General features: G+C 46.4%; 4 protein-coding genes and 1 long non-coding RNA gene across 8 annotated transcripts in view; 3 read left to right on the top strand and 2 right to left on the bottom strand.

The window, feature by feature from the left end:
- Window positions 1–4229: 4229 nt before the first annotated feature.
- On the bottom strand, window positions 4230–93080 carry LOC112223949 (transcriptional regulator ATRX-like; the record flags this gene model as incomplete). The annotated part of the gene is given in 33 exon segments (XM_042326174.1): window positions 4230–4349; window positions 6263–6412; window positions 14109–14300; window positions 18743–18920; window positions 27183–27291; window positions 36009–36109; window positions 38575–38722; window positions 44354–44490; window positions 47091–47185; window positions 51511–51641; window positions 53398–53515; window positions 54724–54899; window positions 57395–57532; window positions 57616–57793; window positions 58606–58752; window positions 65973–66082; window positions 69094–69235; window positions 69685–69870; window positions 70632–70885; window positions 71119–71301; window positions 71406–71533; window positions 74114–74183; window positions 76133–76610; window positions 76692–76817; window positions 76932–77080; window positions 77495–78132; window positions 78243–78746; window positions 79189–79256; window positions 83361–83470; window positions 84418–84498; window positions 87988–88135; window positions 88361–88458; window positions 92886–93080. Coding segments are annotated over 32 exon segments (5586 nt in total), but the record flags the coding sequence as incomplete, so codon positions are not given.
- Window positions 93081–108381: 15301 nt separating this feature from the next.
- On the top strand, window positions 108382–115143 carry LOC112232730 (tumor necrosis factor ligand superfamily member 13B). 4 transcript variants are annotated; one of them, XM_024399936.2, is made up of 6 exons: window positions 108382–110730; window positions 110935–111061; window positions 111163–111219; window positions 111433–111545; window positions 112071–112206; window positions 113455–115143. In XM_024399936.2, exons 1-6 carry the CDS (start codon window positions 110548–110550, stop codon window positions 113568–113570), a joined length of 732 nt encoding a protein of 243 aa, XP_024255704.1. In that variant the 5' UTR covers window positions 108382–110547; the 3' UTR covers window positions 113571–115143. The 4 variants fall into 4 exon arrangements, with proteins under 4 accessions (XP_024255704.1, XP_024255703.1, XP_024255702.1 ...); XM_024399935.2 differs by having other exon boundaries at window positions 111160–111219; XM_024399934.2 differs by having other exon boundaries at window positions 110935–111070.
- A 627-nt stretch (window positions 115144–115770) lies between these two features.
- On the top strand, window positions 115771–118779 carry LOC121846961 (transforming growth factor beta activator LRRC32-like). The gene is made up of 2 exons (XM_042326173.1): window positions 115771–115907; window positions 116376–118779. The coding sequence occupies exons 1-2, from the start codon at window positions 115794–115796 to the stop codon at window positions 118287–118289; spliced, it is 2028 nt and encodes a 675-aa protein (XP_042182107.1). The 5' UTR covers window positions 115771–115793; the 3' UTR covers window positions 118290–118779.
- A 283-nt stretch (window positions 118780–119062) lies between these two features.
- LOC121847006 lies at window positions 119063–120594 on the top strand. The gene is made up of 2 exons (XR_006083990.1): window positions 119063–119706; window positions 119747–120594. It is a non-coding gene; the product is annotated as an uncharacterized LOC121847006 (long non-coding RNA).
- A 3743-nt stretch (window positions 120595–124337) lies between these two features.
- Window positions 124338–125731, bottom strand: part of LOC112232724 (transforming growth factor beta activator LRRC32-like) — a 2574-nt gene continuing 1180 nt past the window's right edge. Inside the window, exon 2 of the mRNA XM_024399922.2 lies at window positions 124338–125731. This exon is cut by the window's right edge and continues 575 nt beyond it. Coding sequence (XP_024255690.2) covers window positions 124393–125731 — 1339 coding nt within the window. The 3' untranslated portion in view covers window positions 124338–124392.

Raw genomic sequence — 125731 nt, 5'->3', positions numbered from 1 at the left:
CTGGTTGATCAACTCCTACAGACATAGGAAAGGGTAACGTTTCTGCCCCAGCCTATCTCAAGGGATGCTGGGAAATCCCAATTAAAACCAGATCCAATAGAAACATCAAAACACTCATTCCAGTGGTCCGGCCCTTTTTAACCCTCGAAATACACTGCTCAAAAAAATAAAGGGAACACTAAAATAACACATCCTAGATCTGAATGAATGAAATATTTTTATTAAATACTTTTTTCTTTACATAGTTGAATGTGCTGACAACAAAATCACACACAAATTATCAATGGAAATCAAATTTATCAACCCATGGAGGTCTGGATTTGGAGTCACAATCAAAATTAAAGTGGAAAACCACACTACAGGCTGTTCCAACTTTTATGTAATGTCCTTAAAACAAGTCAAAATGAGGCTCAGTAGTGTGTGTGGCCTCCACGTGCCTGTATGACCTCCCTACAACACCTGGGTATGCTCCTGATGAGGTGGTGGATGGTCTCCTGAGGGATCTCCTCCCAGACCTGGACTAAAGCATCCGCCAACTCCTGGACAGTCTGTGGTGCAACGTGGCGTTGGTGGATGGAGCGAGACATGATGTCCCAGATGTGCTCAATTGGATTCAGGTCTGGGGAACGGGCGGGCCAGTCCATAGCATCAATGCCTTCCTCTTGCAGGAACTGCTGACACACTCCAGCCACATGAGGTCTAGCATTGTCGTACATTAGGAGGAACCCAGGGCCAACCGCACCAGCATATGGTCTCACAAGGGGTCTGAGGATCTCATCTCTGTACCTAATGGCAGTCAGGCTACCTCTGGGAGCACATGGAGGGCTGTGCGGCCCCCAAAGAAATGCCACCCCACACCATGACTGACCCACCGCCAAACCGGTCATGCTGGAGGATGTTGCAGGCAGCAGAACGTTCTCCACGGCGTCTCCAGACTGTCACATGTGCTCAGTGTGAACCTGCTTTCATCTGTGAAGAGCACAGGGTGCCAGTGGCGAATTTGCCAATCTTGGTGTTCTCTGGCAAATGCCAAACGTCCTGCACGGTGTTGGGCTGTAAGCACAACCCCCACCTGTGGACGTCGGGCCCTCATACCACCCTCATGGAATCTGTTTCTGACCGTTTGAGCAGACACATGCACATTTGTGGCCTACTGGAGGTCATTTTGCAGGGCTCTGGCAGTGCTCCTCCTGCTCCTCCTTGCACAAAGGAGGAGGTAGCGGTCCTGCTGCTGGGTTGTTGCCCTCCTACGGCCTCCTCCACATCTCCCGATGTACTGGCCTGTCTCCTGGTAGCGCTTCCATGCTCTGGACACTACGCTGACAGACACAGCAAACCTAGCCACAGCTCGCATTGATGTGCCATCCTGGATGAGCTGCACTACCTGAGCCACTTGTGTGGGTTGTAGACTCCGTCTCATGCTACCACTAGAGTGAAAGCACCGCCAGCATTCAAAAGTGACTAAAACATCAGCCAGGAAGGATAGGAACTGAGAAGTGGTCTGTGGTCACCACCTGCAGAACCACTCCTTTATTGGGGGTGTCTTGCTAATTGCCTATAATTTCCACCTGTTGTCTATTCCATTTGCACAACAGCATGTGACATTTATTGTCAATCAGTGTTGCTTCCTAAGTGGACAGTTTGATTTCACAGAAGTGTGATTGACTTGGAGTTCCATTGTGTTATTTAAGTGTTCCCTTTATTTTTTTGAGCAGTGTATATATAACGCCTACTTAGAGTTACTGGGTTAACTACATAGAACCACTACATAGAGGACTGGGTTAACTACATAGAACCACTACTTAGAGGACTGGGTTAACTACATAGAACCACTACTTAGAGGACTGGGTTAACCACATAGAACCACTACATAGAGGACTGGGTTAACTACATAGAACCACTACATAGAGGACTGGGTTAACTATATAGAACCACTACTTAGATGACTGGGTTAACTACATAGAACCACTACTTAGAGTTACTGGGTTAACTACATAGAACCACTACATAGAGGACTGGGTTAACTACATAGAACCACTACATAGAGGACTGGGTTAACTACATAGAACCACTACATAGAACCACTACTTAGAGTGACTGGGTTAACTACATAGAACCACTACTTAGAGGACTGGGTTAACTACATAGAACCACTACATAGAGGACTGGGTTAACTATATAGAACCACTACATAGAGGACTGGGTTAACTATATAGAACCACTACATAGAGGACTGGGTTAACTATATAGAACCACTACATAGAGGACTGGGTTAACTATATAGAACCACTACATAGAGGACTGGGTTAACTATATAGAACCACTACATAGAACCACTACTTAGAGGACTGGGTTAACTATATAGAACCACTACTTAGAGGACTGGGTTAACTACATAGAACCACTACATAGAGGACTGGGTTAACTACATAGAACCACTACATAGAGGACTGGGTTAACTATATAGAACCACTACTTAGAGGACTGGGTTAACTACATAGAACCACTACTTAGATGACTGGGTTAACTACATAGAACCACTACTTAGATGACTGGGTTAACTACATAGAACCACTACATAGAGGACTTAGAACCACTACATAGAACCACTACTTAGAGGACTGGGTTAGAACCACTACATAGAACCACTACATAGAGGACTGGGTTAACTACATAGAACCACTACATAGAGGACTGGGTTAACTACATAGAACTACATAGAGGACCACTACTTAGAGGACTGGGTTAACTACATAGAACCACTACTTAGAGGACTGGGTTAACTACATAGAACCACTACTTAGAGGACTGGGTTAACTACATAGGAACCACTACATAGAGGACTGGGTTAACTGGTAGAACCACTACATAGAACCACTACATAGAGGACTGGGTTAACTACATAGAACCACTACATAGAGGACTGGGTTAACTATATAGAACCACTACAGCTAGAACCACTACATAGAGGACTGGGTTAACTACATAGAACCACTACATAGAGGAGTGTGTGAACCACTTACTACTAGAACCACTAGCTAGAGGACCACTACATAGAACCACTACTTAGAGGACTGGGTTAACTACATAGAACCACTACATAGAGGACTGGGTTAACTACTCCAGCTGAACCACTACATAGAGGACTGGGTTAACTATATAGAACCACTACTTAGAGGACTGGGTTAACTACATAGAACCAACCACTACATAGAGGACTGGGTTAACTATATAGAACCACCACTGGGTTAACATAGATAGAACCACTACATAGAGGACTGGGTTAACTACCAGCATAGAGGACTGGAACCATAGAGAACCACTTAGAGGACTGGGTTAACTACAGCTAGAACCACTGGAACCACATAGAGGACTGGGTTAACTATATAGAACCACTACATAGAACCACTACATAGAGGACTGTTAACTACATAGTACATAGAGGACTGGGTTAACTATATAGAACCACTACTTAGAGGACTGGGTTAACTACATAGAACCACTACATAGAGGACTGGGTACCACTACATAGAACCACTACATAGAGGACTGGGTTAACTACATAGAGGACTGGGTTAACTGGGTTAACCACTAGCTGAGGGTTGGAACATAGAGGCCAGTGTTAACTACATAGAACCACTACTTAGATGACTGGGTTAACTACATAGAATGCCTACTTAGAGGACTGGGTTAACTATATAGAACCACTACATAGAACCACTACATAGAGGACTGGGTTAAATACATAGAACCACTACATAGAGGACTGGGTTAACTACATTGTGTGTGTGTGTGTGTGTGTGTGGTACCTCCAGCTGAGGGTTGGACATAGAGGCCAGTGTGTGTGTGTGGTACCTCCAGCTGAGGGTTGGACATAGAGGCCAGTGTGTGTGTGGTACCTCCAGCTGAGGGTTGGACATAGAGGCCAGTGTGTGTGTGTGGTACCTCCAGCTGAGGGTTGGACATAGAGGCCAGTGTGTGTGTGTGTGTGGTACCTCCAGCTGAGGGTTGGACATAGAGGCCAGTGTGTGTGTGGTACCTCCAGCTGAGGGTTGGACATAGAGGCCAGTGTGTGTGTGTGGTACCTCCAGCTGAGGGTTGGACATAGTGGCCAGTGTGTGTGTGTGTGTGTGGTACCTCCAGCTGAGGGTTGGACATAGAGGCCAGTGTGTGTGTGGTACCTCCAGCTGAGGGGGTTGGACATAGAGGCCAGTGTGTGTGTGTGGTACCTCCAGCTGAGGGTTGGACATAGAGGCCAGTGCGGCAACGTTGAAGGGGAAGTAGCTGTTAGCTCCTCCCATGTCCATCTGTCCTCCGTACGCTCCATGGTTCACACGCAGAGACAGACCCTGGGACAGAGACAGAGAGGGTTATAGAGACACACAGAGACAGACCCTGGGACAGAGACAGACCCTGGGACAGAGACAGACCCTGGGACAGAGACAGAGAGGGTTATAGAGACACACAGAGACAGACCCTGGGACAGAGACAGAGAGGGTTATAGAGACACACAGAAACAGACCCTGGGACAGAGACAGAGAGGGTTATAGAGACACACAGAGACAGACCCTGGGACAGAGACAGAGAGGGTTATAGACACAGAGACAGACCCTGGGACAGAGACAGACCCTGGGACAGAGACAGACCCTGGGACAGAGACAGACCCTGGGACAGAGACAGAGAGGTTATAGAGACACACAGAGACAGACCCTGGGACAGAGACAGAGAGGGTTATAGAGACACACAGAGACAGACCCTGGGACAGAGACAGAGAGGTTATAGAGACACACAGAGAGACCCTGGGACAGAGACAGAGAGGGTTATAGAGACACACAGAGACAGACCCTGGGACAGAGACAGACCCTGGGACAGAGACAGAGAGGGTTATAGAGACACACAGAGACAGACCCTGGGACAGAGACAGAGAGGGTTATAGAGACACACAGAGACAGACCCTGGGACAGAGACAGAGGTTATAGAGACACACAGAGACAGACCCTGGGACAGAGACAGACCCTGGGACAGAGACAGAGAGGGTTATAGAGACCGACAGACCCTGGGACAGAGACCGACCCTGGGACAGAGACCGACCCTGGGACAGAGACAGAGAGGGTTATAGAGACACACAGAGACAGACCCTGGGACAGAGACAGGCCCTGGGACAGAGACAGAGACAGTTATAGAGACACAGAACAGACCCTGGGACAGAGACAGAGAGCGTTATAGAGACACACAGAGACAGACCCTGGGACAGAGACAGAGAGGGTTATAGAGACCGACCCTGGGACAGAGACAGACCCTGGGACAGAGACAGAGAGGGTTATAGAGACACACAGAGACAGACCCTAGGACAGAGACAGAGAGGGTTATAGAGACAGACAGAGACAGACCCTGGGACAGAGACAGACCCTGGGACAGAGACAGACCCTGGGACAGAGACAGACCCTGGGACAGAGACAGACCCTGGGACAGAGACAGAGAGGGTTATAGAGACCGACCCTGGGACAGAGACTGACCCTGGGACAGAGACCGACCCTGGGACAGAGACAGAGAGGGTTATAGAGACACACAAGAGACAGACCCTAGGACAGAGACAGAGAGGGTTATAGAGACAGACAGAGACAGACCCTGGGACAGAGACAGATCCTGGGACAGAGACAGAGAGAGAGTTATAGAGACACAGAGACAGACCCTGGGACAGAGACAGAGAGCGTTATAGAGACACAGAGACAGACCCTGGGACAGAGACAGACCCTGGGACAGAGACAGGCCCTGGGACAGAGACAGAGAGAGTTATAGAGACACAGAGACAGACCCTGGGACAGAGACAGAGAGGGTTATAGAGACACACAGAGACAGACCCTGGGACAGAGACAGACCCTGGGACAGAGACAGGCCCTGGGACAGAGACAGAGAGCGTTATAGAGACACACAGAGACAGACCCTGGGACAGAGTGCGTTCTGAGCCCTCTCCTGTCCTCCCTGTTCACCCATGACTGCGTGGCCACGCACGTCTCCAACTCAATCATCAAGTTTACTGACGGCACAACAGTAGTAGGACTGATTACCAACAATGACGAGAGTCTACAGGGAGGAGGTGAGGAACTTAGCAGTGTGGTGTCAGGAAAACATCCTCTCCTTCAAAGTCAACAAAAGGAAGGAGCTGATCGTGGACTCAGAGGGAGAGGAGGGGGAGCACCCCCCTATCACATCGACGGGACCGCAGTGGAGGTCAAAAGCTTCGAGGTCTGACTGACTGTACCTTCTTCTCCGCCTCGTACTCGGCCCAGGCTGCTTTGCGGTCCTCCTCGCTGAGAGCCTCCTCTTCCTTGTGATCCAGCAGGGAGTCATGTTCATGATAGCCCACAATCTGCTCCTTATTGCTGTGGAGCAGCTCAGCTAGGAAGGGGTCCTACAGGAGAGAAGTTACAGCACGGTTAGGTTAAGGTCAGGTGAAGATTAGGTCAGGTTAAGGTTAGGTTAAGGTCAGGTGAAGATTAGGTCAGGTTAAGGTTAGGTGGAGGTCAGGTGAAGGTCGGGTGAAGGTCAGGTGAAGATTAGGTCAGGTTAAGGTCAGGTTAAGGTTAGGTGAAGGTCATGTGAAGGTTAAGGTCAACTTAAGGTTAAGGTCAGGTTAAGGTCACCTTAAGGTTAGGTTAGGGTCAGGTTAAGGTCAGGTGAAGATTAGGACAGGTTAAGATCAGGTTAAGGTTAGGTGAAGGTCATGTGAAGGTTAAGGTCAACTTAAGGTTAAGGTCAGGTTAAGGTCAGGTTAAGGTCAGGTTAAGGTCAGGTTAAGGTCACTTTAAGGTTAAGCTTAGGTTAGAGTCAGGTTAAGGTCAGTGAGTCATGATAGCCCACAATCTGTCCCTTATTGCTGTGGTCCTACAGCAGAGATGGAGCAGTCAGCTAGGAAACACACACACAATGACACCACAGCCCACAGCCCCCAGCCCCAGCCCACAGCCCCCCACAGCCCCCAGCCCCCCCCAGCCCCAGCCCACAGCCCACCCCCAGCCCCAGCCCCCCCCCAGCCCCAGCCCACAGCCCCAGCCCCAGCCCACAGCCCCAGCCCACAGCCCCAGCCCCAGCCCCAGCCCATAGCCCACAGCCCCAGCTCTTTTTTTTTATACACCAATCAAAACCCTAAAAGTGGGAAAATAAAATCTGTTAATATAATCAGAGAATAAAATCCAACAGCTGGTTTGAGTGTTCTCCAGAGTGGAACAGCTGGAGGGGGGGGCAGAAGTCGACAGGTTCAGGGGCGTTCATGAGACTCTTCAGTTTCCGTGGCAACACTGTTATTGAAAATAATACCTGAGTAAAAGTGACAAGCTCCAGTCAGACAGTAGAGCCTGTCAGTCAGACAGTAGAGCCTGTCAGTCAGACAGTAGAGCCTGTCAGTCAGACAGTAGAGCCTGTCAGTCAGACAGTAGAGCCTGTCAGTCAGACAGTAGAGCCTGTCAGTCAGACAGTAGAGCCTGTCAGTCAGACAGTAGAGCCTGTCAGTCAGACAGTAGAGCCTGTCAGTCAGACAGTAGAGCCTGTCAGTCAGACAGTAGAGCCTGTCAGTCCTGTACAGCCCCAGTCAGACAGTAGAGCCTGTCAGTCAGACAGTAGAGCCTGTCAGTCCTGTACAGCCCCAGTCAGACAGTAGAGCCTGAGAAGGGGTGGGGGATAGAGGGAGAGAGAAAGAGTGGGAGGGAGGGAGAAAGAGTACTGCAGCTGTACCTGAACCCAGCAGAACAGCTGTCCCTGAACCCAGCAGAACTAACAGCTGTCCCTGAACCCAGCAGAACTAACAGCTGTACCTGAACCCAGCAGAACTAACAGCTGTCCCTGAACCCAGCAGACATAACAGCTGTACCTGAACCAACAGCTGTACTGAACCCAGCAGAACTAATATCTGTACCTGAACCCACAGCTGTCCCTGAACCCAGCAGAACTAACAGCTGTCCCTGAACCCAGCAGAACTAACAGCTGTCCCTGAACCCAGCAGACATAACAGCTGTCCCTGAACCCAGCAGAACTAACAGCTGGCCCTGAACCCAGCAGAACTAACAGCTGGCCCTGAACCCAGCAGAACTAACAGCTGTCCCTGAACCCAGCAGAACTAACAGCTGTCCCTGAACCCAGCAGAACTAACAGCTGTACTGAACCCAGCAGAACTAACAGCTGTCCCTGAACCCAGCAGAACTAACAGCTATCCCTGAACCCAGCAGAAATAACAGCTGTCCCTGAACCCAGCAGAACTAACAGCTGTCCCTAAACCCAGCAGAACTAACAGCTGTACCTGAACCCAGCAGAACTAACAGCTGTACCTGAACCAACAGCTGTGCTGAACCCAGCAGAACTAACATCTGTACCTGAACCCACAGCTGTCCCTGAACCCAGCAGAACTAACAGCTGTCCCTGAACCCAGCAGAACTAACAGCTGTCCCTGAACCCAGCAGAACTAACAGCTGTCCCTGAACCCAGCAGAACTAACAGCTGTCCCTGAACCAACAGCTGTACTGAACCCAGCAGAACTAACAGCTGTCCCTGAACCCAGCAGAACTAACAGCTGTCCCTGAACCCAGCAGAACAGCTGTCCCTGAACCCAGCAGAACTAACAGCTGTCCCTGAACCCAGCAGAACTAACAGCTGTACTGAACCCAGCAGAACTAACAGCTGTCCCTGAACCCAGCAGAACTAACAGCTGTCCCTGAACCAACAGCTGTCCCTGAACCCAGCAGAACTAACAGCTGTCCCTGAACCCAGCAGAACTAACAGCTGTCCCTGAACCCAGCAGAACTAACAGCTGTCCCTGAACCCAGCAGAACTAACAGCTGTACCTGAACCAACAGCTGTCCCTGAACCCAGCAGAACTAACAGCTGTCCCTGAACCCAGCAGAACTAACAGCTGTACCTGAACCCAGCAGAACTAACAGCTGTACCTGAACCCAGCAGAACTAACAGCTGTCCCTGAACCCAGCAGAACTAACAGCTGTCCCTGAACCCAGCAGAACTAACAGCTGTCCCTGAACCCAGCAGAACTAACAGCTGTCCCTGAACCCAGCAGAACTAACAGCTGTCCCTGAACCCAGCAGAACTAACAGCTGTCCCTGAACCCAGCAGAACTAACAGCTGTCCCTGAACCCAGCAGAACTAACAGCTGTACCTGAACCCAGCAGAACTAACAGCTGTCCCTGAACCAACAGCTGTCCCTGAACCCAGCAGAACTAACAGCTGTCCCTGAACCCAGCAGAACTAACAGCTGTCCCTGAACCCAGCAGAACTAACAGCTGTCCCTGAACCCAGCAGAACTAACAGCTGTCCCTGAACCCAGCAGAACTAACAGCTGTACCTGAACCCAGCAGAACTAACAGCTGTACCTGAACCCAGCAGAACTAACAGCTGTCCCTGAACCAACAGCTGTCCCTGAACCCAGCAGAACTAACAGCTGTCCCTGAACCCAGCAGAACTAACAGCTGTCCCTGAACCCAGCAGAACTAACAGCTGTCCCTGAACCCAGCAGAACTAACAGCTGTCCCTGAACCCAGCAGAACTAACAGCTGTCCCTGAACCCAGCAGAACTAACAGCTGTCCCTGAACCCAGCAGAACTAACAGCTGTCCCTGAACCCAGCAGAACTAACAGCTGTCCCTGAACCCAGCAGAACTAACAGCTGTCCCTGAACCCAGCAGAACTAACAGCTGTCCCTGAACCCAGCAGAACTAACAGCTGTACCTGAACCAACAGCTGTCCCTGAACCCAGCAGAACTAACAGCTGTCCCTGAACCCAGCAGAACTAACAGCTGTACCTGAACCCAGCAGAACTAACAGCTGTCCCTGAACCCAGCAGAACTAACAGCTGTCCCTGAACCCAGCAGAACTAACAGCTGTCCCTGAACCCAGCAGAACTAACAGCTGTACCTGAACCCAGCAGAACTAACAGCTGTCCCTGAACCCAGCAGAACTAACAGCTGTCCCTGAACCCAGCAGAACTAACAGCTGTCCCTGAACCCAGCAGAACTAACAGCTGTCCCTGAACCCAGCAGAACTAACAGCTGTCCCTGAACCCAGCAGAACTAACAGCTGTACCTGAACCCAGCAGAACTAACAGCTGTCCCTGAACCCAGCAGAACTAACAGCTGTCCCTGAACCCAGCAGAACTAACAGCTGTCCCTGAACCCAGCAGAACTAACAGCTGTCCCTGAACCCAGCAGAACTAACAGCTGTCCCTGAACCCAGCAGAACTAACAGCTGTCCCTGAACCCAGCAGAACTAACAGCTGTCCCTGAACCCAGCAGAACTAACAGCTGTCCCTGAACCCAGCAGAACTAACAGCTGTACTGAACCCAGCAGAACTAACAGTACTGCTGGGTTCAGGTACAGCTAACAGCTGTACTAGTCTGTGGCCAGAACAGAGCAGGTCATCTGGTTTAAGAGGCGGTCAGCTAGACATCTTTAATAGTGGGCAGTAAACTCTGTCATATAAACATCATTTAGATGGCTAGTTAAACATCGATACACATCCCACACTCTCTCTTCTCCAACCAACACTTCCTCCTCTCCAACTGACTCATCCATCTCTCCTCTCCAACAGACTCATCCATCTCTCCTCTCCAACAGACTCATCCATCTCTCCTCTCCAACAGACTCATCCATCTCTCCTCTCCAACAGACTCATCCATCTCTCCAACAGACTCATCCATCTCTCCAACAGACTCATCCATCTCTCCAACAGACTCATCCATCTCTCCAACAGACTCATCCATCTCTCCAACAGACTCATCCATCTCTCCTCTCCAACAGACTCATCCATCTCTCCTCTCCAACAGACTCATCCATCTCTCCTCTCCAACAGACTCATCCATCTCTCCTCTCCAACAGACTCATCCATCTCTCCATCAGACTCATCCATCTCTCCTCTCCAACAGATTCATCCATCTCTCCTCTCCAACAGATTCATCCATCTCTTTGACATATTCATCCATCTCTCCAACAGATTCATCCATCTCTCCAACAGATTCATCCATCTCTCCTCTCCATCAGACTCCTCCATCTCTCCTCTCTGACATATTCATCCATCTCTCCGACATATTCATCCATCTCTCCGACATATTCATCCATCTCTCCGACATATTCAACCATCTCTCCTCTCCAACAGATTCATCCATCTCTCCAACAGACGCATCCATCTCTCCTCTCCATCAGACTCCTCCATCTCTCCTCTCCAACAGACGCATCCATCTCTCCTCTCCAACAGACGCATCCATCTCTCCTCTCCAACAGACGCATCCATCTCTCCTCTCCAACAGACTCATCCACCTCTCCAACAGACGCATCCACCTCTCCAACAGACGCATCCACCTCTCCAACAGACTCATCCACCTCTCCAACAGACTCATCCATCTCTCCAACAGACTCATCCATCTCTCCAACAGACTCATCCATCTCTCCAACAGACTCATCCATCTCTCTATCCAAAGACACATCCACCTCTCCTCTCCAACAGACTCATCCACCTCTCCAACAGACTCATCCACCTCTCCAACAGACTCATCCACCTCTCCAACAGACGCATCCACCTCTCCAACAGACTCATCCACCTCTCCAACAGACTCATCCACCTCTCCAACAGACTCATCCATCTCTCCAACAGACTCATCCATCTCTCCAACAGACTCATCCATCTCTCCAGACTCATCCATCTCTCCTATCCAACAGACACATCCACCTCTCCTCTCCAACAGACTCATCCACCTCTCCAACAGACTCATCCACCTCTCCAACAGACTCATCCATCTCTCCAACAGACTCATCCATCTCTCCAACAGACTCATCCATCTCTCCAACAGACTCATCCATCTCTCCTCTCCAACAGACTCATCCATCTCTCCTCTCCAACAGACTCATCCATCCTCCTCTCCAACAGACTCATCCATCCTCTCCAACAGACTCATCCATCTCTCCTCTCCAACAGACTCATCCACCTCTCCAACAGACTCATCCACCTCTCCAACAGACTCATCCACCTCTCCAACAGACTCATCCACCTCTCCAACAGACTCATCCACCTCTCCAACAGACTCATCCACCTCTCCAACAGACTCATCCACCTCTCCAACAGACTCATCCACCTCTCCAACAGACTCATCCATCTCTCCAGACTCATCGACCTCTCCTATCCAAAATACACATCCACCTCTCCTCTCCAACAGACTCATCCACCTCTCCTCTCCAACAGACTCATCCACCTCTCCTCTCCAACAGACTCATCCACCTCTCCAACAGACTCATCCACCTCTCCAACAGACTCATCCACCTCTCCAACAGACTCATCCACCTCTCCAACAGACTCATCCACCTCTCCAACAGACTCATCCACCTCTCCAACAGACTCATCCACCTCTCCAACAGACTCATCCACCTCTCCAACAGACTCATCCACCTCTCCAACAGACTCATCCATCTCTCCAACAGACTCATCCATCTCTCCAACAGACTCATCCATCTCTCCAACAGACTCATCCATCTCTCCAACAGACTCATTCATCCATCTCTCCAACAGACTCATTCATCCATCTCTCCAACAGACTCAGCCACCTCTGGACATATTCATCCATCTCTCCAACCCTCATCCATCTCTCCACTCCAGACTCATCCACCTCTCCTCTCCCACAGACTCATCCACCTCTCCTCTCCAACAGACTCATCCATCTCTCCAACAGACTCATCCATCTCTCCAACAGACTCATCCATCTCTCCAACAGACTCATCCATCTCTCCAACAGACTCATCCATCTCTCCAACAGACTCATCCATCTCTCCAACAGACTCATCCATCTCTCCAACAGACTCATCATCTCTCCAACAGACTCATCAATCTCTCCAACAGACTCACCATCTCTCCAACAGACTCATCCATCTCTCCAACAGACTCATCCATCTCTCCAACAGACTCATCATCCATCTCTCCAACAGACTCATTCATCCATCTCTCCAACACTCATCCATCTCTCCAACAGACTCATCCATCTCTCCAACAGACTCATCCATCTCTCCTCTCCAACGGATTCATCCATCTCTCCTCTCCAACGGATTCATCCATCTCTCCTCTCCAACTGATTCATCCATCTCTCCTCTCCAACAGATTCATCCATCTCTCCAACAGATTCATCCATCTCTTCTCTCCAACTGATTCATCCATCTCTCCAACTGATTCATCCATCTCTCCTCTCCAACTGATTCATCCATCTCGCTTCTCTCCAACTGATTCATCAATCTCTCCTCTCTCCAACTGATTCATCCATCTCTCCTCTCTCCAACTGATTCATCCATCTCGCTTCTCTCCAACTGATTCATCCATCTCTCCTCTCTCCAACTGATTCATCCATCTCTCCTCTCCAACGGATTCATCCATCTATTTGGTAAAAGGCAGTAAACAGATGAATGTCGGAGCAGCTGTGTTGTGCTGTTAGACAGCCTCTCTAAAGGCTGTGCTGAGATCATTAAACTGCATGGCCCTTGGGGGCCAAACCAGCCTGTCACACAGCACCTGCACCCATGAGGAGAGGAAACAATGGAACGAAACAGAGAGAGAGCTGGAGGGTGGACGCAGGCCGGACAGACCGAGGGAGGGATAAACAACAGGGTTTATGACATCTCTAAAGATCAAAGGCAGCTGGCTGCACACGAACCTGTTACACACACACACACATATTCCAGGGTACATATGCACAGAGGGAGCAGGTTAACAGAGCATCTTGGCATTTAAAGGTTATTTGGTTCATCGTTGTTCCAGTGAAGGATATTGCGGTGTGTCTATAATGAGAGGGTTTAAACACAGTAACGAGGGTTGGACCTGTTCCTCTGCAGGGGCTCGGTGAGCAGGGGGCCAGATGGGCCGCATGTTCCCTCCACTACACAGATTTAAGAGGGTGAGTGTGCACACACACAAAACCGTGATTTGTCCAAATAACCAGTGACAATGGTTTCTCGTTATTAGTCACATCCCATCGTCCTGGGACAGAAGTGACATACATCTATGTTACCGACGCCTGTCCTAGAGAGATTATACCCCCCCCAGCCATCCCATCCAGCCATCCCATCCAGCCTCGGTACCTTTGGCAGCATAGGCGTGGTCCTCTTGCTCTTCTTGCCAGTGGGATCATCCAGAAGGTCAGGTTCAAAGGCGTAGAGCTCCGTCAGCTCATTCATGGTGAAATGTCTCTCTATCTGCTGTTGATCCACCACTCGGAAGGACAGAGACTGTTTAGCGACCTGGCGGTCATAGATCTTCTCTTCCATAGTACCCTGAGAGGGAGAGAAGACAGGTCAGAGGGCAGGTTTACATCTGTAGTACCCTGAGAAGGGAAGAGGACAGGTCAGAGGACAGGTTTACATCTATAGTACCCTGAGAGGGAAAGAGGACAGGTTTACATCTATAGTACCCTGAGAGGAGAAGAGGACAGGTCAGAGGACAGGTTTACATCTATAGTACCCTGACCCCACAACGTCACTGTCCAGCTACACACGCCACTACGTCACTAACTGTCCAGCTACACACACCACTACGTCACTAACTGTCCAGCTACACACGCCACTACGTCACTAACTGTCCAGCTACACACACCACTACGTCACTAACTGTCCAGCTACACACGCCACTACGTCACTAACTGTCCAGCTACACACGCCACTACGTCACTAACTGTCCAGCTACACACGCCACTACGTCACTAACTGTCCAGCTACACACGCCACTAACTGTCCAGCTACACACGCCACTAACTGTCCAGCTACACACGCCACTACGTCACTAACTGTCCAGCTACACACGCCACTAACGTCAGCTACACAACTGTCCAGCTACACACGCCACTACGTCACTAACTGTCCAGCTACACACGCCACTACGTCACTAACTGTCCAGCTACACACACCACTAACCGTCCAGCTACACACGACACTACGTCACTAACTGTCCAGCTACACACGTCACTAACTGTCCAGCTACACACGTCACTAACTGTCCAGCCACACACGACACTACGTCATTAACCGTCCAGCTACACACGACACTACATCATTAACCGTCCAGCTACACACGACACTACGTCATTAACCGTCCAGCTACACACGACACTACGTCATTAACCGTCCAGCTACACACGACACTACTTCACTAACTGTCCAGCTACACATGCCACTACATCATTAACTGTCCAGCTACACATGACACTACGTCACCAACTGTCCAGCTACACATGACACTACATCACTAACTGTCCAGCTAAACACGCCACTACGTCACTAACTGTCCAGCTACAAACGACACTACGTCACTAACTGTCCAGCTACACACGCTACTACATCATTAACTGTCCAGCTACACATGACACTACGTCACTAACTGTCCAGCTACACACGACACTACGTCATTAACTGTCCAGCTACACACGCCACTACGTCATTAACTGTCTAGCTACACACGCCACTACGTCATTAACTGTCCAGCTACACACGCCACTAACTGTCCAGCTACACACGCCACTACGTCACTAACTGCCCAGCTACACACGACACTACGTCATTAACTGTCCACCTACACACGCCACTACGTCACTAACTGTCCACCTACACACACGTCACTAACGTCACTAACTGTCCAGCTACACACGCCACTAACTGTCCAGCTACACACGCCACTAACTGTCCAGCTACACACGACACGCCATTAACTGTCCAGCTACACACGCCACTACGTCACTAACTGTCCAGCTACACACGCCACTACGTCACTAACTGTCCAGCTACACACGCCACTACGTCGCTAACTGTCCAGCTACACACGCCATCACTAACTGTCCAGCTACACACGACACTACGTCATTAACTGTCCAGCTACACACGACACTACGTCATTAACCGTCCAGCTAAACACGACACTACGTCATTAACGTCCAGCTACACACGACACTACTTCACTAACTGTCCAGCTACACACGCCACTACGTCATTAACTGTCCAGCTACACACGACACTACGTCATTAACCGTCCAGCTAAACACGACACTACGTCATTAACTGTCCAGCTACACACGACACTACTTCACTAACTGTCCAGCTACACACGCCACTACGTCATTAACTGTCCAGCTACACACGCCACTACTTCACTAACTGTCCAGCTACACACGCCACTACGTCACTAACTGTCCAGCTACACACGCTACTACATCATTAACTGTCCAGCTACACATGACACACGTCACCAACTGTCCAGCTACACATGACACTACATCACTAACTGTCCAGCTAAACACGCCACTACGTCACTAACTGTCCAGCTACACACGCCACTACGTCACTAACTGTCCAGCTACAAACAACACTACGTCACTAACTGTCCAGCTACACACGCTACTACATCATTAACTGTCCAGCTACACATGACACTACGTCACCAACTGTCCAGCTACACACGCCACTACGTCATTAACTGTCCAGCTACACACGCCACTAACTGTCCAGCTACACACGCCACTACGTCATTAACTGTCCAGCTACACACGCCACTACGTCACTAACTGTCCAGCTACACACGACACTACGTCATTAACTGTCCAGCTACACACAACACTACGTCATTAACTGTCCAGCTACACACGACACTACGCCATTAACCGTCCAGCTACACACGACACTACGTCATTAACTGTCCAGCTACACACAACACTACGTCACTAACTGTCCAGCTACACACGACACTACGCCATTAACCGTCCAGCTACACACAACACTACGTCATTAACTGTCCAGCTACACACGCCACTAACTGTCCACTACACGCCATTAACCGTCCAGCTACACACGACACTACGTCATTAACTGTCCAGCTACACACAACACTACGTCATTAACTGTCCAGCTACACACGACACTACGTCATTAACTGTCCAGCTACACACGACACTACTTCACTAACTGTCCAGCTACACACGCCACTACGTCACTAACTGTCCAGCTACACACGCTACTACATCATTAACTGTCCAGCTACACATGACACTACGTCACTAACTGTCCAGCTACACATGACACTACATCACTAACTGTCCAGCTAAACACGCCACTACGTCACTAACTGTCCAGCTACAAACAACACTACGTCACTAACTGTCCAGCTACAAACGACACTACGTCACTAACTGTCCAGCTACACACGCTACTACATCATTAACTGTCCAGCTACACATGACACTACGTCACCAACTGTCCAGCTACACACGCCACTACGTCATTAACTGTCCAGCTACACACGCCACTAACTGTCCAGCTACACACGCCACTACGTCATTAACTGTCCAGCTACACACGCCACTACATCACTAACTGTCCAGCTACACACAACACTACGTCATTAACTGTCCAGCTACACACGACACTACGTCATTAACTGTCCATCTACACACGCCACTACGTCATTAACTGTCCAGCTACACACGCCACTACGTCATTAACTGTCCAGCTACACACGCCACTACGTCACTAACTGTCCAGCTACACACGCCACTACGTCACTAACTGTCCAGCTACACATGACACTACGTCATTAACTGTCCAGCTACACATGACACTACGTCACTAACTGTCCAGCTACAATACACATTTTCTATCTATGGAGTTCCTACTTTGTTGTCCTGGATATTGTCTGAACTCTGCTGGGTATTACGTGACTGGCTGATTGACTGGCTGACTGACTGACTGGTTGATTGGCTGACTGGCTGGCTGGCTGGTTGACTGGCTAGTTGACTGACTGGCTGGCTGGTTGACTGACTGGCTGGTTGACTGGCTGGCTGGCTGGCTGGCTGGTTGACTGGCTGGCTAGTTGACTGACTGGCTGGATGGCTAGTTGACTGACTGACTGGCTGGTTGACTGACTGGCTGGTTGACTGACTGACTTGCTGGTTGACTGGCTGGCTGACTGGCTGGCTGGTTGACTGACTGGCTGGCTGGTTAACTGACACTGGCTGGCTGGCTGGTTGACTGACTGGCTGGCTGTCCAGCTGACTGACTGGCTGGCTGGTTGACTGACTGGTTGACTGGCTGGCTGGCTAGTTGACTGACTGGCTGGTTGACTGACTGACTTGCTATGGTTGACTGGCTGGCTGGCTGGTTGACTGGCTGGCTGGTTGACTGGCTGGCTGGTTGACTGACTGACTGGCTGGCTGGTTGACTGACTGGCTGGCTGGTTGGTTGACTGGCTGGTTGGTTGGTTGACTGGCTGGTTGACTGGCTGGTTGACTGGCTGGTTGACTGGCTGGTTGACTGGCTGACTGGTTGACTGACTGACTGGCTGGCTGGTTGACTGGCTGGTTGACTGGCTGGCTGGTTGACTGACTGCCTGGCTGGTTGACTGACTGGCTGGCTGGTTGACTGACTAACTGGCTGGCTGGTTGACTGACTGGCTGGCTGGTTGACTGACTGCCTGGCTGGTTGACTGACTGGCTGGCTGGTTGACTGACTGGCTGGTTGACTGACTGGCTGGCTGGTTGACTGACTGACTGGCTGGCTGGTTGACTGACTGGCTGGCTGGCTGGCTGGTTGACTGACTGGCTGGCTGGTTGACTGACTGACTGGCTGGTTGACTGACACTGACTGGCTGGCTGGCTGGTTGACTGACTGACTGGCTGGCTGGTTGCTGACTGACTGGTTGACTGGCTGGTTGACTGGCTGGCTGACTGGCTGGTTACCTGAGCCAGGAATCGGTAGACGTAGCAGGTCTTGAGCTGTCCGAAGCGGTAGAGCCTGAAGATACTCTGGATGTCGTACGACGGGTTCCAGGACGCGTCGAAGATGATGACCCTGTTAGCTCCTATCAGGTTGATGCCCAGAGAACCAGCCCTGGTCGAGATCAGGAACAACCGACCTCTACAGAGTTAGAGAGGGAGAGAGTTAGAGAGGGAGAGAGTTAGAGAGGGAGAGAGTTAGAGAGGGAGAGAGTTAGAGAGGGAGAGAGTTAGAGAGGGAGAGAGTTAGAGAGGGAGAGAGTTAGAGAGGGAGAGAGAGTTAGAGGGAGAGAGAGTTAGAGGGAGAGAGAGTTAGAGGGAGAGAGTTAGAGAGTTAGAGAGGGAGAGAGTTAGAGAGGGAGAGAGTTAGAGAGGGAGAGAGTTAGAGAGGGAGAGAGTTAGAGAGGGAGAGAGTTAGAGAGAGTTAGAGAGAGTTAGAGGGAGAGAGTTAGAGAGTTAGAGAGGGAGAGAGTTAGAGAGGGAGAGAGTTAGAGAGGGAGAGAGTTAGAGAGGGAGAGAGTTAGAGAGGGAGAGAGTTAGAGAGAGTTAGAGAGAGTTAGGAGAGTTAGAGTTAGAGGGAGTTAGAGGGAGTGAGAGGGAGTTAGAGGGAGAGAGAGTTAGAGGGAGAGAGAGTTAGAGGGAGAGAGAGTTAGAGGGAGAGAGAGTTAGAGGGAGAGAGAGTTAGAGGGAGAGAGTTAGAGGGAGAGAGAGTTAGAGGGAGAGAGAGTTAGAGGGAGAGAGAGTTAGAGGGAGAGAGAGTTAGAGGGAGAGAGAGTTAGAGGGAGAGAGAGTTAGAGGGAGAGAGAGTTAGAGGGAGAGAGAGTTAGAGGGAGAGAGAGTTAGAGGGAGAGAGAGTTAGAGGAGAGAGAGTTAGAGGGAGAGAGAGTTAGAGGGAGAGAGTTAGAGGGAGAGAGTTAGAGGGAGAGAGTTAGGGGAGAGAGTTAGAGGGAGAGAGTTAGAGGGAGAGAGTTAGAGGGAGAGAGTTAGAGAGAGAGAGGAGGAGAGAGTTAGAGAGAGAGAGTTAGAGAGAGGTTAGAGAGAGAGTTAGAGAGAGCTGGAGTTAGAGAGAGCTGAGTTAGAGAGAGAGGTTAGAGAGAGAGTTAGAGGCGAGAGTTAGAGAGAGAGAGAGTTAGAGAGAGCGAGAGGAGAGAGTTAGAGAGAGTTAGAGAGAGTTAGAGGGGAGAGAGTTAGAGGGGAGAGAGTTAGAAGAGAGAGAGTTAGAGGGAGAGAGAGTTAGAGAGGGAGAGAGAGTTAGAGGGAGAGAGTTAGAGGGAGAGAGTTAGAGGGAGAGAGTTAGAGGGAGAGAGTTAGAGAGGGAGAGAGTTAGAGAGGGAGAGAGTTAGAGAGGGAGAGAGTTAGAGAGGGAGAGAGTTAGAGAGGGAGAGAGTTAGAGAGGGAGAGAGTTAGAGGGAGAGAGAGTTAGAGAGGGAGAGAGAGTTAGAGGGAGAGGAGTTAGAGAGTTAGAGGGAGAGAGTTAGAGAGTTAGAGAGGGAGAGAGTTAGAGAGGGAGAGAGTTAGAGAGGGAGAGAGAGAGAGTTAGTTAGAGAGGGAGAGAGTTAGAGAGGGAGAGAGTTAGAGAGGGAGAGAGTTAGAGAGGGAGAGAGTTAGAGAGGGAGAGAGTTAGAGAGGGAGAGAGTTAGAGAGGGAGAGAGTTAGAGAGGGAGAGAGTTAGAGAGGGAGAGAGAGTTAGAGAGGGAGAGAGAGTTAGAGGGAGAGAGAGTTAGAGGAGAGAGAGTTAGAGAGGGAGAGAGAGTTAGAGAGGAGAGAGAGAGTTAGAGAGGGAGAGAGTTAGAGAGGGAGAGAGAGAGAGAGTTAGAGAGGGAGAGAGTTAGAGGGAGAGAGAGTTAGAGGGAGAGAGAGTTAGAGAGAGGAGAGAGAGTTAGAGAGTTAGAGAGGGAGAGAGTTAGAGAGGGAGAGAGTTAGAGAGGGAGAGAGTTAGAGAGAGTTAGAGAGAGTTAGAGAGAGTTAGAGGGAGTTAGAGGGAGTTAGAGGGAGAGAGAGTTAGAGGGAGAGAGAGTTAGAGGGAGAGAGAGTTAGAGGGAGAGAGAGTTAGAGGGAGAGAGAGTTAGAGGGAGAGAGAGTTAGAGGGAGAGAGAGTTAGAGGGAGAGAGAGTTAGAGGGAGAGAGAGTTAGAGGGAGAGAGTTAGAGGGAGAGAGTTAGAGGGAGAGAGTTAGAGAGGGAGAGAGTTAGAGAGGGAGAGAGTTAGAGAGGGAGAGAGTTAGAGAGAGAGGAGAGAGAGTTAGAGAGAGAGAGTTAGAGAGAGAGAGTTAGAGAGAGAGAGTTAGAGAGAGAGAGAGTTAGAGAGCGAGAGTTAGAGAGAGCGAGAGTTAGAGAGAGAGAGTTAGAGAGAGTTAGAGGGAGAGAGAGTTAGAGGGAGAGGAGTTAGAGGGAGAGAGGAGAGAGTTAGAGGGGAGAGAGTTAGAGGGAGAGAGAGTTAGAGGGAGAGAGAGTTAGAGGGAGAGAGAGTTAGAGGGAGAGAGAGTTAGAGGGGAGAGAGAGAGAGAGTTAGGGAGAGAGTTAGAGGGAGAGAGTTAGAGAGGAGAGAGAGTTAGAGGAGTTAGAGAGAGTTAGAGGAGTTAGAGAGAGTTAGAGGGAGAGAGAGTTAGAGGGAGAGAGAGTTAGAGGGAGAGAGAGTTAGAGGGAGAGAGAGTTAGAGAGAGAGAGAGGAGAGAGTTAGAGAGGGAGAGAGTTAGAGAGGGAGAGAGTTAGAGAGGGAGAGAGTTAGAGGGAGTTAGAGGGAGTTAGAGAGAGAGTTAGAGGGAGAGAGAGTTAGAGGGAGAGAGAGTTAGAGGGAGAGAGAGTTAGAGGGAGAGAGAGTTAGAGGGAGAGAGAGTTAGAGAGGAGAGTTAGAGGGAGAGAGTTAGAGGGAGAGAGGAGGGAGAGAGTTAGAGGGAGAGAGTTAGAGAGGAGTTAGAGGAGAGTTAGAGAGAGAGTTAGAGAGAGTTAGAGGAGTTAGAGGGAGAGAGAGTTAGAGGGAGAGAGAGTTAGAGGGAGAGAGAGTTAGAGGGAGAGAGAGTTAGAGGGGAGAGAGTTAGAGGGAGAGAGTTAGAGGGAGAGAGTTAGAGAGGGAGAGAGTTAGAGAGGGAGAGAGAGTTAGAGAGGAGAGAGAGTTAGAGAGAGTTAGAGAGAGAGTTAGAGAGGAGAGAGAGTTAGAGAGAGAGAGTTAGAGAGGGAGAGAGTTAGAGAGGAGAGAGTTAGAGAGGAGAGTTAGAGAGAGAGAGTTAGAGAGAGAGAGAGTTAGAGAGGGAGAGAGAGTTAGAGAGAGAGAGAGTTAGAGAGGGAGAGAGTTAGAGGGAGAGAGTTAGAGAGGGAGAGAGAGTTAGAGGTTAGAGAGAGAGAGTTAGAGGGGAGAGAGAGTTAGAGGGGAGAGAGTTAGAGGGAGAGAGAGTTAGAGGGAGAGAGAGTTAGAGAGGGAGAGAGTTAGAGAGGGAGAGAGTTAGAGAGGGAGAGAGTTAGAGGGAGAGAGTTAGAGGAGGAGTTAGAGGGAGAGAGAGTTAGAGGGAGAGAGAGTTAGAGAGTTAGAGAGGTTAGAGAGAGAGTTAGAGAGGAGAGAGAGAGAGTTAGAGGGAGAGAGAGTTAGAGAGGGAGAGAGAGTTAGAGAGGAGAGAGAGAGAGAGAGGAGAGAGAGTTAGAGAGAGAGAGAGTTAGAGAGGGAGAGAGTTAGAGAGGGAGAGAGTTAGAGAGTTAGAGAGAGTTAGAGAGAGAGAGTTAGAGGGAGAGAGAGTTAGAGGGAGAGAGAGTTAGAGAGGAGAGAGAGTTAGAGGGAGAGAGAGTTAGAGAGAGTTAGAGAGGGAGTTAGAGGGAGAGAGTTAGAGAGGGAGAGAGTTAGAGGGAGAGAGAGTTAGAGGGAGAGAGAGTTAGAGGGAGAGAGAGTTAGAGGGAGAGAGAGTTAGAGGGAGAGAGAGTTAGAGGGAGAGAGAGTGAGAGAGAGAGAGTTAGAGGGAGTTAGAGTGAGTTAGAGGGAGTTAGAGGGAGTTAGAGGGAGTTAGAGGGAGTTAGAGGGAGTTAGAGGGAGTTAGAGAGAGTTAGAGAGAGTTAGAGAGAGTTAGAGAGAGTTAGAGAGAGTTAGAGAGAGTTAGAGGGAGAGAGAGTTAGAGGGAGAGAGAGTTAGAGGGAGAGAGAGTTAGAGGGAGAGAGAGTTAGAGAGAGCGAGTTAGAGAGAGCGAGAGTTAGAGAGCGAGAGTTAGAGAGAGCGAGAGTTAGAGAGCGAGAGTTAGAGAGTTAGAGAGAGTTAGAGAGTTAGAGAGTTAGAGAGAGTTAGAGAGAGGAGTTAGAGTTAGAGCGAGAGTTAGAGAGAGTTAGAGAGAGTTAGAGAGGAGAGTTAGAGAGTTAGAGAGAGTTAGAGGGGAGTTAGGGAGAGAGAGTTAGAGGGAGAGGAGTTAGAGGAGAGTTAGAGGGAGAGAGAGTTAGAGGGAGAGAGAGTTAGAGGAGAGAGAGTTAGAGAGAGTTAGAGAGAGAGAGTTAGAGGGGAGAGAGAGAGAGAGAGAGTTAGAGAGAGAGTTAGAGGGAGAGAGAGTTAGAGGAGAGAGAGTTAGAGAGAGTTAGAGAGAGAGAGAGTTAGGAGGGAGTTAGAGAGAGAGAGAGAGGAGAGTTAGAGAGGGAGTTAGAGAGAGAGAGAGTTAGAGGGAGTTAGAGGGAGAGAGAGTTAGAGGGAGTTAGAGAGTTAGAGAGAGAGAGAGTTAGAGGAGAGAGAGTTAAAGGGAGAGAGAGTTAGAGGGAGAGAGAGTTAGAGAGAGGAGAGAGAGTTAGAGAGAGAGTTAGAGGGAGAGAGTTAGAGGGAGAGAGTTAGAGGGAGAGAGTTAGAGAGAGAGAGAGAGAGTTAGAGAGTTAGAGAGAGAGTTAGAGTTAGAGAGAGAGTTAGAGAGAGAGAGTTAGAGAGAGAGGAGAGAGTTAGAGTTAGGGAGAGAGTTAGAGAGAGAGTTAGAGAGAGAGAGAGAGTTAGAGAGTTAGAGAGAGAGAGTTAGAGGGAGAGAGAGTTAGAGGGAGAGAGAGTTAGAGAGGGAGAGAGTTAAAAGAGAGAGTTAGAGGGAGTTAGAGGGAGTTAGAGGAGAGAGTTAGAGAGAGAGAGTTAGAGGGAGAGAGAGTTAGAGGGAGTTAGAGAGAGTTAGAGGGAGAGAGAGTTAGAGGGAGAGAGAGTTAGAGGGAGAGAGAGTTAGAGGGAGAGAGAGTTAGGAGGAGAGAGAGAGAGAGAGTTAGAGGGAGAGAGAGTTAGAGGGAGAGAGAGTTAGAGGGAGAGAGTTAGAGGGAGAGAGTTAGGAGAGAGTTAGAGGGAGAGAGTTAGAGGGAGAGAGTTAGAGGGAGAGAGTTAGAGGAGAGAGTTAGAGAGAGAGTTAGAGAGAGAGTTAGAGAGAGTTAGAGAGAGAGTTAGAGAGAGTTAGAGAGAGAGCGAGTTAGAGAGAGAGAGAGTTAGAGAGAGAGAGTTAGAGAGAGCGAGAGTTAGAGAGAGCGAGAGTTAGAGAGAGCGAGAGTTAGAGAGAGAGTTAGAGAGCGAGAGTTAGAGAGAGCGAGAGTTAGAGAGAGCGAGAGTTAGAGAGAGAGAGAGAGTTAGAGAGTTAGTGGCGAGAGTTAGAGGAGAGAGAGTTAGAGGAGAGAGAGTTAGAGAGAGAGAGTTAGAGGAGAGAGAGCGAGAGTTAGAGAGAGTTAGAGGGAGAGAGTTAGAGGAGAGAGTTAGAGAGGAGAGAGTTAGTAGTTAGAGAGAGTTAGAGAGAGAGAGAGAGTTAGAGGGAGTTAGAGAGTTAGAGGAGTTAGAGGGAGTTAAGGGAGAGAGTTAGAAAGAGAGTTAGAGGGAGAGAGAGTTAGAGGGAGAGAGAGTTAGAGGGAGAGAGTTAGAGGGAGAGAGAGTTAGAGGGAGAGAGAGTTAGTGGAGAGAGAGTTAGAGGGAGAGAGAGTTAGAGAGAGAGAGTTAGAGTTAGTTAGAGAGAGTTAGAGAGAGTTAGAGAGTTAGAGAGAGAGAGAGAGTTAGAGTTAGAGAGAGCGAGAGAGAGAGCGAGAGTTAGAGAGAGCGAGAGTTAGAGAGAGAGAGAGTTAGAGAGCGAGAGAGAGAGTTAGAGAGAGAGAGAGTTAGAGAGCGAGAGTTAGAGAGCGAGAGTTAGAAAGCGAGAGTTAGTAGAGCGAGAGAGAGTTAGAGATAGTTAGAGGAGAGAGAGTTAGAGGGTTAAATAAAAAAAATAAAAAAATAAAAAGAGAGAGAGTTAGAGGGAGAGAGTTAGAGGGAGAGAGTTAGAGGGAGAGAGTTAGAGGGAGAGAGTTAGAGAGAGAGAGTTAGAGAGAGAGAGTTAGAGAGAGAGAGTTAGAGAGAGAGAGTTAGAGAGAGCGAGAGTTAGAGAGAGCGAGAGAGAGAGAGAGAGTTAGAGGGAGAGAGTTAGAGAGAGAGAGTTAGAGGGAGAGAGAGTTAGAGGGAGAGAGAGTTAGAGGGTTAAATAAAAAAATGTAAAAAATAAAAATAGAGAGAGCGAGAGAGAGTTAGAGAGAGAGTTAGAGGGAGAGAGTTAGAGGGAGAGAGTTAGAGGGAGAGAGTTAGAGGGTTAAATAAAAAAATAAAAAAAATAAAAAGAGAGAGAGTTAGGGAGAGCGAGGTGTAGTAGAGGTGTGGAGAGCGAGGTGTAGTAGAGGTGTGGAGAGCGAGGGGTAGTAGACGTGTGGAGAGAGGGGCGTAGAGGTGTGGAGAGCGAGGTGTAGTAGAGGTGTGGAGAGAGGGGTGTAGTAGAGGTGTGGAGAGAGGGGTGTAGTAGGGGGTGTAGAGGTGTGGAGAGCGAGGTGTAGTAGAGGTGTGGAGAGCGAGGTGTAGTAGAGGTGTGGAGAGCGAGGTGTAGTAGAGGTGTGGAGAGAGGTGTAGTAGAGGTGTGGAGAGCGAGGTGTAGTAGAGGTGTGGAGAGAGGGGCGTAGTAGAGGTGTGGAGAGAGGGGTGTAGTAGAGGTGTGGAGGTGTGGAGAGCGAGGTGTAGTAGAGGTGTGGAGAGCGAGGTGTAGTAGAGGTGTGGAGAGCGAGGTGTAGTAGAGGTGTGGAGAGCGAGGTGTAGTAGCGGTGTGGAGAGCGAGTGTAGTAGCGGTGTGGAGAGCGAGGTGTAGTAGCGGTGTGGAGAGCGAGGTGTAGTAGCGGTGTGGAGAGCGAGGTGTAGTGGCGGTGTGGAGAGCGAGGTGTAGTAGAGGTGTGGAGAGCGAGGTGTAGTAGAGGTGTGAGAGCGAGGTGTAGTAGCGGGTGGAGAGAGGGGTGGAGAGCGAGTGTAGTAGAGGTGTGGAGAGCGAGGTGTAGTAGAGGTGTGGAGAGAGGGGCGTAGAGGTGTGGAGAGAGGGGTGGAGAGCGAGGTGTAGTAGAGGTGTGGAGAGCGAGGTGTAGTAGAGGTGTGGAGAGCGAGGTGTAGTACCCAGGTGTGGAGAGCGAGGTGTAGTAGCGGTGTGGAGAGCGAGGTGTAGTAGCGGTGTGGAGAGCGAGGTGTAGTAGCGGTGTGGAGAGCGAGGTGTAGTAGAGGTGTGGAGAGCGAGGTGTAGTAGCGGTGTGGAGAGAGGGTGGAGAGCGGGGTGTAGTAGAGGTGTGGAGAGCGGGGTGTAGTAGAGGTGTGGAGAGAGGGGCGTAGTAGAGTGTGGAGAGAGGGGGTAGTAGAATGTGGAGAGAGGGGCGTAGTAGAGGTGCGGAGAGCCGAGGTGTAGTAGAGGTGTGGAGAGGGTGTAGTGGAGATGTGGAGAGAGCGGGGTGTAGTGGAGGTGTGGAGAGCGGGGTGTGGTAGAGGTGTGGAGAGAGGGGTGTAGTAGAGGTGTGGAGAGCGGGGTGTAGTAGAGGTGTGGGAGAGGGGTGTAGTAGAGGTGTGGAGAGAGGGGTGTAGTAGAGGTGTGGAGAGAGGGGTGTAGTAGAGGTGTGGAGAGAGGGGTGTAGTAGAGGTGTGGAGAGAAGGGGTAGTAGAGATGTGGGAGAGGGGGTAGTAGAGGTGTGGAGAGAGGGGTGTAGTAGAAGTGTGGAGAGAGGGGTGTAGTAGAGGTGTGGAGAGAGGGGTAGTAGAGGTGTGGAGAGAGGGGTGTAGTAGAGGTGTGGAGAGAGGGGGTAGTAGAGATGTGGAGAGAGGGGGTAGTAGAGATGTGGAGAGAGGGGTGTAGTAGAGGTGTGGAGAGAGGGGTGTAGTAGAGGTGTGGAGAGAGGGGTGTAGTAGAGGTGTGGAGAGAGGGGTGTAGTAGAGGTGTGGAGAGAGGGGTGTAGTAGAGGTGTGGAGAGAGGGGTGTAGTAGAGGTGTGGAGAGAGGGTGTAGTAGAGGTGTGGAGAGAGGGGTGTAGTAGAGGTGTGGAGAGAGGGGTGGAGAGCGAGGTGTAGTAGAGGTGTGGAGAGAGGGGTGTAGTAGAGGTGTGGAGAGAGGGGTGTAGTAGAGGTGTGGAGAGAGGGGTGTAGTAGAGGTGTGGAGAGAGGGGCGTAGTTTACCGGACATTGCTGGAGTCATTGAACTCCTCTGCCCACTTCTTCCGGTTCAGGGCGTTGGTGGAGCCGTCCAAACGGTAGTAGTCTATGTTCCGGAACCACTTCCCCTCACCTGCACAGATAAACACAGTGTAGTTAGACGACAGTCTTCAAAAAGTCATCACACAGTTTGGCTTTATTTTACTAGGCAAGTCAGTTAAGAACAAATTCTTATGTAAAACGTCAGCCGGAAGCCGGATGACGCTGAGCCAATGGGACTCCCGGCCTGTTGATACAGCCTGGATTGGAACCAGGGTCTGTAGTGACGCCTCTAGTACCACTGCACCACTCGGGAGACCTTACTCTCCTGTCAGCTTCAGTTTAGGTAGCCAATAGACACGCCCTGTTCCAAACCAATCCCAATAGACACGCCCAGTTCCAAACCAATCCCATAGACAGGCCCAGTTCCAAACCAATCCCATAGACAGGCCCAGTTCCAAACCAATCCCATAGACAGGCCCAGTTCCAAACCAATCCCTAGACAGGCCCAGTTCCAAACCAGTCCCCTAGACAGGCCCAGTTCCAAACCAGTCCCTAGACAGGCCCAGTTCCAAACCAGTCCCCAGTTCCAAACCAATCCCTAGACAGGCCCAGTTCCAAACCAATCCCTAGACAGGCCCAGTTCCAAACCAATCCCTAGACAGGCCCAGTTCCAAACCAATCCCATAGACAGGCCCAGTTCCAAACCAATCCCTAGACAGGCCCAGTTCCAAAACAAATCACAAAAAAAAGGCCAGGGGAGAATGACTGCCCTCTCACTGAAGCCACAAAGTTCAAAGGACAACCACGGCACTGCAGGCATTACTGGTAGTAAACAGGATCCACATTATAGCGGAAGGGAGACTGGTGATCTTCCTGTAAATAACACACTTCTATTACACCAGATGTCCTGATGATGTCATGAGCACCATTTAGTGGCTAATGGGATGCCACCTTTCCAACAAGTCAGGGATCAAATGTCTTCCCTGCTAGAGCTGCCCTGGTCAACTGTCAGGGCTGTTACTGTGAAGTGGAAACGTCTAGGAGCCGGGTCTAGAACCGCCGAGTGCTGAAGCTTGGAAAAATCATCTGTCCTCTGTTGCAACTCTTACTAACGAGTTCCACACTGCCTTTGGAAGCAACGTCAGCACAACAACTGTTCGTTGAGAGCTTCATGAAATGGGTTTCCATGGCAGAGCAGCCGCACACAAGCCTAAGATCACCGTGCGCAAAGTCAAGCACCAGCTGGAGTGGTGTAAAGCTCGTCGCCATTGGACTCTGGAGCAGTGGAAAGGTGTTCTCTGGAGTGATGAATCACGCTTCACCATCTGGCTGTCTGACGGACTAATCTGGGTTTGGCAGATGCCAGGAGAACCAAGTCCCCGCAGAAATGTTCCAACAACGAGTGGAAAGCCTTCCCAGAAGAGTGGAGGCTGTTATAGCAGCAATGTTCCAACATCTAGTGGAAAGCCTTTCCAGAAGAGTGGAGGCTGTTGTAGCAGCAATGTTCCTACATCTACTGGAAAGCCTAGGGGAGAACAGAGAGAGCTGGGGAGAACAGAGAGAGAGGGAGAACGGAGAGAGGAGAACAGAGAGAGGAGTTCCAAGAAGTGGAAAGCCTTCCCAGAAGAGAGGAGAACGGAGAGAGGAGAACAGAGAGAGGAGAACAGAGAGAGGAGAACGGAGAGAGGAGAACAGAGAGAGAGAGGAGAACAGGAGAGGGAGAACGGAGAGGGAGAACAGAGAGGAGAGAACGGAGAGAGAGGAGAACAGAGAGGGGAGAGAGAGGGAGAGAACGAGAGGGAGAACGGAGAGAGGAGAACGGAGAGAGGAGAACGGAGAGAGGAGAACGGAGGGGAGAACAGAGGGGAGAACAGAGGGGAGAACAGAGAGAGGACAGATACAAGTTAAAAGTACTGAGAGAGAGAAGACTCAGTGAGCATAGCCTTGCAATTAAGAAAGGCTGACGTAGGCAGACCTGGCTCTCAAGAGAAGACAGCCTATGTGCACAATGCCCACAAAATGAGGTGGAAACTAAGATGCACTTCCTAACCTGCCAAATGTATGACCATAGTAGAGACACATTTCCCACAGATTACACAGATCCACAAAGAATTAGAAAACCAATTAAATGTTGATCAACTCACGGCAGCAAGATGTGTGACCTGTTGCCACAAGAAAAGGGCAACCAGTGAAGAACAAACACCTTTGTAAATTCCCTTTTGTAATGATTTGCACATTGTTACAACACCGTATAAAGACATAATATGACATTTTAAATGTCTCTGTTCTTTTGGAACTTTTGTGAGTGTAATGTTTACACTTTTGTTTATTATCTCCTTCTCTTGCTTTGGCAATGTTAACATGTGTTTCCCATACCAATGAAGCCCTTACATTGAAATTGATTTGAGAGATGTAAACTAAAGTACTGAGAGAACAGCGATAGTGGAGGCCAGGCCAAACGAGGCCTCTCAGGCACAAGTGATCAGCCTTTTAATATAGCCTGCTAAACATACACGCATGCTGCCTGCTTCACAACTAACATTCAGTATGGTTCCAATTACTTCACTGATCTTTTCATTACAAATTGCTACCCCTTAAGCAAACATTTTTTTGTGTTATATCATTTTTTTTTTTTTTTTAAAGAGTCAAGGTCTAATCCTTTTCAAAACGTAAGCAAAACCAGATGCCAAGGCTTAATTAAGAACATGACCTGATGCCAGAGGCTGTTTGTTGAGAGGGGCAGAGAGAAATACTGTGTGCATGTACCAGTACACATGTTGCATGTCTTCAGAGTGTTGTTTTCTCTCATTACTACCCCGCCACGGTCTCCTCCGGTACCAACCCGCCACGGTCTCCTCCGGTACCAACCCGCCACGGTCTCCTCCGGTACCAACCCGCCACGGTCTCCTCCGGTACCAACCCGCCACGGTCTCCTCCGGTCTCGGTCTCCTCCGGTACCAACCCGCCACGGTCTCCTCCGGTACCAACCCGCCACGGTCTCCTCCGGTACCAACACGCCACGGTCTCCTCCGGTACCAACACGCCACGGTCTCCTCCAGCAACAACCCACATTCCCTATATAGTGCACTACATTAGACCAGGGCCCATAGGGGTAGTGCACTACATTAGACCAGGACCCATAGGGGTAGTGCACTATATTAGACCAGGACTCATAGGGGTAGTGCACTACATTAGACCAGGGCCCATAGACCAGGGCCCATAGGGGTAGTGCACTACTTCAGACCAGGGCCCATAGGGTAGTGCACTACATTAGACCAGGGCCCATAGGGGTAGTGCACCATTAGACCAGGACCCATAGGGTAGTGCACTACATTAGACTAGGCCCATAGGGTAGTGCACCATTAGACCAGGGCCCATAGGGGTAGTGCACTACATTAGACCAGGACCCATAGGGTAGTGCACTACTTTAGACCAGGCCCATAGGGGTAGTGCACTACATTAGACCAGGGCCCATAGACCAGGGCCCATAGGGTAGTGCACTACATTAGACCAGGGCCCATAGACCAGGGCCCATAGGGTAGTGCACTACATTAGACCAGGGCCCATAGGGTAGTGCACTACATTAGACCAGGGCCCATAGGGTAGTGCACTACATTAGACCAGGGCCCATAGGGTAGTGCACTACATTAGACCAGGACCCATAGGGTAGTGCACTACATTAGACCAGGGCACTTAGGGTAGTGCACTACTTTAGACCAGGGCCCATAGGGGTAGTGCACTACATTAGACCAGGACCCAGACCAGACCAGGCCCATAGGGGTAGTGCACTACATTAGACCAGGACCCATAGGGGTAGTGCACTACATTAGACCAGGGCCCATAGGGGTAGTGCACTACATTAGACCAGGACCCATAGGGTAGGGCACTACATTAGACCAGGACCCATAGACCAGGGCCCATAGGGTAGTGCACTACATTAGACCAGGGCCCATAGGGGTAGTGCACTACATTAGACCAGGGCCCAGGGGTAGTGCACCATTAGACCAGGGCCCATAGGGTAGTGCACTACATTAGACCAGGGCCCATAGACCAGGGCCCATAGGGGTAGTGCACTACTTTAGACCAGGGCCCATAGGGTAGTGCACTACATTAGACCAGGGCCCATAGGGGTAGTGCACTACATTAGACCAGGACCCATAGGGGTAGTGCACTACATTAGACTAGGACCCATAGGGGTAGTGCACTACATTAGACCAGGACCCATAGGGTAGTGCACTACATTAGACCAGGACCCATAGGGTAGTGCACTACATTAGACCAGGACCCATAGGGTAGTGCACTACTTTATACCAGGACCCATAGACCAGGGCCCATAGGGGTAGTGCAATACATTAGACCAGGGCCCATAGGGGTAGTGCACTACATTAGACCAGGACCCATAGGGGTAGGGCACTACATTAGACCAGGGCCCATAGGGTAGTGCACTACTTTAGACCAGGGACCCATAGGGGTAGTGCACTACATTAGACCAGGGCCCATAGGGGTAGTGCACTACATTAGACCAGGGCCCATAGGGGGTAGTGCACTACATTTAGACCAGGACCCATAGGGGTAGTGCACTACTTTAGACCAGGGCCCATAGGGTAGTGCACTACATTAGACCAGGACCCATAGGGGTAGTGCACTACTTTAGACCAGGACCCATAGGGTAGTGCACTACTTTAGACCAGGACCCATAGGGGTAGGGCACTACATTAGACCAGGACCCATAGGGGTAGTGCACTACATTAGACCAGGACCCATAGGGGTAGTGCACTACATTAGACTAGGACCCATAGGGGTAGTGCACTACATTAGACCAGGACCCATAGACCAGGACCCATAGGGGTAGTGCACTACATTAGACCAGGACCCATGGGGGTAGTGCACTACTTTAGACCAAGACCCATAGGGTAGGGCACTACATTAGACCAGGACCCATAGGGGTAGTGCACTACATTAGACCAGGGCCCATAGGGGTAGTGCACTACATTAGACCAGGACCCATAGGGGTAGTGCACTACATTAGACCAGGGCCCATAGGGGTAGTGCACTACATTAGACCAGGGCCCATAGGGGTAGTGAACTACATTAGACCAGGACCCATAGGGGTAGTGCACTACATTAGACCAGGACCCATAGGGTAGTGCACTACATTAGACCAGGGCCCATAGACCAGGGCCCATAGGGGTAGTGCACTACATTAGACCAGGACCCATAGGGTAGTGCACTACATTAGACCAGGACCCATAGGGTAGTGCACTACATTAGACCAGGACCCATAGGGGTAGTGCACTACATTAGACCAGGGCCCATAGGGTAGTGCACTACATTAGACCAGGGACCCATAGGGGTAGTGCACTACATTAGACCAGGGACCAGGCACCCATAGGGGTAGTGCACTACATTAGACCAGGACCCATAGGGGTAGTGCACTACTTTAGACCAGGGCCCATAGGGGTAGTGCACTACATTAGACCAGGACCCATAGGGTAGGGCACTACATTAGACCAGGACCCATAGGGTAGTGCACTACTTTAGACCAGGGCCCATAGGGGTAGTGCAATACATTAGACCAGGACCCATAGGGTAGTGCACTACATTAGACCAGGGCCCATAGGGGTAGTGCACTACATTAGACCAGGGCCCATAGGGTAGGGCACTACATTAGACCAGGACCCATAGGGGTAGTGCACTACATTAGACCAGGACCCATAGGGTAGTGCACTACATTAGACCAGGACCCATAGGGGTAGTGCACTACTGTAGACCAGGGCCCCTAGACCAGGACCCATAGGGGTAGGGCACTACATTAGATTAGACCAGGCCCATAGGGGTAGTGCACTACATTAGACCAGGGCCCATAGGGGTAGTGCACTACATTAGACCAGGACCCATAGGGGTAGTGCACTACATTAGACCAGGACCCATAGGGTAGTGCACTACATTAGACCAGGGACCAAGACCCATAGGGTAGTGCACTACATTAGACCAGGACCCATAGGGGTAGTGCACTACATTAGACCAGGACCCATAGGGGTAGTGCACTACATTAGACCAGGACCCATAGGGGTAGTGCACTACATTAGACCAGGGCCCATAGACCAGGACCCATAGGGGTAGTGCACTACATTAGACCAGGACCCATAGACCAGGACCCATAGGGGTAGTGCACTACATTAGACCAGGGCCCATAGACCAGGGCCCATAGGGGTAGTGCACTACTTTAGACCAGGGCCCATAGGGTAGTGCACTACATTAGACCAGGGCCCATAGACCAGGGCCCATAGGGTAGTGCACTACTTTAGACCAGGGCCCATAGGGTAGTGCACTACATTAGACCAGGACCCATAGGGGTAGTGCACTACATTAGACCAGGGCCCATAGGGTAGTGCACTACTTTAGACCAGGGCCCATAGGGGTAGTGCACTACATTAGACCAGGGCCCATAGGGGTAGTGCACTACATTAGACCAGGGCCCATAGGGTAGTGCACTACATTAGACCAGGGCCCATAGGGTAGTGCACTACATTAGACCAGGGCCCATAGGGGTAGTGCACTACATTAGACCAGGGCCCATAGGGGTAGTGCACTACATTAGACCAGGACCCATAGGGTAGTGCACTACATTAGACCAGGGCCCATAGACCAGGGCCCATAGGGGTAGTGCACTACTTTAGACCAGGGCCCATAGGGTAGTGCACTACATTAGACCAGGGCCCATAGGGGTAGTGCACTACATTAGACCAGGGCCCATAGGGGTAGTGCACTACATTAGACCAGGGCACATAGGGGTAGTGCACTACATTAGACCAGGGCCCATAGGGGTAGTGCACTACATTAGACCAGGGCCCATAGGGGTAGTGCACTACATTAGACTAGGACCCATAGGGGTAGTGCACTACATTAGACCAGGACCCATAGACCAGGACCCATAGGGGTAGTGCACTACATTAGACCAGGACCCATGGGGGTAGTGCACTACTTTAGACCAAGACCCATAGGGTAGGGCACTACATTAGACCAGGACCCATAGGGTAGTGCACTACATTAGACCAGGACCCATAGGGTAGTGCACTACATTAGACCAGGACCCATAGGGTAGGGCACTACATTAGACCAGGACCCATAGACCAGGGCCCATAGGGGTAGTGCACTACATTAGACCAGGGCCCATAGGGTAGTGCACTACATTAGACCAGGGCCCATAGGGGTAGTGCACTACATTAGACCAGGCCCATAGGGTAGTGCACTACATTAGACCAGGACCCATAGACCAGGGCCCATAGGGTAGTGCACTACATTAGACCAGGACCCATAGGGGTAGGAACTACATTAGACCAGGGCCCATAGGGTAGGAACTACATTAGACCAGGGCCCATAGGGGTAGTGCACTACATTAGACCAGGGCCCTTAGGGTAGTGCACTACTTTAGACCAGGGCCCATAGGGGTAGTGCACTACATTAGACCAGGGCCCATAGGGTAGTGCACTACTTTAGACCAGGGCCCATAGGGTAGTGCACTACATTAGACCAGGACCCATAGGGGTAGTGCACTACATTAGACCAGGGCCCATAGGGTAGTGCACTACTTTAGATCAGGGCCCATAGGGTAGTGCCCTATATAGGGAATAGAGTGTCATAAGGGGCAAACCTATTGAGGACAGACCCGTCCTTCTATTCATCAGTAGTTAGATTAGTGATATAAGCCTGGTATTGAGGTACAAGACAATTAAGTCAAATTTGTGGTGAGAGGAATTTAAATCCAAAACATCGGGATCTGCTACTGTTCATCAGTCACTTGATTCTTATGTTTTGGGATCCTGAGTGGTGCAGCGGTCTAACATGCGCTTCCGCCCGAGACACCGTCCGCCCGAGACACCGTCCGCCCGAGACACCGTCCCCCCGAGACACCGTCCCCCGAGACACCGTCCCCGAGACACCGTCCCCCGAGACACGAGACACCGTCCCCCGAGACACCGTCCCCCGAGACACCGTCCCCACCACCCCCCGAGACATCGTCTGCATGTTGAGGTTGTCCTCCCACACCAGAGGAGATCAGGACATGCAGGTTAAAATATGAAAACGAGCTCTGAACCAACTATATTCATTTGGGGACAGGTCGAAAAGCATTAAACATGTATGGAAATGTAGCTAGCTAGCTAATTTGTCCTGGGATATAAACATTGCGTTGTTATTTTACACAAGGTCCTCTACTCCGTCAAATGAATCCTCACATAAAAGGGTAAACCAAGTTTGTTTCTAGTCATCTCTCGTCCATCAGGCTTCTTCTTTGAACTTTACATGGTGGTTGGCAACCAACTTGAAGGTGCTTTACCACCACCAACTGGACTGGAGTGTGGACCTCAGTTCATCTTTCAATCACCCACGTGGGTATATGCTCCTAAAAACCAACGAGGAGATGGGAGAGACGGGAATTGCAGGACGTCAATCATCACAAATAGAACCGAGTCTTATTTTAGCGACTGGCTACACAGACAGTCATTGATGTGGGAGAGCAGTGTGGGTGCAAGGATGGAATAACATGTATGTGTACATCTATTTTACAACACACACAACACGAGCGGTGCGGTCAGCGGTGCGGTCAGCAGTGTGGTCAGCGGTGTGGTCAGCGGTGCGGTGAGCATGTCATGGTCCAGTGAGCCGGTGGTGCACATAACAGACAAGGTTGGGAAACACTAGGCTAGGGGTTGTTTGTGGACAGTGTGTCCAGGGACTACCTCTGTAATGAGAAGGTTGTCCCTCTCTTCTAGGGGGGAGGGGTTAGGGTGTAGGGCAGTACAGTACCTTTGTAGGGAGAGGGTTTCTCCTCCTCTTTGGCTCGGCCAGACAGCTCCAGGAAGTCTTCAATCAGGTCCAGAGAGATGAGAGACTGACTGAACACCAGACTGACGAGGGGACAGAAGACACTGTCAACACCTCATCATCACTGGACTGTCTGTCAAGTTAACAGGACATTTGAAAACATGAAAAATGCGCCATTTAAGCGGTTCATTCAAGCACTTAGCATTGATCAATTCTGCACTTCTTGTCTCAAAGTGTTTTCAGAGCTTGTCTCACACTTTGTCCCCAACCTCCTCTGTGGTGATGAACTGATATGATGTATTTAGGTGAGCGGACACCTGGAGCGGATGACTTGAGAGTTGTCCTTCGCGTCATTCAGTATTTCTTTGTGACTACAAACCCCCATTCCTGATTGGCAGACTAGAAGCAAAACAAATCTTATGTCACATTCAATGTATATAGTCCAGGTGGCAATTTAATTCATTATTCATGAGTCTTGTGGTTTGGGGGTAGAAGCTGTTAAGGAGCTGTTTGGACCTAGACTTGGTGCTCCAGTACCGTTTTCCGTGAAGTAGCAGAGAGAACAGTCTATGACTGGGGTCTGACAATTTTTATGGCCTGCCTCTGACACCACCTGGTATAGAGGTCCTGGATGGCAGGAAGCTTGGCCCCAGTGATGTACTGGGCCGTATGCACTACCCTCCGTAGTGCCTTGCAGTTGGAGGCCGAGCGCGGTGATGCAACCGGTCAGGACGCTCTCGATGGTGCAGCTGTAGAGCTGCAGCTGTAGAGCTTTTTGAAGATGTGGGGACCCGGGCCAAATCTTTTCAGTCCCCTAAGGGGGAATAGGTTTTGTCGTGCCCTTTTCATAACTGTCTTGGTGTGTCTTTACCATGAGTTTTTTGGTGATGTGGACACCAAGAAACTTTAAACTCTCGACCCACAACAGCCCTCGCGATGCAAATGGGTGGTCTCCTTTTCCTATAGTTCACGATCAGCTCCTTTGTCTTGATCACATTGAGGGAGAGGTTGTTGTCCTGGCACCACACTGCCAGGTCTCTGACCTCCTCCCTACAGGCTGTCTCATTGTTGTTCGTGATCAGGCCTACCCTCGGTGTTGTCAACAAACTTAATGAGGGTGTTGGAGTCGTGCCTAGCCACCCAGTCATGAGTGAACAGAGAGTACTGGAGGGGACTGAGTATGCACCCCTGAAGGGCCCCTGTGTTGAGGATCAACGTGGCAGATGTGTTGTTACCTACCCTTACCACCTGGGGGCGGCCCGTCAGGAAGTCCAGGATCCAGTTGCAGAGGGAGGTGTTAAGTCCCAGGGTCCTTAGCTTATTAATGAGGTTTGAGGGCACTGTGGTGTTGAACGCTGAGCTGTCGTCAATGAATAGCATTCTGACATGGGTGTTCTCTTTTGTCCAGGTGGGAAAGGGCAGTGTGGAGTGCAATAGAGATTGCATCATCTGTGGATCTGTTGGGGCGTTATGCAAATTGGAGTGGGTCTAGGGTTTCTGGGATAATGGTGTTGATGTGAGCCATGACCAGTCATGAGTGCTACGGGGCAGTAGTCATTTAGGCAGGTTACCTTCGCATTCTTGGGCACAGGGACTGTGGTGGTCTGTTTGAAACATGTTGGTATTACAGACTCGGTCAGGTTGAACCTGTCAGTGAAGACACTTGCCAGAGCGCTCAGAGTACACGTTCCGGTAATCCGTGCTGTCCCGCGACCTGTGAAAGTTGATCTGTTTAAAAGCTACGGAGAGCGTGATTACAGTCGTCCGGAACAGCTGGTGCTCTCATATATGCTTCGGTGTTGCTTGCCTCGAAGCGAGCATAAAAGTAACGTCCTGGTAATCCGTCTGGCACCGCGGCCTTGTGAATGTTGACCTGTTTAAAGGTCTTGCTCACATCGGCTACAGAGAGCGTGATCACACAGTCGTCCGGAACGGCTGGTGCTCTCATGCATGCTTCTGTATTACTTTCCTCAAAGCGAGCAAAAAAGGGCATTTAGCCCGTCTGGTAGGCTTGCGTCACTTTGCAGCTCACGGCAGGTTTCCCTTTGTAGTCTGTAATAGTTTGCAAGTCCTGTCGCGTCGCTGAGCGTCAGAGCCAGTGTCGTGGGATTCGATCTTAGTCCTGTATTGACGCTTTGCCCATTCGATGGTTCGTCTGAGGGCGGGATTTCTTACAAACGTCCGGATTAGTGTCCTGCACCTTGAAAGTTGCTGCTCTAGCCTTTAGCTCGGTGATGATGTTGCCTGTAAACCATAGCTTCTGGTTGGGATATGTACGTACGGTCACCGTGGGGATGACGTTGTCGATAAACGTATTTATGAAGCTGGTGATCAAAGGATGTTCTTCACATCGTTTTTGAATTTAAATAAAATTGTAAAATTGTACACTGAAGGCTGTAAAGCCGAAACATCTGTGTACGTCCCTGATGCAGTGAAAATAATACAAAGAAATGTAATAATGAAGATTTATGTAAAATTCCATCTCTTTGTCTGAATTGGTGGGTTTCTGGTTCTTCCTCCACCTCAAATGTATATTATAGTTACTTACATTTTGTCCTCCACCTCCTCGGCCATGCGGAGGATCTCAAACAGCAGCACCATTTTCCCAGAATGCTCCAGGATCTCAGAGTCAGCCTCCGTAACAAACTCCTTGTGCCAGTCAGGACTCCTGGTGCCAGGGCTGGAGGCCGGACGCACTGGGGAGGGCAGGGTAAGAATTTATATATTTTTTTATTAGGATCCCCATTAGTGACAGCTAGTCTTACTGGGGTCCGACACATAACAAAAAATTTGACAAAATACTTAATTTACATACATTTTAAATCATTAACATGTAGAACAGTACACAACAAGCAGGTCACATGGGGGAGAGGAGTTGTGTTGCTTCACTTGATAAGATGGAAGGGAGTTCGGCTCTGTATAATACTGTATGTTTCTGGAATTTTTTTCTGGAAAAGACCCCTGGTGGCAATGCTGGTGGGATAAGTGTCGGTGCTGTGTGTAAGTTGATTACGCAAACAATTTGGAATTTCCAACTATGTTTATTTTAACAAGTAGTGACACAGTCAGTCTTTCCTCAACTCTCAGCCAAGACACTGACATGCGTAGCATTTATATTAACTTTCTAGTTACAATGAAGAGCGTGCAGCTCTGTTCTGGGCCAGCTGTAGTTTAACTTCTCCAGGGTAGGGGGCAGCGTTCAGAATTTTGGATGAAAAGCATGCACAAATTAAACTGTCTGCTACTCAGTCCCAGAATATAGGATATGCATATAATTTGTAGATTTGGATAGAAAACACTCTAAAGTTTCCAAAACCTGTTAAAATAATGTCTGTGAGTATAACAGAACATCCAGGAAGTACTATTATTTTGAAAGGCTGTTTTTCCATTGAAAGCCTATCCACCATACAAAGACTTAGGACCCAGATCACAGTCTCTATGGCTTCCTCTACACGTGGCCAGTCTTTAGGCATTGTTTCAGGCTTTTACTCTGAAAAATGAGGGAGATACACCACTTTGAATCAGTGACCAGTGGAAATTTCCAGACATCAGCCATGCGCCTGATCAGGAACGCGCCTTTCTTGTTTCTCCTTTCCTATTGACAAAGCTTTTGTCCGGTTGAAATATTATTGATTATTTATGACAAAAACAACCGGAGGATTGATTTTAAACATCATTTGGCATGTTTATCCTTTTAAGGATATGGGGCAGCATTTCCACTTTTGGATAAATAGCGTGCACAATTTCAACTTCCTGCTACTCATGCCAGGAATATATTATATGCATATGATTAGTAGGTGTGGATAGAAAACACTGAAGTTTCTAAAACTGGTTCAATCATGTCTGTGACTATAACAGAACTTATGTAGCAGGCAAAAACCCGAGGAATAACTGTTCAGAATTATTTATTTTTTTGCCTCTGACCGTTCCCTCAGTTGTCTTTGCCAAGGGATATTTGATAGCGACCATTTTACAGTTCCTACGACTTCCACAGGATGTCACCAGTCTTTGGAATTGGGTTGAAGTTAATCATTGGTGAAATGAAGAAGAGGCACATCCTGGAACAACATTACACTGTCAATAGTTACGCAAGAGGCAAAAAGGGGCATGTTTTGTTTACTTGCTCTATTGAATACAGATTGCCCCGTCTACAAATTCATCGATTATTAACGTTTAACAATAGCTAAAGTTGTATTACAAAAGTAGTTTGAAATATTTTGGCAAAGTTTATAGGCAACTTTTGAAATGTTTTGTAGTGACGTTGTGTTTTGGCAAGCTGTTTTTTTCCTGATCAAACCTGCTTTATAAATGGACATTTTGGACGGAATTAATCGGGAAAAAAAGGACCAATTGTGATGTTTATGCGACATATTGGAGTGCCAACGAAGAAGCTCGTCAAAGGTAATGCATGTTTAATATTTTATTTCAGCGTTTTGTGTAGCGCCTGCTACGCTAGTTATTTTGTTTACAACTGGTTCAGGTGGGTGCATGCTATCAGATAATAGCTTCTCATGCTTTCGCTGAAAAGCATTTTTAAAATCGGACATGTTGGCTGGATTCACAACGAGTGTAGCTTTAATTGAGTATCCTGCATGTGTGATTTAATGAAAGTTTGAGTTTTATAGCTTTTTATTTGAATTTGGCGCTCTGCATTTCCCGAGGCTATTGGCCACTTGAGACGCTAGCGTCTCACTATCCCCAAGAGGTTTTTAATTACTGGCCACCCATATACTCTTAGTTTTAGAGATGTTCAGGACCAGTTTATTACTGGCCACCCATTCCAAAACAGACCTCAACTCTTTGTTAAGGGTTTCAGTGACTTCATTAGCTGTGGTTGCTGATTTGCATATCGTTGAATCATCAGCATACATTGACACACATTCTGTGTTTAATGCCAGTGGCAGGTCATTGGTAAAAATAGAAAAGTGTAGAGGGCCTAGAGAGCTGCCCTGTGGTACACCACACTTAACGTTTGACAATAGAGAATAGAGAAGCTTCCATTAAAGAAAACCCACAATTCTATTAGATAGATAGCTCTGAATCCACAATATGGCAGAGGTTGAAAAGCCATAACACATACGTTTCCTCAACAACAGGTTATGGTCAATAATATCAAAAGGCTGCGCTGAAATTTAACAGTACCACTCCCACAATCTTCTTATTATCAATAATTTTTAACCAATAATCAGTCATTTGTGCCAGTGCAGGACTTGTCGAGTGCCCTTCTCTATAAGAACGCTGAAAGTATGTTAAATTGTTTAGAGAAATAGCATTATATTTGGTCCAAAAAAATGTCCAACAGTTTGCTACGAGCTGCCAGCAAGCCAGGTCGGGTAGCAGAATGACCTTGGCTTCCCTCCAGGACAAAGACTGCTCTAGGCTCAGATTAAAGGTATGGCAGATAGATGGAAAGCTACTGAGGATGGTAGCGGACTCTATAGCCACTCCTAAATTGTCAATGCCATAAAGTTTTTCATTATTGATCGATATCAATAATTCCCACCTCCCCCACACTAATTTAAGGCAGACCTTGGTTCAGGAGGAACATCAGTCCCTTGTTAAGGCAGGCCTTGGTTCAGGAGGAACATCAGCCCCTTGTTAAGGCAGGCCTTGGTTCAGGAGAAACATTTGGCTTAACAAATCACAAGTTAAATGGACTGTAATGATTTGACATGTTTTTTATGACTTCCCCTTCCTCTGTCCCCCATACACATATCTGTAAGGTCCACCAGCCAAGTATTGAATTTCAAGCTGATTGGTAGATGGGTAACAACAAATCAGACATTTAATATCTTTAAGGTTCATAATGATGCCGCGGATTATGTACACTGACCAACATGTTTCATGAGCTGAAATAAAAGATGCCAGACATTTTCCGGTAACCAATTGTCATACCTGAGTAGAAGTATAGATACCTTAATATAATCCATCCACCTGAGAAGGTGTGGAATATCAAGAAGCTGATTAAACAGCATGATCATTACACACGTGGCATCTGGGCTATGTTTCTGTCTGTAATAAGGACTTTTGTGGAGAAGAACTCATTCTGATTGGTTGGGCCTGGCTCACAAGGACAAGGTCTATGCCCTCCCGGTGCCCACCAGCACCCAGTCATGTGTAATCATCGATTAGGGTGTAATGAATTTATTTCAATTGACTGATTTCCTTCTATGAACTGTAACTCAGTAAAAACCTTAATGCATTTATATTTTCGTTCAGTATATTAAACCAACCAGGCAAATCAAAGAGACAACAGTCCTCCTGAACTGAGCTGCAGGAGGAAGGAAACAGCTCTGAGATGTCACCATGAGGCCATTGGTCATTTTAAAACTTCTTAAGCTTCCCCCCTACTTTTTCTGAAATTCTGTTAAAAATCGCGCAACATTTTGGCGTCCTGCTACTCAGGCCAGGAATATAGTATATGCATATGATTAGTATGTGTGGATAGAAAACACTCAGACGTTTCCAAAACTGTTTAAATCACGGCTGTGACTATAACAGAACGTCTGTTTCATCGAAAAGCGCAGGAAAATCTGATCACTGGAGATGGAAAAAAGTATCCATGCGCCACTCCCATGAATTGTTAAAGGTGAACCGTAATATATTAGGCCAAGCTTGCAGTACCTACAGCTACCACAGGATCTATAGAGTCTCCTCATTTGAATCTGAATTGATTCTTGGTAGATCCGCCCAAAGGGAACCGATTCTCTCCGACCACCGACCCGAGGCATTGTCTGTCTTTTTCTCCGGACATTTTTCCACACGGCAGGCTATCGAATTTACATCGCCTCCTGATGATTTTTATAGCTTATTAACGTGTAGTTATACCTAAAGTTGCATTAGAAAGGTATTTCGAAGTGTTTTGTAAAAGTTTATCGTCGAATTTTTAACTTTTAAAAAATGACGTTACGTTATGAAACGCTCTTTTTTTCCGTTTTCCACACAGTCTTCATAGATCGATATCTAGGCTATATATGGACCGATTTAATCCAAAAAAGACCCAGTATTGATTATGGGACATCAAGGTGTGCAAAGAAAGAAGATGGTCAAAGGTAATTAATGTTTTATATTTTATTGTGCGGTTTGTGTAGCGCCGACTATGCTAATTCTTTTGTTTACATCCCCTACGGGTCTTTTGGGGTGTTGCATGCTATCAGATAATAGCTTCTCATGCTTTCGCCGAAAAGCATTTTAAAAATCTGACACGGTGGCTAGATTCACAATGACTGTAGCTTTATTTTAATACCAAACATGTGTATTTTAATGAACGTTTGCGTTTTAACTAATACTATTAGCATATAGCGTCGCGCATGTGCATTTCTAGAGCTCTAGGTGAGACGTCTGCGTCTCAAGTAAGCTCAAGAGGTTAAAACATCTACCACAGTTCAATGGATGTGATGGGAGAAAACTGAGGATGGATCAACAACATTGTAGTGACTCCACAAGAATGACCTCAATGACAGAGTGAAAAGAATACACATACAGGGAATAAAAAAAATATTCCATAACATGAATCTGGTGTGTAACAAAATACAGAAAAGGAACGCTCTTCGACCAAAGTGCAAAGGCTTATGTTTGGGGTAAATCCAACATCACTGAGTACCACTCTCCATGTTTTCAAGCATGGCGGTGGCTGCATCATGTTATGGGTGGCAGGGTAGCCTAGTGGTTAGAGCGTTGGACTAGTGACCGGAAGGTTGCAAGTTCAAATCCCCGAGCTGACAAGGCACAAATCTGTCGTTCTGCCCCTGAACAGGCAGTTAACCCACTGTTCCTAGGCCGTCATTGAAAATAAGAATTTGTTCTTAACTGACTTGCCTAGTTAAATAAAGGTAAATGTCATGCTTCAGTCTGCTTTCCACCAGACCACAAGCCACTGGGAGATGAATTCAACTTTCAGCATGACAGGCCAATTCTACACTGGAGTTGCTTACCAAGACAGTGAATGTTCCTGCCTGGCAGTTTTGACTTACATCTCGTTGAAAATCTATGGCAAGACCTTAAAATGGTTGCCTAGCAATGATCAACAACCAATTTGACCAATTTTCAAATAGATTATATGGGCGAATACAAAATTGTACAATCCAGGTGTGCAACGCCTGTAGTCGCTACCAAAGGTGTTTCTAACCTGTATTGACTCAGGGAGCTGAACACTTACTTAATGAAGATGTATATTACTGTTTTCATTTCTTATGACAATGACAATTTTAGTTATTTAATATGAATTAACCTTTAAAAAAATAAAACACACACATTTTATATATATATATACATACATTTCTAGTCAGGTAACAATCTACAGGCTCTATATAACTGTATTTCTATACCTTCCTCCTGTGGCTCCGCCCGGTTGCGGCTGGAGGGGTCTCCCCCTCTGGAGCTGGTGTTCCACTCCTTTATCACCTCAAGAGCGTCACTGTCTGAGTCACTGTCCTTCTTCCTGGCCTTCCCCCGCTTCTTCTTCCTATAGGGGGGACAGAGCAGAGCAAGGTTGTGTATTACAGTATGATAAGACAGTCAGGTTGTGTATTACAGTATGATAAGACAGTCAGGTTGTGTATTACAGTATGATAAGACAGTCAGGTTGTGTATTACAGTATGATAAGACAATCAGGTTGTGTATTACAGTATGATAAGACAGTCAGGTTGTACACTACAGTATGATAAGACAGTCAGGTTGTAGATTACAGTATGATAAGACAGTCAGGTTGTATATTACAGTATGATAAGACAGTCAGGTTGTATACTACAGTATGATAAGACAGTCAGGTTGTATACTACAGTATGATAAGACAGTCAGGTTGTATACTACAATATGATAAGACAGTCAGGTTGTAGATTACAGTATGATAAGACAGTCAGGTTGTAGATTACAGTATGATAAGACAGTCAGGTTGTATATTACAGTGTGATAAGACAGTCAGCAGTACAAGGTTGTATATTACAGTATGATAAGACAGTCAGGTTGTATATTACAGTATGATAAGACAGTCAGGTTGTATACTACAGTATGATAAGACAGTCAGGTTGTAGATTACAGTATGATAAGACAGTCAGGTTGTAGATTACAGTATGATAAGACAGTCAGGTTGTAGATTACAGTATGATGAGACAGTCAGGTTGTAGATTACAGTATGATGAGACAGTCAGGTTGTATATTACAGTATGATAAGACAGTCAGCAGTACAAGGTTGTATACTACAGTATGATAAGACAGTCAGGTTGTATACTACAGTATGATAAGACAGTCAGGTTGTATACTACAGTATGATAAGACAGTCAGGTTGTATACTACAGTATGATAAGACAGTCAGGTTGTATACTACAGTATGATAAGACAGTCAGGTTGTATATTACAGTATGATAAGACAGTCAGGTTGTATACTACAGTATGATAAGACAGTCAGGTTGTATACTACAGTATGATAAGACAGTCAGGTTGTATACTACAGTATGATAAGACAGTCAGGTTGTATACTACAGTATGATAAGACAGTCAGGTTGTATATTACAGTATGATAAGACAGTCAACAGTACAAGGCCGTTTATTACATTACGATCGATACTGTAACGTTAAATCAGAGATGCTAACTGGTGAGGGACCTAAAAAAGGTGATAAATGTCGGACAAGAAACAACCTGTAAACTTGCTAGAAAATGTACCTATTTTCCCCGAGTAGAGTTGTCACAATGCCAACATTTGACCAACAAAGTGATGCCAGACCAAGTATCACGATACAGAGTAATATGGTGATACCACGGAGTTGGCCCCGCCCCCTCAGGATGCCTGTCCCCGTTTCCTATTGGTTCTGCCCGTGCGCTGCACAAAGCTCTGATCTTCACACCTCTACTCAACACACTTCGATTTACCTTCACACTTTACAGTATAATACAAAAAGGCTACTGCAGAAAACGGATGATTTGCTCATATCCAAATGCCTACCTGTGATTGGGCAGGATGAATGTGGTAAGGAATATACACAGTGTACAAAACATTAAGAACACCTTCCTGATATTGAGTTGCGCTCCCTTTTGTCCCTCAGAACAGCCTCAGTTTGTCGGGGCACGGACTCTACAAGGTGTCGAAAGCGTTGACTCCAATGCTTCCCACAGTTGTGTGAAGTTGGCTGAATGTCCTTCGGGTGGTGGATCATTCTTGATACACACAGGAAACTGTTGAGTGTGAAAACCCAGTATCGTTGCAGTTCTTGACACAAACCGGTGCGCCTGGCACCTACTACCATACCCCGTTCAAAGGCACTTCAATATTTTGTTGCCTATTCACCCTCCGGGCCTCTGTTATAGCTCAATGGTGATACTCTGGGCCTCATTGCTCAATGGGTGATACTCCGGGCCTCTGTTATAGCTCAATGGGTGATACTCCGGGCCTCTGTTATAGCTCAATGGGTGATACTCCGGGCCTCTGTTAAAGCTCAATGGGTGATACTCCGGGCCTCTGTTATAGCTCAATGGGTGATACTCCGGGCCTCTGTTATAGCTCAATGGGTGATACTCCGGGCCTCTGTTATAGCTCAATGGGTGATACTCCGGGCCTCTGTTATAGCTCAATGGGTGATACTCCGGGCCTCTGTTATAGCTCAATGGGTGATACTCGGGCCTCTGTTATAGCTCAATGGGTGATACTCCGGGCCTCTGTTATAGCTCAATGGGTGATACTCCGGGCCTCTGTTATAGCTCAATGGGTGATACTCCGGGCCTCTGTTATAGCTCAATGGGTGATACTCTGGGCCTCTTATAGCTCAATGGGTGATACTCTGGGCCTCTTATAGCTCAATGGGTGATACTCTGGGCCTCTTATAGCTCAATGGGTGATACTCTGGGCCTCTTATAGCTCAATGGGTGATACTCTGGGCCTCTTATAGCTCAATGGGTGATACTCTGGGCCTCTTATAGCTCAATGGGTGATACTCTGGGCCTCTTATAGCTCAATGGGTGATACTCTGGGTCTCTTACAGCTCAATGGGTGATGCACCGTTATTTTTCATGGATCAACTCAATGGCAAATATCGCAGAAAAGTGACGAGTTTGTGTCCCTGAAAATTACTTTTTCTGTTTCTCGTCCTCAGAGGTCATGCTTAAAGAAGATTCCTCGGTCTCCGAGGCGATGAACTCCTCCATGCTGTCCTCGTCAAAGTACCCCTAAAACACAAGACACACAGTAAGCCCCCCCAAGACACAGTCAGCCCCCCAAGACACAGTCAGCACCCCCCAAGACAGTCAGCCCCCCCCAAGACACAGTCAGCACCCCCAAGACACAGTCAGCACCCCCCAAGACACAGTCAGCACCCCCAAGACACAGTCAGCACCCCCTCAAGACACAGTCAGCACCCCCCCAAGACACAGTCAGCACCCCCTCAAGACACAGTCAGCACCCCCTCAAGACACAGTCAGCCCCCCAAGACACAGTCAGCCCTCCCCCAAGACAGTCAGCCCTCCCCCAAGACACAGTCAGCCCTCCCCAAGACACAGTCAGCCCTCCCCCAAGACACAGTCAGCCCTCCCCCAAGACACAGTCAGCCCTCCCCCAAGACACAGTCAGCCCTCCCCCAAGACACAGTCAGCCCCCCCCAAGACACAGTCAGCCCTCCCCCAAGACACAGTCACCCCCCAAGACACAGTCTCCCCCCCGTGTTAGTATGTTCTCCTGGGGTTTAGTGAAGCGTGTTAGTATGTTCTCCTGGGGTTTAGTGTAGCGTGTTAGTATGTTCTCCTGGGGTTTAGTGTAGCGTGTTAGTATGTTCTCCTGGGGTTTAGTGAAGCGTGTTAGTATGTTCTCCTGGGGTTTAGTGTAGCGTGTTAGTATGTTCTCCTGGGGTTTAGTGTAGCGTGTTAGTATGTTCTCCTGGGGTTTAGTGAAGCGTGTTAGTATGTTCTCCTGGGGTTTAGTGTAGCGTGTTAGTATGTTCTCCTGGGGTTTAGTGAAGCGTGTTAGTATGTTCTCCTGGGGTTTAGTGTAGCGTGTTAGTATGTTCTCCTGGGGTTTAGTGTAGCGTGTTAGTATGTTCTCCTGGGGTTTAGTGTAGCGTGTTAGTATGTTCTCCTGGGGTTTAGTGTAGCGTGTTAGTATGTTCTCCTGGGGTTTAGTGTAGCGTGTTAGTATGTTCTCCTGGGGTTTAGTGAAGCGTGTTAGTATGTTCTCCTGGGGTTTAGTGAAGCGTGTTAGTATGTTCTCCTGGGGTTTAGTGTAGCGTGTTAGTATGTTCTCCTGGGGTTTAGTGTAGCGTGTCTGTTAGTGGGGTTTGGGCAGCGTGTCTGTTAGTGGGGTTTGGGCAGCGTGTCTGTTAGTGGGGTTTGGGCAGCGTGTCTGTTAGTGGGGTTTGGGCAGCGTGTCTGTTAGTGGGGTTTGGGCAGCGTGTCTGTTAGTGGGGTTTGGGCAGCGTGTCTGTTAGTGGGGTTGGGGCAGCGTGTCTGTTAGTGGGGTTGGGGCAGCGTGTCTGTTAGTGGGGTTTGGGCAGCGTGTCTGTTAGTGGGGTTTGGGCAGCGTGTCTGTTAGTGGGGTTTGGGCAGCGTGTCTGTTAGTGGGGTTTGGGCAGCGTGTCTGTTAGTGGGGTTTGGGCAGCGTGTCTGTTAGTGGGGTTTGGGCAGCGTGTCTGTTAGTGGGGTTGGGGCAGCGTGTCTGTTAGTGGGGTTGGGGCAGCGTGTCTGTTAGTGGGGTTGGGGCAGCGTGTCTGTTAGTGGGGTTTGGGCAGCGTGTCTGTTAGTGGGGTTTGGGCAGCGTGTCTGTTAGTGGGGTTGGGGCAGCGTGTCTGTTAGTGGGGTTGGGGCAGCGTGTCTGTTAGTGGGGTTTGGGCAGCGTGTCTGTTAGTGGGGTTGGGGCAGCGTGTCTGTTAGTGGGGTTGGGGCAGCGTGTCTGTTAGTGGGGTTGGGGCAGCGTGTCTGTTAGTGGGGTCGGGGCAGTTTGTCGTGTCTGTTAGTGGGGTCGGGGCAGTTTGTCGTGTCTGTTAGTGGGGTCGGGGCAGCGTGGCGTGTCTGTTAGTGGGGTCGGGGCAGCGTGTCGTGTCTGTTAGTGGGGTCGGGGCAGCGTCTCGTGTCTGTTAGTGGGGTCGGGGCAGCGTGTCGTGTCTGTTAGTGGGGTCGGGGCAGCGTGTCGTGTCTGTTAGTGGGGTCGGGGCAGCGTGTCGTGTCTGTTAGTGGGGTCGGGGGGGCAGCGTGTCGTGTCTGTTAGTGGGGTCGGGGCAGCGTGTCGTGTCTGTTAGTGGGGTCGGGGCAGCGTGTCGTGTCTGTTAGTGGGGTCGGGGCAGCGTGTCGTGTCTGTTAGTGGGGTCGGGGCAGCGTGTCGTGTCTGTTAGTGGGGTCGGGGCAGCGTGTCGTGTCTGTTAGTGGGGTCGGGGCAGCGTGTCGTGTCTGTTAGTGGGGTCGGGGCAGCGTGTCGTGTCTGTTAGTGGGGTCGGGGCAGCGTGTCGTGTCTGTTAGTGGGGTCGGGGCAGCGTGTCGTGTCTGTTAGTGGGGTCGGGGCAGCGTGTCGTGTCTGTTAGTGGGGTCGGGCAGCGTGTCGTGTCTGTTAGTGGGGTCGGGGCAGCGTGTCTGTTAGTGGGGTTGGGGCAGCGTGTCTGTTAGTGGGGTTGGGGCAGCGTGTCTGTTGTAGGGGTTGGGGCAGCGTGTCTGTTAGTGGGGTTGGGGCAGCGTGTCTGTTAGTGGGGTTGGGGCAGCGTGTCTGTTAGTGGGGTTGGGGCAGCGTGTCTGTTAGTGGGGTTGGGGCAGCGTGTCGTGTCTGTTAGTGGGGTTGGGGCAGCGTGTCGTGTCTGTTAGTGGGGTTGGGGCAGCGTGTCGTGTCTGTTAGTGGGGTTGGGGCAGCGTGTCGTGTCCGTTAGTGGGGTCAGGGCAGCGTGTCGTGTCTGTTAGTGGGGTCGGGGCAGCGTGTCGTGTCTGTTAGTGGGGTCGGGGCAGCGTGTCGTGTCTGTTAGTGGGGTTGGGGCAGCGTGTCGTGTCTGTTAGTGGGGTTGGGGCAGCGTGTCTGTTAGTGGGGTTGGGGCAGCGTGTCTGTTAGTGGGGTTGGGGCAGCGTGTCTGTTAGTGGGGTTGGGGCAGCGTGTCTGTTAGTGGGGTTGGGGCAGCGTGTCTGTTAGTGGGGTTGGGGCAGCGTGTCTGTTAGTGGGGTTGGGGCAGCGTGTCGTGTCTGTTAGTGGGGTTGGGGCAGCGTGTCGTGTCTGTTAGTGGGGTTGGGGCAGCGTGTCGTGTCTGTTAGTGGGGTTGGGGCAGCGTGTCGTGTCTGTTAGTGGGGTTGGGGCAGCGTGTCGTGTCTGTTAGTGGGGTTGGGGCAGCGTGTCTGTTAGTGGGGTTGGGGCAGCGTGTCGTGTCTGTTAGTGGGGTTGGGGCAGTGTGTCTGTTAGTGGGGTTGGGGCAGCGTGTCTGTTAGTGGGGTCGGGGCAGCGTGTCTGTTAGTGGGGTTGGGGCAGTGTGTCTGTTAGTGGGGTTGGGGCAGCGTGTCTGTTAGTGGGGTCGGGGCAGCGTGTCTGTTAGTGGGGTTGGGGCAGTGTGTCTGTTAGTGGGGTTGGGGCAGCGTGTCTGTTAGTGGGGTCGGGGCAGCGTGTCTGTTAGTGGGGTTGGGGCAGCGTGTCTGTTAGTGGGGTTGGGGCAGCGTGTCGTGTCTGTTAGTGGGGTTGGGGCAGCGTGTCGTGTCTGTTAGTGGGGTTGGGGCAGCGTGTCGTGTCTGTTAGTGGGGTTGGGGCAGCGTGTGGGGCGTGTCTGTTAGTGGGGTCGGGGCAGCGTGTCTGTTAGTGGGGTTGGGGCAGCGTGTCGTGTCTGTTAGTGGGGTTGGGGCAGCGTGTTCGTGTCTGTTAGTGGGGTTGGGGCAGCGTGTCGTGTCTGTTAGTGGGGTTGGGGCAGCGTGTCGTGTCTGTTAGTGGGGTTGGGGCAGCGTGTCTGTTAGTGGGGTTGGGGCAGCGTGTCGTGTCTGTTAGTGGGGTCGGGGCAGCGTGTCGTGTCTGTTAGTGGGGTCGGGGCAGCGTGTCGTGTCTGTTAGTGGGGTTGGGGCAGCGTGTCGTGTCTGTTAGTGGGGTTGGGGCAGCGGGCAGCGTGTCTGTTAGTGGGGTTGGGGCAGCGTGTCGTGTCTGTTAGTGGGGTTGGGGCGTGTCGTGTCGTGTCTGTTAGTGGGGTTGGGGCAGCGTGTCTGTTAGTGGGGTTGGGGCAGCGTGTCTGTTAGTGGGGTTGGGGCAGCGTGTCTGTTAGTGGGGTTGGGGCAGCGTGTCTGTTAGTGGGGTCTGGGCAGCGTGTCTGTTAGTGGGGTCGGGGCAGCGTGTCTGTTAGTGGGGTCGGGGCAGCGTGTCTGTTAGTGGGGTTGGGGCAGCGTGTCTGTTAGTGGGGTTGGGGCAGCGTGTCTGTTAGTGGGGTTGGGGCAGCGTGTCTGTTAGTGGGGTCTGGGCAGCGTGTCTGTTAGTGGGGTTGGGGCAGCTGATACAGACCCGTCTCGTTCCCCTCAACCTGTTTTCTTAGCTGATGAGTGTGTGTGAGTCCGTCTGTGTGTACCTTGTTTTCCTTGCTGATGTAGTCCAGCTGCAGGCACCAGGGATGGGTCCAGATTCTACTGAGCATCTGGAAGTCCTGGAAGAGTTTGGTCCCGGCTCGACCCCGACCCCCCTCCACCACGTTCCCCGTACCTGCCCCAGACACACGCAGAGAGAAAGGAAAAGAGAGAACGTGTGTGTCAAACCAACCACAGCGGAGTAAGGTACCACTCCTTCACATCAACACCAGAACAACGTAAGAGACAAATGAAAGAGACAGAAACCTGGATTGTTAAACGTTTCTAAAATGGATTAAATTAAATGTATTCCTCGATCTACACGAATGAAAACAAAAAACTGGTTTCAAATGTTTCGCAAATTTCAAATAAAAAACAGAAATATCTTATTTACATAAGGATTCAGACCCTTCCCTTTGAGACTTGTATTTGAGCTAAGGTGCTTCCTGTTTCCATTGATCATTGAGATGTTTCTACAACTTGATTGGAGTCCAACTGTAGTAAATTCAATTGATTGGACATGATTTGGAAAGGCAGACACCTGTCTATAGAAGGTCTCACAGTTGTCAGTGCATGTCAGAGCAAAAACCAAGCCATGAGGTCGAAGGAATTGTCCGTAGAGCTCCGAGACAGGATTGTGTCGAGGCGCAGATCTGGGGAAGCGTGCCAAAACATTTCTGCAGCATTGAAGGTCCCCCAAGAACACAATAGCCTCAATCATTCTTAAATGGAAGAAGTTTTGAACCACCAAGACTCTTCCTAGAGCTGGTCGCCCGGCCAAACTGAGCAGTCGGGGGAGAAGGGCCATGGTCAAGGAGGTGACCAAGAACCTGATGGTCACTCTGACAGAGCTCTAGAGTTCCTCTGTGGAGATGGGAGAACCTTCCAGAAGGACAATCATCTCTCCAGCACTCCACCAAACAGGCTTAATATGGTAGAGTGGCCAGACGGAAGCCACTGCTCAGTAAAAGGCACATGACAACCCACTTGGAGTTTGCCAAAAGGCACCTAAAGGACTCTCAGACCATGAGAAACAAGATTTTCTGGTCTGATGAAACCAAGATGGAGCTCTTTGGCCTGAATGCCAAGCATCACGTCAGGACGAAACCTTGCACCATCCCTACGGTGAAGCATGGTGGTGGCAGCATCATGTCTGGAGGAAACCTGGCACCATCCCTACGGTGAAGCATGGTGGTGGCAGCATCATGTCTGGAGGAAACCTGGCACCATCCCTACGGTGAAGCATAGTGGGGGCAGCATCATGTCTGGAGGAAACCTTGCACCATCCATACGGTGAAGCTTGGTGGTGGCAGCATCATGTCTGGAGGAAACCTTGCACCATCCCTACGGTGAAGCATGGTGGGGGCAGCATCATGTCTGGAGGAAACCTTGCACCATCCCTACGGTGAAGCATGGTGGTGGCAGCATCATGCTGTGGGAACATATTCAACCATTTAGACTAGAGACCAGACCTCTGGGTTATGTTGAACCGTTTAGACTAGAGACCAGACCTCTAGGTCATGTTGAACCGTTTAGACTAGAGACCAGACCTCTGGTAATATGGTTCATAATGAACCGTTTAGACTAGAGACCAGACCTCTGGGTCATAATGAACCGTTTAGACTAGAGACCAGACCTCTGGGTCATAATGAACTGTTTAGACTAGAGACCAGACCTCTGGGTCATAATGAACCGTTTAGACTAGAGACCAGACCTCTGGGTTATGTTGAACCATTTAGACTAGAGACCATACCTCTGGGTCATATTGAACAGTTTAGACTAGAGACCAGACCTCTGGTAACCTCCTTCTCTCCCTCTTAAAACACACAGAAGTACAATCCTCCAGGTAGGATCTGTAGTGTACACTAGGTAAGGTAGGGGTTAGTGTGTACCTGTTAAGTGCTCCAGGTAGTGTCGGTATAGAGTACACTGGATGGGCGTGACTCTGACGGACACAACGTACTCGTGTTTAGGAGGCAGGAACTTGGTCAGGGCAGAGTAGTCTCTTCTCTGGAGAGAGAGCAGAGAAATAGGAGAGAAAGAGGAGAAAGACCAGAGAGAGAGCAGAGAAAGAGGAGAGAGAGCAGAGAACGAGAGCAGAGAAAGAGGAGAGAGCAGAGAAAGAGAGGAGAAAGAGCAGAGAGGAGAGAGAGCAGAGGAGAAAGAGCAGAGAGCAGAGAAAGAGAGGAGAAAGAGCAGAGAGGAGAGAGAGCAGAGGAGAAAGAGCAGAGAGCAGAGAAAGAGAGGAGAAAGAGCAGAGGAGAGAGAGCAGAGAAAGAGGAGAGAGAGAGAGAGAGAGCAGAGAGAGAGAGAGAGAGAGCAGAGAGAGAGAGAGAGAGAGAGGTTAACACAATTGTGGCTTCTCTGTGGAGAGAGGGACAATTTAAAAGCCAAATCCTACCATTGAGCTCTCCTTCTTGAGGCGAACATCACAGTGTTATATAGTGTTACAACAGTGTTACCTGAACACATCCATTGAGCATCTCGTAGAGGATGTGAGCCGCCCGTTACCCACAGTGTTACCTGAACACATCCATTGAGCATCTCGTAGAGGATGTGAGCCGCCCGTTACCCACAGTGTTACCTGAACACATCCATTGAGCATCTCGTAGAGGATGTGAGCCGCCCGTTACCCACAGTGTTACCTGAACACATCCATTGAGCATCTCGTAGAGGATGTGAGCCGCCCGTTACCCACAGTGTTACCTGAACACATCCATTGAGCATCTCGTAGAGGATGTGAGCCGCCCTTACCCACAGTGTTACCTGAACACATCCATTGAGCATCTCTGAGGATGTGAGCCGCCGCGTTACCCACAGTGTTACCTGAACACATCCATTGAGCATCTCGGGGTTGAGCCGCCCGTTACCCAGTGTTACCTGAACACATCCATTGAGCATCCCAGAGGTTCGCCCTTTACCCACAGTGTTACCTGAACACATCCATTGAGCATCTGTAGAGGAGGAGCCGCCCGTTACCCACAGTGTTACCTGAACACATCCATTGAGCATCTCGTAGAGGATCACATTTTACCCACAGTGTTACCTGAACACATCCATTGAGCATCTAAGAGGATGTGAGCCGCCCGTTACCCACAGTGTTACCTGAACACATCCATTGAGCATCTCGTAGAGGATTGATCCGCCCTAACAGTGTTACCTGAACACATCCATTGAGCATCTCGTAAGAGGATGTGAGATTTTACCCACAGTGTTACCTGAACACATCCATTGAGCATCTCGTAGAGGATGTGAGCCCTCTTCTTCATGATCCGTACATCCTGGTCTGTGGAGTCCGCTGCCTGCCCGTTCTGGATGGGGTTGACGAAGCGGTTCCTGAACTCCTTCACTGACCCCAGCAGGTTCTCCTTGATGAAGTTCACCATGCAGTGGTCTGGACAGGGCACACAACATAAGTATTCACCCTCCCCTCAGATTTCTTCACATTTTGTTGTTACGAAGTGGCATTAAAGTTAATTCCACTGGCATTTTTTTGTCAACAATCTTGGTAATGTCAAAGTAGAATTATATCCCTAAAATAAAAAATGAAAAAATGAAACCGTAATATATGTTGATTTTATAAGTATTCACCTGAGTCAATACATGTTAGAATCATCTTTGGCAGAGACTACAGCTGGGAGTCTCCTCTCATAAGAGATTTCACACCTGGATTGCAGCGACTACAGCTGGGAGTCTCCTCTCATAAGAGATTTCACACCTGGATTGCAGCGACTACAGCTGTGAGTCTCCCCTCATAAGAGATTTCACACCTGGATTGCAGAGACTACAGCTGGGAGTCTCCTCTCATAAGAGATTTCACACCTGGATTGCAGCGACTACAGCTGGGAGTCTCCCCTCATAAGAGATTTCACACCTGGATTGCAGCGACTACAGCTGGGAGTCTCCCCTCATAAGAGATTTCACACCTGGATTGCAGCGACTACAGCTGGGAGTCTCCTCTCCTAAGAGATTTCACACCTGGATTGTACAACACTGTATTTTCCCATTTCATCTTTCCAAAATGCTCTGCGCAAAACGTCATTGCGCAGAGAATCACTGTACCATCTAAAACTGCTGTAAAATATAACCAAATATAACCATAACCAAAATATTGTATTTTTCTGCTGTTTGGAGCTGGTGTAAAAAAAAAACTAAAGTAAAAATGTAGAAAAGAAATCTAACGAAGGCATAGAATTATCTCACATAGAACAGATCTGCTCAGACTTGCTTTCAGTGACATATCTAGAACTCACAACTCTATGTGAATTTAGAATTCAATAATTCACTGAAGGACCTTAGAGGTAAAGTTGAAGTCTGAAGTTTACATACACTTAGGTTGGAGTCATTAAAACTCATGTTTCAACCACTCCACTAATTTCTTGATAACAAACTATACTTTTGGCAAGTCGGTTAGGACATCTACTTTGTGCATGACACAAGTAATTTTTCAAACAATTGTTTACAGACAGATTATTTCACTTATAATTCACTGTATCACAATTCCAGTGGATCAGAGGTTTACATACACTAAGTTGACTGTGCCTTTAAACAGCTTGGAAAATTCCAGAAAATTATGTCATAGCTTTAGAAGCTTCTGATAAGCTAATTGACATAATTTGTGTCAATTGGAGGTGTACCAGTGGATGTATTTCAAGGCCTACCTTCAAACTCAGTGCCTCTTTGCTTGACATCATGGGAAAATCAAAAGAAAATCGGCCAAGACCTCAGAAAAAACCATTGTAGACCTCCACAAGTCTGGTTCATCCTTGGGAGCAATTTCCAAACGCCCGAAGGTACCATGTCCATCTGTACAAACAATAGTACTCAAGTATAAACACCATGGGACCACGCAGCCATCATACCGCTCAGGAAGGAAACGCGTTCTGTCTCCTAGAGATGAATGTGCGTTGGTGCGAAAGGTGCAAATCAATGCCAGAACAACAGCAAAGGACCTTGTGAAGATGCAGGAGGAAACAGGCACAAAAGTATCTATATCCACAGTAAAACTGTATCGACAAACCTGAAAGGCCGCTCAGCAAGGAAGAAGCCACTGCTCCAAAACCGCCATAAAAAAGCCAGACTATGGTTTGCAACTGCACATGGGGACAAAGATCGTACTTTTTTGGAGAAATGTCCTCTGGTCTGATGAATCAAAAATATAACTGTTTGGCCATAATGACCATTGTTATGTTTGGAGGAAAAGGGGGAGTCTTGCAAGCCGAAGACACCATCCCAACCGTGAAGCACGGGGGTGGCAGCATCATGTTGTGGGGGTGCTTTGCTGCAGGAGGGACTGGTGCACTTCACAAAATAGATGGCATCATGAGGGTGGAAAATTCATATATTGAAGCAACCTCATAAGACATCAGTCAGGAAGTTAAAGCTTGGTCTCAAATGGGTCTTCCAAATGGACAATGACCCCAAGCATACTTCCAAAGTTGTGGCAAAATGGCTTAAGGATAACACTTGACTGGGCAGGGGCACAGTCATGGGTGGACCTGGGAGGGCTTAGGCCCTCCACCAACCAAAGAGGATCTGCAGAGAAGAATGGGAGAAACTCCCCAAATACAGGTGTGCCAAGCTTGTAGCGTCATACCCAAGAAGACCAGAGGCTGTAATCGCTGCCAAAGGTGTTTCAACAAAGTACTGAGTAAAGGGTCTGAATACTAAATGTACTTGTGATTTTTCAGTTTTGTATTTTTTTATGAATTAGCAAAAATGTCTAAACCTGTTTTTGCTTAGTAATTATGTGTAGATTGATGAGGGGGGGGACTTTAAAAAATCTATTTTAGAGTAAGGCTGTAATGTGTTAAGAGTCCAGGGGTCTGAATTATTTCCGAATGCCCTGTAGGCCAGCGGTCTGGATATAACAGGAAGTAACGGACATACACTCTATGAGGTTGTTCTGCAGCGGTGTGCCGGTGAGCACCACTCTCCTTCGGGTCTTGATGGAGTTCATGGCTTTAGAGATGGCCGACACCTCGTTCTTCAAGATGTGGCCCTCATCACAGATCACAAAGTCTGGGCCTGGGGAGGGAGACAACACAGAGCAGAGAGTTGAGAAGAAACTGGATACAAGAAATAACTGTGTGTGTGTGTCCTCTACCTACCTGGGTCAACCAGGGTCTTCTGGAAGGTCTCTTTGAGTTTCTTGCTCTTGATGTTTCTACCCTGTGTGAGGTTACGGTACATCTCATAGCCAATGATCATGATTCCTCCATCCTCCTGCCACTGCTGCAGAGCAGACGCTCTCTCCTGAGGACGCTTCACCGTGGCCAGCTCCGTCACCTAGTGACACAGAGCGTAAAGACACACAGACAGCGTAAAGACACACAGAGCGTAAAGACACACAGACAGCGTATAGACACACAGACAGCGTAAAGACACACAGACAGCGTAAAGACACACAGACAGCGTAAAGACACACAGACAGCGTAAAGACACACAGACAGCGTATAGACACACAGACAGCGTAAAGACACACAGACAGCGTAAAGACACAGACAGCGTAAAGACACACAGACAGCGTAAAGACACACAGACAGCGTAAAGACACACAGACAGCGTAAAGACACACAGACAGCGTAAAGACACACAGACAGCGTAAAGACACACAGACAGCGTAAAGACACACAGACAGCGTAAAGACACACAGACAGCGTAAAGACACACAGACAGCGTAAAGACACACAGACAGCGTAAAGACACACAGACAGCGTAAAGACACACAGACAGCGTAAAGACAGCGTAAAGACACACAGACAGCGTAAAGACACACAGACAGCGTATAGACACACAGACAGCGTATAGACACACAGACAGCGTAAAGACACACAGACAGCGTAAAGACACACAGACAGCGTAAAGACAGCGTAAAGACACACAGACAGCGTAAAGACACACAGACAGCGTATAGACACACAGACAGCGTAAAGACACACAGACAGCGTAAAGACACACAGACAGCGTAAAGACACACAGACAGCGTAAAGACACACAGACAGCGTAAAGACACACAGACAGCGTAAAGACACACAGACAGCGTAAAGACACACAGACAGCGTAAAGACACACACAGGTATATCAGAGTAAGTGTGTACCTCTAAACTCTCCTTGTCCTTGAAGCCGTACTGCCACTTCTCAAACTCATTGAGCCAGTTGAGAACGGTGTTGAGAGGACAGACGATCAGAGCCGTGGAGAAGTCTAACTTTTCACACAGCAGTAGTGTGTGGAGTAGGGTTACCACCTAGTGATATAGACAGGGTTAGATACAGTATAGATACAGTGGGGCAAAAAAGTATTTAGTCAGCCACCAATTGTGCAAGTTCTCCCACTTAAAAAGATGAGAGGCCTGTAATTTTCATCATACACTTCAACTATGACAGACAAAATGAGGGGAAAAAATCCAGAAAATCACATTGTAGGATTCTTAATGAATTTATTTGCAAATTATGGTGGAAAATAAGTATTTGGTCACCTACAAACAAGCAAGATATCTGGCTCTCACAGACCTGTAACTTCTTCTTTAAGAGGCTCCTCTGTCCTCCACTCGTTACCTGTATTAATGGCACCTGTTTGAACTTGTTATCAGTATAAAAGTCACCTGTCCACAACCTCAAACAGTCACACTCCAAACTCCACTATGGCCAAGACCAAAGAGCTGTCAAAGGACACCAGAAACAAAATTGTAGACCTGCACCAGGCTGGGAAGACTGAATCTGCAATAGGTAAGCAGCTTGGTTTGAAGAAATCAACTGTGGGAGCAATTATTAGGAAATGGAAGTCATACAAGACCACTGATAATCTCCCCGATCTGGGGCTCCACGCAAGATCTCACCCCGTGGGGTCAAAATGATCACAAGAACGGTGAGCAAAAATCCCAGAACCACACGGGGGGACCTAGTGAATGACCTGCAGAGAGCTGGGACCAAAGTAACAAAGCCTACCATCAGTAACACACTACGCCGCCAGGGACTCAAATCCTGCAGTGCCAGACGTGTCCCCCTGCCAGTACATGTCCAGGCCCGTCTGAAGTTTGCTAGAGAGCATTTGGATGATCCAGAAGAAGATTGGGAGAATGTCATATGGTCAGATGAAACCAAAATATAACTTTTGGGTACAAACTCAACTCGTCGTGTTTGGAGGACAAAGAATGCTGAGTTGCATCCAAAGAACACCATATCTACTGTGAAGCATGGGGGTGGAAACATCATGCTTTGGGGCTGTTTTTCTGCAAAGGGACCAGGACGACTGATCCATGTAAAGGAAAGAATGAGGCCATGTATCGTGAGATTTGTGTGAAAACCTCTTTCCATCAGCAAGGGCATTGAAGATGAAACGTGGCTGGGTCTTTCAGCATGAAAGGGTGCTCTCATCTTATCTACCAACATAGACAGGGCTCTAACTCCTCTAGCTCCACAATGAAATAGGGTGCAGGCCAGGCAGCAGGCTGTTAGCCAGCCTGCTAGCATAGTGGAGTCTGCCACTAGCACAGTCAGTGTAGTCAGCTCAGCTATCACCATTGAGACCGTGTCTGTGCCTCGACCTAGGTTGGGCAAAACTAAACATGGTGGTGTTCGCCTTAGCAATCTCACTAGGATAAAGACCACCTCCATTCCTGTCATTATTGAAAGGGCTCATGATACCTCACATCTCAAAATAGGGCTACTTAATGTTAGATCCCTTACTTCAAAGGCAATTATAGTCAATGAACTAATCACTGACCATAATCTTGATGTGATTGGCCTGACTGAAACATGGCTTAAGCCTGATGAATTTACTGTGTTAAATGAGGCCTCACCTCCTGGCTACACTAGTGAACATATCCCCCGTGCATCCCGCAAAGGCGGAGGTGTTGCTAACATTTACGATAGCAAATTTCAATTAAAAAAAAAAAAAGAAGTTTTCGTCTTTTGAGTTTCTAGTCATGAAATCTATGCAGCCTACTCAATCACTTTTTATAGCTACTGTTTACAGGCCTCCTGGGCCATATACAGCGTTCCTCACTGAGTTCCCTGAATTCCTATCGGACCTTGTAGTCATAGCAGATAATATTCTAATCTTTGGTGACTTTAATATTCACATGGAAAAGTCCACAGACCCACTCCAAAAGGCTTTCGGAGCCATCATCGACTCAGTGGGTTTTGTCCAACATGTCTCTGGACCCACTCACTGTCACAGTCATACGCTGGACCTAGTTTTGTCCCATGGAATAAATGTTGTGGATCTTAATGTTTTTCCTCATAATCCTGGACTATCGGACCACTATTTTATTACGTTTGCAATTGCAACAAATAATCTGCTCAGACCCCAACCAAAGAACATCAAAAGTCGTGCTATAAATTCACAGACAACACAAAGATTCCTTGATGTCCTTCCAGATTCCCTCTGTCTACCCAAGGACGCCAGAGGACAAAAATCAGTTAACCACCTAACTGAGGAACTCAATTTAACATTGCTCAATACCCTAGATGCAGTTGCACCCCTAAAAACTAAAAACATTTCTCATAAGAAACTAGCTCCCTGGTACACAGAAAATACCCGAGCTCTGAAGCAAGCTTCCAGAAAATTGGAACGGAAATGGCGCCACACCAAACTGGAAGTCTTCCGACTAGCTTGGAAAGACAGTACCGTGCAGTACCGAAGAGCCCTTACTGCTGCTCGATCATCCTATTTTTCTAACTTAATTGAGGAAAAAAAGAACAATCCGAAATTCCTTTTTGATACTGTCGCAAAGCTAACTAAAAAGCAGCATTCCCCAAGAGAGGATGACTTTCACTTTAGCAGTGATAAATTCATGAACTTCTTTGAGGAAAAGATTATGATTATTAGAAAGCAAATTACGGACTCCTCTTTAAATCTGCGTATTCCTTGAAAGCTCAGTTGTCCTGAGTCTGCACAACTCTCCCAGGACCTAGGATCAAGAGAGACGCTCAAGTGTTTTAGTAATATATCTCTTGACACAATGATGAAAATAATCATGGCCTCTAAACCTTCAAGCTGCATACTGGACCCTATTCCAACTAAACTACTGAAAGAGCTGCTTCCTGTGCTTGGCCCTCCTATGTTGAACATAATAAACGGCTCTCTATCCACCGGATGTGTACCAAACTCACTAAAAGTGGCAGTAATAAAGCCTCTCTTGAAAAAGCCAAACCTTGACCCAGAAAATATAAAAAACTATAGGCCTATATCGAATCTTCCATTCCTCTCAAAAATTTTAGAAAAGGCTGTTGCGCAGCAACTTACTGCCTTCCTGAAGACAAACAATGTATACGAAATGCTTCAGTCTGGTTTTAGACCCCATCATAGCACTGAGACGGCACTTGTGAAGGTGGTAAATGACATTTTAATGGCATCGGACCGAGGCTCTGCATCTGTCCTCGTGCTCCTAGACCTTAGTGCTGCTTTTGATACCATCGATCACCACATTCTTTTGGAGAGATTGGAAACCCAAATTGGTCTACACGGACAAGTTCTGGCCTGGTTTAGATCTTATCTGTCGGAAAGATATCAGTTTGTCTCTGTGAATGGTTTGTCCTCTGACAAATCAACTGTAAATTTCGGTGTTCCTCAAGGTTCAGTTTTAGGACCACTATTGTTTTCACTATATATTTTACCTCTTGGGGATGTTATTCGAAAACATAATGTTAACTTTCACTGCTATGCGGATGACACACAGCTGTACATTTCAATGAAACATGGTGAAGCCCCAAAATTGCCCTTGCTAGAAGCATGTGTTTCAGACATAAGGAAGTGGATGGCTGCAAACTTTCTACTTTTAAACTCGGACAAAACAGAGATGCTTGTTCTAGGTCCCAAGAAACAAAGAGATCTTCTGTTGAATCTGACAATTAATCTTAATGGTTGTACAGTCGTCTCAAATAAAACTGTGAAGGACCTCGGCGTTACTCTGGACCCTGATCTCTCTTTTGAAGAACATATCAAGACCATTTCAAGGACAGCTTTTTTCCATCTACGTAACATTGCAAAAATCAGAAACTTTCTGTCCAAAAATGATGCAGAAAAATTAATCCATGCTTTTGTCACTTCTAGGTTAGACTTCTGCAATGCTCTACTTTCCGGCTACCCGGATAAAGCACTAAATAAACTTCAGTTAGTACTAAATACGGCTGCTCGAATTCTGACTAGAACCAAAAAATGTGATCATATTACTCCAGTGCTAGCCTCTCTACACTGGCTTCCTGTCAAAGCAAGGGCTGATTTCAAGGTTTTACTGCTAACCTACAAAGCATTACATGGGCTTGCTCCTACCTATCTCTCTGATTTGGTCCTGCCGTACATACCTACACGTACGCTACGGTCACAAGACGCAGGCCTCCTAATTGTCCCTAGAATTTCTAAGCAAACAGCTGGAGGCAGGGCTTTCTCCTATAGAGCTCCATTTTTATGGAACGGTCTGCCTACCCATGTCAGAGACGCAAACTCGGTCTCAACCTTTAAGTCCTTACTGAAGACTTATCTCTTCAGTGGGTCATATGATTGAGTGTAGTCTGGCCCAGGAGTGGGAAGGTGAACGGAAAGGCTCTGGAGCAACGAACCGCCCTTGCTGTCTCTGCCTGGCCGGTTCCCCTCTTCCCACTGGGATTCTCTGCCTCTAACCCGATTACAGGGGCTGAGTCACTGGCTTACTGGGGCTATCTCTTGCCGTCCCTGGAAGGGGTGCGTCACCTGAGTGGGTTGATTCACTGATGTGGTCATCCTGTCTGGGATGGCGCCCCCCCTTGGGTTGTGCCATGGCGGAGTTCTTTGTGGGCTATACTCAGCCTTGTCTCAGGATGGTAAGTTGGTGGTTGAAGATATCCCTCTAGTGGTGTGGGGGCTGTGCTTTGGCAAAGTGGGTGGGGTTATATCCTTCCTGTTTGGCCCTGTCTGGGGGTGTCCTTGGATTGGGCCACAGTGTCTCCTGACCCCTCCTGTCTCAGCCTCCAGTATTTATGCTGCAGTAGTTAATGTGTCGGGGGGCTAGGGTCAGTTTGTTATATCTGGAGTACCTCTCCTGTCCTATTCGGTGTCCTGTGTGAATCTAAGTGTGCGTTCTCTAATTCTCTCTTTCTCTCGGAGGACCTGAGCCCTAGGACCATGCCCCAGGACTACCTGACATGATGACTCCTTGCTGTCCCCAGTCCACCTGGCCGTGCTGCTGCTCCAGTTTCAACTGTTCTGCCTTATTATTATTCGACCATGCTGGTCATTTATGAACATTTGAACATCTTGGCCATGTTCTGGTATAATCTCCACCCGGCACAGCCAGAAGAGGACTGGCCACCCCACATATGCTCTCTCTAATTCTCTCTTTTTTTCTCTCTCTCTGAGGACCTGAGCCCTAGGACCATGCCCCAGGACTACCTGACATGATGACTCCTTGCTGTCCCCAGTCCACCTGACCGTGCTGCTGCTCCAGTTTCAACTGTTCTGCCTTATTATTATACGACAATGCTGGTCATTTATGAACATTTGAACATCTTGGCCATGTTCTGTTATAATCTCCACCCGGCACAGCCAGAAGAGGACTGGCCACCCCACATAGCCTGGTTCCTCTCTAGGTTTCTTCCTAGGTTTTGGCCTTTCTAGGGAGTTTTTCCTAGCCACCGTGCTTCTACACCTGCATTGCTTACTGTTTGGGGTTTTAGGCTGGGTTTCTGTACAGCACTTTGAGATATCAGCTGATGTACGAAGGGCTATATAAATACATTTGATTTGATTTGATCCCAAACACACCGCCCGGGCAACGAAGGAGTGGCTTCGTAAGAAGCATTTCAAGGTCCTGGAGTGGCCTAGCCAGTCTCCAGATCTCAACTCCATAGAAAATCTTTGGAGGGAGTTGAAAGTCCGTGTTGCCCAGCAACAGCCCCAAGACATCACTGCTCTAAAGGAGATCTGCATGGAGGAATGGGCCAAAATACCACCAAAAGTGTGTGAAAACCTTGTGAAGACTTACAGAAAACGTTTGACCTCTCATTGCCAACAAAGGGTATATAACAAAGTATTGAGATAAATAAGTATTTGGTCAATAACAAAAGTTTTCCACCATAATTTGCAAATAAATTCATTAAAAATCCTACAATTTTGATTTTCTGGATTTTTTTCTCATTTTGTCTGTAATAGTTGAAGTGTACCTATGATGAAAATTACAGGCCTCTCTCATCTTTTTAAGTGGGAGAACTTGCACAATTGGTGGCTGACTAAATACTTTTTTGCCCTACTGTATATACACCTAGAGAGAGAAGTCTAACTTGTCACACAGCAGTAGTGTGGAGTAGGGTTACCATCTAGTGGTCAAAGTACGTAATGAGGGTCAGATGAGATAAATGGTTGGGATTGGAGGGAAACATTATGCTCCTCCCACAACCCAGAAACATCCCATTCTATAGGAAGACATCTGGCCAGAGACCCCAGTCCACCAGCCAGAGACCCCAGTCCACCGGCCAGAGACCCCAGTCTACCACAGTCCACCGGCCAGAGACCACAGTCCACCGGCCAAAGACTACAGTCTACCGGCCAGAGAAACAGGTGTTGCGTCAGAATCAGAATTAGTTAGGTAACATTGATAAATAAGATGTTTTATTTACATAATAATGCTTATGTGAGATATGTCATTAGGATGTCTTCTTTTGGATAATAATGTTGGCAGTTTGCAGTTATCCCTTCTCTGCTAGGGCTTAGTCACTACGGGCCCAGAGAGGGGAGAGGTCAAGCTTGTCTTCATATGTCAATGTGTCTGTTAAACCATGTGATGATATGCAGAATATCAGAAGGGGAGAAGGACAGAATGGAGGCTTGTCTTCTTCTGGGAATGTGTCTGTTAAACCATGTGATGCTATGAAGAATATCAGAAGGGGAGGAGGACAGAATGGAGGCTTGTCCACTTATGGGAATGTGTCTGTAACTATTGTATGTCCCCTCTGAGGTTGCCCTTATCTTGATCTAGTATATGACCTAAGAGGCTCACTGTCTCGGTGAGCTTGTCCAGGAGGTATATTTGAGGTGTATTTGAGATGGGAGTATCTAGAATTGACAATTGATATATGCCATTGGATGAGGTAATGTTTTGGTCCTAAGTGGTACCAAGAACGAGATTAGAACCTTGTCAAAGAGAGCAAACTGAACGATAATTTATAGCTAATGCTGTCTGGCTATGGGACACTCCTCTCTCAAGTAAGGTCTTCCTTTGCAATGTTCCTGAGATCTGTGTTTTGTCATGTGAGTTGAGATGGGTGTGTCTTGGCTATAAATTATACTAAGAACTGTTTTGTAAGCACTCTCAGAGAATTCATTTATAGACACTGAATTGATCTGAGAGTCAAACAGGGCTATGTTGAAGCTCATATATAATTAAAGTTGGACTTTATGATATAACTCTTGACTTATGTGTGCTTTGCTCTCTCAATGTTTAGTAATACAGGAAATTACCACGACACAGGTAAAGGGATGAGTGGTACAGACCTGCAATGTTTTTCCCAGGCCCATACAGTGAGCCAGGATACATCCAGAACCAGAGTTCTTGTTGGTTTTCTTCACCGACTCACAACAGCAGTCCCACATGAACTGGACCCCTAGAGAGACAGAAAGCTCAGAATACAGAAATCCTACCATTGTTGGCAGCACTGAACCCATGAAGCATGGCATTGACTTGATAAGTGAGTAAAAGACGAACACCCTTGTTTTCACCATAAACAATCAACATGATTAAAGACAAACATTGATACTACTACTAACTATTACTACTGTTACTACTGTTACTACTACAACTGCTACCACTACTGTTGCTACTACTACTACTGCTACTACTGTTGCTACTACTACTACTACTGTTACTACTACTGTTACTACTACTACTACTGTTACTACTACTACTGTTGCTACTACTACTGCTGCTACTACTACTACTGCTGCTGCTACTTCTGTTGCTACTACTGCTACTACTACTACTACTGTTACTACTACTACTAGTGTTGCTACTACTACTGTTACTACTACTACTGCTGCTGCTACTACTACTGCTACTTCTGTTGCTACTACTACTACTACTGTTACTACTACTACTACTGTCACTACTACTACTACTGTTACTACTACTACTGCTGCTACTACTGCTACTTCTGTTGCTACTACTACTACTGTTACTACTACTACTACTACTGTTACTACTACTACTAGTGTTGCTACTACTACTGTTACTACTACTACTGTTACTACTACTACTGCTGCTGCTACTACTACTTCTGTTGCTACTACTACTACTACTGTTACTACTACTACTAGTGTTGCTACTACTACTGTTACTACTACTACTACTGTTACTAGTATTCCTTCTACTACTGTTGCTACAACTCCTACTGATGCTACTACTACTGTTACCGCTGCGACTACAACTGCTGCTACTGTTACTACTACAGTTACTACTACAACTGTTACTACTGCTACTGTTACTACTACTACTGCTGCTGCTACTACCGTTTCTACTACTACTGCTGCTACCATTTCTACTACTGCTACTACTACTGCTGCTACTACTGCTACTGTTACTACTACTACTGCTGCTGCTGCTACTACTGCTGCTACTACTACTACTGCTGCTACTACTGCTGCTACTACTACTACCGCTGCTACTGCTACTACTACTAATGTTACTACTACTGCTACTACCACTGCTACTCCTACTCCTACTACTGCTGCTACGACAACTGCTACCACTACTACCACTGCTACTACTACTACCATGACTACTACTGTTCCTACTACTACGATTACTGGTGTTGCTACTACTACTACTGTTGCTACCACTACTACTGTTGCTACTACTACTACTACTGTTGCTACCACTACTACTGTTGCTACTACTACTACTGTTGCTACTACTACTACTGTTACTACTACTGTTGCTGCTGCTACTACTGCTGCTACTACTACTACTACTACTGCTACTACTGCTGCTACTACAACTACCGCTGCTACTGCTACTACTACTAATGTTACTACTACTGCTACTACCACTGCTACTCCTACTACTGCTGCTACGACAACTGCTACCACTACTACCACTGCTACTACTACTACTACTACCATGACTACTACTGTTCCTACTACTACGATTACTGGTGTTGCTACTACTACTACTGTTACTGTTACTACTACTACTGTTGCTACCACGACTACTGTTGCTACTACTACTACAACTGTTACTACTACTGTTACCGCTGCTACTACAACTGCTGCTACTGTTACTACTACAGTTACTACTACAACTGTTACTACTACTACTGCTACTACCGTTTCTACTACTACTGCTGCTACCATTTCTACTACTGCTACTACTACTGCTGCTACTGCTGCTACTGTTACTACTGCTACTACTGCTACTACCGCTGCTACTGCTACTACTACTAATGTTACTACTACTGCTACTGTTACTACCACCGCTACTCCTACTCCTACTACTGCTGCTACGACAACTGCTACCACTACTACCACTGCTACTACTACTACTACTACTACTACTACTGCCATGACTACTACTGTTCCTACTACTACGATTACTGGTGTTGCTACTACTACTGTTGCTACTACTACTACTGTTGCTACTACTACTACTGTTGCTACTACTACTACTGTTGCTACTACTACTACTGTTGCTACTACTACTACTGTTGCTACTACTACTGTTGCTACTACTACAACTGTTGCTACTACTGTTACCGCTGCTACTACAACTGCTGCTACTGTTACTACTACAGTTACTACTACAGCTGTTACTACTACTACAAATGTTACTACTACTACTGCTAGATCTACTACTGCTACTACTGGTGCTGCTACAACTAATTCTACTGTTACTACTGCTGCTCCTACAACTAATTCTACTACTACTACTACTGTTGCTACTACTCTTGCTACTACTACTGTTACTAATACTACTGCTACTACAACTCTTACTACTACTACTACTACTGTTACTACTACTACTACTACTGTTGCTACTACTACTACTGTTGCTACTACTACTACTGTTGCTACTACTACTACTGTTGCTACGACTACTACTGTTGCTACGACTACTACTGTTGCTACGACTACTACTACTACTGTTGCTACTACTACTGTTGCTACGACTACTACTGTTACTACTACTACTACGACTACTGTTGCTACGACTACTGTTGCTACTACTGTTACTACTACTACTACTACTGTTACTACTACTACTACTGTTACTACTACTACTACTACTACTGTTACTACTACTACTACTGTTACTACTACTACTGTTACCGCTGCTATTACAACTGCTGCTACTGTTACTACAACTGTTACTACTACTACTGTTACTACTACTACTACTACTGTTTCTACTACTGTTACTACTACAGTTACTACTACAGCTGTTACTTCTAATGTTACTACTACTACTGCTACTGATGCTGGATCTACTACTACTACAACTACTGTTACTACTACTACTACTACTACTGTTACTACTACTACTACTACTACTGTTACTACTACTACTACTACTCCTACTATTCCACCTTCACCATGGGCTCCACTACTACAACATGTCTCTCACCGTCGACCTGGTGTGGTTTGAGCTTAGTGACCAGATTGCGGTGAACCTGCACCATGGGCTCCTTGGTCTCCTCGTCTTCATCCAGCACCAGCTTGGTTGTGATTGGACAAGCCACAGCGGACGCCTCCTCCACCACGAGTACCTGGTCGGGAGGGACATGTAGAGTCTAGTCTAAAAGCATTACAGTCTGCACATACAAATACATACATTTATTCTGCTGGTTGGGACAGGTTATGTTCCTAGGAGTATAGGGCCCCTGGGAGACTGTTCTGCTGGTTGGGACAGGTTATGTTCCTAGGAGTTTAGGGCAGCTGATCTTCTAGTCCACAAGCATTCAAACCTTAATACTAAGGAAATGCTAAGCGACTTCCACTCTATTCAAAGAGCCCATTCAGTACATGTATGTGATCACCGTGGAAACATGGCATAGCTGGTACCATGCTCTTATCTGAACCACAATGGACCACACATCCATCTGGCTCCTTAGCGAACCATCGGGCAGAAGGAGTAGTTGACTTATTGATAGACTATCTTCATTTCCATCCCATTAGCAGATGCCATGACAACAGCGGACACACAGTTGACTTTTACCTCCCTGAGTTTCTCCCTGAGCTGTTCCCTCTCAGCGATGCGTCTCCTCCTCTCCTCCTCCTCCTTCAGGGCATCCCTCGTTTCCGTCCTCAGCTTGTCATCCTTGAGGATTTTTCTGATCTTCTTCCTCTGTCCTTTAGGAGTGTCTCCATCCTCCTTCCCCGAGCCGTCCTCTCCTGACCCACTCTGGAGGAGAGAATGAGGGTTAACCTCTCAACTTCAACCCCCAGGGGTCAACTGACCAATCCAATCACACATTGTGACCTATGATGTGGTAACAATCAAACATCGACAAATCAATGAATTCCAGACCAAATTCACAAATATAGAATTGTTTAGGAGTAAGGAGAAAATCCTCTCCTTCCCTATACCTTGTCGTCGGATGAAGAATCCACTAGGCTACCCTGCCACCCTGCCACTCTAACCACTAGGCTACCCTGCCACTCTAACCACTAGGCTACCCTGCCACTCTAACCACTAGGCTACCCTGCCACTCTAACCACTAGGCTACCCTGCCTCCCCTCCACTCTAACCACTAGGCTACCCTGCCACTCTAACCACTAGGCTACCCTGCCTCCCCTCCACTCTAACCACTAGGCTACCCTGCCGCCCCTTCACTCTAACCACTAGGCTACCCTGCCGCCCCTCCACTCTAACCACTAGGCTACCCTGCCGCCCCTCCACTCTAACCACTAGGCTACCCTGCCGCCCCTCCACTCTAACCACTAGGCTACCCTGCCGCCCCTCCACTCTAACCACTAGGCTACCCTGCCGCCCCTCCACTCTAACCACTAGGCTACCCTGCCACCCCTCCACTCTAACCACTAGGCTACCCTGCCGCCCCTCCACTCTAACCACTAGGCCAACCTGCCACCCCTCCACTCTAACCACTAGGCTACCCTGCCTCCCCTCCACTCTAACCACTAGGCTACCCTGCCTCCTTATACCTTGTCGTCGGATGAAGAATCCTGGGCCTTGATGCGGCGCCGTTTCTTCTTCTGGGCGTAGCTCCTCTCCTCCTTCTTCTTCTTCTTCTTATTCTTGGAGGAACGCGTGGTCCTCTTTTGGCTACTGCCTTCCTTCTCAGACTCCGACTCCTCCTCTGACGACGATTCCTTCTCACTGATCTCCTCACTAACTCCTGACTCACTGCTGCTAGCTGACTCCTTAAAGTCTGAGTCTGCTGAGTCATCACTACCCACTGGAGAGGTGGAGGGAGGAAGAGGGGAGGAGACAGGGAGAGGGGAGAAGGAGAAAGAAAGATAGGAGAGGGAGGAAGATAGAGAGAAAGGCGGGAGGTAGAGTTGATTGAAAACAGTTTGCAGAGTAGGACTTCTATTCTGTTCCATAGGTGTTAATATACAGGCCTAGACAGACCAGACCAGCTAGAGACCAGGCCAGCCAGCCAGGCAGCCAGCCAGCCAGCCTTCGTACCTTTCCGTCTGGTCCTCTTGGTCTCCTTCTTCTTCCCCTTGCTGGCTGGTTTCTCCTTCTCCTCTCCCGACTCCACTTCGTACAGCGTCAGTTTGTGGCGGAGCAGCCGGTGGCGACGCCCCACACTCGTCATCACGTCCACATCAGAGCCAGAGCCCCCTTCATCATCATCATCATCGTCGTCTGTTGAGGGGAACAAGCAGTTATTTCCACATCTAGTGGTGGAAAGAGGCACTGCAGAATCACTGTATCAACGAGTATGAAATGAAAAAGTGAATGTAGCTCACCCTCCTCCTGCTCCTCTCCTCTCTTCCCCTTCTTCTGTTCCTTCTCTTCTCCGTCCTCGTCAGAGCTCTCCTCTGCTCCTGAAGAGTAGTTAGCCTTGATCTGGGCCAGCAGCATCTTCTTGGCAATTCTATTGAGGAAGACATTTAAATCAATGTTATTTGTCACATGCTCTGAATACAACAGGTGTAGTAGACCTTACAGTGAAATGCTGAATACAACAGGTGTAGTAGACCTTACAGTGAAATGCTGAATACAACAGGTGTAGTAGACCTGAGTGAAATGCTGAATACAACAGGTGTAGTAGACCTTACAGTGAAATGCTGAATACAACAGGTGTAGTAGACCTTATAGTGAAATGCTGAATACAACAGGTGTAGTAGACCTTACAGTGAAATGCTGAATACAACATGTGTAGTAGACCTTACAGTGAAATGCTGAATACAACAGGTGTAGTAGACCTCACAGTGAAATGCTGAATACAACAGGTGTAGTAGACCTTACAGTGAAATGCTGAATACAACAGGTGTAGTAGACCTTACAGTGAAATGCTGAATACAACATGTGTAGTAGACCTTACAGTGAAATGCTGAATACAACAGGTGTAGTAGAAACAGTGAAATGCTGAATACAACAGGTGTAGTAGACTACAGTGAAATGCTGAATCCAACAGGTGTAGTAGACCTCACAGTGAAATGCTGAATACAACAGGTGTAGTAGACCTTACAGTGAAATGCTGAATACAACATGTGTAGTAGACCTTACAGTGAAATGCTGAATACAACAGGTGTAGTAGACCTCACAGTGAAATGCTGAATACAACAGGTGTAGTAGACCTTACAGTGAAATGCTGAATACAACAGGTGTAGTAGACCTTACAGTGAAATGCTGAATACAACAGGTGTAGTAGACCTTACAGTGAAATGCTGAATACAACAGGTGTAGTAGACCTTATAGTGAAATGCTGAATACAACAGGTGTAGTAGACCTTATAGTGAAATGCTGAATACAACAGGTGTAGTAGACCTTACAGTGAAATGCTGAATACAACAGGTGTAGTAGACCTTAGTGAAATGCTTACTTACAAGCCCTTAACAAACAATGCAATTCAAGAAATAGAGAAATAGAGTTAAGATATTTACTAAAAAAAACAATTCTAACAAGGCTGTATACAGGGGGTGCCGGTACCAAGTCAATATGCAGGGTGCAGGTTAGTTGATGTAATTTGTACCAGAAGGTAGGGGTAAAGTGTTTATGCATAGATAATAAACAGTGTGTAGCAGCAGTGTAAATACAGCCTTTCAAAGCACTTCATGGCTACTGACGTAGGTGCTACAGGGCGGTAGTCATTTAGGCAGGTTACTTTCGCTTTCTTGGGCACAGGGACTATGGTGGTCTGCTTGAAACATGTTGGTATTACAGACTTGGTCAGGGAAAAGTTGAATATGTTAAGACACTTGCCAGTTGGTCAAGGCCCCGCAGCCTTGTGAATGTTGACCCATTTAAAGGCCTTGCTCAAATCGGCTACGGAGAGCGTGATCACAGTCGTCCGGAACCACTGGTGCTCTCATGCATGCTTCAGTGTTGCTTGCCTCGAAGAGAGCATAAAATGCATCAAGCCCGTCTGGTAGGCTCGTGTCACTGGGCAGATCGCGGCTGGGTTCCCCACTGTAGTTGTAAATTGTTTGCAAGCCCTGCAACATCCGACGAGTATCAGAGCCCTGCAACATCCGACGAGTATCAGAGCCCTGCAACATCCGACGAGTATCAGAGCCCTGCAACATCCCACTGTAGTATCAGAGCCCTGCAACATCCGACGAGTATCAATCTTAGTCCTGTATTGATGCTTTACGTGTTTGATGGTTTCTGAGGGATTTCATATAGGCGTCCTTGAAAGCGGCAGCTCTAGCAGCTCAGTCGGATGATGCCTTAACATTCATGAAATTACTAGCCTTTAACATTCATGAAATTACAAGTGTCATACATCAGAAAAAAGCTTAACTTCTTGTTAATCGAGCCACAGTGTCAGATTTAAAGAAGGCTTTACTGTGATAGCACACCATGTGATTATCTGAGGACAGCGCCCTGCACACAAAGCATTTAAAAATATTTTTCAACCAGGCAGATGCGCCTCGAAAGCTATTAGCTATTCTGTCCTGCCGATGCACGGAAAACCCAGCCAACTGTATATTATCCATCTCGCCGTTGAGCCACGACTCTGTGAAACATAAGATATTACAGTTTTGAATGTCCTGTTGGTAGGATAGTCTTGAACGGAGCTCATCCAGTTTATTCTCCAGTGATTACACGTTGGCCAATAGGAAGGATGGTAGAGGCCACTCGCAGACGAATTCTCACAAGGCACCCAGATCTTCACCCCTGTACCTCCATCTTTTCTTAACACGAGGTACGAGGATTTGGACCCGTTCTCGGAGAAGCAGTATATCCTTTGCGTCGGACTCATTAAAAAGTCTTTGTCCAGTCGAGGAATGTAATCGCTGTTCTGATATCCAGAAGCTCATTTCGATCATAAGAGAAATAAGTTACAATTTGAAAAAACACAACTGGTTAGGAGCCCGTAAAACAGCAGTCATCCCGTAAGTAAGTAAAGGATATATGAAAAAGGATTGAAGGATGTTCGTCAGCTGGTTGAGAAGCATGCAGTTCAGGACATATTTGGTTTGTATTGAATGAAAATACTTTTTAATACCTGTTCTCTGGATCATCATCATCGTCCTCCTCATCGCCAATTTGAGAAGCGTCATGGTTACCTTCATCTCCTTCAGACACACAGAGAAGGGTCAGGGGTTAGAGACCGTGTTTTCCCATAAGAGACGGACATCAGTTAATCAGCTACATTTTCCACTTCAGATAAACTAGGATACTTTTCATTTAAAAGTCTTAGTTTGCCAGTCTGTCGGACCGTCTCCTGCTATATAGAATAATATGCATCTGCTAGCCATCTATTGATAGGATAGTCCTGTCCGTCACAAAGTTAGAGATGACACGTCCCGCCCACGGTAACACGTCCCGCCCCCCCGGTAACACGTCCCGCCCCCAGGTACAATTTCTGCACACTGTGGTTGCAGTTTAATTTCCTTACAGAGCATGCTGGTGAATTAGAATGTAACGTAAATGGTCATGATGAGTGAAAAATCCACCTGGCCTAATTGTTTTCTGGCACAGCCTCTAACTAGCCTCGCCGCCAAACAGCCTCGCCGCTAAACAGCCTCTCGCTAGGCTCGCCGCTAAACAGCCTCTAACTAGGCTCGCCGCTAAACAGCCTCGCCGCTAAACAGCCTCTCGCTTGGCTCGCCGCACAAGAGCATCTCGCTAGATTCACCATAAACAGCCTCTCGCTAGATTCACCATAAACAGCCTCTCACTAGATTCACCATAAACAGCCTCTCACTAGATTCACCATAAACAGCCTCTCACTAGATTCACCATAAACAGCCTCTCACTAGATTAACCATAAACAGCCTCTCACTAGATTCACCATAAACAGCCTCTCACTAGATTCACCATAAACAGCCTCTCACTAGATTCACCATAAACAGCCTCTCGCCAGGCTCGCCGCTAAACAGCCTCTCACTAGATTCGCCATTGAATTTGAGGCCAACACCACCCAAACATTTTAATGGATCAGGTTTTTCCCAGATATCAAAGCGGTCTCCTGATGAGGTTCATTGATGTGGACTTAAAACATCCAATTTGTTGTTTTTCTATTTTTAAAAGCGTGATTTCGATATATAAAATACAGAAACCTGGAAAAACTAAGAGAAAAATGGAATTTGGAAAATAAAATGGAATCAGACAAAATAAAAAACACATTTTACATGGTCCTAACTGTCATTACTAATGATCATTTCACATTAATTAGGATATGTCAAATCAGAATGATAACACTGAAAATGATGTAACCTTGTAATTTGTTCAATGAAACCTTAATTGTTTTAATTTTTATGATGTGGGCGACTTAATTCATTTCTAATTTAATACATTGTTCTTTAAACTAACATTATTGAGCTAATTCATATCTTGCAGAAAAACTTTAAAGACACTTAAACTCAAAAGACAGGTTTAATTGAGTCTCATTTAGAAAATAATCCTGATCATATAGGCCCAGATCATATTAAAAACAACTAACAATAAACTGAATTCATTTAAATTAGTCTTTCTTTACCAGAGCTCTCTATCTCTGTTCCTGGAGAGCTACAGGCCTGTAGGTTTTCACTCAAACCCTAATCTAGCGCAACTGACTAATAATGAACGGGTTGATAAACTGAATCCTGTTAGGTTACAAATGAGGTTCGAGTTACAACCTACAGGAGGGTATCTCTCCAGGAATCAAGGTTGGAGAGCCCTGTTCTGCACAAAACCACAACTAATGTTTCCAATCTGGGAGGTAAACTCGATAAGGTCTAAAATAATTTCACTGTCTATTTCGGGTGTCATCTTAAGAAATAAACTCTTTGACCAAAAAATGTCAAACCCCGGGGGTCAAGCCTCACACCCCGGGGGTCAAGCCTCACACCCCGGGGGTCAAGCCTCACACCCCGGGGGCGCCTGGCTGGCTACTCTATGTACTTGTGGAAAACACTGCAGAGGTCAGGTGTTAAATCAGTGGAGTTTAGGTCGAGGTGTATTGACAACACAGTGTACCGTCTCTGCCTTGTAGAAACAGAGAGCTCAATATACCGCTTTCAGAAACAACAGCTCTACTCACCTGAGGACTGGTGGAAGGTTCCCCTCCCTGCTACCACCGTCTCCTCCACGATGGGTTTAATCTTCTGCTGGTCTCCACTCTCCTCTCCAGACCCTCCTCCCTCCTCCTCCTCCTCCTCGTCATCAGACGATGAATCTTGCTGCTTGGCTCCTCTACTTCTGGCTTTGCGTTTCAGTTCGTACGACCGCCTCCGATCTCCGCCCTTGTTCTCCTTCTCCTCTCTTTCCTTCTTCACACGGCTGCTCCTCCGTTTCCCCGTCGCCAGTTTGCTAAGTCCCTTCATCTCCAGGTCCGAGTCGGAGGAGCCGTCCGAGCCCTTCTTCTTGGATGTCTTTTTGGCAGAAGCTGAGGACTTCTTTTTCTTCTTCTTCTTCGCGTCTTCGTCTGAGTCGGACTCTGAGTTGTCTGAATCGTCGGCTTTCAGTTTGCGTTTGGCCGCCAGCTTCTTGTCAGTCTTCACCTTGTCATTCTCCTCCTCCTCTCCATCTTTCTTGCTGAGTTTGAACAGGCACCTTTTGAAGCTCCTGTTGCCCTGGTTACCATCGGCGTCCTGCTGCGCATCCTCGTCCGAGCTGTGTTCTGCCGCTGCAGTCTGGAGCAGGATGTCCAGAACCTCGTCAGAGTCCACTTCTTGTTTAGAAGGATCAGCGGTCACCTTGGATGAGGCATTGCTCTGCTGCTCCTGCTCCTCCTCCTCCTCCTCCTCCTCACGTTCCTTCTCCGAGCTGCCTTTGGTTCTACTCTTCAGCCTGCTGGGACTCTTGCCCTCTGAGTCACTGTTCTCCGGAGAGGATTCGGCCATCTTGTTCTTCCCGTCCGGTGACTTCCTGAGGGGTGTAGTCTTTGTGCGGCTGGAGCGGCGGCTGTCCTCCTCAGAGCCCCCACCTTCCTCCACCTCCTCCTTACTCCTCTCCTTCCTTCCATCCTTACTCCTCTCCTTCTCCTTCCCTCCATCCTTACTCCTCTCCTTCCCTCCATCCTTACCCTTCCCTCCATCCTTACCCTTCTCCTTCCCTCCATCCTTACCCTTCTCTCCATCCTTACCCTTCCCTCCATCCTTACGCCTCTGCTTCCCTCCATCCTTACTCATCTCCTTCCCTCCATCCTTACTCATCTCCTTCCCTCCATCCTTACTCATCTCCTTCCCTCCATCCTTACTCCTCTCCTTCTCTCCATCCTTACTCCTCTCCTTCCCCTTCCCTCCATCCTTACTCCTCTCCTTCCCTCCATCCTTACTCCTCTCCTTCCCTCCATCCTTACTCCTCTCCTTCCCTCCATCCTTACTCCTCTCCTTCTCCTTCCCTCCATCCTTACTCCTCTCCTTCTCCTTCCCTCCATCCTTGCTCATAGACCTGGAGGTGCGTGTGGTAACCACTGGAACGGGCGTCAGCTTCACGATCAGGTTCTTCACCTTGGGCATGGCCTTCTCCTTATGGGTTTCAAGTGACTTCCTGTTTGAGCCGGCGGCGGGGCTCTCGGATTGGCTAGCAGCAGTGCTTTCCATGGCGTTGTTGCCGGGCGTTAACCCTGTGGAGTCCGCCAGACTCTCTACCATTTGGAAGAGCTCGTCAGGGACGGCCGGCCCGACGGACACAATGTCTTTATCCCGGTCACCCTCCTCCTTCTCTTCTTCTTCTTCTTCTTCTTCATCCTCCTCCTCCTCCTCCTCCTCCTCCTCCACTGCTGTCTGGTCTTTGGCCTGGCTGTCTGTCTCTGTGTCCGAGTGGTCCTGAGGCGCGGGGGCGGGGCTCCCCTCCATCTCTGCGTCCTCTGACAAGCCCCCATCCTCCTCTAGCTCCTCCCCATCCTCAGTGTCGGCCATTTTATCCTCTTCTGCCTCCTGTCCATCAACCATGTTGTCAATCTGATCGTGGCCATCATGGCCGTCGGTGTTGGAAACAGCATCCCCGTTCTGCATCCCCTGGTCCTGGGAAGTGAACTGTGACTCCAAGTCCTCCTCTAGGGCAGCATGGGCCTTCTTCAGATCAGCCAGAACAGACCTAGAGAGAGAGAGAGATAGATGGATGAATGGATAGATTAGGCAAAAGAACAGAATTGGGTTGCCTCACTTACTTTGTAGCAGTCATAATATTAACATGTGTTAGGATACCTGAAGGCCTTGAGGTGTCTGGTCCCGCTGCCACCTCCTCCTACTCCCTGCTCCTCCTCAGCCTGCTGGATGAAATGGATGAAGGTGTTGTTGAGCCCTGTGGTCGTCTCAATCAGCTTCTTGGTCCTCTTCACCAGCTCCTTGGGGACCTTCAGGGTCTTATAGGAGAAGGTGAGGGTCCCTGACCCGTCTGAATGCTCCTTACCATTCACCACAGCTTTACCATGGTGGTGGTGACCTTTACCCTTTCTGTGCCCTTTCACCTCCTTCCTCTCTTTCTTGTGTCCCGTGCGCCAGAAGCTCTCCAGCTTGGTCAAGATGTTGGAGCAGTTGGAGGCGATGTCTGAGAGAGGCTGAGGGCTGCAGATATAGCAGGACCATTTACTGTCCTCGTCGGTGATCATGGACAGCTCCTTGCGCCCCAGGTTACGCAGGATGCACTTCTTACAGAAGGCGTTGTGGCAGTAGTCACAGCAGATCAGGTTGCCACCTTCAGCACACCACCTTGGGGCGTAGTTAAGATAGCGAGGGAAGTCAACTTCAAAACGAGACGTATCTTAATTGGGATTATCAGCTGTTGTTGGGAAGCAATGAATCATTCTAAAAATGACAAAAATAGTGCACTATATAGGGAATAGGGTGGCAGTTGGGACGTAGCCCTTGAAATGGACAAAAATAGGTGCTGGGACTCTTCGAAAGTAGGTACTCATAATCGAGAGCCAATATTGTACAAGAGGTGGCAACACTCAAGCAGTAGAACAGGGACCTTACGGCAGCTAGAACAATGGCGACCATTTGAGGGGGACCTCGTCCATGTTTCTGTGAGGGGACCACTGTTCGTCCATGTTTCTGTGTTCTGTGAGGGGACCTACCTGCACTGTTCGTCCATGTTTCTGTGAGGGGACCTACCTGCACTGTTCGTCCATGTTTCTGTGAGGGGACCTACCTGCACTGTTCGTCCATTCCGTCCTCGTCTTTATTGATGTCATCGCTGGTGTAATACTTATAACACGACTAGAGGGAGAGGAAACAACAGTGATGCACAGATATTACGTTTTTGGCAGATACCGATATTGTCCTTGCCAAAATAAAACAATACCGATAACCGATATTTAAAATTTTAGCAGCCTTTGAAGCATTTTAGTACAGTTAAATAGTTTGGATGCAGCGGTCTAAGGCACTGCATCTCAGTGCAAGAGGCGTCACTACAGTCCCTGGTTTGAATCCAGGCTGTATCACATCCGGCTCTGATTGAGAGTCCCGTAGGGCGGCGCACAATTGGCCCAGCATCATCCAGGTTTGGCCGGTGTAGGTCGTCTTTGTAAATAATAATTTGTTCTTAACTGTTATGACTAAAAACAACCTGAGGATTGATTAAACATCGTTTGACATGCTTCTACGAACTTTACTGATACTTCTTGGATTTTTCGTCTGCCAGTTGAGACTGCCTTTGGGACATTGGATTACTGAACAAAACGTGCCAACAAAATTGAGGTTTTTGGATAGAAAGAAGGACTTTATCGAACAAAACAAACATTTATTGTGTAACTGGGAGTCTTGTGAGTGCAACCATACGAAGATCAAAGGTAAGTGAATAATCTTATTGCTATTTCTAACTTTTGTGATTAGTCTACTTGGCTGGTAACTGTATGTAATGATTTGTCTGCTGGGTGCTGTCCTCAGATAATAATGCTTTCGCCGTAAAGCCTTTTTGAAATCTGACACGGCGGCTGGATTAACAAGAAGTTACGCTTTATTTTGATGTAGATATTTTCAAGAAAGTTAAATATTTCAATTTAATATTTTTTTAATTTTGCGCTCTGCAATTTCACTGGATGTTGGCCAGGTGGGACGCTACCGTCGACCGTTACTACCATAACAAGTTTTATGACCCACTAATTTAATTATTTTATCAAAATAGTTGTACCTGCTTTTTTTTGCAATAATCACTGATCTGGCTTTCAGGTTTTCTTTAAAAATGATATTTTGTTTAAATTTAACCAGAACCATGCATGATGCACATTTACTAATGTCGTAAACGAACACCGGTCTCAAACAATCTCTCAAGAACAAGCCCACGTGTTAGTGAGTAGCCAGCTAATATTTAGACTTCAAGTTTAGCCAACTTGGATCAAGGTATAATTTGATAAGCTCTGGAATACAGCTAAAAAGGCAAAACAGTTGAATTAGAAACACGACCTCCTGTCCGTCTCCAACTGTTGGAACAGCATGCTAGCCTGTCCACTTTAAATGTATTATATAATTGTGTCTTTTCTAAAACACAGACTAGACAGCTTGTATAAGCAGTCTTTGGCTAATATGCTGCTAGTGGTAGGTGGAACCCCAATGCTGCGGGCGACAAACTGACCATTTACAGAATCAATGTTGATAATCTTGTTTTAGTAGAGAACTGCACGCAATTTAAGGAGTTGAGACAAACAGGATTAGAAAAGTAGATTTCTCTATTACAGTAAAATAATCTCTCAGTGTGTTTCGGTCTCCATATTTATTTTATTTATTTTTATTTTACCTTTATTTAACTAGGCAAGTCAGTTAAGAACAAATTCTTATTTTCAATGACGGCCTAGGAACAGTGGGTTAACTGCCTGTTCAGGGGCAAGAACGACAGATTTGTACCTTGTCAGCTCGGGGGTTTGAACTTGCAACCTTCCGGTTCCTAGTCCAACGCTCTAACCACTAGGCTACCCTGCCGCCCCATATGACCCATTCTGTTCCAACAAACCTCAAATGCAAATACCAAGTTGAAACCGCTGGTCAGAGGAATAAGTGATCTCTCATATTTGTTTTTGTGAGGGGCGGGGGCTTGGTGTGAGGGGCTCGGTGCGAGGGGCAGGGGCTCGGTGTGAGTGGCAGGGGGAGGGGCTCGGTGTGAGTGGCAGGGGAGGGGCTCGGTGTGAGTGGCAGGGGGAGGGGCTCGGTGTGAGTGGCAGGGGGAGGGGCTCGGTGTGAGTGGCAGGGGAGGGGCTCGGTGTGAGTGGCAGGGGGAGGGGCTCGGTGTGAGTGGCAGGGGGAGGGGCTCGGTGTGAGTGGCAGGGGAGGGGCTCGGTGTGAGTGGCAGGGGGAGGGGCTCGGTGTGAGTGGCAGGGGAGGGGCTCGGTGTGAGTGGCAGGGGGAGGGGCTCGGTGTGAGTGGCAGGGGAGGGGCTCGGTGTGAGTGGCAGGGGAAGGGGCTCGGTGTGAGTGGCAGGGGGAGGGGCTCGGTGTGAGTGGCAGGGGAGGGGCTCGGTGTGAGTGGCAGGGGGAGGGGCTCGGTGTGAGTGGCAGGGGAGGGGCTCGGTGTGAGTGGCAGGGGAGGGGCTCGGTGTGAGTGGCAGGGGAGGGGCTCGGTGTGAGTGGCAGGGGGGGCTCGGTGTGAGTGGCAGGGGAGGGGCTCGGTGTGAGTGGCAGGGGAGGGGCTCGGTGTGAGTGGCAGGGGGAGGGGCTTGGTGTGAGTGGCAGGGGGAGGGGCTTGGTGTGAGTGGCAGGGGGAGGGGCTTGGTGTGAGTGGCAGGGGGAGGGGCTTGGTGTGAGTGGCAGGGGCTTGGTGTGAGTGGCAGGGGGAGGAGCTTGGTGTGAGTGGCAGGGGAGGGGCTTGGTGTGTGTGTGTAAACAGAGGAGGAAACGAAGTGAGAGGTCTCACTCTCGCCCAAATCTGTTCAAAATCATCCCAATGTGTTTCTATGGGCGTATTTTGGTCCTAAGCTTGTCGCCTTTGGGACGACTCCCATTGTTAAGGGGACATTAGCATCTCCTCATTATATTCAGATCTCTGGTGTAAACGGGAAGGAGACGAGAGCAAAAAGACATGAGAACATGCGGACACAAACGCTAAAACTTTTTTTTTTAATTAAAAAGCTATTCTTGTGATATTGGCATTTGGAATATCTCGCAAAAACATACATTCAAATGAATCATATATATATATATATATATGGCCCTACCCTAAAGGAGCATGGTGGAGCTCAGACAGAGAGAGAGACAGGCAGACAGAGAAAGACAGGCAGACAGAGTGAGAGAGACACAGGCAGAGAGAGAGAGACACACAGGCAGACAGAGAGAGAGACACAGGCAGACAGAGAGAGAGACAGGCAGACAGAGAGAGACACAGGCAGACAGAGAGAGAGACACAGGCAGACAGAGAGAGAGACACAGGCAGACAGAGAGAGAGAGACACAGGCAGACAGAGAGAGAGAGACACAGGCAGACAGAGAGAGAGAGACACAGGCAGACAGAGAGAGAGAGACACAGGCAGACAGAGAGAGAGAGACACAGGCAGACAGAGAGAGAGACACAGGCAGACAGAGAGAGAGACACAGGCAGACAGAGAGAGAGAGACACAGGCAGACAGAGAGAGAGAGACACAGGCAGACAGAGACACAGGCAGACAGAGAGAGAGAGACACAGGCAGACAGAGAGAGAGAGACACAGGCAGACAGAGAGAGAGAGACACAGGCAGACAGAGAGAGAGAGACACAGGCAGACAGAGAGAGAGACACAGGCAGACAGAGAGAGAGAGACACAGGCAGAGAGAGAGAGAGACACAGGCAGAGAGAGAGAGAGACAGGCAGAGAGAGAGAGAGACAGGCAGAGAGAGAGAGACACAGGCAGAGAGAGAGAGAGACACAGGCAGAGAGAGAGAGAGACACAGGCAGAGAGAGAGAGAGACACAGGCAGAGAGAGAGAGACAGGCAGACAGAGAGAGAGACAGGCAGACAGAGAGAGAGACAGGCAGACAGAGAGAGAGACAGGCAGACAGAGAGAGAGACAGGCAGACAGAGAGAGAGACAGGCAGACAGAAAGACAGGCAGACAAGAGAAAGACAGGCAGACAAGAGAGAGAAAGACAGGCAGACAGAGAGAGAGACAGGCAGACAGAGAGAGAGAGAGACAGGCAGACAGAGAGAGAGAGAGACAGGCAGACAGAGAGAGAGAGACAGGCAGAGAGAGAGACAATCATCCCACAATCGCAGACTAGAGAGGAAAGGATATGTGAGAAAGACAGACCGATGGAGACAGAATTTGATAGAGAGACAGACAGATAGATGGAAAGATGTAGAGCCCGATAGGAGACAAATAGACAGGTGGAAGATAGACAGAGAGGGTGTTGCAGGTGTATCTACCTTGCAGAGGAGCACATGGAGCATCGGGTGCTCAAACACTGAGTGGCGCTGGAAGTGGTTGACCTGCTGTCCACAGGCGGTGCAGTCTATCCTCTCCTGCAAAGTGGTATCTGGATATAAACAGAGGAAGACCGAGAGACAAACATGTTTAGTTTACATCCAATATCAATCCCAAACTGAATGATTTCATTAAACTGGCAGCGGGTCTGGATATTAGGCTGTTGGAAGACACATTCCTGGTCAAAACCTTTTATTTAACGATGGGAGGATTCAAACCGTTTATCTGACTATTCCCTATATAGTACACTACTTTAGACCAGAGCCCTATGGTAGACCTATTCCCTATATAGTACACTACTTTAGACCAGAGCCCTATGGCACCCTATTCCCTATATAGTGCACTACTTTAGACCAGGGCCCTATGGCACCCTATTCCCTATATAGTGCACTACTTTAGACCAGAGCCCTAAGGCACCCTATTCCCTATATAGTGCACTACTTTAGACCAGGGCCCTATTCTCTATATAGTGCACTACTTTAGACCAGAGCCCTATTCTCTATATAGTGCACTACTTTAGACCAGAGCCCTATTCTCTATATAGTGCACTACTTTAGACCAGAGCCCTATTCTCTATATAGTGCACTACTTTAGACCAGAGCCCTATTCTCTATATAGTGCACTACTTTAGACCAGAGCCCTATTCTCTATATAGTGCACTACATTAGACCAGAGCCCTGTGGCTCCCTATATAATCAAACAGTTCGTAGGTCTTTATATGACTATCCACTTGTTAGTAGTAGTGAGATATACACAGTGAGGAGACCAACCTGTGTTTTTGACTGAGGGGCCCCCCTGGAGGGGGTCCCCCCCTGTGTCTGTGTGGTGTGTGGGGGCCATATCTGAGTACCTGTAATTACATTCCAAATTGTAGGTATTTTGGGTATGCTAAACAAGGTTTATAGTATGTGAAATGTATAAATTGAGTATGATTTAAAAATTCCATTTAAGGACAAAGTAGGTCAGATTTTAGACATGGCCTATGTGTGAGAGACAAACCTGTCTTTTTCCTTGAGAGGTCCAGCTTCATGGCTCCTCTGCTCTCCTTGTTGTCAGTCCCAGGCCGTACCACCAACATGCCTGAAGAAGAGGACAAGCACTTAATGTGCATCCCAAATGGCTCCCTATTCCCTATTTAGTGTACTACTTTAGACCAGAGCCCTATGGCTCCCTATATAAAGCACTACTTTAGACCAGAGTCCTATGGCTCCCTATTCCCTATATAGTGCACTACTTTAGACCAGAGCCCTATGGCACCCTATTCCCTATATAGTGCACTACTTTAGACCAGAGCCATATTCCCTATATAATGCACTACTTTAGACCAGAACCCTATTCCCTATATAGTGCACTACTTTAGACTAGAGTCCTATGGCTCCCTATTCCCTATATAGTGCACTACTTTAGACCAGAGCCCTATTCCCTATATAGTGCACTACTTTAGACCAGAGCCCTATTCCCTATATAGTGCACTACTTTAGACCAGAGCCCTATTCCCTATATAGTGCACTACTTTAGACCAGAGCCCTATTCCCTATATAGTGCACTACTTTAGACCAGAACCCTATTCCCTATATAGTGCACTACTTTAGACCAGAGCCCTATTCCCTATATAGTGCACTACTTTAGACCAGAACCCTATTCCCTATATAGTGCACTACTTTAGACCAGAGCCCTATTCCCTATATAGTGCACTACTTTAGACCAGAGCCCTATTCCCTATATAGTGCACTACTTTAGACCAGAGCCCTATTCCCTATATAATGCACTACTTTAGACCAGAACCCTATTCCCTATATAGTGCACTACTTTAGACCAGAGTCCTATGGCTCCCTATTCCCTATATAGTGCACTACTATAGACCAGAGCCCTATTCCCTATATAGTGCACTACTTTAGACCAGGGCCCTATTCCCTATATAGTGCACTACTATACCCCAGAGCCCTATTCCCTATATAGTGCACTACTTTAGACCAGAGCCCTATTCCCTATATAGTGCACTACTTTAGACCAGGGCCCTATTCCCTATATAGTGCACTACTATAGACCAGAGCCCTATTCCCTATATAGTGCACTACTTTAGACCAGAGCCCTATTCCCTAAATAGTACACTACTTAGACCAGGACCCTATTCCCTACATAGCACACTACTTAGACCAGGCACTATATAGTGCACTACTTAGACCAGGGCCCTATTCCCTAAATAGAGCACTACTATAGACCAGAGCCCTATTCCCTATATAGAGCACTACTTTAGACCAGAGCCCTATTCCCTATATAGTGCACTACTATAGACCAGAGCCCTATTCCCTATATAGAGCACTACTTTAGACCAGAGCCCTATTCCCTATATAGTGCACTACTTTAGACCAGGACCCTATTCCCTATATAGTGCACTACTTTAGACCAGAGCCCTATTCCCTATATAGTGCACTACTATAGACCAGAGCCCTATTCCCTATATAGTGCACTATTTTAGACCAGGGCCCTATTCCCTATATAGTGCACTACTATAGACCAGAGCCCTATTCCCTATATAATGCACTACTATAGACCAGGGCCCTATTCCCTATATAGTGCACTACTTTAGACCAGGGCCCTATTCCCTATATAGTGCACTACTATAGACCAGAGCCCTATTCCCTATATAGTGCACTACTATAGACCAGGACTCATAACTCTCAACAAGTGCTCTTTCACCACATAAACCTTGAATATGAACTCAAAACCTTTTTAAAAACATGAACAACAGTATTATCTACCTTGAACATCAACTCAGAATAGACCAACAACAACAGTATTATCTACCTTGAACATCAACTCAGAATAGACCAGCAACAACAGTATTATCTACCTTGAGCATCAACTCAGAATAGACCAGCAACAACAGTATTATCTACCTTGAGCATCAACTCAGAATAGACCAACAACAACAGTATTATCTACCTTGAACATCAACTCAGAATAGACCAACAACAACAGTATTATCCACCTTGAGCATCAACTCAGAATAGACCAACAACAGTATTATCTACCTTGAGCATCAACTCAGAATAGACCAACAACAACAGTATTATCTACCTTGAACATCAACTCAGAATAGACCAACAACAACAGTATTATCCACCTTGAACATCAACTCAGAATAGACCAGCAACAACAGTATTATCCACCTTGAACATCAACTCAGAATAGACCAGCAACAACAGTATTATCTACCTTGAACATCAACTCAGAATAGACCAACAACAGTATTATCTACCTTGAACATCAACTCAGAATAGACCAGCAACAACAGTATTATCCACCTTGAACATCAACTCAGAATAGACCAGCAACAACAGTATTATCTACCTTGAACATCAACTCAGAATAGACCAACAACAACAGTATTATCCACCTTGAACATCAACTCAGAATAGACCAGCAACAACAGTATTATCCACCTTGAACATCAACTCAGAATAGACCAGCAACAACAGTATTATCTACCTTGAACATCAACTCAGAATAGACCAGCAACAACAGTATTATCTACCTTGAACATCAACTCAGAATAGACCAACAACAACAGTATTATCCACCTTGAACATCAACTCAGAATAGACCAGCAACAACAGTATTATCCACCTTGAACATCAACTCAGAATAGACCAGCAACAACAGTATTATCTACCTTGAACATCAACTCAGAATAGACCAGCAACAACAGTATTATCTACCTTGAACATCAACTCAGAATAGACCAGCAACAACAGTATTATCTACCTTGATCATCAACTCAGAATAGACCAGCAACAACAGTATTATCCACATTGAACATCAACTCAGAATAGACCAGCAACAACAGTATTATCCACCTTGAACATCAACTCAGAATAGACCAACAACAACAGTATCATCCACCTTGAACATCAACTCAGAATAGACCAACAACAACAGTATTATCCACCTTGAACATCAACTCAGAATAGACCAACAACAACAGTATCATCCACCTTGAACATCAACTCAGAATAGACCAGCAACAACAGTATTATCTACCTTGAACATCAACTCAGAATAGACCAGCAACAGTATCAGCCACCTTGAACATCAACTCAGAATAGACCAACAACAGTATTATCTACCTTGAACATCAACTCAGAATAGACCAACAACAGTATTATCTACCTTGAGCATCAACTCAGAATAGACCAACAACAACAGTATTATCTACCTTGAACATCAACTCAGAATAGACCAGCAACAACAGTATTATCCACCTTGAACATCAACTCAGAATAGACCAGCAACAGTATCAGCCACCTTGAACATCAACTCAGAATAGACCAACAACAGTATTATCTACCTTGAACATCAACTCAGAATAGACCAACAACAGTATTATCTACCTTGAACATCAACTCAGAATAGACCAACAACAACAGTATTATCTACCTTGAACATCAACTCAGAATAGACCAACAACAATATTATCCACAAAGTGTAGAAATGCACCTTCTGGCTCCACAATGATATGAAGAGGCATTAAAACACGTGCTGGCCCCAGGTCGTGGTAGACCTTACCATCTGAGGGGTTGTCAGAGGCGCCATCTTCCTGTCCACTCTCGTCCGAGGTGTCAGACTCATTCCCTCCGGTGTGCTTGGCTGTAACAGCAGGCTTCCTCTTGGTGTGAGAAGAAGAGGGTCTCTCAGTCTCTGCTGAGCTCCCAGGCTGAGGAGTAAACAAGAGTCAACATGAGTCTAATGAAAAATCTCAGAATAGACCCTGAGTGATCGCCCTGTTATCTGCTACAGAAGCTACAGTCCATCTGTGTCCCAAATGGCACCCTATCTAGCGCACTACGTTCAACCAGCTCTGGTAAGACATTCATGAAGTTCACAGGTGGATACATCTGAAAAAGTGAGCAGGTAAATAGACAATCTGATGTTGACCTACCTCCTCCTCCTCCTCCATCTGGTCTGTAATCGGAAGTTGACCTACTTCCTGCTCCATCATTTGGTCTGTAGATTCAGCTGAGGTTCTACTCATTTAACCTGCCAACAACAAGAAATCCCACTATTAGGTCAGAAATTAGACAATTTAAAAGGCCGGGGAGATGAAGAGCGGACTAAATTACCAGGTTAGAGGCTCTTTCCTTTTTGTGAGTAAAAGCAAAACAGCCTGATCTGAATCAAGATCTAGGGCTTTGTCCCAAATGACACTCTGTTCCCTGTAGTAGTGCACTATTTAACGGAGCAGGCCAGCAGCACCAATGGAGCAGCCCGGCAGCACCAATGGAGCAGCCCAGCAGCACTAACGGAGCAGCCCAGCAGCACTAATGGAGCAGCACTAATGGAGCAGCCCAGCAGCACCAATGGAGCAGCCCAGCAGCACCAATGGAGCAGCACTAATGGAGCAGCCCGGCAGCACTAATGGCAGCCCAGCAGCACTAACGGAGCAGCCCAGCAGCACTAACGGGCAGCCCAGCAGCACTAACGGAGCAGCCCAGCAGCACTAACGGAGCAGCCCAGCAGCACCAACGGAGCAGCCCAGCAGCACTAACGGAGCAGCCCAGCAGCACTAATGGAGCAGCCCAGCAGCACTAACGGAGCAGCCCAGCAGCACTAATGGAGCAGCACTAATGGAGCAGCCCAGCAGCACTAATGGAGCAGCACTAATGGAGCAGCCCAGCAGCACCAATGGAGCAGCCCAGCAGCACCAATGGAGCAGCACTAATGGAGCAGCCCAGCAGCACTAATGGAGCAGCCCAGCAGCACTAACGGAGCAGCCCAGCAGCACTAATGGAGCAGCACTAATGGAGCAGCCCAGCAGCACCAATGGAGCAGCCCAGCAGCACCAATGGAGCAGCACTAATGGAGCAGCCCAGCAGCACCAATGGAGCAGCACTAATGGAGCAGCCCAGCAGCACTAATGGAGCAGCCCAGCAGCACTAACGGAGCAGCCCAGCAGCACCAATGGAGCAGCACTAATGGAGCAGCCCAGCAGCACTAACGGAGCAGCCCAGCAGCACTAATGGGAGTTTGAGTGGAACTTTGGCTCTATTACACGGGACCTAAATAAGCCAGATTTGCTAGGCCTACTGTTTCAACAAAAATGGCTTCCGTCATTGTTTCTATAGTGTGAACATGTGAAATTAGCAACCATGGGCAGTAACTAGACAGTTCAAATCGGATGTTATTTGTCACATGCTTCATAAACAACAGGTGTAGACTAACAGTGAAATGCTTCATCAACAACAGGTGTAGACTAACAGTGAAATGCTTCATAAACAACAGGTGTAGACTAACAGTGACATGCTTCATAAACTACAGGTGTAGACTAACAGTCAAATGCTCCATAAACAACAGGTGTAGAAGCATTTTGCTACACTCGCATTAACATCTGCTAACCATGTGTATGTGACAAATAAATTTGATTTGATTTAGACTAACAGTGAAATGCTTCATAAACAACAGGTGTAGTCTAACAGTGAAATGCTTGATAAACAACAGGTGTAGACTAACAGTGACATGCTGACTGACGGCCCTTCCCAACAACGAAGAGAAAGAAAATAGAGAAATAATAGAAAAGGGAAAAAAACATAATAAAAGTAATAATAAATACACAATGACTAACCTGACTATATACACAGAGTACCAGTACTGAGTCAATGAGTAACCTGACTATATACACAGAGTACCAGTACTGAGTCAATGAGTAACCTGACTATATACACAGAGTACCAGTACTGAGTCAATGAGTAACCTGACTATATATACAGAGTACCAGTACTGAGTCAATGAGTAACCTGACTATATACACAGAGTACCAGTACTGAGTCAATGAGTAACCTGACTATATACACAGGATACCAGTACTGAGTCAATGAGTAACCTGACTATATACACAGGATACCAGTACTGAGTCAATGAGTAACCTGACTATATACACAGGATACCAGTACTGAGTCAATGAGTAACCTGACTATATACAGAGGATACCAGTACTGAGTCAATGAGTAACCTGACTATATACAGAGGATACCAGTACTGAGTCAATGAGTAACCTGACTATATACACAGAGTACCAGTACTGAGTCAATGAGTAACCTGACTATATACACAGGATACCAGTACTGAGTCAATGAGTAACCTGACTATATACACAGGATACCAGTACTGAGTCAATGAGTAACCTGACTATATACACAGGATACCAGTACTGAGTCAATGAGTAACCTGACTATATACACAGGATACCAGTACTGAGTCAATGAGTAACCTGACTATATACACAGAGTACCAGTACTGAGTCAATGAGTAACCTGACTATATACACAGAGTACCAGTACTGAGTCAATGAGTAACCTGACTATATACACAGAGTACCAGTACTGAGTCAATGAGTAACCTGACTATATACAGAGGATACCAGTACTGAGTCAATGAGTAACCTGACTATATACAGAGGATACCAGTACTGAGTCAATGAGTAACCTGACTATATACACAGGATACCAGTACTGAGTCAATGAGTAACCTGACTATATACACAGGATACCAGTACTGAGTCAATGAGTAACCTGACTATATACACAGAGTACCAGTACTGAGTCAATGAGTAACCTGACTATATACACAGAGTACCAGTACTGAGTCAATGAGTAACCTGACTATATACACAGAGTATACACACCCACACTACTCGTGCTCGTCATTTGAGTGTCTGCGTAGTTGGGCGCTAAAATAGAACTTGGTTCCATTTGTAATGATTGACATGCTGCAAATCCCGCCTCTCCCATCTCCTCATTGGTTTTTAGGAGCATTGAAAAATGAACTGAGGTCCACAGTCCAATTGGTGGTGGTAAAGCACCTTCAAGTTGGTTGCCAACTGCCATATAAAGGTCAAAGAAGAAGCCTGATGGAGGAGAGATGACTAGAAACAAACTTGGTTTACCCTTTTATGGGAGGATTCATTTGTCGGAGTAGAGGACCTTGTGCATTTCAGGTAAAATAACAACCCAATGTTTATATCCCAGGACAAATTAGCTAGCTACATTTCCATAAATGTTTAATGCTTTTCGACCTGTCCCCAAATGAATATAGTTGGTTCAGAGTTCGTTTTCATATTTTAAACTGCATGTCCTGATCTCCTCTGGTGTGGGAGGACAACCTCAACATGCGGACGGTGTCTCGGGTGGATGATGTCTCATGCGGAAGTGCATGTTAGACCGCTGCACCACTCAGGATCCCAATACATAAGAATAAAGTGATAGATGAACAGTAGCTATTTGAGCTAAAAATGCAGTTACAACAGCTCGGTGTAAAGAAAAATGGCCCGTGTGTGTGCGACCTAAAGGTTTAACTCCAGCATTATTAATGGACGTTTTTCATCTCCATTGTGCGTTTCTGTTGAGCATCGGGTTCCTGTCTGGTGCGAATGAACGAACTAACATGGACCTTGTCTGCTACAATTAATGCTTTCTGACATGAACAGAGTACAAAAATCAGGCGAGATGGAAGAAAAACATACTACAAAAACCGGGCATCTTCCCACCAAAGGCGAACTAACTAACCGGAGTGTCTGTGCACTAAGTCAACCTGACTCTTATCAAAACAACCTTTTATTTGTCACATGGGCCGAATTACAACAGTTTAGACCCTTACGAGAAATGCTGACTTACAAACCCTTAACCAACAATGCCGTTTTAAGAAAATAATAATTAAGAAAATATCTACTCAATAAACCACCTAAAAAAAGCTTAACAACAAGAACCAGGCGATATACAAGGTGTACCGGTATCGAGTCCATGTGGGGGGGTGCAGGTTAGTCGAGGTAAACAGACATCTATTATCTGATTTCACCTTTATTTAACCAGGTTGAACAGTTGAGAACAAATTCTCATTTACAACTGGGACCTGGTCAAGATAAAGCAAAGCAGTGAGACACACATGGAATAAACATAGTCAATAACACAATAGAAAAGTGTGATCAAACTGTATATATAAAAATCCAACATCTCTGCAGTATGTCCACATTTCAGACATCAGATTCCCGGACAACCCTGCAATACCGTTTCAATGGTCCAGAGCATTCAGAGACATGCAACGAAATGCATCAGTTTATCCCCCTCGCCAGATATGTCAGATCCCACATTAGTTAGCATGCTAGGTAGCTAGCTTATACATTCCGGGCCAAAACACAGGTGGAAATCGACCAAAACCCGCTGACATGTTTTGTTTTACAACCTTTTACCTTTTCAACTCAAAAATACTAACTTAGTAATAGTGGTTGAGTTAGCTAGCTAGGTTATACATCCTCCGTTAGAACAGCAGTAGCCGTTTTCGTAGTGTAGCTAGCTACGTTGGTACCGTGGGAAACCGAGCCGGTTCCGCTGCATAACACCGGTACATCGCTAACGAGCCCAGAGCATCAATGCAAAGATGCTAACGTTAGGCACTGAGGAAAAGATAATACCTACTGTACTCTCTTGTCATTTATTGAATGACTGAAACACGTGTAGTTCTTGGCACGTCGTCCCGGAGATGTAAAACAAATAATTCTCAGTAATTTGTCATTTTAGAAAAATGTTAAAATATTGAAGCAAACCTCCTTTTTTTCAGTGGAGACAAAGCAAAGGCGCCATTTTACCGGATGGTTTGAGACGCACTAAAATGGCGCATCTAGCCCAAATCCTATCTGTTGTCCTATTGGTTGTTGAGTCAGGAAATGATGGCTTTCTGATTGGCCAAATCGTTTTGAGCGTTTCCATAGGCTTAGTGTGAATCGTATTCTCTCAATCTACTGGCGACTTTTTTTTGTGTCCCACCTCTATGCTCTGGTTTTTATTTTTGATTAATTCACACGTTCCACAATGGAAATGCCACATGGAAATGACACTGTTTTCTCTGATAATCTGAGCCTCCCATAGAGGCAGGCTGCATTCTGGTCTGTCTTGAATTCTAAACTCTATTGCTTAGTAAACTCTATTGTGCTAGACTCTAAACTTTAGTCAATTGCTCTGCCAAACATATTCCCCACTCAGAGCCTGTCCTGTCCTCTCAGGTAGGTCAACATATTCCCCACTCAGAGCCTGTCCTGTCCCCTCAGGTAGGTCAACATATTCCCCACTCAGAGCCTGTCCTGTCCCCTCAGGTAGGTCAACATATTCCCCACTCAGAGCCTGTCCTGTCCCCTCAGGTAGGTCAACATATTCCCCACTCAGAGCCTGTCCTGTCCTCTCAGGTAGGTCAACATATTCCCCACTCAGAGCCTGTCCTGTCCCCTCAGGTAGGCCAGCATATTCCCCACTCAGAGCCTGTCCTGTCCCCTCAGGTAGGCCAAACATATTCCTCACTCAGAGCCTGTCCTGTCCCCTCAGGTAGGCCAAACATATTCCCCACTCAGAGCCTGTCCTGTCCCCTCAGGTAGGCCAAACATATTCCCCACTCAGAGCCTGTCCTGTTCCCCTCAGGTAGGCCAAACATATTCCCCACTCAGAGCCTGTCCTGTCCCCTCAGGTAGGCCAACATATTCCCCACTCAGAGCCTGTCCTGTCCCCTCAGGTAGGTCAACATATTCCCCACTCAGAGCCTGTCCTGTCCCCTCAGGTAGGCCAGCATATTCCCCACTCAGAGCCTGTCCTGTCCCCTCAGGTAGGCCTATGTATTCCTCACTCAGAGCCTGTCCTGTCCCCTCAGGTAGGCCTACATATTCCCCACTCAGAGCCTGTCCTGTCCCCTCAGGTAGGCCTACGTATTCCCCACTCAGAGCCTGTCCTGTCCCCTCAGGTAGGCCTACGTATTCCCCACTCAGAGCCTGTCCTGTCCCCTCAGGTAGGTCAACATATTCCCCACTCAGAGCCTGTCCTGTTCCCTCAGGTAGGCCAGCATATTCCCCACTCCGAGCCTGTCCTGTCCCCTCAGGTAGGTCAACATATTCCCCACTAAGAGCCTGTCCTGTCCCCTCAGGTAGGCCTACAAAAAGTATGTTATAAAACCAGGACACACTGTTGAGAGGGATGCTTGGAAATCCTAAAAACCTACACTGGACTAGCAACCAACCACACTGAGCTCAATAAAATTGCATTGAGTTTGCAGAGAGTCTTTTGTTTCCGGGTCTGGCTATTCTGGCTTCCAGGTTAAGCGAGCAGTGTGTCAAGAACCAGTGCGGCTTGGCGGGGTCGTGTTTTCGGAGGACGCATAGTTTTCGACCTTCGACCTCTCCCGAGTTGGTACGGGAGTTTCAGCGATGGGACTGTAACTTCCAATTGAATATCACGAAATTGGGGAGAAAAAGGGGCAAAACGTACCAAAAATATATATAAAAACAATAAACAAGATGGAGGGAAATAACAAATATATAAAAATGAGTCTGGACTTCAGTACGGAGTTGTGTAAACTGTTATCACAAGGTGAAGCTGATTTGGTTATATAGGAAGCAGATGTTGGCAGGGTATTAAAACGAATATCAGTCAACAAAGTCATTGGCCCAGATAACATCAACAACCATGTTCTGAAAAATCCTGTCGGTGTGTTCTGTGAGCTGTCGCTCACTGAGGGAGAACACTGTACCAGCTCAGTGGAAATCACCCATCATATTCCCAGTGCCCAATCAGAGCCGCCCTCAGTTATTACAGCCCTGTTGCATTAACACCTGGCATAATGAATAGTTTGAGTGCCTAATTCTCTCCCACATGTAATGGTTATTATTTTCTTCTCTCTCACTGTGAGCCATCATTACAGAGGAGTGTGCTGTGGTGAACATTTATCTTTAATAAATCTGTCTGAAGATATCTTGGACTTGTTCTTGCCGGCACCTATATCTCTACTAGTGTTCTATCCACTGGCACCTATATCTCTACTAGTGTTCTATCCACTGGCACCTATATCTCTACTAGTGTTCTATCCACTGGCACCTATATCTCTGCTAGTGTTCTATCCACTGGCACCTATATCTCTGCTAGTGTTCTATCCACTGGCACCTATATCTCTGCTAGTGTTCTATCCACTGGCACCTATATCTCTGCTAGTGTTCTATCCACTGGCACCTATATCTCTGCTAGTGTTCTATCCACTGGCACCTATATCTGCTAGTGTTCTATCCACTGGCACCTATATCTCTGCTAGTGTTCTATCCACTGGCACCTATATCTCTACTAGTGTTCTATCCACTGGCACCTATATCTCTGCTAGTGTTCTATCCACTGGCACCTATATCTCTGCTAGTGTTCTATCCACTGGCACCTATATCTCTGCTAGTGTTCTATCCACTGGCACCTATATCTCTCTAATAGTGTTCTATCCACTGGCACCTATATCTCTCTACTAGTGTTCTATCCACTGGCACCTATATCTCTCTACTAGTGTTCTATCCACTGGCACCTATATCTCTACTAGTGTTCTATCCACTGGCACCTATATCTCTACTAGTGTTCTATCCACTGGCACCTATATCTCTACTAGTGTTCTATCCACTGGCACCTATATCTCTACTAGTGTTCTATCCACTGGCACCTATATCTCTACTAGTGTTCTATCCACTGGCACCTATATCTCTACTAGTGTTCTATCCACTGGCACCTATATCTCTACTAGTGTTCTATCCACTGGCACCTATATCTCTACTAGTGTTCTATCCACTGGCACCTATATCTCTCTACTAGTGTTCTATCCACTGGCACCTATATCTCTCTACTAGTGTTCTATCCACTGGCACCTATATCTCTCTACTAGTGTTGTATCCACTGGCACCTATATCTCTACTAGTGTTCTATCCACTGGCACCTATGTCTCTACTAGTGTTCTATCCACTGGCACCTATATCTCTCTACTAGTGTTCTATCCACTGGCACCTATATCTCTACTAGTGTTCTATCCACTGGCACCTATATCTCTACTAGTGTTCTATCCACTGGCACCTATATCTCTACTAGTGTTCTATCCACTGGCACCTATATCTCTCTACTCCAGTGTTCTATCCACTGGCACCTATATCTCTACTAGTGTTCTATCCACTGGCACCTATATCTCTGCTAGTGTTCTATCCACTGGCACCTATATCTCTGCTAGTGTTCTATCCACTGGCACCTATATCTCTGCTAGTGTTCTATCCACTGGCACCTATATCTCTACTAGTGTTCTATCCACTGGCACCTATATCTCTACTAGTGTTCTATCCACTGGCACCTATATCTCTCTACTAGTGTTCTATCCACTGGCACCTATATCTCTCTACTAGTGTTGTATCCACTGGCACCTATATCTCTACTAGTGTTCTATCCACTGGCACCTATGTCTCTACTAGTGTTCTATCCACTGGCACCTATATCTCTCTACTAGTGTTCTATCCACTGGCACCTATATCTCTCTACTAGTGTTCTATCCACTGGCACCTATATCTCTCTACTAGTGTTCTATCCACTGGCACCTATATCTCTACTAGTGTTCTATCCACTGGCACCTATATCTCTACTAGTGTTCTATCCACTGGCACCTATATCTCTCTACTAGTGTTCTATCCACTGGCACCTATATCTCTCTACTAGTGTTCTATCCACTGGCACCTATATCTCTACTTGTGTTCTATTGTTGGAGGAAATTATAGTTGAAATGATTAATTATGTATACATTTAAATTAGAACCATTTATTTTCAATACTATTATGTTATGGTATGAAATGTATGGGTTCTTGGTTAAACTAGGACTGAAAATGTAAGTAAAACAAATTAATTGTCTGCACCTTGCGGGTTTAAGGGAGAGGGATGGTATATCTTTTCTGACAGATAAGAATGATCTTTGATGTTCCATTAGTGGAGGAGAAGATGTCTTTTAGACAGATTGGAATGTTTGTTTTATGAGGGGAGTAGAAGAAGATCTCCAGACCTATTGTGTGGATCGGAGAGCGTGTGTGAAACTGATGACGTCATTTTATGTTCTCGCTTTAAAATGTAATGTTCTTTGTATTTTGGGTGAGTACTCATCAAGAATAAATGCTGAACTTGTTTTTAAGACTGGTCCCTTTCTATTTCATGCAAAATGATAAATGTACAACTTATTATGAAATAGTGTGAATTTGGTTTTGGCTACAAAACATATAGGAATTTAGAATTCCTTTAACATCTATCCACTGGCACCTATATCTCTCTACTAGTGTTGTATCCACTGGCACCTATATCTCTACTAGTGTTCTATCCACTGGCACCTATATCTCTACTAGTGTTCTATCCACTGGCACCTATATCTCTACTAGTGTTCTATCCACTGGCACCTATATCTCTACTAGTGTTCTATCCACTGGCACCTATATCTCTACTAGTGTTCTATCCACTGGCACCTATATCTCTACTAGTGTTCTATCCACTGGCACCTATATCTCTACTAGTGTTCTATCCACTGGCACCTATATCTCTACTAGTGTTCTATATGATCCTCCCCGATCAGCCTTCAGCTTTTTCCCCAATAATAATTAGATGGATGCTTATATTCATCCTATTTCACACATGTACCCGTGTGTATTATAAGCATGTGTGAATTGGAAATGCGTTTCCCGTCGACACCCTTGGAAGCTCCTAAGACCCTCAAGAACTTCTAGTAGATGCACCATTGAGAGCAAACTCCGGGCTCTCCAGAGGGTGGTCCGGTCAACCCAATGCATCATCGGAGGCAAGAAGATCATCAAGAACCTCAGCCACTCGAGCCACGGGGCCCAGTACCCTGCCCTGAACATAGTCCCTGTTATTCATAGTCACATCCACCGGGCATGCGCTGACCAACTGTCAGATGTCTTCACTGACATTTTCAACCTCTCCTTGTCTGAGTCTGTAATACCAACATTTTTCATGCAGACCACCATAGTGCCTGTGCCCAAGAACACTAAGGTAACCTGCCTAAGTGATTACAAACCCGTAGCACTCACATTGGTAACCATGAAGTACTTTGAAAGGCTTGTAATGGCTCACATTAGCACCATTATCCCAGAAACCCTAGACCCACTCCAATCTGCATACCGCCCCAACAGATCCACAGATGACTCAATCTCAATCGCACTCCACACTGCCCTTTCCCACCTGGACAAAAGGAACACCTACGTGAGAATGCTATTCATTGACTACAGCTCAGTGTTCAACACTATAGTGCCCTCAAAGCTCATCACTAAGCTAAGGACCCTGGCACATTTACTCTGTACCGGCCCCCTGTATATAACCTCGTTATTGTTATGTAATTCTTATAGTTTTTAGAAAAGTCTGTAATGTAATAAAATGTGGGAAAAGTCAAGGGGTCTGAAAACTTTTCAGCAATATACATATATATACAGTTGAAGTCGGAAGTTTACATACACTTAGGTTGGAGTCATTAAAACCTGTTTTTCAACCACTCCACAAATTTCTTGTTAACAAACTATAGTTTTGGTAAGTCGGTAAGGACATCTACTTTGTGCATGACACATTTTTTCCAACAATTGTTGACAGACAGATTATTTAACTTATAATTCACTGTATCACAATTCCAGTGGGTCAGAAGTTTGCATACACTAAGTTGACTGTGCCTTTAAACAGCTTGGAAAATTCCAGAAAATGTCATGGCTTTAGAAGCTTCTGATAGGCTAATTTACATCATTTGTGTCAATTGGAGGTGTACCTGTGGATGTATTTCAAGGCCTACCTTCAAACTCGGTGCCTCTTTGGTTGACATCATGGGAAAATTCAAAGAAATCTTCCAAGACCTCAGAAAAAAACATTGTAGACCTCCACAAGTCTGGTTCATCCTTGGGATGAAATTTCCAAACGCCTGAAGGTACCACATTCACCTGTACAAACAATAGTACGCAAGTATAAACACCATGGGACCACACAGCCGTCATACCGCTCAGGAAGGAAACGCGTTCTGTCTCCTAGAGATGAATGTGCGTTGGTGCAAAAAGTGCAAATCAATGCCAGAACAACTGCAAAGGACCTTGTGAAGATGCAGGAGGACACAGGTACAAAAGTATCTATATCCACAGTAAAACGAGTCAAATATCGACATAACCTGAAAGGCCGCTCAAGGAGGAAGAAGCCACTGCTCCAAAACCGCCATAAAAAAGCCAGACTATGGTTTGCAACTGCACATGGGGACAAAGATCGTACTTTTTTGGAGAAATGTCCTCTGGTCTGATGAAACAAAAATATAACTGTTTGGCCATAATGAGGCTTGCAAGCCGAAGAACACCATCCCAGCCGTGAAGCACTGGGGTGGCAGCATCATGTTGTGGGGGTGCTTTGCTGCAGGAGGGACTGATGCACTTCACAAAATAGATGGCATCATGAGGGTGGAAAATTCATATATTGAAGCAACCTCATAAGACATCAGTCAGGAAGTTAAAGCTTGGTCGCAAATGGGTCTTCCAAATGGACAATGACTCCAAGCATACTTCCAAAGTTGTGGCAAAATGGCTTAAGGACAACAAAGTCAAGGTATTGGAGTGGCCATCACAAAGACCTAACCTCAATCCTATAGAAAATTTGTGGGCAGAACTGATATATATATATATATATATATATATATATATATATATATATATATATATATATATATATATATATATATATATATATACAGTTGAAGTCGGAAGTTTACATACACCTTATATATATATATATATATATATTCATATTCCGGACAATTTTCTTTTTACTTTTTTTGATCGTGTGTGTATTGTTTTGTATTGCAAGGTATTATTACTGTTGGGTTTAGAAACACAAGCATTATCTCTGCGAATCTGTGTATGAGATCATTATCAACGGTGATCTTGGAGCAGTTTAGGTTAAGTGCCTTGCTCACGGGGCACATCGGCTGATTCTTCACCTTGTCGGCTCGGGGATTCCAACCACTCCACAACGAGTGACTTTTCTGTTACGAGCCCAACACTCTAGTCTAACCACTAGGCTAAATGCCTATAACCAGGTTTTTGAATTTATTTAAAAATGGTTATTTTACCTTTATTTTACTAGGCAAGTCAGTGGGTTAACTGCCTGTGGACGAGTGACTTTTCTGTTACGAGCCCAACACTCTAGTCTAACCACTAGGCTAAATGCCTATAACCAGGTTTTTGAATTTATTTAAAAATTGTTATTTTACCTTTATTTTACTAGGCAAGTCAGTGGGTTAACTGCCTGTTCAGGGGCAGAACGACAGATTCCCCCTTGGTGGGGAAAAATGCCAAACTGATCACAGATGAGCATCTGTTCTGTTATAATCTCCACCCGGCACAGCCAGAAGAGGACTGGCCACCCCACAGCCTGGTTCCTCTCTACGTTTCTTCCTAGGTTTTGGCCTTTCTATGTAGTTTTTCCTAGCCACCGTGCTTCTACACCTGCATTGCTTGCTGTTTGGGGTTTTAGGCTAGGTTTCTGTACAGCACTTTGAGATATCAGCTGATGTACGAAGGGCTATATAAATAAATTTGATTTGATTTGATTTGATTTGTCTCGGGCTAGTGGCAGCTTCCTTCACGCCCCATGTGGGCGGAGTCACAACTGTAAAGTAAGCGGGAACCAATCATATACTCCGGAGGCGTGGTCGTCAGAACATTTTGTGTGACTACGAGATGCGTGAAGATTGCACTGACCTGAGATTGTAGTATCGTTGTTAGCAGGGACGTCGCTAAGCCTATTTGCCCCCTCCCCCTACTTATAAATCAATATATCAGTCAATATATATTTTTTCCGTCAACCGTTCCATCGCATCTTAAACTTCTTACCTGACCGGCACTAGGACCTGGGGGAGGCTGCTGCGGAGGAGGCTGATGCACATGCTACTGACTGTTAGACTTTCTTCAGTGAAGATGGCTGACAAAAATAATAATATTTTTTAAACTTTATTAACAACAAATCAATACAGGAAGTACATGTGGGAACACAAGTATATATAAATAATATACAAAGGACAATTGGGCTAGGGGGCGGGGATAGGGGGTACAATATCACATTACATAAGGACCTTAAGGGACATACATAGAATTATAAGTGTAACAGCTTTTTTGTTAGTAGAATATTTAATTATTTTAAGACACAGTTCAATTTCTTTTTGTAAGGTAAGACAATGTGTTGTTTTGTTTGTAAATTTACATTTGTGAATATGACATTTGGCCAAAAGAATAATGAAATTAATTACATATAAATGTTTCAGCTTATTTCTATCGTAGGTAAAGAATCCAAGCAGTACATCTCTCCAAAATAGTGTAAGATCTTCATAAATGTGTTCAATTATAAATCTACTGATGTCTTGCCACAGTTTTCTTACATGAACACAATGCCAAAAAAGAAGCAACGCTGTTTCTAGGTGGTCATTACAAAAGGTTATTTTACTGGAATACCATAATATGAAGGTGTCACACAATCTTTGACAGAGTTCACATTTATTAATGTTAAGATATAGACCAGACGCTTTGGAAAAGCATTGTATCACATTGATCGATATGGGAATTTGGTTAGCGTCTTTCAGAAAAAGTGTAGTATCGTCAGCCAGCTGGCTTATAATAATTTCTTTACCAGCTATGGAAATACCTTTTTACAGAACTATTATTTATTTAAAGAATTTGTAAGAAGTTGGGTGATTTAATAGGAAAACCTTGCCTAATTCCTCTCTTTCCTCTCTTCAAAAATACTAGGATGGAGGCAAATGTAAGTGATTATAACGTCATTACGAATCATGCAAAAAAATGTACAGTTGACAGGAATATATTAGTTAATATATATATTTTTAATCATAAAGTTAATTTACGAAAATCGCAATTTAGCAAGCTAGCTGGCTAGCTTTATGGGTGTTGTGACATGAGTATAACGTTGTAATTCTGGATGTTTCATGTTTTAGGGACTCCTGAAACAACCAGCAAACCAGGCTGTCGTCTTGTGAAAGAGTGGCTGTAAAGAATCTAAAGTATTTAATGCAAATTCAATGTACCATTTTGTTAGCTTGTCTTGTTGATATTTGCCATGCAATGCATAGATGCAATAACGTAACTATTGAAATAACGTAACTATTGAAATAACGTAACTATTGGAATAACATAGCTAATGAAATAATGTAGCTATTGAAATAACGTAACTATTGAAATAACGTAACTATTGGAATAACATAGCTAATGAAATAATGTAGCTATTGAAATAACGTAACTATTGAAATAACGTAACTATTGGAATAACATAGCTAATGAAATAATGTAGCTATTGAAATAACGTAACCATCTATGTTCTTGCTTATTGTGCAGTGGAGGATATAAATCCCTGTATGCCTATGGATGTGTAGCTATCTAGACGATCTGTGTCTTGACCCAAACGTTTGGTATACATATTAGTTCAGAACCGAGCTATGAACCTCAGCTATCATAGCCAGTTGTATCAACTTCAAAACAGTCTGAATGACATTAATGAAGCCTATGAATTGAGTAGAATATAATATAACTTTGTGGCAAGGATGCAAGTCGTGGCCAAAAGACTAACTAATAGATTAGAAACAGGATTGAACTAGTTAAACGGCTGATTTGTCATTGTTTTATACAGATATAATTGAAACAGTACACTATACTTCCTATGCATGTAAATACCCTAAAACCAGTTCATCTCAATATCTAATTCCCTTCATCTGCATTGATCTGATAAACACAGGATAGCTGGAGTATTTCATCAAATGAGACTTAATGTCAACCAGTAGAGAATGTAAAATGCTTTATTGAAATAAGCTCATTATCCAAGTGTTATAAATACAAGTTGGATCTGTACTTCATTATAAAACAGAGGAAGAAAGAGGTGTAAAAAGACCAAAGGAAAGAGGTCAAACATAGGAGCAGGGAAGGCAGCATATGATTAATGAATCACAGTGCTACCTAAATATTCTCAGTTATAAATACATAATACATGCATTATACATATTGTAAATGTAATATTATAAATAAGTTCAATCTGTACTTCAATGCACATCTGTTGTGCAGTATAAAAACAGGAAGAAAGGTGGTAGGAGAGGTGTGAAATACAGAGAAATAGGTATGAACAGAGGCAGACAGCATATGATTAATGAATCACAGTGCTACCCAAATATTCTCTTAGTTTATCACAATTACATAATAGTGTCTAGTCGGCCCGAAGGTAATCTTAAGAGCGGATGAGGTGGCAATGACGGAATTGGGGGTTGGCTTCCTCTCTCACATCAAAACATACCTGCAGACGAGAGACAGATGGAGAGAGAGAGAGCATGATTAAGCCTTGTGTTTTTTATTCTAACACGGTCAGTCATCATAATCATCAGGAGGTGAAATGCAAAACTGACCCTGGATCATTAACTCTGGAACTACTGCATCTCTATTTCAATGTAAAGCATCTCTTTAATAATACTTCCTGTATAATATAAACTGACCCTGGATCATTAACTCTGGGACTACTGCATCTCTATTTCAATGTAAAGCATCTCTTTAATAATACTTCCTGTATAATATAAACTGACCCTGGATCATTAACTCTGGGACTACTGCATCTCTATTTCAATGTAAAGCATCTCTTTAATAATACTTCCTGTATAATATAAACTGACCCTGGATCATTAACTCTGGGACTATTACATCTCTATTTCAATGTAAAGCATCTCTGCAGAGTACTTTATGCTAAAAAACCTGAATGGACACACGAGGACCAACAATATAGCTTAATTATAGAAATAATGGAGTGTCTTACCATTCTCAATGGTTGATCCTCTTGCCTATTCTTTGAAGTTCGAAGGAGCGACAGTTATACACCTGAGCCTACTTACTGCACAACACCATCCATCAGTCAGATTGATACATGAGTGTGTGGGTTATAGGGTGTCTAATTGTTCTAAACTTTTTCAATATGGGTGATTTAAAATAGCCTGTTTTTGTTTTTGCACAGACATCATACCCTCACCTGAGAAGTAGATATGAAAGGGAGAGAAACTGAATGGAATAACTGCAGTTATCCAAAGAGCCTTTGGTTGTGCATAGCATAGTCTATGGTGTTGCCAGGGAACAGCTCTTTGAAGAAGTAGCACACATTGTAGGATTTTTAATGAATTTATTTGCAAATTCTGGTGGAAAATAAGTATTTGGTCAATAACAAAAGTTTATCTCAATACTTTGTTATATACCCTTTGTTGGCAATGACAGAGGTCAAATGTTTTCTGTAAGCCTTCACAAGGTTTTCACACACTGTTGCTAATATTTTGGCCCATTCCTCCATGCAGATCTCCTCTAGAGCAGTGATGTTTTGGGGCTGTTACTGGGCAACACGGACTTTCAACTCCCTCCAAAGATTTTCTATGGGGTTGAGGTCTGGAGACTGGCTAGGCCACTCCAGGACCTTGAAATGCTTCTTACGAAGCCACTCCTTCGTTGCCCGGGTGGTGTGTTTGGGATCATTGTCATGCTGAAAGACCCAGCCACGTTTCATCTTCAATGCCCTTGCTGATGGAAGGAGGTTTTCACTCAAAATCTCACGATACATGGCCCCATTCATTCTTTCCTTTACACGGATCAGTCGTCCTGGTCCCTTTGCAGAAAAACAGCCCCAAAGCATGATGTTTCCACCCCAATGCTTCACAGTAGGTATGGTGTTCTTTGGATGCAACTCAGCATTCTTTGTCCTTCAAACACGACGACCATATGACATTCTCCCAATCTTCTTCTGGATCATCCAAATGCTCTCTAGCAAACTTCAGACGGGCCTAGACATGTACTGGCTTAAGCAGGGGGACGCGTCTGGCACTGCAGGATTTGAGTCCCTGGCGACGTAGTGTGTTACTGATGGTAGGCTTTGTTACTTTGGTCCCAGCTCTCTGTAGGTCATTCACTAGGTCCCCCCGTGTGGTTCTGGGATTTTTGCTCACCGTTGTGATCATTTTGACCCCACGGGGTGAGATCTTGCGTGGAGCCCCAGATCGAGGGAGATTATCAGTGGTCTTGTATGTCTTCCATTTCCTAATAATAGCTCCCACAGTTGATTTCTTCAAACCAAGCTGCTTACCTATTGCAGATTCAGTCTTCCCAGCCTGGTGCAGGTCTAGAATTTTGTTTCTGGTGTCCTTTGACAGCTTTTTGGTCTTGGCCATAGTGGAGTTTGGAGTGTGACTGTTTGAGGTTGTGGACAGGTGTCTTTTATACTGATAAGAAGTTCAAACAGGTGCCATTAATACAGGTAACAAGTGGAGGACAGAGGAGCCTCTTAAAGAATAAGTTACAGGTATGTGAGAGCCAGAAATCTTGCTTGTTTGTAGGTGACCAAATACTTATTTTCCACCATAATTTGCAAATAAATTCATTAAAAATCCTACAATGTGATTTTCTGGATTTTTTTCTTCTCATTTTGTCTGTCATAGTTGAAGTATACCTATGATGAAAATTACAGGCCTCTCTCATCTTTTTAAGTGGGAGAACTTGCACAATTGGTGGCTGACTAAATACTTTTTTGCCCCACTGTATGTACATGTGTAGCATGTGACAATAACAGGATCATATCAAGGACATATCAAGGATAGCATCACAAATGAATACATATATACTACTTGAAGCTTGATGATGAGTTGATCATTTGAATCAGCTGTGCAGTGCTGAGGCAAAAACAACAATGTGCCTCTTTGATATATCATAGCTCTCTTTATCTGAGGACAGAAAATCTCACAAGAAACAGACTTCATTATAGTCAAATTACACCACGCTGAATATTAGTTACTATTATCTCTGTCCTCACTTCTAGGAACAGGAACTACACACAAGTACCTGCCCTTTCCAGAATAGCCTCCTCCCTCACTGACAGTTGGGGCTGTTATCATTCACCCTCCATGGTCGTTAACTAGCTGCATTTGGAGTTTGTTTTTTACAGTGATAAATACATCAAGATCGCTAGCTGGTGATATTTAATTCACTTAGCTAGCTAACATTATCTATACAGTATGTGAAGTTGGCTAGATAGCTAGCTAGCCAACTAGCTAACATACACTCACCCCATTCCGTACAAATGTGCGCAACCGCGACATTCATACGAGGCTGCAAAGAAAACTAATGGGACTGTAGCGACTGTTGACTTCAAAATCTGGGGTGTGAACTACGTTTCTATTCAAGCGTTGATCGACATGGTAATGGCTCTATAGTATTGGAGAAAAGTTGAAAAAACAAACCCCTCCGAAGCTGTACTTTATATCGTGACGGGTCATGGCGTAACGTACAGCACCCATAAAGCAACTAATTCTGTCTTATAGCCTCTCTCCACCAGGTGGAGCACTTCTCTCATCGTTTAAAAACAAGAAAGGGACAGGGTAAGGGGTAAGGGGGCAGGGACAGGGTAAGGGGACAGGGGGCAGGGACAGGGTAAGGGGGGGACAGGGGGTAAGTGGTGGTAGGGGGCAGGGACGGGGTAGGGGGGGCAGGGACAGGGTAAGGGGACAGGGACGGGTAAGGGGACAGGACGGGGTAAGGGGACAGGGACAGGGTAAGGGGACAGGGACAGGGACAGGGGGGTAAGGGGACAGGGTAAGGGGGGGGACAGGGTAAGGGGGCAGGGACAGGGACAGGGACGGTGGGACAGGGAAGTGGTAACGGGGTAAGGGGGCAGGGACAGGGTAAGGGGACAGGGTAAGGGGGGGACAGGGACAGGGTAAGGGGACAGGGTAAGGGGACAGGGTAAGGGGACAGGGACAGGGTAAGGGGACAGGGTAAGGGGGGTCATCCTAGTCATTTTTTTGTGTCGTCACTGCAAACTATCATGACTCTCAAAAGACAATGTTTACTTCTGAAGATCACCTTCCCACCGCCCTCATAACCCGATTCAAATTTGACACAATCCTTCAAATATGTATGTAATGACACATTATATAAACTCTTTATAGTGATTTATTTACATTTTAGAGGCGATAAGGTGATAAGTTGGACAGATCGAGTGAAATAAAAGCCGTTTTCCCACACAACGTCTTGAGATGTTCTTCTCACTATCACACATTAGGTGTCGCTTCCCCACCCGCCATTTTTAAAAAGACCCGACGGAGCTCATTGCGTTCTTGAATCATGCAGAAACGGGCAGCGTGGGGGTCATGTCATTGATTTTGTTGGAAAGGGGAGACATTGTGCTTTACAATTGTATTGACATTACAGTTGATCTGGAAGTATTACGTTTTTGGGGCGCTAAAATAAGGTCAATTGTACAGACCAAGGCGATGTACAAAAGTGAGCGAGTTTACGTTAGCTCATTTGAGTTAGCCTGCACTGTAGCTAGTTAGCTAATAATGCATCATTTTATTTAAACATTTCTGAAATATATTTACTGGAATAGGTTCTCCCAGCCATGTGGACAATTGAAAACAGGGCAGCAAAGTTTGTTTGTCACCAGAGCGTTTTAGTTCAGTAGTAATATCCTCTATGTACCCATTTAATAACCAGACCTTCATACACACTTGCTCTGCTGAATTCTTGACGCAACATCGAACGTGCTGTCATATGCTGCCTGCACGTCCACAAGCGAGTCACAATGGGCGGCCTACGCGGCACTTTACCGCTATCTAGTGTACATGTTCCGTTAGGCCTACTTGTAGCTAACTACTTGTAGCTAACACCTGTCTCTGATTGAGAACCACTCTAGGCAACCATAGACTTATCTAGAATAGTACGCTGAACACAACCCCATAGACTGCAAAACCCCTAGACAAAACAAGACACATAAATCACCCATGTCACCCCCTGGCCTAACCAAAATAACAAAGAAAACTCAGAATACTAAGGCCAGGGTACAGTACCCCCCCCCTCCACCCAAAGGTGTGGACTCCCGGCCGCACACCTAAACCCACAGGGGAGGGTCTGGGTGGCGCGGGACGTGGACCCCACTCCAACACAGTCTTAGTCCGCTTACTTAGCGTCCCTTGAGTGGCGACCCTCGCCGCCGACCTTGGCCTAGTAACCTTAACAAAGGGCCCCACTGGACTGAGGGGCAGCTCCGGACTGAGGGACAGCTCGGGACTGAGGGGTAGCTCGGGACTGAGGGGTAGCTCAAGACTGAGGGGTAGCTCAAGACTGAGGGGTAGCTCAGGACTGATAGGTAGCCCAAGACTAAGAGATAGCTCAGGCAGGTTGATGGCTCTGGCGGATCCTGGCTGACTGGCGGCTCTGGCGGATCCTGGCTGACAGGCGGCTCTGGCGGCTCATGACAGACGGGAGGCTCTGGCGGCTGGTTAGAAAGCATTATTTTGGGAAAAGTGAAAGTAATCAACTGGTCTTCGGCACTATGATGATCTGAATCAGGTGTTTCACGGCAGAGCGGGGACAACGATCTGCTGTAGTACTGTAGTAGTACGATCTGCTGTAGTACTGTAGTAGTACGATCTGCTGTAGTACTGTAGTAGTACGATCTGAATCAGGTGTTTCATGGCAGAGCGTGTTGGGGTGGGGATACTGTCACGCCCTGGCCTTAGTATTCTGTGTTCTCTTTATTATGTTGGTTAGGCCAGGGTGTGACATGGGTGATTTATGTGTCTTGTTTTGTCTAGGGGTTTTGTAGTCTAGGGGTTTTGTAGTCTATGGGTTTGTGTTCGGTGTAGTATTCTAGGTAAGTCTATGGTTGCCTGGAGTGGTTCTCAATCAGAGGCAGGTGTTTATCGTTGTCTCTGATTGGGAACCATATTTAGGCAGCCATATTCTTTAGGTATCTTGTGGGTGATTGTTCCTGTCTCTGTGTTCCTTTGTTCTAACCAGTCAAATGTTTTTATTCACTGTAGCCTTGGTTCTCTAATTTGAAAGATGAACACTCATTTATAAACAGGAAGGATACTGCGCTGACACATAGCAATGTATTTATTCACACTGCGTATGAACACAGCTGCACCGTCACACATGCAGCAGAGTAACAGGCATGTCGTTCCGTTATAATGCTGATGTTGTTCTGAGTTACTGTATGAATGGGTACCCATTGAAGTAATTCAGTTCATATGTTTATATGTCTCTGTACTCATCAAATGGGATATTCTTTTGGAAAACAACATCTGTATGGTGCCTGAATTCTCCCAGCCTGTGGTATTGATTGGTAGAGGTTAGCAAAGGGTCTGAATACTTATGTAAATAAGGAATACCTATATTTCTAAAAAACTGTTTTCTCTTTGTCATTATGGGGTGTTGTGTGTAGATTGATGAGGATTATTTTTTATTTAATCCATTTTAGAATAAGGCTGTAAAATTTTGAAAAAACGGAATGGGTCTGAATAATTTCTGAATGTGAGTCTGGGAGTTTCACAATCAACTGCAAACTCACTCTGCTGTCTGCCCTAATCTGAACTCACTCTGCTGTCTGCCCTAATCTGAACTCACTCTGCTGTCTGCCCTAATCCGAACTCACTCTGCCGTCTGCCTTAATCTGAACTCACTCTGCTGTCTGCCCTAATCTGAACTCACTCTGCTGTCTGCCCTAATCTGAACTCACTCTGCTGTCTGCCCTAATCTGAACTCACTCTGCTGTCTGCCCTAATCTGAACTCTCTGCTGTCTGCCCTAATATGAACTCACTCTGCTGTCTGCCCTAATCTGAACTCTCTGCTGTCTGCCCTAATCTGAACTCACTCTGCTGTCTGCCCTAATCTGAACTCACTCTGCTGTCTAATCTGAACTCACTCTGCTGTCTGCCCTAATCTGAACTCACTCTGCTGTCTGCCCTAATCCGAACTCACTCTGCTGTCTGCCCTAATCTGAACTCTCTGCTGTCTGCCCTAATCTGAACTCACTCTGCTGTCTGCCCTAATCTGAACTCTCTGCTGTCTGCCCTAATCTGAACTCTCTGCTGTCTGCCCTAATCTGAACTCTCTGCTGTCTGCCCTAATCTGAACTCCCTCTGAACAGGATATAGAGGGTGCCTCCCTAATGCACCCTTCCCACTTTATAGTTCACTACTTTTGACCAGAGCCAATTCTACAGAAACAATAACAGTGGCTGTCTTAAAAAGACTTCCTCATTTATGTTTTGATTCTGAAACGGAAACACATTCTAAGCTTCCAGGGTCAAGAAAATGTTAGGGTGCGTCCCAAATGCCTGTAGGCCCTGAGCAAAAGTAGTGCGCTAAATAGGGAATAGAGTTCCATTGGGAACTACACCCTGTCAGTGTGTTGTGAGGGCATATCTCTATGCCTAACCATGCTGTACCATGCTTTACTATTAGTCTCCACATTAACTGTGTCGTTTAGCTTCTTCCTTGTATACAAAGTAGCAGTTCTAGAAGACGACATCAACAAACTCAGAGGAGATATTTCAAACCTAAAGCCACATTCTAAAGAATCCCCAGACGGGATGATGACTGGCATGTCCAGAACATGGGAGGTATGTGATTTTAAATTCTATATTAGGGATCAGTTACTCCACAGTCTTATGTTCTAAGGATAGCTTGCACACTAACGTGTGTATAACATAGGGATCATTTACTCCACTGTTGTTTATAAGCTCTAAGGAACATAATGTTTATTACATTGTCTTATGTTCTGAGGATGTAAAAATGAGATACTTTGCCTTCTGTTTTCTTGTCAGAGATCAAAGCAAGTGGCTTCCCTAAATTCCCAGCAACAGAGACAGACAGAGAAAGACTCTCAGACTCTGTGTTCCTCGACAGCATCCTCTCTGAGAATGAAACGGGAGCAGGCCGGCTGTAGTGGAGGTACAGTAGGTATGAGTTAGTGTCATTGAGCATTTAGATCGTTGAGGACGGTTCATGTTTTTATGCCACCTTAAGTGACTCACTAACTTTTCTGTCAGTAGTTCAGCAGTCGTTTCTGCAGCTGTCAGCCAACACAAAGGAACAGCCATTTGTCAGAGGTAAATACTTCACTCATTTTCATTTTCTGTTTCAATCTCCATCACAAGCTAGACGTGTTCTAACAACCTTAACAAAACAACTAACAACCTCACCAAGGAGTTAGGATCTCTTGGTGTAACAGATAATTGTGTTGGGTTGTTAGTCGCTGGTTCATGTCCCAGATGCCCCGCCCCCCCACCAAATTTGCGACTTATGTTATTTTTCTTCCCCAGGAAATGTGACAGTGATTCCTTGGATAGTTGCCTTGCATCAAGGGGAGGCCATCTCTTCCACTGGAGACAGAATCATCATCCAACAAGAAGGCTTCTTCATAGTGTTTGGCCAGGTATATTGTCAGAGATACCACCCCTTTGTCTTGCATATCAATGTACTTAATGGTTTATGCGGCGAATGTAAGGGAAATGGTTCGGTCACCATGCTAACCTTGCTTGAGGCCTTAGGCTTGGGAGATCGTTTGATTCCATAAAGTGGGCCACAACTGGGTAAGTAAAGTTTTTACACCTAATGGTGCTACGATGCTCTGAGATACGTACTTTTAATTCACGCTTTGTTTTACCCACATCATTCATACCACAAGGACAAGTTATAAGATAAATAACTGCCTTAGTGGAGCACGTAATAACACCTTTGATTGGGATCTGTTTCCCTGTTTGGGGGTGTTTGAAGGATCTACATTTATAGGTGCCACTGCATTGAGCACAGCCTTTACACTTGTAGTTCCCATCCAGTAGAGGCGCAAATATACGTTGTGCAGGGATATCTTAGGAGTGGTAAATCAGAGTTTACCAATTTATCTCTGAGGGTTCTGCCCCATTACGATGACCACATGGTTCGTCCTGTTGTTTCCCAGGTGTTGTTCCAAAGTCCAGGCACCATCATGGGTCACATAGTGCGTAGTCGAGGAACCAATCAGAGATCCACAGAGCTGCTCCGCTGTCTACAGGAGATGCCCCAGACCAACTGTGCCAATACCTGCCACACTGGAGGTGAACCCAACACCTGTGGTGTTTCCACTAGTGGGATACCCTTTGGTGGTACTTCCATCAACGTTGTGAAAATGGGAGTTGAGTTGTAGTGGACAAAAATATTTATCATGTATGATACTATAAATATATCAAGTGACTCGTAATGAGACTCAACAATTTGCATATTAAAATGTTGATCTGACTACATAAAGAAAATAGCAATATGCAAGAGACTGTAGTTGAGTTACAGTAACAGAACACTATAGTTACAGTAATACAACACTATAGTTACAGTAATACAACACTATAGTTACAGTAATACAACACTATAGTTACAGTAATAGGACACTATAGTTACAGTAATAGGACACTATAGTTACTGTAATAGAACACTATAGTTACTGTAATGGAACGCTATAGTTACAGTAATGGAACACTATAGTTACAGTAATACAACACTATAGTTACAATAATACAACACTATAGTTACAGTAATACGACACTATAGATACAGTAATACAACACTATAGTTACAGTAATACAACACTATAGTTACAGTAATACAACACTATAGTTACAGTAATAGAACACTATAGTTACAGTAATACAACACTATAGATACAGTAATAGACCACTATAGTTACAGTAACAGAAGACTATAGTTACAGTAATATAACACTATAGTTACAGTAATAGACCACTAGTTACAGTAACAGAAGACTATAGTTACAGTAATAGAACACTATAGTTACAGTAATATAACACTATAGTTACAGTAATATAACACTATAGTTACAGTAATAGACCACTAGTTACAGTAACAGAAGACTATAGTTACAGTAATATAACACTATAGTTACAGTAATAGACCACTATAGTTACAGTAATAGACCACTATAGTTACAGTAACAGAAGACTATAGTTACAGTAATAGAACACTATAGTTACAGTAATAGACCACTATAGTTACAGTAATAGAACACTATAGTTACAGTAACAGAAGACTATAGTTACAGTAATAGAACACTATAGTTACAGTAATAGAACACTATAGTTACAGTAATAGAACACTATAGTTACAGTAATAGAACACTATAGTTGAGTTACAGTAATTGAACACTATAGTTACAGTAATAGCAAATTCTTGAATGCAGTTTGTACAAAGAGTCACTTCTGGGGCTGTGCTGTCCTGCAGAGTTACTTCCATGCCTCTTTGTGTACAGTGTCTCTATGAGGTCTTCTTGTGTATGATTGTCTGTCCTGTCTCAGGCATGGTGAAGCTGGAGAGAGAAGACGAGTTGGAGCTGGTGATCCCAGATCGACCCCAAGCCCAGGTCTCCATGGACGCAGACTCAACCTTCTTTGGCATCATACGGCTGAACTGACTACCAGGAGACAGAAGTCACCAGCAGGAGGTGTGGGACTTGATGTCATGAACAGGATGATGTCCTCCTCTGACAGGATGATGTCCTCCTCTGACAGGATGATGTCCTCCTCTGACAGGATGATGTCCTCCTCTGACAGGATGATGTCACTAGTGGATGTCCTTCCCTGACTGGATGATGACCTCCTCTGACAGGATGATGTCTTATTGTTGTACCAACTCCACAGCTTTTACACACAGCAGAGTTTCATCCATGGAGAGTTTCATCCATGGAGAGTTTCATCCATGGAGAGTTTCATCCATGGAGAGAATCATCCATGGAGTGTGGAAGATGGCTGGGAGCAGAAATGTTATTTTTCTGAACTATTTTAATATGAATAATCTGACAATATGAAATCGACCTTGAATGCTGTTGTGCTGAGTACGGGTGGTGTACAGCGTACATTAAATGTTTGGTTTCCAAATGTGTCGATAGTTGAAGTGTAATAAAGTATTCTGGTTGTCCTGATCCACCTGGTTGGTTGTGTGCCACGCATCATCAACGTAGGGTTCTTCCTCTGTGTGTGTGTGTTCTGTCATCACAGAGTATTTCTGTGTGTTTGTTGATGTAGATGTCTCTAGTGGATGTCCTCCTCTGACAGGATGATGTCCTCCCCTGACTGGATGATGTCCTCCCCTGACTGGATGATGTCCTCCCCTGACAGGATGATGTCTCTAGTGGATGTTCTCCTCTGACAGGATGATGTTCTCCTCTGACAGGATGATGTCCTCCCCTGACAGGATGATGTCTCTAGTGGATGTCCTCCTCTGACAGGATGATGTTCTCCTCTGACAGGATGATGTCCTCCCCTGACAGGATGATGTTCTCGTCTGACAGGATGATGTTCTCCTCTGACAGGATGATGTCCTCCCCTGACAGGATGATGTCCTCCCCTGACAGGATGATGTCCTCCCCTGACAGGATGATGTCTCTAGTGGATGTCCTCCTCTGACAGGATGATGTCTCTAGTGGATGTCCTCCTCTGACAGGATGATGTCTCTAGTGGATGTCCTCCTCTGACAGGATGATGTCCTCCCCTGACAGGATGATGTCCTCCCCTGACTGGATGATGTCCTCCCTGACTGGATGATGTCCTCCCCTGACTGGATGATGTCCTCCCCTGACTGGATGATGTCCTCCCTTGACAGGATGATGTCCTCCTCTGACAGGATGATGTCCTCTTCTGACAGGATGATGTCCTCTTCTGACAGGATGATGTCCTCTTCTGACAGGATGATGTCCTCCCCTGACAGGATGATGTCTTATTGTTGTACCAACTCCACAGCTTTTGCACACAGCAGAGTTTCATCCATGGAGAGTTTCATCCATGGAGAGAATCATCCATGGAGTGTGGAAGATGGCTGGGAACAGAAATGTTATTTTTCTGAACTATTTTAATATGAATAATCTGACAATATGAAATCGACCTTGAATGCTGTTGTGCTGAGTACGGGTGGTGTACAGCGTACATTAAATGTTTGGTTTCCAAATGTGTCGATAGTTGAAGTGTAATAAAGTATTCTGGTTGTCCTGATCCACCTGGTTGGTTGTGTGCCACGCATCATCAACGTAGGGTTCTTCCTCTGTGTGTGTGTGTTCTGTCATCACAGAGTATTTCTGTGTGTTTGTTGATACCTTTCAGGTTTTCCTTCCTCCCACTCTCCTTTCGTTTATTTATTCTTCCTTTCTATTTCAGAAAGGCTTCTGTTTTCCCAGGACTATAGCAGGAACAAACAGAGGATAAATATACCTGGCTCGGAGGGCACATTTTCCAGACCGGTTGACATAATATCTAATCTAATGACACAATAATTGTGATGATCAAACATGTGACGTGTCTAAATCATGTTTAATGGTTATTTTGAAATGCCACAGCCCATTTGTATTGTATTTAAAAATATATATTCTATAAAAGAGCTTATTTTTCTACACTAATAACAAACGTGTCAATAATAAGATGTGTAATTTCTGTCCGTCTCCAGACTTGTAGATATGTATCTCTGTGGTTTAACAACGTGTCATGAGTAATGAGTTCGTTGAGTTAACAGAAGGTCCACAAAGCGTATCTGGTGTCCACAGCCTTTTTCGTCTCCTCTCTTTTTTTCATGACCGTCAGCTATAAATGGCTGAGAGGGGTGTTTGAGGACTGATGTAGCTCAGTGTCGTTAGGACAGAGACAGGAGAATGATCAGACCTACAGCTACAACATTCAGCTTAGTGCTACTGCTGTACTGCTCTCTGTCTCACAGTCTCACACAGTTCAACACTGTGACTGGAAGGATACCTGATGACCAACAGGTAGGCTGGAGAAAATCCTTTCAATATAAAAGTCAGAGAAGTAATGTTGATATAATGGAGCTGATTCAATTAACCATCTCACCTGATGAGTAACCTTGCCTGAGACCTGAACACTTGTGTTCGCTCTCTGAGTAAATGTGAAGGGTTTAACTCAGAGGAATAACATGTTCTTGTGGCAGGCGGGAGACCAGTGTTTAAACCCAGTTGGTCTCACCTCTGACACGTGAACACAGAGCTCAGTAACACTGTACTGTCATGGCGTCTTAGGCTGATATTACATCTGTGGAATTCAACTGTTGAGTGACAGGTTTTGGTCACTGGAAGGCTTTTGGTTTGCTGAAATAGCGTGTCAAACAGACATTGTTATTTTGACGATGGATAGTACATTTCTGCTTCATTTTATACATCAAAACAGTTTATCGGCGGTGTTGAAAGCTTTGTAGTTTCTCTCATCTTTCTCGTTTCAAGGAGACGACTTCCTGGAGGTTCAGGAACCTATCATCTGTTCCTGAGGGGCTGGACGTGAGGCTGAGGGAGCTGGATCTGTCCAACAACGTTATAAGACATATAAACAGCCAGAGTCTGGCTGTTCCATCCCTACTGAGACTGGACCTCAGCTACAACCAGCTAGAGATCATATCTGAAGGGGCTTTCAGAGATGTGGCCCAGCTTCAAGAGCTGAACTTGGCCAGGAATGCATTGAGCCACAATGTGGACAGTACCAGCCGAGCTCTTGGGTCTCTCCACAGACTGAGGAGGTTGGATATCTCTCTGAACGGTCTGGATGATGACACGGCGGGACTTTACCTTCGTGACAAATCAATTCTAGAAAGCCTAGATCTCACGGGCAACGGTTTGACGCGACTCACGCCCAAGCTGTTTGCAGAGAGCCTGAGCGTGAGAAGCATTCGCATCGAGAACAATCTGATCACGGCAATAGAGGAGGGAACGTTTGAACCGTTGAAGAAACTCAAGATCTTAAATTTAGCCAGAAATAATCTAGTCTACATCTGTGATTTTAAACTCCATCAGGTGAAACTCTTGAATCTTAGCAGGAATTCCATAGAGTTCTTTGTCACCCGTGAAGACGGTCACCCATACGAGCTGGAGATCTTAGATCTGAGCTTCAACAACCTCCTCTATTTCCCCATGGTCCCCAAAACCAACCGGTTGAGATACCTCCACCTACAGAGCAACATGGTGGGGACCTTAGAGACAGACACCTTAATATCAGAGGCAGACTCTCTGTACAGAGAACTAACAAGTGGAGATGAGGTAAATGATGCTGTAGACAACACCAACATATACTCTAACTGGAAACTGATGCCGTTAGTTTACATGGACCTCAGTAGTAACCAATTCAGGTCTCTACCTGTGGAGACTCTGAGCCATCTGACGTCTTTGGTGACGCTGAACCTCAGCAAGAACTGTCTACAGGACATCAGCTATAACACAATGAAGGGAGGCAACGGCCATGTTGGAGGCTACCACCAACCTTCCTTGACCTTTCCGTCTCTACGCTACTTCGACCTGCAGAACAACGGTCTTCGACAACTCTCCACCTTCTTCCTGGAAGCCCTACCAAACATAGAGACATTAAACCTGAAGGAGAACTCTGTGAGGCCTTGTGATCCAAAGGACCAACTGGGACCATTTGAGACAACGAGAGTTAGTCTTAATAGTATGTCCCCTTGTGTTTCCTTCTGGAATATCAAAACTCTGAGAAGTCTAGATCTCCAAGACAACGGGATCAAAACACTCCATCAGAACACATTTGAAGGAACCCCTTTGGTTTCTCTCAACCTGGCCAGTAATGTAGATATAATCTTTGATATTGGCGCTCTAGAAGGGTTGCAGAGTAGTCTCCAGTCTCTGAGTATCAGTGGGAACAGCATGACAACCTCTGCCTTGTCTCTGCCTTGTCTGAAAGCATTGAGACGACTCAACATGTCCAACAACAACGTAGACGTCCTCCCGGGCATCATCAGCTGTTCTCCTTTGACGGAGCTTGACTTGAGAAATAACGGGCTAATGTCTATGAATGAATCTGTGGTTGATCGTTTGTCTCTATATCTTGATGTGTTGTATGTCAGTGGCAACTCTTTCAACTGCTGTGACACCAAATGGCTAAAATCCCTAAACAAAGAGAAAGTGAATATTCCGGACCTTGACCATGCTGTGTGCCTCAGTGTCAATGGTACTCTGTTGACTGGCCTTCTGCGTAACCATTCACTGCACTGTTCATTGGAACTTAGCCCAAAGATAACAGAACCAAACCTTGGGCAAATAATAATAATAATTTTGTTTGTGTCGACAGTATTGATAACATTAGTTGTATTTGTGAAGAAGGTTTGTTGCAACACGGGGTCATTAATTGTGTAATGATTGTGCATGTAAAACCAAGAGCTGTGTTCAAATACCATACTAACATACTGTATACTACATACTTAGTGTATATACTACATATTATTAGTTCATGTTAGTATACTGAATACTACATACTTAGTGTATATACTACATATTATTAGTTCATGTTAGTATACTGAATACTACATACTTAGTGTATATACTACATATTATTAGTTCATGTTAGTATACTGAATACTACATACTTAGTGTATATACTACATATTATTAGTTCATGTTAGTATACTGAATACTACATACTTAGTGTATATACTACATATTATTAGTTCATGTTAGTATACTGAATGCTACATACTTAATGTGTATATATTACATATTATTAGTTCATGTTAGTATACTGTAAACTACATACTTAATGTATATATTATATACTATTAGTTCATTTTAGCATACTCTTGCGCCTGTGACATATTACTAGTTCGACCTACTGAAGAGGGAGGGGACTACCGGGAGAGGGAGGGGACTACCGGGAGAGGGAGGGGACTACCGGGAGAGGGAGGGGACTACCGGGAGAGGGAGGGGACTACCGGAGAGGGAGGGGACTACCGGAGAGGGAGGGGACTACCGGGAGAGGGAGGGGACTACCGGAGAGGGAGACAAATTGCCAGCCAAAATAACATGTCACGCAACTTCTTTGAAAAGTCATTACTTTATTCAATTGCTCAACATTTCCGCTCTTTGGACATACTACCGGGAGAGGGAGGGGACTACCGGAGAGGGAGGGGACTACCGGGAGAGGGAGGGGACTACCTGAGAGTGTGCTCTAGGTGTAAATTCAGAGGGGACACTGGACGCTCTTGTGGAGGAGTAGGCTTGCTGGTTAACGTTGGCTAGCTACTTCCAGAAACAAATGAGAGCACCTCACTCTGACCGTTTTACTCAGCCTTTGCAGAGCTGTTTTCATGTTATCCAGAGTGTTGGTGACTGTAACTGTGCTGCTGGCAACAATTTAATTATGCTTTTTTCTCGCCGACGTTTATCAGTTATTCTGCGCTCTGGCACACTGGGTGTGTTCGTAAATGCACTCTGGTGTACCGGAGTGTTGTCAGATTGTTACATTTAGAACAGACAAATTGCCAGCCAAAATAACATGTCACGCAACTTCTTTGAAAAGTCATTACTTTATTCAATTGCTCAACATTTCCGCTCTCCTATGACATCGGCTGCATACTTTCCACTCCCATTTTCTGAAGGATTACATTATGGGACCAAAAAGCACGGAAATAGTGTCCACTGCTTGTATACCATGACCAATAAGCATACTACATACTCAAATGATGTCACAAATAGTATGGTTAGTGCGTTTGTATGAGTATTCAAACACAGCTGGTTTGTTGTTGTTGGAAGTTATCTGCAGCTATTCAGCTATTAGGTTTACTCCAGGTTATAACATCAATGCATTAGACTATTAGGTTTACTCCAGGTTATAACATCAATGCATTAGACTATTAGGTTTACTCCAGGTTATAACATCAATGCATTAGACTATTAGGTTTACTCCAGGTTATAACATCAATGCATTAGACTATTAGGTTTACTCCAGGTTATAACATCAATGCATTAGACTAATGCACACATCTCAGAGGTTGTTGTGGCTAAATATGCCACGCTAACATGTGTCCACTGATAGCCTAGGGATACATTCTGATCCATAGACACCATACTTCCTTAATGTCAGTCTTTCAACCACACATCAAGTCATGTCACTCTGATAGTAATGAGCTCGTCTCCAGGCTGAGCGAGAGAGAGAGGAGTTTATCATCTACTTCACTTGCTTTGGCCATGTTAACATATGTTTCCCATGTTGAAGATGAGAAGCTGAAGTTGCACATGCTGGTACCTTGTCACGATGCATTTCTCCTCTCCTGTCTGTTGGTTTTTAGTAATGAAGCCCCGAGTATGTCACAAAAACATCCATTGATATGCTCAAGGACTGGTGGGTTCTGAAAAATGTGGATGTTTTCAAGCAGGAGCTGCTGGTAGTACATGCTGCACATGCATGGGCAACCATCACAACATGCAATATAGAAGCTGAGGAAGGAGCAAAACACCATAAATACACAGAGGAATGTATATACTTTTTCAAAAAGCATTCTCTGAATTTGGTGCACGGCCCCTTTAACCAACCACCCCTGGTTCAGTTCTCATAACATCTTTGGTTGAGTTGAGTGGCGACCCATCCTTCAGGGCAGGTGAGACAGAGCTGTTTAGCTAACAAAAATATACACTGCTCAACAAAATAAAGGGAACACTTAAACAACACAATGTAACTCCAAGTCAATCACACTTCTGTGAAATCAACCTGTGCACTTAGGAAGCAACACTGATTGACAATACATTTCACATACTGTTGTGCAAATGGAAGAGACAACAGGTGGAAATTATAGGCAATTAGCAAGACACCCCCAATAAAGGAGTGGTTCTGCAGGTGGTGACCACAGACCACTTCTCTGTTCCTATGCTTCCTGGCTGATGTTTAGGTCACTTTTGAGTGCTGGCTGTGCTTTCACTCTAATGGTAGCATGAGACGGAGTCTACAACCCACACAAGTGGCTCAGGTAGTGCAGCTCATCCAGGATGGCACATCAATGTGAGCTGTGGCAAGAAGGTTTGCTGTGTCTGTCAGCGTAGTGTCCAGAGCATGGAGGCGCTACCAGGAGACAGGCCAGTACATCAGGAGACGTGGAGGAGGCCGTAGGAGGGCAACAACCCAGCAGCAGGACCGCTACCTCCTCCTTTGTGCAAGGAGGAGCAGGAGGAGCACTGCCAGAGCCCTGCAAAATGACCTCCAGCAGGCCACAAATGTGCATGTGTCTGCTCAAACGGTCAGAAACAGACTCCATGAGGGTGGTATGAGGGCCCGCTGGCAGCTGCCTCTTCCATTTTTGGGGCAATGCCGTAATCAATTGGTTGTGCTCTTGGATTGAGCAGACCTTCCCATACAATTCTGATAACTCCATGAAGGACATAACTCTACCATTCCAATGTACAATATCATTTAAGAACAAATACCCTTTTCAAACATATTTGTTCTATCTTTTCAGGGGGATGGAACTGAAATTGTAGCCAGCACTTGTTTGAAAAAGAGAGATACTTTGAAAAAAGTATCATTTTCAATTAATTCGAAAATGAGACATGGCAATCTGCCTTTAGCCAGTTTTAGATAAATGTAAATGTAATCATGAAATATTGTAAGAGTATTTATTGTCTGCTTATATGCACCCTTTATTTATCCTACAGTTCTGACTTGGTGTACAGGGAGAAGACTGTAATAATGTCCCATGTTCTTAATTCTGTCGCTGTACATTTCAGAAGTGCTGAACAAATAGTTATATTGACTACGTCCATCCTAGCGTGCTCATTAATGTCTTAATTGAAATTATGGATTGCCTCATCTGCTCGTCATCTCCTTATGGCATAGTTCATACATCTCAATTGTCAGTAGAAACCACATTTGTTTATTAAGCAAGTCAGCCATATCAGCTGTTTTTTTAAAGGCAGTAAATGAGGCTGAAGGAACTGTTTTGCTGCCAGACAAGGCTCCGCTGAGGCTCATGGGGTAGCAGTGGTAAGGATTCACTCCATGGTGCTGAAAACAAGGCTCCACTGATAGCCAGGTGTAGAGGTGGTGAGGATTCACTCCATGGTGCTGAAAAGAAAGCTCTGCTGTTGGGACAGCTTTATGTAGATCCTAACAGTTTGTGGGCACCGTTTGTTAAAGTTATAGTGTAATTAATGTATTGTTTAGTGTTGTGCAGTGGCTTTGTTGGCACGCATCCCAAATTTTTGGAGGGGATTGTGCCCCACCAAGATTTATAAGCTAAAATCACCACTGTGTGAGAGTCTGATCAGTCACCATAATGCAGCTGCCGCTGAGTCCTGTGTGGCTTCCCACTGATCTCTGTAGCTTGGTTTCCATGCCGACACATTTTCATGGGAATATTATAAAATCCGCATAAAGAAAAGATGCACTTTTTCCCAACAGTGTTTCCAAAACCAGTGCGTGATGACAGTATGGGGATGAGGTAGTTGGATGGGCTAATTACAGATGGGCTGTGTACAGGTGCAGTGATCTGTGAGCTGCTCTGACAGCTGGTGCTTAAAGCTAGCCAGTGGGTTTGGCGACGAATATGAAACGAGGGCCAGTCAACGAGAGCGTACAGGTCGCAATGGTGGGTAGTATATGGGGCTTTGGTGATAAAACGGATGGCACTGTGATAGACTGCATCCAATTTACTGAGTAGAGTGCTGGAGGCTATTTTGTAAATGACATTGCCGAAGTCAAGGATCAGTAGGATGGTCAGTTTTACGAGGGTATGTTTGGCAGCACGAGTGAAGGATGCTTTTTTGTGAAATAAGAAGGCGATTCTAGGTTTCATTTTGGATTGGAGATGCTTAATGTGAGTCTGGAAGGAGAGTTTACAGTCTAACCAGACACATAGAATATGTGGACAACTTCAAATACCTAGATCAGAACCGTCCAGAGTAGTGATGCTGGACGGGTGGGCAGGTGCGGGCAGCGATCGGTTGAAGAGCATGCATTTAGTTTTACTTGCGTTTAAGAGCAGTTGGAGGCCACGGAAGGAGAGTTGTATGGCACTGAAGCTCGTCTGGAGGTTAGTTAACACAGTGTCCAAAGAAGGGCCAGAAGTATACAGAATGGTGTCGTCTGCGTAGAGGTGGATCAGAGAATCACCAGTAGCAAGAGCGACATCATTGATATATACAGAGAAAAGAGTTGGTAGGCCTAATAATAGAGATGATATGATTATAATAATTTATATCTGAACTTTCGACAATGTTGTTCTCTACAGAACACAACCCGAGTCAGACACACTTTACAATGACAGAAAGAGAGGTGAGTGACTACACCTAGATAGAACAATGTAACGGATGTGAAATGGCTAGCTTAGTTAGCGGTGGTGCGCGCTAAATAGCGTTTCAATCGGTGACGTCACTCGCTCTGAGACCTTGAAGTAGTAGTTCCCCTTGCTCTGCAAGGGCCGCCGCTTTTGTGGAGCGATGGGTAACGATGCTTCGTGGGTGACTGTTGTTGATGTGTGCAGAGGGTCCCTGGTTCGCGCCCGAGTATGGGCGAGGGGACGGTGTAAAGTTATACTGTTACAACAAGATAACCAAACCAGGTAATCCCAGTCCTGTGGTGTGTGAATAATGGAGGAGGTGCATGTAAAACAGAACCACCTGTTTAATAAGGATCCAACCTTTTTTAGGATGAGTAAAATGGTCAGAGTGAGGTGCTGTCATTTGTTTCTGGAAGTAGCTAGCCAACGTTAGCCAGCAAGCCTCCTCGTCCAGTGTCCCCTCTGAATTTACACCAAGAGCACACTCTCCCGTAGTCCCCTCCCTCTCAGGTAGTCCCCTCCCTCTCAGGTAGTCCCCTCCCTCTCCCGTAGTCCCCTCCCTCTCAGGTAGTCCCCTCCCTCTCAGGTAGTCCCCTCCCTCTCCCGTAGTCCCCTCCCTCTCAGGTAGTCCCCTCCCTCTCCAGGTAGTCCCTCTCCCGGTAGTCCCCTCCCTCTCCCGGTAGTCCCTCTCCCTCTCCCGGTAGTCCCTCCCTCTCCCTGTAGTCCCCTCCCTCTCCCGGTAGTCCCCTCCCTCTCCGGTAGTCCCCTCCCTCTCCGGTAGTCCCCTCCCTCTTCAGTAGGTCGAACTAGTAATATGTCACAGGAGCAAGAGTATGCTAAAATGAACTAATAGTATATAATATATACATTAAGTATGTAGTTTACAGTATACTAAAATTAACAAATAGTATGTAATATATACATTAAGTATGTAGTATTCAGTATACTAACATGAACTAATAATATGTAGTATATACACTAAGTATGTAGTATTCAGTATACTAACATGAACTAATAATATGTAGTATATACACTAAGTATGTAGTATTCAGTATACTAACATGAACTAATAATATGAACTAATAATATGTAGTATTCAGTATACTAACATGAACTAATAATAAGTATACACTATGTAGTATACAGTATGTTAGTATGGTATTTGAACACAGCTCTTGGTTTTACATGCACAATCATTACACAATTAATGACCCCGTGTTGCAACAAACCTTCTTCACAAATACAACTAATGTTATCAATACTGTCGACACAAACAAAATTATTATTATTATTTGCCCAAGGTTTGGTTCTGTTATCTTTGGGCTAAGTTCCAATGAACAGTGCAGTGAATGGTTACGCAGAAGGCCAGTCAACAGAGTACCATTGACACTGAGGCACACAGCATGGTCAAGGTCCGGAATATTCACTTTCTCTTTGTTTAGGGATTTTAGCCATTTGGTGTCACAGCAGTTGAAAGAGTTGCCACTGACATACAACACATCAAGATATAGAGACAAACGATCAACCACAGATTCATTCATAGACATTAGCCTGTTATTTCTCAAGTCAAGCTCCGTCAAAGGAGAACAGCTGATGATGCCCGGGAGGACGTCTACGTTGTTGTTGGACATGTTGAGTCGTCTCAATGCTTTCAGACAAGGCAGAGACAAGGCAGAGGTTGTCATGCTGTTCCCACTGATACTCAGAGACTGGAGACTACTCTGCAACCCTTCTAGAGCGCCAATATCAAAGATTATATCTACATTACTGGCCAGGTTGAGAGAAACCAAAGGGGTTCCTTCAAATGTGTTCTGATGGAGTGTTTTGATCCCGTTGTCTTGGAGATCTAGACTTCTCAGAGTTTTGATATTCCAGAAGGAAACACAAGGGGACATACTATTAAGACTAACTCTCGTTGTCTCAAATGGTCCCAGTTGGTCCTTTGGATCACAAGGCCTCACAGAGTTCTCCTTCAGGTTTAATGTCTCTATGTTTGGTAGGGCTTCCAGGAAGAAGGTGGAGAGTTGTCGAAGACCGTTGTTCTGCAGGTCGATGTAGCGTAGAGACGGAAAGGTCAAGGAAGGTTGGTGGTAGCCACCAACATGGCCGTTGCCTCCCTTCGTTGTGTTATAGCTGATATCCTGTAGACAGTTCTTGCTGAGGTTCAGCGTCACCAAAGACGTCAGATGGCTCAGAGTCTCCACAGGTAGAGACCTGAATTGGTTACTACTGAGGTCCATGTAAACTAACGGCATCAGTTTCCAGTTAGAGTATATGTTGGTGTTGTCTACAGCATCATTTACCTCATCTCCACTTGTTAGTTCTCTGTACAGAGAGTCTGCCTCTGATATTAAGGTGTCTGTCTCTAAGGTCCCCACCATGTTGCTCTGTAGGTGGAGGTATCTCAACCGGTTGGTTTTGGGGACCATGGGGAAATAGAGGAGGTTGTTGAAGCTCAGATCTAAGATCTCCAGCTCGTATGGGTGACCGTCTTCACGGGTGACAAAGAACTCTATGGAATTCCTGCTAAGATTC

Source organism: Oncorhynchus tshawytscha, linkage group LG08 (genome assembly GCF_018296145.1).
Source record: "Oncorhynchus tshawytscha isolate Ot180627B linkage group LG08, Otsh_v2.0, whole genome shotgun sequence".
Classification (NCBI taxonomy): domain Eukaryota; kingdom Metazoa; phylum Chordata; class Actinopteri; order Salmoniformes; family Salmonidae; genus Oncorhynchus; species Oncorhynchus tshawytscha.
Note: the sequence above shows the minus strand (reverse complement) of the source record. Positions and strands in the feature narration are given on the sequence as shown.

Excerpts from the sequence above, each read along its gene's own strand:
- LOC112232730 (XM_024399933.2), top strand. The coding sequence starts at position 110,548 with ATGCTGTACCATGCTTTACTATTAGTCTCCACATTAACTGTGTCGTTT. Across the intron at positions 111,071-111,159 it reads CTGTAGTGGAGGTACAGTAG|TAGTTCAGCAGTCGTTTCTG; the intron begins GTATGAGTTAGT and ends CTTTTCTGTCAG. Across the intron at positions 111,546-112,070 it reads TCTTCATAGTGTTTGGCCAG|GTGTTGTTCCAAAGTCCAGG; the intron begins GTATATTGTCAG and ends GTTGTTTCCCAG.
- LOC121846961 (XM_042326173.1), top strand. The coding sequence starts at position 115,794 with ATGATCAGACCTACAGCTACAACATTCAGCTTAGTGCTACTGCTGTAC. Across the intron at positions 115,908-116,375 it reads GGATACCTGATGACCAACAG|GAGACGACTTCCTGGAGGTT; the intron begins GTAGGCTGGAGA and ends TCTCGTTTCAAG.